This window comes from Lepus europaeus, chromosome 7 (assembly GCF_033115175.1).
Source record: "Lepus europaeus isolate LE1 chromosome 7, mLepTim1.pri, whole genome shotgun sequence".
Lineage (NCBI taxonomy): Eukaryota > Metazoa > Chordata > Mammalia > Lagomorpha > Leporidae > Lepus > Lepus europaeus.
This window is the reverse complement of record NC_084833.1, coordinates 63,973,339-64,099,797: the sequence shown is the minus strand read 5'-3', so window position 1 is coordinate 64,099,797 and position 126,459 is coordinate 63,973,339. Positions and strand designations below refer to the sequence as shown.

General features: G+C 45.3%; 1 protein-coding gene and 1 pseudogene across 5 annotated transcripts; both read right to left on the bottom strand.

The window, feature by feature from the left end:
- Positions 1-6,357: 6,357 nt before the first annotated feature.
- POLD3 (DNA polymerase delta 3, accessory subunit) lies at positions 6,358-70,156 on the bottom strand. 5 transcript variants are annotated; one of them, XM_062196708.1, is made up of 12 exons: positions 69,976-70,156; positions 68,665-68,720; positions 59,634-59,736; positions 43,338-43,377; positions 40,890-41,022; positions 33,167-33,449; positions 31,182-31,254; positions 24,591-24,756; positions 20,428-20,561; positions 14,394-14,506; positions 13,221-13,299; positions 6,358-8,299 (listed from the first exon to the last, which is right to left on the bottom strand). In XM_062196708.1, exons 1-12 carry the CDS (start codon positions 70,033-70,035, stop codon positions 8,097-8,099), a joined length of 1,443 nt encoding a protein of 480 aa, XP_062052692.1. In that variant the 5' UTR covers positions 70,036-70,156; the 3' UTR covers positions 6,358-8,096. The 5 variants fall into 5 exon arrangements, with proteins under 5 accessions (XP_062052692.1, XP_062052696.1, XP_062052693.1 ...); XM_062196709.1 differs by having other exon boundaries at positions 6,359-8,299; positions 33,167-33,431; positions 69,976-70,155; XM_062196710.1 differs by having other exon boundaries at positions 6,359-8,299; positions 20,428-20,534; positions 69,976-70,154.
- Positions 46,842-46,962, bottom strand: LOC133764968 (small nucleolar RNA SNORA2/SNORA34 family; annotated as a pseudogene).
- Positions 70,157-126,459: the final 56,303 nt, after the last annotated feature.

Genomic DNA, 126,459 nt, shown 5'->3' with positions numbered 1-126,459 from the left:
CTTTGCTTTTCAAATAAATAAATAAATGGGATGGATAACAATAGGACAGCATCCTGCCTCTCAAATCTCAGCTCTCTCACATACTAGCTGGGTACCTTCCCTGCCACTGAATCCCTCATTCATGAAAATGGGCCAATACCCATTTTGATACAATGGCGTAAAGTATATGGAAGTCCCTGGCATAGAACAGGTGTACGATAAATATGACTTGGAATGAATTTAGTTGACCAGTCTGGGACTAAGGTCATTTTGGTCCAGAGAATTCCAGGGTGATGCAGTCAGTTCCAGGTCGAAGTCAGAGTGTGTGTATGTGCGTCAGAGAATGGCCTGCATGAATCCTTAGTGGAACCGTGGAACCAATCCCATCTCCATGGTTTAACTAGGACCATGGCTCAGGCAAGAGCCAGAGGATTTCCAAGCATGAGATGACCCTGCAAAAGGCTAATCATCCCACACTGAAGTCACTCCCAAGTTTCTCCTGTCCTGACCTTCCAAGGGGATCCAAGGAGTCATCTGCCTGAAATGGAACAAAATCCCACTTCGAATTATTTTTCTCTATTTGCCCTATCTCAAGAAGCAGGTGCAATTTGGCTCTGACACTCCGTGTATACCAGCAATTCTCTCCTCAGGCTACAAAGCCTGCTTTTTCTAATGTATAAATCTGATGTGCTAAAATTTGCCAATGGCTTCTAGGATCTTGCCCCTGCCTATTTACTCACTCAGCCTTGTAATCCAAGCCACCATTCTGCCTCTCCCTAAGCCACTCATCGCTTCCAACACGTTAAGCTTTCTCTGGAAAGCTCTTCTCATTTCCCTGTCTGGCAAACTCCTTTTCTTGTGCAGACCTCCATTTAGTCACTGCTTCCTCTGTGAATCTTGGGTCCTAGGTAACCTCTCTGTGGGTCCACACTTCCCTGGGGGCACTTACCTGCTTTTCTCAGAAGGGGGGTAAAAGGTAGAGCTACAGGCCTCCAGTCAGAAAGCCTGGATTCAAATGTTGGCCCTCCCTCCAGGCCAGCTAGACACCAACTGGAGGAGGAAAAGCCTGAGTCTCCAGCCTGAAGGACAGTCCACGGGTGTCATTTTCCACACATGGAGAGAGAAAGGGAATCAGAGCCACACATGTCCTGAGCCACCAGCAAGATGATTCCTATCTGAGACTGACAATTTTAAAAGATGTAATTCATGGTGTTCCTTTAGTCCCATCCATGCAAAGGTGCTAATCACAACATTCAGTTGTTCTAGTTAACTTTGCATCATACATCTATCATTTAAAATAAATATGTGTGGAGGCCAGCGTTGTGGCACAGCAGGTTAAGCCATGTCTTGCAACAATAGCGTTCCACATCAGAGTGCTGGTTATGGTCCCAGCTGCTCGGCTTCCGATCCAGCTCCTCGCTAATGTGCCTAGGAGGGCAGTAGGCTATAGCCCAAGTACCTGGGCCCCTGCCACCCATTTGGGAGACCAGGTTAGAGTTTCTTAGTTCTTGCCTCAGTCTATTATGGGGGGGGGAGGTGAACCAATAGATGAAAGATTTCTTTTTTTCCTCTGTTTCTCCCTATCGCCCTTCCTTTCAAATAAATAAATCTTTTTTAAAAAAATAAACATGTGTGACCTTTCCACCTATTAGATGAATCATTTAAACTCTCCAAGTCTTCCTGTCTTCATTTGTAAATAAAGTGATGTGAGGATCAGAGAAAATATATTTTAAAATCTGCACAACTTTTGGCCCAGGGTAAACACTATTATGTTTATAAATATCATATTATTGCTATTACAGCACATTTAATTATTTCTCTACATCTTTCTCCCCACCACTGGATAGTAAATTTCTCAAGGCCAAGAAATTAATCTTTCACGAATCAGTGTTGGGCACCTAAGAAAGCTTTAATAAAAGCCTGTGAAATGTACAAACATGCACAGCTCTACCTTCCCAATACTGTCAGCCCAGGAAGACAGAGAACTTGCTATGCATTTTCTCTTAAATCCTCCACAGAAGCCACCATGCTTACTGGGTGAATCATTCTTCCTAGGGACTGCTCCATTGTGCAGAAGTCACAGGATGCAGTGTCTGAAGACCTGGCTACTAAACTGTGTTCACTCCCTTACTCTGAGATGGTGGCCTCAAGAGCTAAACTCCCTGGGCTTATTTTCTGCAGAATGTGGGAGAAATCGATCTTGAAGGTTATTGGCAGGATGAAATAAGATTAAGTAAAACCTTCTATAAGTAAATACAGAATACAACTAAGAGGGACCCTGGAAACATTCATGGAACCCTTTGTGGTTGGCAGGAAAATGGCTCTTTTTGTACACTCCACTCTTCCCCAACATTATGCTATGTTTCTGGATCTACCCACACACACATACACACACTCCTTAGGAGCTCAGAGGAAATATCCCAGGAAAATAAGCTGTGGATACTAAAAATGGAGAACACAGCCCAGTTACAATTACTGGGCAACAGTTCCCTGGGCCACTTTTCTACCTGTGAACATGCAGTATGGCTTAAATAGGGCAAAAAATGCCACATCTCCTCTTGATTTTCTTACAACAGTTAAGTCACAGGCAAGACCAACAATTGGACAAGCTTTTTCAAGGGAAACATGTTCCTGACAAACTGAAACCAATTAAATGGATTGCTTAGGGAACTAGGCTCTATTTAGATGAGTTTCCCGGTGATCTAAAATTAATCAAAGGGCTTTATTTTATTCTAGCTTCTCTTTAAATTCTTCTTAACATTTATGAGTCTACTTATCTGACTTCATAATTTAGTCAGCATGGTATACTGGACATAATTGAATCTCTGTTTATAGATTCAGCACAACTTGGCAGAGATCCCGTAAAGCGGACTGGAGCATCAGATGAGTGCTTGACTTACGTAAACGTTAGAACAGTCTTTGAATCTAATAGCGTGGGATCTGAACAACAAGTTGTACTTTCACTCATAAAAATTAGCATCAATCATCACTAGACAGTATGGAAGTATGGACTAATAGCCATAGCAGCACTGCAGGCTATGGGGCCAAGTGGTCAAGATTTACATCCTAGCCCTTCCACTTGCTAACCTTGTGACCCTGCTGACTAACCTAACCTGTCTGCTCAAGAACTTATTTCACAGGGTTGCTGTCAGGGTTAAATGAGTTAATATAGCCAATGTGTTTGGAGGAGTGACTGGCACATGGTAGGTGCTCAAAGATGTGAGTTATGGAGTGGGCATGTGGCACGGTGGTTAAGTCACTGTTCAGGACACCTGCATCCCATGTCAAAGTGCCTACTTGGTTTCCTGGCTTCTCTACTTTTTATCCAGCTTCCTGCTATTTGTGCATGCTAGAAAGGCAATAGAGGATGGCTCAGGTACTTGGGTCCCTGCCACACATGGGAGACCCACATCGAATCCCAAGCTCCTGGCTTCAACCTAGCCCAGCTCTAGCTATTGGAGGTACTTGGTGAGGGAACCAGTGCATGCAAAATCTGTTCCAAATAAAATGAAAATCACATTATTTTTTTCAAAACTGTGTTATTCAGCTTTGTGTTAGTTAACTGCCTATGTATGCCCTCCTTAAAGCCTTAGAACCACCCTTTAATGCAGGTGGTAACTGAATTTGAATGTTGTCTCCATCACAGCACCCTGCTTCCCCAGTATGCCAAAATGGTGTACAAAATCAAGTTGAACTTGTACTGATACAGGATGTATTCTATAAACTGCCTTTTGAAATAAGCTCTAGCAGCTGTTTGCTTTCCTGTCAATATTCTCATTCTTAAGGTAGACCAGAAATAACTCTGATAAAGATTCACTTAATCATGGTTACTTCTACCCTGAATGCATGACTGACGAGTGAGACAGCTAAAGAAACCCTTCTGAAGTGGGCAACCTTCCTTGGCCTGCTTCTTGTCTTAAATGTTTTGCAGAGAACTCTAAAACTGGGCCTGTTACAATCACGCACCCCGTTTCTGAGTTACTAAGTCCCCTGTCTACTACGCATCTAAGCACTCTCTCAACTGCTGTGTGCCATTTAGTGCATGTCCCATCCCTCCAAAACGGCCACTTCTGGGCTCCTGCAATGCCCACAGTATACTGTCCAGGACCAAATGTAGCTGGCACTCAGTAACTGCTTGATGCTTTGGATGTGAATGATCCAAAGCAGACATGAAACAAAGTGGCTTTTCTATTCTTCAAGAGCCGTCCAAGACAAGACAGGCCCTATGGAAGGGGAGCTTTGGGAAAGCAAGCCGAGGAGACCAGAAGAAAGGACAGACAGACTAGCTAGAGGGAACTCTGGGTATTAAAAAATGTGGAGAGAGCCAAGCTGAAGTCTCAAGAAACAAGGAGTCTGGCAAAAGCAGACGAGGAAATAAAGGTTGAGGGGCAGGGAAAGGCGGCCAATATTTAGGGTTTGAAATGGTAGGGGATTGCTAGAGTTAAGGTGGGTTCAGATCCAATGGAAAAGTATTGGATCAGAAAGGAGCCTTACCAAGTTTCTCTGGCTAAGGCGCCTGGGTGGCAATCTGTGGGTGGCCCACACTTAGGAACATAAAAAAACTGGATACAGATACAAGCGGAGAGAAGTGTCATGTGGCAGGCAGGGAGTGGCAAGAGTCAATCCTGAATGCAGTCATTTGGGTACAATGTGCCCTTCAGAGAGGGCATGGTGACAGCATGGGCCAGTTTACAGAGCCACCAGGGCAACTGCTCAGAAAGCAACACTGCCTTCTCACAGCCCCAGAGAGCTTCATGGTGGTAAAAGCTGCATTACAGCATTCTGAGATCCCGGAACCAATGAAAGAAGACGAGTTTACCAAAACGAGTCTTGACACAGAGTACGTTTCTGGCAAACACGTTATTAGGCACTCATTCTACTCATGTCCTGGAGAAACTATTTAGTTTCCTTATATGGCCCTTCTCTTCAGCTCTCCCCTGTATAATAACTAATGTCTTCTTAAAGAAACAAAGATAGAAAAGGAATAGAACTGCTCCACTCACCCCCGCGTTCCCTCAATTTTTTTTTTCAGGGAGCTGAGTGGAGGCTCCCATCACTGAGAGGGTCAGGGATCTACTAGCTTTTAAAAATCACTTTTGAAAAACGGATTCTGCTAAATAAATCCATGTTGATAGGGGCAGAGAAGAGAAAGAGCAAATGAACTCTGCTGACTGCCAGCATTAAACAGTTACAACTAAGATACAATATGCACACATGGGTACAAGTACTATTGTGGCACACAAAATCAAAATCAATGCCAGCTGTCATGCTTAACAGAGAATCAACTTCTAACATTACTCTTAATATTCTCCAGTTGGTCCCCATTATCTGCAGCTAAAACCCAAACTCCTTAGCAAGATCATAGCTTTATTTCTCAATACATTTTCCTCCCTAGTCTCAGCCCAACTCCTCCCTACCCGCACCCCCCAAAGCCACGCTTCTCTGCCTGGAAATCCTTTCCATTCTGCTTTGCCTGGTGAAACCCTAGTCATTCAAACAACTGCTTGCTTTCCCCTCCTCCAGGAGACGGCCTCAACACCCACCCTCCTACAGACTCTTGGGAGGACCTTGTGCTGTCACCACACCCCTACCTGACGGTGTCACTTTACTGGCTGGTCTATTCCACTAGATCCTGAGGACAAGTGCTGCCTTCCTCAGTTTCCATGATATATATCCTCCAGTGCCCAGGTCAAAGACCTGACACACGAACATAAAAAGATGAATGTTTTACTGAACAATGAATACAGCCTTCTATAAATCTCATTTTCTTTTCACAGGAAAATATCCACTCTGCTTCAAATCTTTTAAGAAGTAGGAGACGATGTCCCTGCCACTACGGACAGTTACTCCACATGACTTCAGACTTGATACCCATGGAAATTCATTTTACTCCTCTTTGATAAAGAACCTGTGAGTCAGAAATTTGCCCAAGCCCAGGCTAGCAAGTGATGAAGCCAAACTAACATGATGTGCAAGCTCAGGATGAAATTTTCTTCTAAATGAGCTAAAAAATGAAGTTGGCTGAAACTAAGATTTCCCACAGGGCTGAAAAAATGATGAAGGCAGCAAATAACTTGTCCATCTCAGACTATGGGTATGCAGTGTTAACAGAAACTGAAAACCAGCCTTGTCCCCGCTCACAGTTTATACGATTGTACACACCGCTGCCATGCTGTCAGGTAACAGATTCACTAGACATCCAGCTGAAGCCCTGTTTTAAAACAACTTCTCAAATTTACTTAACATGGGAGAATATGGCATAAAAAGAAAGAAGGCCACGATTCCATACTTAGTAAGCTTTACAGACAGCTGAGCGTCTAGGCAGCACACTGGGCAGAGATCAGAGATTTTGCATTATCCCTTGAAATATGGAACTCCAACCAGCACCAGATTTTTCCAATTCAAATTCAGTTTTATTAGAGATCCCAGCACAATAATTAGAAAAAGAGAGAGACTAGGTTGTTGCTTTTTCTTTAATTTTCCATTCCTATTTTGAAAAGTGACTAGAGGCAATGACAAAAATAACCATTTAAAAGGGATTCCTTTCCAGAAGTTTTTTTTTTTTTTTTTTTTTTTTTTGTCAAGCTTTAAGTCCAGGCTTTCCATCCTTGTCTCCATCCCTTTTCATTTAAAAAAGAAAGCATCTTGGAACATGTCAACCTTTACTCGGCTTACTATATAAAAAGCGTCTGCCTTCGCAAGTCCTGGACATGACGCCAGGACTCATCTCCCCAGCCTCTGGTCTTAATCAAGTCCACGCTTGATTGCTAAAGAAGTCCGCGTTAATCCCAAGGTCAGTCGCAACGCTAACCTTAAGCAGCGCACAGCAGACTGCGTCACTTACGACACACACCAGACCGGGGTGGGGGTGGGGGCAGATCAGACATCGCTGTCTGCTACGGGTGAGTCACACGGGCCGTCGAGCCTGTGCTCCTTCCCCAGAGCTCCCTGTGCAAGACCACCACCACTCCGGCTCAATGCACGCAGCTCACCTCCAAGCCTGCCACAGTGGAAAGCTCTTGTAAGTTACTGATAGGTGGCTTTCCACAAAAACAGCCGAAAATGTTTTGTTTCCTGTTTAGACCCTGTCACAACTCAGTATCTCCCTCCATCTTCTCTTGGGGAGCTGGAACTTGCAAGCAAATGGGGTAGATGAAAATACAAAGGGGCAACACTTCTGTTTAAACATGCACCTTATCTTCCCTACTAACTTCCTGGGAAGCTGCTGTCTCTGTAAATTCCACTTCCTGGAGAGAGAGAAATGTCTCAGCCACTATGCGCTCTATGTAGGAAGGGTTTCTCTGCACTCTCAACGAATGGTCTCACTCTTGGTACCGAGAGGGGGGGATGGGGAGCAACAAGCCACACAGCGCAGGGTAAAGCACAGCCTGGGTCAGCAATGTGACAGCTCCCCTAGACCTTCACTTCTGTGGAGCTGAATACATCAATAAATTGCCATTTCTGTTCTGCTTAAGGCTTCTCCCTAACACTAACTGTGGGCGAAGGTAGAACACGAGCCACTTGCCGGGGTGTAGTCAGGTGTCCGTGTGCTGTACGATGGAGGAAGAGGACTATGAGGATATTTTCTGTCAGTCTTTAGTCCAAGAACGAAAAGATTAACAGCTTCATGGGGACGGGGGCAGAAGTGCAGTAGCGGGGAGAGGAGGATGGGGAAATGGTAGACACATCTGGTAGAACTGAGGAGTAAAAAACACCCACACAAGTTCACAGAACACAAAGGAACAAGCAGGAATACGTTCTGAGCCGCGAGCAGGTCCAGCACACAGGATGAGTAGGACAGCGACCTGGTCACTGCGTGGCCTCAGTGGTGGTGCTGAAACCTGCTCCAACTCAGCTTTGAAATGAGTTCTTCTTCTGGCAGGTCAACATTGTGCTCATGGCATTGAAGGTAACAGCTTTTTAAATCTTTTGCTTCCTGCTTCTAGGTGATTTCTTTTTGGTTAAAAACCAGAAGTAGTATAAACCTCACAGGATGAAGCTCAGTCTTGATTCAGGTGAGGTGAGGAGTTGGCTGCACTTACACAGTAAGCGAGAGAGCTGGTTCTTCCTGGCCTTCCCTTGACCACTCCGAGTCTGTGGCCTCCCAGAAATGCAGGTTATTTCCTCTGGAAGAAGCCAGTGATGGACACTTGTCTGTTGGCTTTGCCCAGAGCAGCAGTCCCTTTCTTGGGGCCCTTTCGTTCCTCTTTGGGTTCTTTTTTCACAGTCATGGCAGGGGGCCTGTGTACAGAGGCTGTCTTCATCGTAAGCTCCTCTTCACTATCTGTGCAGGATTCACTCTCGTAGACTTTTTCAGTCACTGGCAGAATGAGGAAAACAATGGGACATGTGTGGGTTGAGTCATTCACTCTATCAAGAGAAGGCAGTATCTTGCTCACTCCAATCACTGTACAAGACAGGTATGCCACTGAACTCACACATCCTCCACGTCAGGCTCAGAATTAACATTCAACCTTCCTCCTCCACTGGTATTAAAGGTATGTCCCACACCTTTAAATGAGCCTTATTATTTAATAGCCCAAATTCTTTATTTGGGTCCTGGTGTATAAGCTAACTTCCTGAGCTCTAGAAATGAACTGTCATCTCAACACCCACTTACGACTCCATACTCCAACTGTCTTCTTGAGTCTCATGTCCCTGACCCACAGTGCCTGTCTATTTCCACTGCTGGCTTTCCTGGTCTTAAATCTCTGGTCTACTCACCGGCCCTCTTCTGTCTAGCCAGGCTCACCACCCTAGGCCCTTCTGGCTAGCTCAATCCTGATGTCACCCATGCTGAACACACTAATAACAGAAAATCAGAGATTAATCAACTGCTGAGTTCTGAATGAGTGCTAATTAGTCTGAGGTTTAGTAGTAGTCAACATCAAGAAGGTAAATGCCCCAAATTCTGTAAGATGACACACTTGATAATATAAAGGAAGACAAGGATAAAATGAGAACTGTTATCAGTTCTCTTACTCCCTTACCACCCAAAGGCAGAATTTGCCTTGTTCCCTGCCATTAAAATCCCCCAAACACTTCCCCAGGGACACTTGGAAAAGGACTACACCAATGAGAAAGCCCCAAAGGGCACAGGCAGAGAGTGACTTCCCACACATCACAGAACTGATGCGAGTCTTCTAATACACGGCAGTACATACACCAACCACAACACAAAGTACGAGGCCATCTTCCTGTGAGAGCTGCAGCAGCTGATATGTATAAGCAACACACTAAATTCTCTCTCAGCCTTTCTGGCTGCAGCAAGTGATGGAGAAATAATGAAGGAAAACACCTTTGCTTAGGTGAAGGAAGTAACCTAATAGGCATAATGAATGCTCAGATCAGTAGAGTGGAAGGTATTTTTTTCTTACCAAAGAACACTATTCTTTCTTCCTCTGTTACAATGAAGATAACAGCACCTCACAGGATATGCAGATGCACCTAGCAGTCTTTGGCAAGTGATTTTCTTTTTCTTTTTTTTTTTTTTTTAATTAATTTATTTTTTTTGACAGGCAGAGTAGACACTAGAGGGAGACAGAGAGAAAGGTCTTCCTTTTTGCCGTTAGTTCACCCTCCAATGGCCACCGCGGTAGTGCGCTGCGGCCGGCGCACCGCGCTGTTCCGATGGCAGGAGCCAGGTGCTTCTCCTGGTCTCCCATGGGGTGCAGGGCCCAAGCATCTGGGCCATCCTCCACTGCACTCCCTGGCCACAGCAGAGAGCTGGCCTGGAAGAGGGGCAACCGGGACAGGATCGGCGCCCCAACCGGGACTAGAACCCAGTGTGCCGGCGCCGCAAGGCGGAAGATTAGCCTACTGAGCCACGGCGCCGGCCGGCAAGTGATTTTCAATGTTGATTTACCTTAATTTCCCCTCACAATAGACCATGGTGGGGAGTGCAGGGAGTCACCACTGGAACATCTAATTTCATTAGGGCTGCATAAGAAACAATCCCTTCCCCAACAGTTCCTAGAATTTGTTTTTACTTTTTAGAGCCTAGAATTCATTTTAATGTCACTTAGTGGACAAAAACTACCCATAAGCTTTCAATAAATATTAAATGTTGTAGAAGAATTCCACAGACCTGAAGCGTTAGTCTTCTGTGAGCTTATTAGAAATGCAGAATCTTGGGGCATAGTGGTGAAGTCACTGCCTATGGCACCAGTATATCACATATGGGTGCCTGTTCTAGTCCTGGCTGCCCCACTTCTGATCCAGCACCCTGCTAATGTGCCTGAGAAAGCAGCAGGATGTGGCCCAAGTCTCTGGGCCCCTGCACCCACATGGGAGACCTGGAGGAAACTCCTGGCTCCTGCTACGGATTGACCTAACTCCAGCAGTTGCAGCCATTCAGGGAGTGAACCAGTGGGTGGAAGATCTGCCTCTTCCTCTCTCTGTGCCTCTGCCTTTCAAATAAATAAATCTTAATAATTTAAAATCTTAATAATAATAAAAAGTAGAATCTCAGGTCTAACTGGCCTACTGAACCAGAACTTTTTTCCTTTTTTTTTAAAAAAAGATTTGATTTATTGATTTGAGAGGCAGAGTTATAGACATAGAGAGGGAGAGACAGAGAGAAAGGTCTTCCATCCGCTGGTTCACTCCTTGAATGGCTGCAATGGCCAGAATTGGGCCGATCTGAAGCCAGGAGCAGGAGTTTCTTCTTCTGGGTCTCCTATGTGGGTGCAGGGGCCCAGGCATTTGGGCCATCTTCCACTGCTTTCCCAGGCCATAAGCAGAGAACTAGATTGGAAGTGGAACAGCTGGGACATGAACTGGCATCGTATGGGATGCTGGTGCCATGGGTAGAGGCTTAGCCTACCACGCCACAGCACCAGCCTCTAGAATTTCAATTTTAGAAAAATTTTCAAGTAATACGCATGGTCAGCAAAGTTTGGGAAACACTGTCCTAAGACACTTAGGGAATTTCCATGACATAACTCTTAGTTCAGCAATTATGATATCATCACAGGCATATTCCAAAGCACCGTGTAGCTGGACTAATGGCCCAAAATTATGAGCTGTTATTTATTCAATACCTTAAATTAAGAAAGCCTGAAGAGTCTGCTGTAGATATACATCACTAGTTGGTGATGTAAAACTACTTCTTTGTAAGCTATAATCTGTATTCAAATGACAGTATGTCTATAATATTATACTTCAACATCAATTAACTCATTATTTTATTACTTATCAATGAAACAACTAGCTGTCTTATTGCCAATTTTGTGCAATACATTGCTTGGGAGGAGTAAAAACCAGTCGAGACAGCACCAACAAATTTTCTTAAGCGATGTATTCTGTACACGTTAAGAGCTAAAAGGAGCATTCCAATATTCAAAGCTGTAGCTACTTCAAGCTATAGGATAAAGATTTCAACTTAAAAATGCAGAATCTTTACTTTAACTGAACAACATGCCACCTTTCTGGCTTTCATTTAAAAAAGCCTGAAACTGTTTTGCTCTTACACCCCAAACTTATCTCAGGGGCACAACTCCCTAGTTCCTGCGGCAAACTCAGAGGAATGGAAAGACCAGCGTTTTGAATCCACAGAACAAATCTGATCCAGCACAGGACAGGGCAAGTCACTGTGCTGGCACATTGGGAACTGTGTGAGCAGAGAGGAAAGCAGAACTCCTTTGTTGGTAACCAGAGCCAAGATTCATTAGGTTGAGCTTGGACCAAAAAACCTTAAAAAAAAAAAGTGCTATGTGAGCACAGTTTTCATTGTTGCATCCAAGGTTCCAATAGTCCCGTCTGGAGACAGGAGTGCAAAAAAGTCCCCATCCCACACCTGGCCAAAACTTAAGTACCATGTTTTGAACAAAGCAATAAGTAATTAGTAACAAATCCCCAATGAACCCTCTCAAACATATATCTGACTTTAGCAGGGTAGGGAAGGTAGGGGAGGAGGAAGAGGAAAAAACTGACCACTTTTTTGTCCTCAAATTCAAAAGAAAAATAAATAAATTCAACAGTAAATACATATGTTACCATCAGTGGCCAAACCAAGAGGCTTGAAAATGAACTATTAGGAGATGGAAAACAAAACAAAGCAAAAATCAAAGTTCAAAACTCACAGGCTCACAAGAAATTTGGCACTGACAGGCAGCATTTCCACATGTGAGGGACTTCATTCCCCAGTTACATGCTACAGTGAAAATGGCAGAGGCCCTTTCAGAGGAGTGGAGAGTAAGGGAAATGGACACAAAACCCACAGAATGTTTCTGCAAGTTTTCACCAGCACATTGCCTAGCAAAAGCTGATTTTTCACAGCCAACATTTCTAGCTAGAAATTGGAACTGGAAAGGTAAAATCAAGAAAGGGGGGCAGGGATCTCCTCTAGCAGATCCAAGATATGGCAGGTGCCACCAGCAAGAAGAAACAAAGATTATGAGCTACTCCACTAGTAAGAGATTTGAGAGCCTAAGCCCACAACTCTTTCCAAACACAAAAAATACAGTACTGGCATCTGAGCATTCTATCAAGCCTCAAGAGCTAAATTCTAAGAGCCCCACTGAAGTCTGGTTTGATTGTGGCAAGGGTAGAACCAAAACGTGGCTGAGGAATTAGCCAATGTCAAGGCCTCAAAGCCTGAATTCTAACTGCCCTCTTGGCCTTCATTATGAGCACATGCTTTTACCTAACTTGGCTTATAAATAGGAAACCTAAAGGAAGCAGTCTGGGTGAGTCATCTCCCTCTGGATTAAAAATGGGACCAAATACTCAAATACTAAACACTCCAGATACTCTCTTCAGAGTCTAATCATCAGAAGGGCTTCTTTCCACTGTTTACATTGATACAATTCATCTAATCAAAGAAATGTTTCTCAGCATCTGTGATAACAGCATCCTATGTTCGCACTGTGGTTTCCACATTCAAGGTGTTTTCACAACTATGACCTCACCTGAGTCTTCATAAGCCCACATTTAGGCAAAGGGGAAATTTCACCTCTGCTCCATAGATAACAAACTGCACCAGAGACACATGACTTCTGGCCAAGATTTTAGTGGTTATTTTTATAGTGTTATGGCCCAAACAAGAACCCAGGTGTCCTGATTTTATTGCAGCCCTCCCAACACTCAGTACTCCAAGCAAGGCCCACAGACAAGCAGCATCAGCACCATGTAGGTGATTCATATGCACATTCAAGTCTGAGAGCTACTGCTCCATAAGGGATTATGATGGCTCCCTATGGTAACAACTCTCTGGAGTCAGGGCCAAAAATTCATCTTACCCATGCAGCCTTCCACATCCAAAAAGGTTTTAGATTTCAATACACGCTTTCGTTTTCTTCTGTTTTCTCCAGTTGAGCTCTAGAAGAAGATCAGAGAATACAATGTTAACCACTAAAGCTGCAGAGAAAATGACAAAAGATATTTAGTCTGCAAGAATCATCTCCTACTATTCTGATAAAAAAGTTCAAGAGGAAGCTTATGCATTGCTTTCAGGGGACAAACCCTGCCACACAGACAAGTTATGCTCACTGCACGTACAGGCTGGCTGGTTCATGGTCTATGAGAAGGTAAGTGGCATGCTGAGGGAAGAACAGTGTTTATTCAGTCAACAATCACCTGTTGGAAGGTGCAAGCAGCGTGGTTAAAAAGATAAGCAATGCACTGTGGTAAGGGCTTTCAAGGAGAACTCAGGCAGATATTATGAGAGCATCTCTGAACCAGATTAGGGACTTCTTGCTGCAGACACCTGTTATGTCAACAATGATATTTACTCATCTACTCTAGTCTCAAACAGTAACTAACACCGATTTCCTTTCATCTCATTTTCTCTGGCTAATGAGGAAATGAGTGCAAGATTAAAAAATGACAGGCTTAACATAATGAACTAAGGAAAACTCACAGCGACCGACCAGCACACATACACACACAGAGCCTTGTAAGCATCCATGCTCTCAACTCTGCACTGACAGAGCAGACAAGACGCAGCCGAAGGTCATTTAAAATAATACTCTGCTTGTGTTTCCCCATGTGGCCAGCTTCTGTCACCCAGTGCTTTACCAGAAAGCCTTCTGAAGCGCCACAAATGTGCATGGCTTGATTATTCCCCTCTATTTTCACATTTTGCTATGATGCAAGCAGGACTTCTTTTTGCACAATTCCAACAGGAACCATGTAGCACAAAAGCCCTGAAATCAAAGCTCACAAAAGCAAAACAGAACAGCTGCGGGATCCACCTCTGCAAAGCTTCCTGAGACTACGCCCTAGGACAAAAATCTCCATTTAGGTGAGAAGGAGGGGAGTAGCCATTCTGTACAGTCTGCAGGAGAGCAGAATGAGACAAGAGCCATCTACTGGCATTTGTGCAGTATACAGCGAGTGAACTTAGCGCAGCTGAGTGCAGCACTAGGGTGATAAAGGACATGTGGAAGTGCAGTGTCCTGGGACTGTTTTACCTTGATGGGAGGAAGCTCGGGGTCAGTCTTCGGCACTGACTCAGGAGGTGGAGACACAGGCGGAGGTGGGGACAGTGACTCAGCTTCATAAGCCCCAGGAGAGTCTGGGCAGACTGAAATAATGAGACAAGCTTAGATAAGAGAACTACAGGAACGAACTGGTACAAAGCCCTCTCTACTGGCATCTCCAGATTTCCATGTCCAGTATACAGCAATTGGCAAGCAGTAATGCTTGCCAACCAAGGCTTTACAGTTATATAGTTATTTTTAAGATGCACATTTTATTAAGCTTAATCAAATAAAATCAGAGAATCAAGAATTACTAAAGCTGGAAGTACCTGAGAGATCATCTCAGCTAAACATTTTACAGCTAAGGGCATGCAGCTGGTTTATAAATGTCCAGTGATCATGTACTACGTGTCACGTATTTCACATTATCCTCACCACAGCCCCAAGAAGCAGATATTATACACACTTACAGCGAGTAAATAGAGGCTCAGAGAGGTTCCTTAACTTGACGAGACAGGTTTTAAACCCATGTCAGCCAGCCTAATCCAACTGTCCCTTGCTGCCTTGCTATTCACGGACCAGGTATTTTCTTTCAAAATCTAGGATGTGGAGTTAATCTTCAGACTACAGCATATGCCCCCTGCCAGAGATGCTGAGACTGTGATCTGACTACTCATAATAACCTGAGATGCTTGTTCCACTAAACATTTCTGGGTGATGGTGAGAGCATAAACTTTGAGGCAGTAGGGGAAGCATCTTCGAAATTATCACAATTACAGCTCTAATAATTACATTCTGCTTTAAATTTTGTATGGCACTATTTCTAGTGATGCAACTGCTCCCTGATGAGGCTTGTGCTGCTACACTGAGATTGACAGAAGGAACTCAGATTGCTGTGGAAGTGGCACCACCTGAGACAACAGTGCTACCAGAGACATCCCATCGGTCCTCAACAGCCCCAGAGCAGCAGTCTTGAGTAGGCCCAGGAGAGGGGACATAAAAATACCCTCAGCTGACCTATTGCTTAATCACCACAAAGAAATTGCTGGTTGAGGGACTGGGTGACTGCCTAGCCTCACCTGCTCCCCAAACCTCCTGGCTATATTCAAATTCTTAGCACAAGTCTTGGATCTGAAATTCTCCCAACTGATTAGGTCAGTGTTAAAAGTTATGACAGTGGAGGGTTCAAGGCCAAATGACCCAAAGAGGTGAAGCAGAACAAAAGCCAGAACAAAACAATAAATTATACACTTCAAGAATGAAATGGGCCCCAAGACTTTATAAGCTCTGGGAAACAAGAGACAGAAACATAAAAAGGAAAGTGGTCCAGCTATTAACCCAGCTCTGGGAGGCTAACATGATGAGAGCTAAAGACAAAGTCTCTGTAACTCTGCCTTTCGAATAAATAAATAAATATTTTTTAAAAATGAAAGAACACAGTAACTTAGAGACTGTATAAAGAGTTAAGTTACAACTCCACTGGCTGGGAGGAAAGAAGACATTTAAGAATAAAATGGCAGGGGCCGGCGCTGTGGCACAGTGGGTTAAAGCCCCAGCCTACAGTGCTGGGATCCCATATGGGCACCAGTTCGAACCCTGTTTGCTCCTCTTCTGATCTCACTCTCTGCTATGGCCTGGGATAGCAGTTGAAGGTGGCCCAACTCCTTGGGCCTCTGCACCCACGTGGGGACCTGCAAGAAGCTCCTAGCTCCTGACTTCAGATCAGCTCAGCTCTGGCCATGTGGTCATTTGGGGAGTGAACCAGCAGAATGGAAGACCTCTCTCTATCTCTTTCTCTGCCTCTGCTTCTCTCTGTAACTCTTTCAAATAAATAATTTTTTTTTTTAAAAAAAGAATAAAATGGCAGAAAGGTTTACATTTAGTCAGATGTCAAAAATTATCTTTCAGAGGGAAGAACCCCAAGAGCCTCTACTCTGTATCATCCATTCTTACAGGATGTGCACCTCTCTCACATTTCTTCACACTCCTTCCAAACTAAATAACTTCACTCAATCTAATCACCTCGGGTATTACTTTTGTGGAGTACAGATTAGAACTACAGAGAATATTTCAGAAGTACATAATGAGTGCTCCACCAACCACACTAATTCCTTGACTTACAGCTGACTTCTGCACTAATACTAGGACATCTAGTTTTACCTTTTATTGTTATTATTATTATTACTATTATTATTATTATATTATAAAGTCAGAATTGAGAAAGAGAAGGAGAGAGAGAGAGAAACTTCCACCCACTGGTTCACTCCCAAATGGCTATAATAGCCAAGGCTGGGCCAGGATGAAGCCAAGAACCAGGAGTTTCTTCCAGGTCTCCCACATGGGTACAGAGGCCCAAGCACTTGGACCATCCTCCACTGTCTTCCCAGATGCATTAGCAGGGAGCTGGATCGCAAGTGGAGCAGCCAGGACACAAACCAGTACCCATATGGGGTGCCAGCATTGCAGACAGCAGCTTAACCTACTACACCACAGCACTGGCCTCTAGTTTTACCTTTTTAAATTACATTGGCTGATGGCTTCAGACTTTTCCAGAATCTTTCCCAAGTCCTTGTCCTGACTGGAAATAGGGAAGCCTGTTCTAATTAGCATATATTCCTAAATTTATTTCCTAATTATTTTCCCATGCATCTGCATGGAATTGTCTATATTTCCTCCATTCCTAGAAATGCTCCCTGATGGCTTATTTCATTGACACCTTTGAGATTCTTCCTTTCAGTAGCCTTGGTCAAAGCATTTTGATAAATGACATGGAATGAAAATATAGCAACCACCACTCTGGAATGCTTATAATGTCCTACCCCAACACATTCCAAATAGCTATTAAAAGCCACACCTCAAAGGGCACTATACCCCTCACAGTATATCAGAGACTGCAATCCTTAACAAGTAAGCACAAATAGTAGGACTAAATCCAGAGACTCAAAGATGGTATTTCTATCACACAGAGCTTCAACTTCTAGGTGTGTTTCTTAGGATTGTTTATTTCTTTTGTACTACTGTCATCTACATATATAATCTCTTTTCACTCATTTGTTAACCTAATATTCTTTTGGAGGAGTCTCTGTTAGCACTTTCAGTTCTTTCTGTTGATTTTTTTTTTTTTTTTTTAATCTGAAAGTCAGAGTCAGAGAGATAGGGAAAGTGAGAAAAAGAGATCCTCTTTCTGCTGGTTCATTCCCCAGTGGCCACACGGCCAGGGCTGACCAGGCCAAAGCTAGGAACTTCTTCCGAGTCTCCCCCTTGGGTAGTAGGGGCCCAAGCACTCAGCCATCCAGCAGGGAGCTAGACAAAAAGTGGAGCAGCCAGGACAGACACCTATATGGGACGGCGGCGTTCTAGGCAGCAGCTTTATTCGCTACACCACAACACCAATCCCACTACTTCCAGTTTTTCTTGCAGTTTCTGTTAAGAGTAAAGTCTTACTTAGTTTTCTTCTTTCAGCATGGCAGGTTCCTTTTTTTCATTCATTGCATTAAAAAAAAAAAAAAAAGATGGGAGATCCAGATGAAGTTCCTGGCTCTTGGCTTCAGCCTGGCCTAGCCTGTTGTGGCTATTTGGGGAGTGAACCAGTGGATGGAAGACCTCTCTGTCTGTAACTATGCCTCTCAAGTAAATAAATAAATCTTTTTTTTAAAAAAAAATCAAGAGCAACAAAAAAGATTTATTTATTTGAAAGGCAGAGTGATAAAGAGAGGGAGAGATCTTTCATGGGCTAGTTTATTCCCCAAATATCCACAAGCCAAGGCAGCAGCAGGCCAAAGCCCAGAGCTAAGAACACCATCCAGGCCTTCCACATGGCTAGCAGGGCCTCAAGTCCTTGAGAGAGCACCTGCTGCCTCCCAGGCACATTGGCAGGAAGCTGGATTGGATTGGAAGTGGATATAGGATTTGAAATGCGTGCCCTGATAGTGGATGTGGGCCTCCCAAGCAACAGCTTAATCCACTGCACTACAATATCTGCTGTCTTTTTTTTTTTTTTTTTTTTAATGCAACATACAAGGGTAATTCAAAAGGCTTGTTAAAAATTGAATTAAAAGATAAGCTTATTTTGGTGCCAAACTTTCTGAAATCCATACATAGCTTTTTCATGATATGCATTTTTCCATAAACTTTTTGAAGACCCCTCACGTATATAGATTTCAAATTTTTTGGCACCAAAATAAACTTTGAATTCCATTTTCCAGAAATTTTGTGAAGTATGCTCACACAAACTTTATTTAACAAAAGTAACAGGTAAAGTCAAACAGGCATTTACATTAAGAGAAAAACTAATAAAGAAATTTTATCTTAAATATAGTAACCTACTTGCAGCTCCATTTAACTGAGCTCTATTGCTATGAAGAAATAGCTAATGGACAGGTATGGACGAATGATTTGTACACTTTTCAAATATTCTCTGAATCCTACCTTATATATTATATATGAATATATATTATATAACTTATTTAAATATTAAATTTGAAAAGATCTAGTTTGAAATCCCATAAATATTTCATTTTTGTTGATCTTTCAGAAGAAGTCATCTAAAGAATGTGTGGTTCTGATTATCACATAATGAGCCCAGCCTAGACTCTGCTGGAGGACACTGTCTCTGCTCCTCTTCAGACACCAGATGGGTTTTTGGTACTTGTTTGGAAAGATCTCTGAGTAACACGATAGGCTGATGCTCATAGTGTTCCTCAAAGTATTTGTCCAAGTAGCAGACCGACCTGCACGTGGGCCATCCTGCCAGACACAGCAGAGTGGAACCACCAGAATGTGAAAAGCAGGCCGGCGCCGCGGCTCAGTAGGCTAATCCTCCGCCTTGCGGTGCCGGCACACCGGGTTCTAGTCCCGGTCGGGGCACCGGATTCTGTCCCGGTTGCCCCTCTTCCAGGCCAGCTCTCTGCTGTGGCCAGGGAGTGCAGTGGAGGATGGCCCAAGTGCTTGGGCCCTGCACCCCATGGGAGACCAGGAGAAGCACCTGGCTCCTGCCATCGGATCAGCGCAGTGCACCGGCCACAGCGCGCTACCGCGGCGGCCATTGGAGGGTGAACCAACGGCAAAAGGAAGACCTTTCTCTCTGTCTCTCTCTCACTGTCCACTCTGCCTGTCAAAAAAAAAAAAAAAAAAAAAAAAGAATGTGAAAAGCAGATGTAGCTTGTCCCACATCTGTATCCGGCCAAGGTAAGGACTTGACTAAGACCCCATTATTCTTTATCCTCTTTGAGATTTACTTTATATTTCCCTATGATCCTTCCATGTGTTGCTGAATTCCTCTGGACTAGATTTCCACCTACAACCTAAACTGTTTTATACTCATTAGGCCAATTTATGCAGAACCGATAACAGCAGCTCAAGCTTTTCACCACAGGTTCTCAAAGCAGACTTTCCAGTGTAATCACCCAGCTTATCAATCCAGCCCAGGCATCTTTCTCATTAGCTACTTTCTCGTTCCATGTGCTTTCCTTCACATGATTTGGGAAGCTATCTTGGCTATTAAGAATACTTAATATTCTTTTAAAAAGCATGCTAATTTTCTTGGTGAGACTCTTGCCCTTATTTAATTTGCTTATTTTCCATTTCCCAGAGACTACAACTGGAAGGTTCCAGAGCATCATTCCCTTTCAACGACCGTTTTTCAACAAAATGTTCGTTTTATTTGTATGATCACCACCACCACCACCACCACCACCACCACCTTTGATGCCTAGAATGTCACAATTGTTAAAAAAAAGTTACAAAAAAGTATCCAAAGGAATATCCCTTTCAAAAAAAGAAAATGTTTCAGATATCATATGTAATAATAATCTTTATCTTCTTTCCCTATGTGTCCATTGTTTTGGCAAATTACCAGATCATGGTTCTGGTCAAAAAGCTAAAATAGACTTCAAACAGAAACAGGTGCAATGTGTCTCAGTGCTAGAATTCCTCCTCTCATTGTAACTCAGATTAATTTTTTTAGCTTCTTGTACATCATAGTAAGAAATGATCCTTGTGGCTAAAATCTAATAGCAATACCCACCTTCATCCTCACTGCTATCAGAGTCAGGAAGTTTGATTCTTCTCCTCTTTTTCTTCATGTTTTCAGTTTCCTTTGTCTCATCATCAGATAAATCTACTCGCTTCCCCCTGTTGCCATTCAGGAATAAATTAAGCCTGTTACACAGAACAAAAATGGAAGCAGTGCTCATATAGCTCTAGTTTCATAACTCACAGTCTTAATTCCACAGGGTAGAAAAGAACAAAGTAGACCAGTAAGAATTTGTTTTAAGAACACTCTGCTAACCGATCACAAGAAGGTCACTTCATAGGGTGGCCAGAGTAAAATATTCTTCCAGTTCTCTATTGACCACAGGAAGTTATAATCAAGTTATTAAGAATCTTTCCTAATTCCTTTTTATTTCCCCAATTGGCCCTTCAATCATTTAACAAACATTAAGACAACTATTATCTACCTATAAGGCTATTAAGAGATGCAAAGATCAAGCAGGAAATACTGTTCTCATGAAGCTCTGGAAAACATCATTAGCTATAATACAATGTGATAAATTTTACTGGACAAGCGAGGTGTTTTGGGACATGATTCTTCTTAGGAACTTTAAAAAGTCAGGTAGAATAGAAGTTCACCAGGTAGAAAGGGGAAACAAATACTTTATTTTTTAAAATTTTTGTTTATCTGAAAAGCAGAGATCCTTTCTGCTGGTTCACCCTCAAACATCTGCAATGGTCAGAACTGGGACAGGAGACGGGAACTCAAACCAAGTCTCTCGTGACAGTGGCAGGGACCCAAACACTTGAACCATCAACCTTCGATCTATCTTAGCAGCAAGCTGGAGTCAGGAGCTTGAACAGGGTATCAAATACAAATTCTCCAATATAGGATGAGGCACCTCAACTTGCATCTCAACCACTAGGCTAAATGCTCACTCCAGGAGACAAATATTTGAAAGAGAAAACACAATAAAAGCAATGGCATAAAAATAAGACTTCAAGGTGATTATAATAAAAGGCCCAGACATCACTGTGACAATATTTACTTCCTCTGGATGAATACTCCACCATACAAGTCATTCAATCAACAAATAATTTATCAATGGCCTACTGTATGTCAGAAACACAAATACATACAAGACATAGTCTTTGTCTATCAAATAACCATGTCTTATCTAAAGTTTAGCATCAACTTTTCTTTCTACCTAGAACTAAAAAACAAAAAATTAAATGCAAAGTAAATAAAAGGAAATAATGAAGAGCAGAGATCAATGAAACAGAAAATAGAGAAGCTTAACAAAGCCAAAAGTTGTTACTTTTTGGGCAAAGTCTAATAAAATAAGGCTCTTACATAACCCATTTTAAAAAAGGAAAACACTAACAATTGAGAATGAAATAATGAAAGAATCTGTAGTGATTCTGTTTATAATATATATTAAATTTGAAAAACATTTAGTTTGAAATTCCCATAAATTCTAGATTCTTTAGATACTCAAATAAAGCTATTTTATGAACTTTATGTCAATAAACTAAATAACTGTGAGAAATAGACAAATTTCTTTAAAAATACAACTAAGTAAAAATCGATCCAAGAAGAACTAGAAAATTTGAATCAAATTTACAATAAAAATATCTTTCTAAATAAAAAGATATCCAGACTCAGATTTTTCTTTTTTATTATGAGATTTATTTATTTATTGAAAGAGTTACATAGAGTGAGAAGAAGAGGCAGAGAGAAAGAGAGAGGTCTTCTATCTGATGGTTCACTCCCCAGATGGCCGCAATGGCCAGAGCTGCATGGATCTGAAGCCAGGAGCCAGGAGCTTCTTCCGGATCTCCCATACAGGTGCAGGGGCCCAAGGACCTGGGCCATCTTCTACTGCTTTCCCAGGCCATAGCAGAGAGCTGGATTGGAAATGGAGCAGCTGGGACTCGAACTGGTGTCCATATGGGATGCTGGCACTGCAGGTGGTGGCTTTATCCGCTACACCATAGTGCTGGCTCCTTGTCTTGTTTTTTTAAAGAAATATATTGGGCCAGTGTTGTAGCATGCTGGGTAAAGCCACCACCTGTGATACAGATGTCCCAAATGGGCATCGGTTCAGGGTCCAGCTGATCCATTTCTTATCCAGCTTCCTGCTGATGTGCGTATGAAAGCAGCGAAAGATGGCCTACATCCTTGGGCCCCTGAATACAGGAGAGACCTGGAAGAAGCTCCAGGCTACGGCCTAGACCCAGCTACTGGGGCCATTTTGGGAATGAACCAGCAGGTGGAAGATTTCTCTCTGTTTCTTCCTCTGTGTTTCTGACTTTAAAATAAATACATAAATCTTTTAAAAAATGGTAATATATCTAACACAAACTCCTTAAGAAAACAAAAGCTTCCTCCCAATTAATCTTTCTACAATTTTGATAATAAAACTTATCAAAAATAACTGACCGGGGGCCGGCGCCATGGCTCACTTGGTTAATCCTCCGCCTGCGGCGCCAGCATCCCATATGGGCACCGGGTTCTAGTCCCGGTTGCTCCTCTTCCAGTCCAGCTCTTTGTTACTATAGTCTGGGAAGCCAGTGGAGGATGGCCCAAGGGAGGAAGCACTTGGCTCCTGGCTTCGGATCAGCACAGTGCCGGCCGTAGCAGCCATTTGGGGGGGTGAACCAACGGAAGAAGGACCTTTCTCTCTGTCTCTCACTGTCTAACTTTATCTGTCAAATAAATTTTAAAAAATTTAAAAAAAGAAATAACTGACCTTTATAACTATATAGCCTTTATAACTACATAGGCAAAAATCTTTAATGTAACACCAACAAGTCTACTCCAGCAACAAAAGAATAATCATGACCAAGTGGTGTTCATCCCCAAAAAGAGAAGTGAATTTAACATTTTTAAATAAATCAATGTAATTCACTACATTAACAAAATCATCTGATCATCTCACTAAATGCAGAAAATGCATCTTTCAAAATTTAGCACATGGGCATCTGGTACAGCAGTTGACACCAGTATCCCATGTCAGAGTCCCAGGGTTTGCATACTAGTTCTGCTTCCAATTCAGCTTCCTGTTAATCTTTACTCTGGGAGGTAGTAGGTGATGGCTCAAGTGCTTGAGTTTTTACCACACACATAGGAGACCCGGATTGAGTTCCAGGCTCCTGGCTTTGGCCTGGCCCAACCCTGGCTGTTGTGGACATTTGAAGAGTGAATGAGCTCTCTCTCTACTTTTCAATAAAGTAAATACATTTAAAACTTAACAACAACAACAACAACAAAAAGTAACATCCATTCATGATAAACCTCTCAGCAAACTTAAAATAAAAAGAACTTTCTCAGTATAGGTAAGGGCATCTACAACAATTGTACACTTAACACCATACTTAGTAGTGAACTACTGAATGCATTCTTGGCAATAACCATGAACAGTGTGTGTTACACTCATGTTTAGGTACACTTTAATCCACCTATATCATGTGTCCCTAGGAGTTGAGGCTCACTGGACAGAGCTTTAGCCATAAAATGCCACTATTTTGTTGATGTTTTCTACTAGAGTAGCTCCAACCCTGCCATGAAAGTCAAGTCTTTCTGGGCCTATCAGTGCTGACAGTGTTCTTTAGAATTTCTTTCAACAAACTAATTTCTACCAACTATGAGGTAGTGTCTCAAATTCCTGGATCCATTTTTAACAGCTTGTGTGCGTTTTATTTTCTTTTCTAATTACATTTTACCACTTGAAAAATAAACTCATTGATATAAAAAGAAAACAAAGAACTTTTTCTCTTAAATTTGACTGGAAACAGTAACCCTTCACTTAGCAATTTGAAGTGAAAAACAGACATACAATTAGAAATACTTATGCTATGTTCACAAATTTAAAATGAAGGGAGAAAAGACAAACCAATTTATTTCAAAGGGGTCCAATAAAGAAAGAGAGAAATAAAGAGAAGAAAAAGAAAGAAAATAGAAAAGACGAAAAAAACTTTGGGCCCTGAATCACCCAAGCCGCCTGACTGCACCTTCTTGCTCCACTAGATACTCTGCGGAGCTTCACTCTGCATTTTGGTTGTACAGCTGAATTCCTAAAGTATGAAGTAGGATTTAGTACTCAGCTGAAAACTGCCTGCTGTCAATCTGCCCGAACAGACCTTCTCACCCCCATTAGGGACTCTCTTTCCCCATAACCAACAAAATTTCCCTACCTTTTTTTCTCTTTCTGCTGCATCTTAACAAGCTCTGCTTTTCTGCTGGGTTTCTTCAGGCCTGCAGGAGCTGCCAGCTTCGGTTCAGTGACAGACACTGGAGGTTGCTCCACTATTTTTTCTTCTTTCACTGCTTGTTCTGAATCCAAATTGACTTTAAGTTTATCTACAAATAAAGAATAGCAGAAGATATATAACCCCAGCATGCAATATTAATCCATCATTTTCATGACAGCCTACTAAGTGCCAGGTAATATATTAACAGCAGGGGCTAAAAGGATAAAAAAACAGCAGCTGTCCTGAGGGAGCTCTAGGTCTATTCAGAAAACGCTTTTCCTTTTCATTGACTACACTAGCTATAACTGTTTTTATCTTGCTTCCCACTAATCTCTCATTATGACAGCCCCTAGGCCAAATGATAGTAAAAGCTAAGCTTAGAAAGAATAAATATAGGTTTATGAGGTATCGTCTCTCTCACTTTTCAGATGAGGAAAATTAAGAGTCAGAAGGATTATAAAATGTTTCCCCTAAGCACACAACTCACAAGTGGTGATAACAGAACGTGCAGGCACGACCTTTCTACCAGAGTCTACCTTTTCCAGTTTGGATACTCTTATTCTCACTCCTACCTTAATGACAAAATTGGAAGACTATTCTTCACTCTGGGCAAGTTATTTTATATGAGTCAGTCTTATCTGTAATCACTGGGATAATATTTGTATCATTGTAAGGATTAAGAGATCAGTGTGTGAGATTCAGTGACTTACCCAAGGTAACACATAGAAAAGCAAAGGGCCAGGATTTGAACCTAAGTCAGTTTAACACTTCAAAGTCCATCTTTACCCCTTTTCCTACATGCTAGTCAAAAAACACAAAAACCATTGTGCAGTGCAGAGGACCAGGAAATGCAAATGGGCCTAGCCATCTGAGACTATAGAAGCATATAATTTGGGGGCTGGCGCTGTGGCGCAGTGGGTTAATCTTCCGCCTGCAGCGCCGGCATTCCATATGGGTGCTGGTTCTAGTCCCAGCTGCTCCACTTCCAATCCAGCTCTCTGTTATGGCCTGGGAAAGCAGTAGAAGATGACCCAAGTCCTTGGGGCCCTGCACCTGCGTAGGAGACCCGGAAGAAGCTCCTGGCTCCTGGCTTCAGATCAGCACAGCTCTGGCCATTGCGGCCAATTGGGGAGTGAACCATCAGATGGAAAACCTCTCTCAGCCTCTCCTTCTCTCTCTGTGTAACTCTGACTCTCAAATAAATAAATAAATCTTTAAAAAAAAAAAAAAGAGGCATATAATTTAGCCTTCACACTGTACTCAGCAGTAATTTTTTTACAAGCAAAGCCACAAAACACTATTAGCTGTAAGCAGTAGGAAGCTCCTTAATAAGCAGCTTTGGTTATGTGTTGTATAGCAGCTTAAATCATCTAAGTATAGATAAAAACTGATAATCTTGGCTGATACATACAGTTTGATATAATAATAAATATGTGTATGAGTTGAAAATGTAGATGATGGACCAAAGTGTAAAATGCAAACTACTTATACTTGGGTTTTTGTTTTTTAAGACTTAAATGGGTAATCTGGGCCTGCACTGCGGCGTAGTGGGTTAAGCTGCGGCCTGCAGTGCCAGCATCCTATATGAGCACCAGTTCAAGTATCAGCTGCTTCTCTTCCAATCCAGCTCCCTGCTAATGCGCCTGGGAATGCAACAGAAGATGGCCCAAGTGTTTGGACCCCTGCACCCATGTGGGAGACACAGAAGAAGCTCCTGGCTTCAGTCTAGCCCAGCCCTGGCTGTTGTGGCCATATGGGGAGTGAATCCCAAGATAGAAGATCTCTCCCTGTCTCTCCTTCTATCTGTAACTCTGCCTTTCAAATAAATAAAATAAATCTTAAAAAAAAAAAAAATGGGTATTCTGGATGGTGGAATTCACCAGCCCAGTGGTGGTATACTCTCGTGCATTTCCAATACTGTCGGTTCGTAAGTATCAATGCTTCTCAAATATTTTCACCAAAATATCTATCCCAAAGAGTACAAGAGTAAGCATGCATCTCTGGGGGGGGTAGGGGTTAACAGCCAGTCCTAATAAACAGTCTTCTGAATATATGTGTTTTTACAACATATCCAAATTTTACATTTTATAAGTTATACTGTTTTACTACCATTTGTTTTAAAATTATATTATTATAAGGAAAAATCTCCAAATATTTCTGATCTCGTGCCAAGGAAAGAGAGACAATTGCACTGAGTCTACTGATTTTAGAAAAATGATCTGGGATAAAGTACCACTGAGCAAACATTAGATTTAGCACCCAGAATTTCTTCTCTTTTGTCCTGGTGGAACAGTACTTTCGGAACTCCAACTTACATCTACATGCGGCTACAACTAGCCAGTTTGTAAAGAGCAGTTCAATGCAAGATTTCTGGGCAATTGCTAAAGAAAATTTAATGACATTCTTCTTTTTTAATTTTATTTATTTATTTGAGAGAAAGAGTTACAGATAGAAAAAGGGAGAGACAGAGAAAAGTCTTCTATCCACTAGTTCACTTCCCAAATGGCCACAATGGCTGGAGCTGCGCTGAACTGACGCCAGGAGCTTCTTTCGGGACTCCCACATGGGTGCAGGGTTCAAGCAGAGAGCTGGATTGGAAGAGGAGCAACCAGAACATGCAGGGGCACCACTATGGAACGCCAGCACCACAGGCAGAGGCTTAGCCTACTATGCCATAGCACTGCCCCCCCCCCCTTTTTTCTTTTAGATTTTATTTATTTATTTGAGAGGCAGAGTTACAGACAGAAAGAGAGAGATCTTCCACCCACTGATTCACTCCCCAAATGGCCTCAACAGCTGGAGGTAGGCCAATCCAAAGCCAGGAGCCAGGGCCTTCCTCTGGGTCTCCCACCTGGGCACAGGGGCCCAAGCAGTTGGGCCATCTTCCAGGCCATAAGCAGAGAGCTGGATCAAAAGAGAAGTAGCTGGGACACGGACTGGCTGCCCATATGGGATGCCGGTGCAGCAGACAGACGCTTAGCCTACTGTGCCACAGCACAGCCTGACATTTTCTTGTTACCTAAATGATGAAGGCACTTACATCATCTAATTATAAGTGTTTCCTTTTCATAGTCAGTAGGAGAAATGATAAACATCTGAGGTGATATTTACACTGATCACCCTGATTTGGTCATTATACACTGTATACATGTATTGTCACTGTGCCTCATAAATATTACAATGACTGTGTCAATTATAAATAAAATTTTTTAAAAATATGAAATCTTTCCCATAGAAAGATTAACTGATGACTTTTAATTCTGTCACCAATGCTAATTTTTACTACATATGATGCGTTAAGTCTTTAAATTGATAACAATTTTACATACCATAAATCCACACTTTCAAAGGTGTACAATTCAGTGGATTTTAGTTCTGCAAACATCATTACCCCAAAAAGAAACCCCATACCCATTAGCACTGACCCCTCGACCCCAACTCAGTCTTTGACAACCACTAATCCACTTTTTTTTTTTTTTTAAAAGATTTCATTTGTTTATTTGAGAGGTAGAGTTACAGACAGGGAGAGACAGAGAGAAAGGTCTTCCTTCCGTTGGTTCACTCCCCAAATGGCCGCTACGGCTGGCGCTGCGCCGATCCGAAGCCAGGAGCCAGATGCTTCCTCCCGGTCTCCCATTGCGGGTGCAGAGGCCCAAGCACTTGGGCCATCCTCCACTGCCTTCTGGGGCCACAGCAGAGAGCTGGACTGGAAGAGGAGCAACCTGGACTAGAACCCAGTGCCCGTATGGGATGCCGACGCCACAGGCAGAGGATTAACCAAGTGAGCCATAGTGCCAGCCTCCTTTTACTTCATGTCTCAGGTTCACCCATGCATCACATGTATCTGTATTTCATTCCTTTTCATGGCTGAATAATATTCCACTGTCTAGATATACCAGTTTATTTACCTCCTTCATCAAATGGACCTTTGAGTTGGTTCCACATTTTGGACCTTATGGAAAATGCTGCTATGAGCGTTTGTGTACAAATTTTTGTGTGCAGTTTTTTAAACCACCCATCACACGATTTTCCATTCCTTTAGACCAAAGTATGAAGACTCATTTCTCCACATCTTTGCTAACACCTGTTATTGATCAGCATTCTTAGATGGTTCAAACCCTCCAAACCAGCTCTCCAACTCTCAGGCTTAATCATTATTACAATTTATTGTCATGTCTCAAAAAATTCAAAATTTTATACTGAACATTCAGCCTTGAGAAAACACCTGTTAAATAAGTCAACTTTGTGATTCTTTTTATTAGGTGACTATCTATTTTTTATTTTATCCAAGTTTCCCTCCTCCCATTTCATGCTATCATAACACCCTGTTGCCCTCTGCTGAGCAATTACAGTCAATAACTATTTCATTTTTTCCACATTTAGTTGCTTCTCTCTCTTAGCAGAACATAAGGGCTATAAGGAAGGGATCTTGATTGTCTTTTTCTCCATTGTATCACCAGTAACATAAGTAACAAACATATAGTAGCTGCTCAACTAGTATTTGCTAAATAAATAAGTGTATACTTCTGTACATTCTGATTTTGTGCTATAATTAGCAAGATGTTCACATATTTTAATATATTTAAAAATAATTTATCTACAGTTTCCAACAACTTATTATATATAAAAAACTAGAAGACAGAAGTTCAAAGTTCCTAACAGAAAGAAATGAGGTTTAAAGAGATGAAACTGATAAATTATTCTGATTTGACCACACTGTATTAAACGGCACCCTATAAATATTTACAATGATGTCAATTTAAGGAATAATAATTTTATGGGGCTAGTGCTGTGGCGTAGCCGGTAAAGCTGCTGCCTGCAGTGCAGGCATCCCATATGGCTGTTGTTTCAAGTCCTGGCTGCACCACTTCCGATCTAGCTTTCTGCTATGGCTTGGGAAAGCAGAAGAAGATGGCCCAAGTCCTTGGGCCCCTGCACCCAGGTGGGAGACCTGGAAGAAGCTTCTGGCTCCAGGCTTCAGATCGGTGTAGCTCTGGCCATTGTGGCCACCTGGGGAATGAATCAGTGGATGGAAGACCTCTCTCTCTCTGCCTCTGCCTCTCTGTAACTCTACCTTCAAATAAATAAATGAATCCTTAAAAAAAAAAAAAAAGGAACAATAATTCTAAAAATGCACTGGTTTTTAAGCTGACAAAGACATTTAAGAAGAAAAGAGGGGTCAGCGCTGCGGCTCAATAGGCTAATCCTCCGCCTTGCGGCGCCAGCACACCAGGTTCTAGTCCCGGTTGCCCCTCTTCCAGGCCAGCTCTCTGCTGTGGCCCGGGAGTGCAGTGGAGGATGGCCCAAGTGCTTGGGCCCTGCACCCGCATGGGAGACCAGGAGAAGCACCTGGCTCCTGGCTTTGATCAGTGCAGTGCGCCAGCCGCAGTGGCCATTGGAGGGTAAACTAATGGTAAAGGAAGACCTTTCTTTCTGTCTCTCTCTCGCTGTCCACTCTGCCTGTCAAAAAAAGAAAAGAAGAAGAAAAGAAACAAACGTGTGGGCCTCAACAAACTGCCAAGAAGTTAGAATCTGATCATGTCCAGGGTCCCGCTACCAGCCATGCTGGCCACTGACACCAGCATGGCTGTGCGTTCAGAAAGCAGGAACTCCCTGAGTTCCTGTGATTGCATCGTCTGCAGTACCTCAGTTCTGCTTCCCAATAGTCTGAAAGTACCACGTTTTCCATTTTTAAAATACAAAAAAGACCATTTTTGCAAGTAAAAAACTATCACCTTCATTTCTTCCCTGTCTACCTAATTAACCATCATGGAAAAGCAGAGTTCTCAGTAATTCTGCTTGCATAGGTATATAAACAAATTGCTTCCTTGCAGAATCTTTGTCAAACTGATGCTCCAAAGAAGTGTAGCCTAACTATCCTGAGGCTTCTGTATTCTCCCTGGTGTCCTGCCACACATACCTAGTGGAGGTGTACTTGACATGAAAGTATGAAAATATGTGACTGTGCTTTCTTTCCACTGAAAAGCATTCTTATTAAAAAAGTTATTAAATAAGTGAGATTTTTGCTTTCTCAAAAATAGATACTTTAAGATGGCTATTACTACTGGGGCTCTTCTAATTCACACTAAGGTTTAATTCAAAAGGGAAAATATTTGCTGCCCATTGGAAGATAAGGGTGCTAAAGGTCACAACAGGCAAACTGACTCTGGCATCTGTGGTCTCAACCTCAACACTACACTGCTTAATCAGCCAGTATCCCATTCATTTTCCCACCCATTTTCAAGAGCACTATGAAGTAAATATGTCCCTCTCTCTTCAAGGAAGGAGATAAAAGTAGGAAAAGCAAACCACCTCCAAGAGATTTCAACTGAGCCCAGTTCACCTATAAAGTCCACTGTTTCAGCTGAGTTACTTTCATCAATATATTGCTCAGGACACTGTAAATGTATGTTAGAACGCAGGAATACTTTATGGTGGTCTCCCAGATGGGCAAAAACTAGACAAGGTAGCTTTTACCTCAGTTTCGTTAGTGCATTCACATTCATTTATTAGCCAAAGGAAAATCAAGCTTACTCATTGCAGCTTTTCCAAAAAAGTTGCTCATCACGTTCCCTTTCCCGGATGCCTTGGTGCCTGCCGAGGATGCCTAAAAGCATAGAAAAGCAAACACACATGACGTTTCCCTAGCATTTAGCTGGCTTTTGAAGGAGCAGTCTCGAACCATCTCCTCAACAGCACAGCACACTGTGTGCTATACAGTCTGCATAGAACCATGTATGACTGTGTAGGAATTAGGAAGGATAAATCTAGAACAGCCCACACCAGACAGTATCAGGTGTTAATCTCCAACACTTAGTTTCTCATAGTGCTTATTAAATTACTAACCACGGATATGGCTAAACTTACTTTGAGTACTTTAAAACTATTTAGTATGACAGAATTAAAACAGGTCAGATGGAGTATGGTAGAAGTAGGGGGAAGAAATCTCAACATAAAACATCTTTAATCATTAAGAGACGGATCTGGACCATGGTTCTACCACATACCAGCAAAATGACCTACAGGCACATGTTTTTTTTAACAAGTCTAGCCTTCAGTTTTATCACATACAGAATGGAAATGGTAGTATGTCCCTCATGTAACTGACAAGAGGAGTTAAACAAAGATCAAACTATTGGCACACAGTACAAATTCAAAGAGTGTGTTTCACTCTATCTCTCTTCTACTTTCCCAGAACAAAAGCCTGAAGATGACCAAAAAAAAAAAAAAAAAAAAATCACAATGAATGATGGCAACAGTAATGACAATAATTACATTTTTCTTGAATCTTTTAAGTCAATGCTCTTTAGTCCAGATGACTGAACAATAAAAAACTAAGGGAACTCAACTGAAGAAATAGATCAAGAAAAATGTATAGAGGGGCCGGTGCTGTGGCCCAGCAGGTTAATGCCCTGGCCTGTAGTGCCAACATCCCATATGGGTGCTGGTTCAAGACCCGAATGCCCCACTTCTGATCCAGCTCTCTGCTATGACCTAGGAAAGCAGTAGAAGATGGCCCAAGTCCTTGGGCCCCTGCACCTGCGTGGGAGACCTGGTAGAAGCTCCTGGCTCCTGGCCGGCGCCGTGGCTCAACAGGCTAATCCTCCGCCTTGCGGTGCCGGCACACCAGGTTCTAGTCCCGGTGGGGGCACCAGATTCTGTCCCGGTTGCCCCTCTTCCAGGCCAGCCCTCTGCTGTGGCCCAGGAGTGCAGTGGAGGATGGCCCAAGTGCTTGGGCCCTGCACCCCATGGGAGACCAGGATAAGCACCTGGCTCCTGCCTTCGGATCAGCGTGGTGCGCCGGCCGCAGCGTGCCAGCCATGGGCCATTGGAGGGTGAACCAACGGCAAAAAGGAAGACCTTTCTGTCTCTCTCTCTCTCTCTCACTGTCCACTCTGCCTGTCAAAAAAAAAAAAAAAAAAAAAGAAAAAAGAAAAAGAAGCTCCTGGCTCCTGGCTTCAGATTGGCGAAGTTCCAGCCGTTGCGGCCATCTGGGGAGTAAACCAGCAGATGGAAGACCTCTCTCTGTCTCTACCTCTCTGTCTCTACCTCTCTCTCTCTCTCTCTCTCTCTGCCTCTCCTCTTTCTGTAACTCTGATTTTCAAATTAATAAATAAATCTTAAAAAAAAAAAAAGAAAATGTATAGAACAAGAATGTTAAATACAAGGCAAGCATATACGGAGATATTTCTAGAGTGACTGCTAACATGCAATTCCTTAAGCTTTGCAATTTTCAACATTTTTTCACATGCATTATCTATCTCAACTGGTTCTCTCAACAATCCTGTTGATGTTTTCAGGCCAGTCAATACCATTTGACAGTAGAATACAAGCCTTGATAAGAAATATTAGCCAAAGTAAAAAACTGCTTTAGATGAGAATATAGAGATTAAAAGGTTCAAACTACAGTAGAAAAATCAGAAACTTACGTAATCAAACTACTATCACTGGAATTATTAGTACTTTTTCAGATTCCCATTCTAAGCTATAATAAAGGCATATCTTCAAAGAGGACTTACATTTGTTACGTCTTTAGCCTCTGTTTTTGTTTCTTTGTTGGCATCTTGGGTTTTAGTAGCAGCCTTAGCAGCAAACATTCCCATAATTCCTTTTGGCTGCTGGGAAACCTGCTTGGAGGCAGGTGGGCCATGACCATTGGTAGTAGGCTCATTATTCACTTGTGTCTCACTTGGTACTTGAAGATTTGACTGCTCAAACTTTTTGGAAGATGAGGATTCTGCAGGAGCTCTAGGAACAGCAGCTGCACACTGTATAGCACTAAACCTGAGGACACAAATGTTACTTTAAATTAATGTTAGTATCAAACCTATCTCTATACTCTTTCCAGAGTTATTTATTTATTTATTTATTTGAAAGGTAGAGAGACAAAGATCTCCAATTGCTGATTCACCCTCAAATGCCCTTAACCCAATCTGGATCTCCCACATGGGTGGCAGGGAATTAAGTACCTGTCATCACCTGCTGGCTCTCAGGGTGCTCATTAGCAAGAAACTGGAATTGGACTGGAACCAGGACTCAAACTCAGTCATTCCACCATATGTGAGTCCTAGGTGGCATCTCAACCACTGTGCTAATTGCTCTGGTCCCTTATTTTCAAACTTTTCCTTCTTTGTAACCCAGAAACTATAAAACTTGGGAATTTTAGAACTAGGATGTTTAGAACTTGTTTGGTATAAAACTCTCATTGATGGGGCTGGCTTTGTGGCACAGTAGGTGAGGCAGTAGCCTAAGATACCTGTGTCCCATATAGGCACCAGTTCATTCCCAGCTCCTCCATTTCCAATCCAGCTTCCTGGATTGGCCTGGAAAGAGCAGCAGAAGATGGCTCAAGTGTTTGGGCCCCTACCACTCATGTGGGAGACCCAGATGTGGCTTCTGGTTTCAGCCTGGCTCAGCCCTGGCTGTTGCAGCCACTTGGGGAGTGAACCAGTGGATGGAAGATCTCTGCTTCTGTTTCTCCCTCTCTCTCTCTAACTCTCTCAAATAAATACATAAATCTTAAAAAAAAAAGAAAAGAAAAAAAATGAAAAAAACTCATTGAAATAAAGAAACCTTCATTTAGATAAGAGAAATGAGTGACTTGTCCTAGGGTTATACATCTAGTTAATGATAGAGCTAGGATTGGAATCAGGTATCTTCTACCACACCATATTGAATATTCCTAATTCTTTGAAAAAAAATCCTAATTCAAAAGAGTAAGAATTCACAAAATAATAATAAAATATTTAGCAATTTTACTATCCTTGGGAAACCATATGGTTATCCCTTAATCTGAAGGTCTTCCTCTTACATAGCTGGCTATGCAATGAATATGGACTGAATTAAATCCAAGAGCTTTAATTATTATTATTTTTTTTGACAGGCAGAGTGGATAGTGAGAGAGAGAGAGAGACAGAGAGAAAGGTCTTCCTTTTTGCCGTTGGTTCACCCTCCAATGGCCGCTGCGGCCAGCGCATCGTGCTGATCCGAAGCCAGGAGCCAGGTACTTCTCCTGGTCTCCCATGCGGGTGCAGGGCCCAAGCACTTGGGCCATCCTCCACTGCCTTCCCGGGCCATAGCAGAGAGCTGGCCTGGAAGAGGGGCAACCGGGATAGAATCCAGCGCCCCAACCGGGACTAGAATCCGGCGTGCCGGCGCCACAAGGCGGAGGATTAGCCTATTAAGCCACGGCGCCGGCCAAGAGCTTTAATTATTAACAAGTTTACTGGCAGCTCTCCTGGCCTGAGAAGGTCTGATTTAAAAGATGGAAGAAGGGGCCGGTGCTGTGGAATAGCAGGTAAAGCTGCAGCCTACAGTCCCAAATCCCATGTGGGTGTTGGTTCAAGTTTTGGCTGCTCCACTTCTGATCCAGCTCTCTGCTATGGCCTGAGAAAGCAATGGAAGATGGCTCAAGTCCTGGGGCCTATGCACCCACGTGGGAGACCTGGAAGAAGCTCCTGGCTCCGAATTGACGCAGCTCCAGCTGTTGTGGCCAACTGGGGAGTGAACCAGCAGACGGAAGACCTCTCTCTGTGTCTGCCTCTGCCTCTCTGTAACTCTGCCTTTCAAATAAATAAATAGATCTTTAAAAAAAAATGGAAGAAGCTGAGAACAGAGCGACTGGCTCCTATAACCTATAGTCCTTCCCAATCATTTGTTACTAATTTCTAATAATCCTAACAAATAGTACCAGACAAGCATGTCCAAAGCCAAGTGAAGAAATCTGGTGGAATAGTTTGTATGGTATATTAAAGGGAACAGTCACCTTTTCTAATGATTCATCTCATCATTAGAGACGTGCCTGTTTCACACAAACCCACATTGTAATGTTCTACAATGTGGCAGGATAACTGATTAAGCCTTCTCAAAGGGTTACACTGGGGTAGCCAATTATCCCAGTGATTAAGATGCTCGTGCCCCACATTGGATAATTTGGGTCCTATACTTGGCTCCCAAATCTAGCCTCCCACCAATGCAGATCCTGGGAGGCAATGGTGATGATGCAAGTGGCTGGGTTCCTGGCACTCATGTGGAAGACCTGAGTTGAGTTCATGGTTCCCATGAACTGGCCTGGCCCAGCCCAGTCCTGGCCATTGTGATCATTTGGTGAGTACAACAAAGAGTGGATGGAGTTCTGTATCTCTCAAATCAATTTTAAAAAGTTTTTAAGGGTTATACTTAAGCAAAATCCTAGCAAATAAAGGCATTTTATTTTCCATGTCTTTTATTCACTGAGGGTAGGGAAGAGCTCCTTGCAGGTTTTAGTTGTCGCTTTTATTTCAGGCACTCAGCACATGACCTGGCACATAGCAAGTGTTAGGAAAGACATAACCATTTAAGTGGGGTTAGCACTGTGGCATAGCGGGTAAAGCTGCTGTCTGCTGTGCAGGCATCCCATATGGGCGCCGGTTCGAGTCCTGGCTGTTCCTCTTCTAATCCGGCTCTCTACTATGGCCTGGGAAAGCAGTAGAAGATGGCCCAAGTCCTTGGGCCCCTGCACCCATGTGGGAGACCCAGAAGAAGCTCCTGGCTCCTGGCTTTGGACTGGCTCAGCTCTGGCCGTTGCAGCCAACTAGGGAGTGAACCAGCAGATGGAAGACCCCGCTCTCTCTCTCTCTCCTCTCTCTGTGTAACTCTTTCAAATAAATAAATAAATAAATCTTTAAAAAAAAAAAAGAATGACTATTTAAGTGACTGAATGTGAGGCTTCTGGTTTGTCTTCTTTAATATATCAGAAAATATGCAGTAACATCAATTATCTTAGACATCAACAAGGTACAACTTTGACAACATTGACTGATGGAATAACTGGCCTAAGAAAACAACTGGACACAATATAATTTCATTTCATGTCAAGAATAACTTTAGACTGAACAGTCCCAAAGCTAGCATCTACAGCTCCAGAAACCTTCCACTGATTTATTACAGTCCGCATCAGCAAACCCTATATAACACACATCTCCTGTGCCTCAGAATTGGGAACAGATGGAAATCATTTACTTTCACCCACCATTCTTCCTCTCTGGCCTTGTAGTGCTTCCAGGTACAAGGAAAAGGGCAATGTTTTATTTCACTGTCAACATCTAAAGTTGGCCCTGAGACAACTCTTTCTCCATTTGGTTCGCATTCCACACCTTAGGGTCAGGACCAGGAACTGGCAATGAGGAAGCGATCAAGTGAGGCTGGGAGTATGTCTGAAGAGAAGAATCTCTGCTCAATCCTAAAATTTCAACTTTCTTCCTGTCACAGCACTTCTTAAAACACACAAAATCATGAGTCAGTTCTCAGTTGGCCAGTAATTCTTAGGACCAAACACAAACTTCTTTATTGAAGATAAATTCTTCACATTTCTACTGAGGACACTAAGTTTTTAGGTAAAGTTTCATGGAAGTGCTTCCTATTATCACAATTCTACTTGCCATGTTTACTTTAATGGGCCCTGTGGAAATTTCATTTTGAGCTTTTGAGTCACTTTTATTCCTGTTTGCTTACTTGATAGATACAACAGAAAAATTGATTTTTAGAGCCTTACATGCCATGACTAGGTTTAAACACAGATTATTTCAAAATCCTAAAATAGATTTTATATAAACTTACCAACATTTCAACATTCTCTTGAAATGTTTCCCAAAAAGACACTGGATTTGTACATTATTTCATTGTGGTTATATATTTTAAAAATATTTATGCCTATTAAACTCAAAGTTTTGAGCTAAAGGAAAGGAACTAATATCTATCAGTTCATTCAACAGTTATATGCAATTATATATGCCAATTATTTCTCACATGCCAGGCACCATCTTGATTATACAGTTAATAAAACAGACATGATCCTTATTCTGGAACTTCTGTCTGGCAATTCATAGATCTTTTTTTAAAGACTTATTTATTTACAAGAGTTACAGAGAAAAAGGGGGGGGGGAGAGAGAGACAGACAGACAGACAGACAGATCTTCTACTTCCTGGTTCACTCCCCAGATGGCTATAACAGCCAGGGTTGGGCCAGGATGAAGCCAAGATCTTCTTGTGGGTACAGTACTTGGGCCATCTTCTACTGCTTTTCCTAGGCCATTAGCAGGGAGCTGGATCGGAAGCAGAGTAGCCAGGATTCGAACTGGCACCCATATGGGATGCCGGCATCACAGGCAGCCACTTTACCTGCTATGCCACAATGCCAGCCTCAATTCTGCATCTATTTCACTTTAAGAACCCATCTCAATCAGTTACCCCATCTTCCCCAATATTTTCAACCTTCTCTTCTCCACACCTTTTTCCTAACAACGTAAGTTCATATCATCCTCAACTTTAAAACTGTAAATATCCTTCTTCAGTGTCAGTTCCTCCTTAGCTACTGCCCTCTGTTCCCCTCCATTTCATAGTCAAGTTTCTTGAAAAGAGTTGCATGTATTAGCTGTCTCACTTCCTCATTTGCCCATTGACTCAGCTGGACAGAACCTGGTCACTCCACTGAATATGCTCTTACCACAACCAGCACTAAATCAATGGGCACTTTTCAGTTCTTACTTGGCTTTTCAGCAGCATTTCACATTGTAGACCAATCCCTCCCTCCTGAAACTCTTCCCTTGTGTGCTGGGCCCCATACACTTTTGTGATTTTTTTTTTTTTGTCTTTGGCAGCTCTTTCCTGGTCCCCTCTTTTTCTGTGCATCCCTTTCAAAATAGCTATCATGGGGCAAGCATTTTGGCACAACAGGTTAAACCCCTGCTTCGGATACCTACATCTCTTATTGGGGTGCCTGGTTTGAGTTCCAGCTATTCCACTTCCATTCCATCTTGCTCTTAATGTACCTGAGAAGCAGCAGATGATGCCTTAAATATTTGGGTACTTGCCACCTACATGAGAGATCTGGAGGGAGTTCTAGGTTCCTGGCTTAAGCCTGGCACAGCCTTGGCTATTGCAAACATTTGGGAAGTAAACAAGCAGATGAAGATCTCTCTTGTTCTGTCTCTCTACCTCTGTCTCTGTCCCACTGCCTTCCTTCCAAATAAATATTTTTTTGAAAAAGCTATCATTAAATAGTGCTTACTACATGTCAACCACTGCAATAAAAGCTTTAAAATATATATGAAATTAGTACTCTTGTTAACTCCATCTTACTGATAAGGAAAATAAAACACAGAGAGGTTAAATCATTAGTCCAAGGTCACACATTAGTAACTGACCTGGCATTCTATATTCTGTGTAAGTTTTATCTATTGCGATGATCCAGTTACTAAACCTATTTTCTCTGATTTCAAAATCTATCTTTAGGGGCTGGTGCTGTGGCGCAGTGGGTTAACACCCTGGCCTGAAGCACCGGCATCCCATATGGGCGCTGGTTCGAGACCTGGCTGCTCCACCTCCCATCCAGCTCTCTGCTATGGCCTGGGAAAGCAGTAGAAGATGGCCCAAGTCCCTGGACCCCTGCACCCACGTGGGAGACCCGGAAGAAGCTCCTGGCTTCGGATTGGCTAAAAATTAACATGTCCAAAACCCAATTCATCATTTTTCCCTCTTCTTAGAGCTTGCTTCTCCTTTTACATTCCCTTAGTGCCCAGTTACTCAAGCAGATGTTGAATATCATCCCTAACACCATGAACAGCTATCTCACACCCACAGCTTGCCCTTGATAATTATGACTCTAATCTTCATATCTCTCCATTTCCACCACTACTTTACCACAGCTGTCCCCCCATCATGGATCATGGCAACATTTCTCTTCTTTGATCGCCTTGCCTCCATATTGCCTTTTGACCTACCTGTAACACTGCAGCCAGAGTGATCTTTCTAAAATGCAGTTCTTTTTTTTTTTTTTTTTTAAAGATTTATTTATTTACTTAGGAGATAGAGGTCTTCCATCTGCTGGTTTACTCCCCAAATGGCCACAACAGACACACCTGGGCCATCCAAAGCCAGGAGCTTCTTCCAGGTCTCCCACGCAAGTACAAGAGCCCAGCACTTGGACCATCTTCTACTGCTTTCCCAGGCCATAAACAGGGAGCTGGATTGGAAATGGAGCAGCTGGGACTCCAACTGGCGTCCATATGGGACGCCAGTGCCACAGGTGGATGCTTAACCTACTACACCACAGTGCAGGCCCCTGAAATGTAATTTTGATCATTTTACTCCATCTGTTTAAAAATCTTCAGTGGCTCCCCTGTACTCTCAGAATGAAACTCCTTATCCCAGGAGTCAAAGCATAATGGCACATTTTCAGTCTTCTATCTCATTTTCTCCCTCTAAGTTCCAGCCACAGAAACTATCATGGTTGCATATAAGAATCATGCTTTCTCTGTTCTTACTCTTCCATTTCTCCTCTGCCTAGCCTTCAACCCTCAACTTTGATGTTATAACCTTCAAAAAGACTTCTCTGTCTTGCCATTCATTCCACCCACCCAAAAGCAGATACAAGTGTTTCCCTCCCTGATTTCCTGTTGCTCCTACTACAGCACAACCACACTGTGTTAACTGCCTGTTTCCCATCAGATCATCAGTTCCATGAGTAGGTACTGGGTGATAGTCATCCTATAATGTGTGGCACATCACAGGTATACTAATCAGATATTTGCTGAATCAATTCCAATGATTTGGCTTAGTACCTGTCAAAGTAGCAGGTGCTCACAATGTATGTTTGAAGAACTAATTTAAGCCTTCAATACAACCCCACAAAGTAGGCATTATTTACATCCAATTTAAAGATGAAATAAGAGCTCAAAGAACTTATGTAACTTGCACAAAGCCAATGGGCTATTAAATCAGCAGAGTACTACTCAAGTCTATAACCATCAACTTCCAAAATGCACATGCATCACCTCTCTGTGCTGTGAAAGATACAAAAGATTTAGAGGACCTGATTCTGGCTATGGAAGCTCAAGAAGTTGTTGGTTAGAAGGAAGAGAGATACCAAATTAGGCATAGTTTTTTGAAGGACATTTGAACCTGTTCTTGAAAGGTAGGTAGGATTTAGACAAGCAGAGACTGGGGTAAAGGAGTACCAAGGGGGCACAACAAACAGTTTTGACAGGAGAAATAGATTTATGGGGAGTCCATTGGAGTTTTCAATGTGGGTTGTGGCTGCTATTTTTCATCTTATGATGTGCTAATAAAACCAAGCATGTGTCTTACTGCAAGATAAATGGGGTTTTACTAGACTTGGCAATCACTCTGAAGAGGCAGCCACTGTGTAAACATCTTACAAAATCAATTCCTAAAGAAGCCCACAAGGAACATTAAGGAGCTTACTTGCTGCAGTTCTGCAAGTTGCTTTTAAGGATGTCATAGTCAGTATTGAACAGAGGCCCACTGTCCTTTAGCATGGCTTTCTGGATGCTGTACACATGGATGCTGGCAGTCACAGCTAGCTTGGACTTCACTGCTACAAGTCAACAGGAAAAGCAGTCTGTTAATACACAAAGTTCATCGCATGTGGGGACTTTAACAAGAAACCCATCTGCATTAAACCATCTGCCATCTGTAGTGGTTCAAAGACTCTAGAAGGCCAAATAGCCACATATACAGTGTCACATCAATCCTTCTGTCTGCAGTGGGGACATTATGACAACGTAGGTGGCAGTGAGTCATTTCTAAGTACAGCAACTGTGAGGATATCACTCATGCAGTAGACACTCAGCAAATATTAATTAATGACCAATGGTGACTACAATGTTCTTTTTTTATGGTCAGTGAAGAACCTCACATTCTAGCATATAATTAAAAAGGAATAAGTAATCTCTACTTGAGAAGGCTCACTTACATATTTCAATTTTAGTTTAGAGAAAGCAACTACATAAAAATACTACTAACTAGATAAATCTGCAGAAAAAAAAGAAAATCACAAAAACAAGTTGTAAGTTCCACAAAGGAAAGGACTGTGCCTACCTTTCCACATGCTCCGGTGTCTACACAGAGCAAGGCGCAGAGTAGATAACCACACAAATCTGAAGAATAATGAGATCTGACTCTATCTGCCACAGGGGACACCACCACCACCACCACCCTAAATACTCCAAAGACAACTTGTGAGAAAATACCCCCCTCTTCTGGCAGGAGTCTACAAAGTACAATAATGAAATTTTGTCTTGAAACTTAAGTTCAGGATCATGAAGATCTGTTATTAAATTCTTTTGAATTGGGTTTTAAACAATAAAAGAGTAGTACCAACAGCCTTAAAACAGCTGGACAAATTTAATGTAGAAGTTATTTGGGGCCGGTGCCGCGGCTCACTAGGCTAATCCTCCGCCTGTGGCGCTGGCACACCGGGTTCTAGTCCCGGTCGGGGCGCCGGTTCGGTCCCGGTTGCTCCTCTTCCAGGCCAGCTCTCTGCTGTGGCCAGGGAGTGCAGTGGAGGATGGCCCAAGTCCTTGGGCCCTGCACCCACATGGGAGACCAGGAGAAGCACCTGGCTCCTGCCTTTGGATCAGCACAGTGCACCAGCCGCAGCGGCCATTAGGGGATGAACCAACAGAAAAAGGAAGACCTTCCTCTCTCTCTCTCTCTCTCTCTCTCTCTCTCTCTCACTGTCCACTCTGTCAAAAGAAAAAAAAAAAAAAAAGAAGTTATTTGGGGGCAGCATCATGGCACAGCAGATTACACTACTACCTGTGATGACAGCATCCCATGAGAGCTGGTTTTAGTCCTGGCTGCTCCAGTTCCAATCCAGCTCCCTGCTAATATGCCTGGGAAAGCAGAAAAAGATGGCCCAAGCAATTGGGGCCCTGCCTGCCACCCACGTGGGAGACCTAGATGGAGTCCCTGGCTCTTGGCTTCAGTCTGGCCCAGCCCCCACCTTTGTGGACATCTGGGGAGTAAACCAGCTGATGGAAGATATCTGTCTATCCCTTATTCTCCGTAACTGTGGCTTTAAAATAAATAAATTTTTTAAAAGTTATTTAATTTTGGAGTCTTTCTCACTTCTAAAAAAGTGTTCTTTTATTTTCTTCCTTAAAAAAAAAAAAAAAAAACCCTGTATGGAACACAATGCAGTATTTAAAGTATTTTTATCAATGAGGTGTCCTATACAGTACTGATCATAGTTTTTCTGTATGTTTGTCACAAGTTTTGAAATCCTGTGATAAGGCCGGTGCCGTGGCTCATTAGGCTAATCCTCCGCCTTGCGGCGCCGGCACACCGGGTTCTAGTCCCGGTTGGGGCGACGGATTCTATCCCGGTTGCCCCTCTTCCAGGCCAGCTCTCTGCTGTGGCCAGGGAGTGCAGTGGAGGATGGCCCAAGTCCTTGGGCCCTGCACCCCATGGGAGACCAGGAGGGGCGCCTGGCTCCTGCCATCGGATCGGCACGGTGCGCCGCTCGCAGCGCGCCAGCCGCGGCGGCCATTGGAGGATGAACCAACGGCAAGGGAAGACCTTTCTCTCTGTCTCTCTCTCACTGTCCACTCTGCCTGTCAAATAAATAAATAAATAAATAAATAAAAAGAAATCCTGTGATAAAAGTGCTTGATACAGCTATCAACATTAAGAACAGGAAGTTAGGCAGATGTGGTATTATGTTTTAAAACATGTTTCAGAAACTATTCATAAAAGGAACAGAGCTCTTTTATTAAGTAGCTATACACACACACACACACACACATATATAAAAATAAAAGCATGCAGCTGTTAGGTAAAGATTTTTTTTTTTATTATACTTACACTGACGCCATAAGAAAAAACCTGCCAAATCATAAATATATTTACCTTCTAATTTGTCTTCTCTCACTACTGCAACCTTGTGGCACTGTAAGAAAATAACATTTCATTAGCATTCAAAGTTGTAGAATTCCGGGTTTTGTGCTTCAACGCGAAATTAAGAAAACACCAAGGTACCCCTTAAAATGTTACAATTTAATAAAGTCAGAATCTTTAAATTTGCTTACTTTAAAACTACTACAATAAGATAAAGGAAAGTGAAAGAGTGAAAAAGAAAAAATACAGCATCTCAAATCAGTGAGGAACAAGACTTTCAAGTAAAGGAATTGATGAGAACTACTGTATAATCACATGTAACCAAAAAAAATTGGACCTGGTAGTACAAAATAAGTTCTGAATGGATCAGAGATTTAAATAAAAGGTAAAAACATACATGCATTAGAAAAAAACATAAGTGAATTTTTCTGTAGCTTATCTTAACCTAAGAATGAGGGATCATTTCTTAGGTATAACTGAAAAGCCAGAAGTAATTGAAACAATATTGGATGACAAAAAAACAAAACAAACTTCAAGCAAAACATAAAGGACAAAGTGTTTCATGTGTTCTTTGTTCTTCCTGTCCTTTTTCTGCCCTCTTATGGATTGAGATTTTTATTAATACATTTTTCATCTGTATTGGCTTATCAGTTATGTTTTTAAAATTTTAGCGTTTGCTTTCTGAGGTGCACAAAAGCCCACCGTTTTAATCCCTAAGTGTTTCGTGTCTGATGGATTTTTGTACAAATCTTTGTTCTAAAATAAGAGCTATCTTTAAAATTGTACCTCCTGTCCTGTTAATAAGAGCACAACCTTTCTTCTTTATCTCTCTGGTTCTTTATTCTGCATTATTTTTGTTAAACATGCAATATATGTCAGTTTTTTGAAATCTGAAAGCATAAATAAGCAAAGGAAGATGAACAGGACAAAGATAAAGAAAGGACAAAAGGACAGAAAAGTAAGTTTGTGTTTTCATTTTGGTGTATATGTCCTCTTCCAACTGTATAATATGCACATGTATTTTTGCCAAAATAAGGTCAAATAATCTTAATAGATTTATTGGGAGGTATAACTTTTAAAAGATTTATTTTGAAAGTCACAGGTGGAGAGAGGGAAACACACACACACACACACAGATCTTCCACCTCAAATGGCCACAATGACCAAGCTGAGCCAGGCCAAAGCCAGGAGCCAGGAGCTTCATCCAGGTCTTCCAGATGGGTACAGGGGCACAAGCACTAGGGCCATCTTCCACTGCTTTCCCAGGCACATTAGCACTCAGGACTGCAGCACATATGGGATGCTGGCATGGCAGGCGGTAGCTTTACCCGCTACACCACAGCACCAGACCTGACACATTTTAATTGTTAAAAATATTTCTTTTTACCTGTTTTAAGTGAAAAGAAACAGGGGAGAGAGAGAGAGAGAGAGACATACAGAGGCAGAGATATTCCATCCACTGGCCCACTACCCAAATGCCCTCAACAACCAGAGCTAGGTCAGGTCAAAGCCAGGAGCTCGGCACTCAATCTGGGTCTTACATGGATGGCTGAGACCCAACCACTTGAGCCATAACCTGCTGCCTCCCAGGGTGCACATCAGCCAGAAGCTGGAATCATAAGCAGAGCCAGGACTCAAAACGAAGCACTCAGACAAGGGATGCAGATGTCCCAAGCTGCACCCTATCCGCTGCACCAAACACCCACCCCAGACACATTTGTTAAGTGTACAATTTAGCGTTTTGACATGTGTATACACTTGTGAAACCATCACCCCACTTAAGACAGTGAACATGTCTATTGCCCCAAAAATAATGGGGTTGCAACTGCAAGTTTCAGGCTCTGCCTGCCTGCCCATGGCTGTCCCATCTTCAGTGAACTACAGATGCGCCTTCTGGAACTATAGTTTCAATTTTCTAGAATTTTATATAAATGATAACATACATTACATACTCTTATTTTAATCTGGCTTTCACTCTGAATAACTGAGCAACAAATATGTTGTAGTATGTTCAACAGTTTCTTCCTTTTCATTGCTGAATAGAGTTCCACTGGATGGATAAACCACACTGTGATTATCCTCTCACTTATTAAAGCTATTTGGTTTGTTTCCGATTACAGGTTAATCTTCTGTGGACATTTGTGTACAAGTATCTTTTATTATTTTTTAAATAACTTTTTTAAAAATTTATTTGACAGGCCGGCGCCACGGCTCACTAGGCTAATCCTCCGCCTTGTGGCGCCAGCACACCGGGTTCTAGTCCCGGTCGGGGCGCCGGATTCTGTCCCAGTTGCCCCTCTTCCAGGCCAGCTCTCTGCTGTGGCCAGGGAGTGCAGTGGAGGATGGCCCAAGTGCTTGGGCCCTGCACCCCATGGGAGACCAGGATAAAGCACCTGGCTCCTGCCATCGGATCAGCGTGGTGCGCCGGCCGCAGCGCGCTACCGCGGCGGCCATTGGAGGGTGACCCAACGGCAAAGGAAGACCTTTCTCTCTGTCTTTCTCTCTCACTGTCCACTCTGCCTGTCCAAAAAAAAAAAAAAAAAAAAAATTTATTTGACAGGTAGAGTAATAGACAGTGAGAGAGAGAGAGAGACAGAGAGAAAGGTCTTCCTTCCTTTGGTTCACTCCCCAAATGGCCACTACGGCCGGCGCTGTGCTGATCCGAAGCCAGGAGCCAGGTGCTTCTTCCTGGTCTCCCACATTGGTGCAGGGCCCAAGCACTTGGGCCATCCTCCACTGCCTTCCCGGGCCATAGCAGAGAGCTGGCCTGGAAGAGGGGCAACCGGGATAGAATCCGGTGCCCGACAGGGACTAGAACCCAGTGTGCCAGCACCGCAAGGCGCAGGATTAGCCTGTTAAGCCATGGCGCCGGCCATATATATTTCCTTTTTTTAAAAAATTTTTTCAACCACTGTTTCTAATTTGAATGAAGTTTAAAATGCGTAAGAGTCCTGATCATACAAAACTACAATACTAGAAGTTCACATTGCAATATCACCGTTTTGTTTTGGGTGGAAAACCCACCACATTTTTTGTTAATAATAATTTTACAGCATTATAATCTGATGAACAAGTCAAATCAAGAATCCAGAGATAAATACAAATCTTTAAGAATCCCAGTACAGGCCGGCGCCATGGCTCAACAGGCTAATCCTCCACCTAGTGGCGCCAGCACACCAGGTTCTAGTCCCGGTCGGGGCGCCGGATTCTGTCCCGGTTGCCCCTCTTCCAGGCCAGCTCTCTGCTGTGGCCAGGGAGTGCAGTGGAGGATGGCCCAAGTCCTTGGGCCCTGCACCTGCATGGGAGACCAAGATAAGTACCTGGCTCCTGCCTTTGGATCAGTGCAGTGTGCCGGCCGCAGCGGCCATTGGTGGGTGAACCAACGGCAAAGGAAGACCTTTCTCTCTGTCTCTCTCTCTCTCACTATCCACTCTGCCTGTCCAAAAAAAAAAAAAAAAGAATTCCAGTACAAAGACTAAAAAATAAATATTAGCCCATATCTACCACCAACAACTGTGGTGTTTCTTCCCAATGAATTGACCATTACACTTCAGAAGTTCTGAAATGGTCAACAGACCATAGAAAGACATTTCTTTAGGCTCCTGCTTGAAACCAACAGCTTCAGCAACCTGGCCAATAAATTTATATTTCCTAATAACTAATGATGTTGAATATCTTTTCAAGTGCTTATTGGCCAGTATATATTCTTTCCACCCCAAAATTTTTAAAGTTTGAATTCTTTGTGATTTTCTAAAGTTTGGAGAGTTCTTACAATATTCTGAATACAAGTCCTTTATGAGATATGTGATTTGCAAACATTTTCTCCAAGTCTATGGCTTGTCTTTTCATTCTTTTTTTTTGACAGGCAGAGTGGACAGTGAGAGAGAGACAGAGAGAAAGGTCTTCCTTGGCCGTTGGTTCACCCTCCAATGGCCGCCGCGGTAGCGCGCTGCGGCCGGCGCACCGCGCTGATCCGATGGCAGGAGCCAGGTTCTTATCCTGGTCTCCCATGGGGTGAAGGGCCCAAGCACTTGGGCCATCCTCCACTGCACTCCCTGGCCACAGCAGAGAGCTGGCCTGGAAGAGGGGCAACCGGGACAGGATCGGTGCCCCAACCGGGACTAGAACCCGGTGTGCCGGCGCCGCAAGGCGGAGGATTAGCCTAGTGAGCCGCGGCGCCAGCCTGTCTTTTCATTCTTAACACTGTCTTTTGTAGAGAAGACATTTTTCATTCTAAGATCAATAGATTAATTTTAAAAATTCTGTTATCACATCACATTCAAGAAATATTTGCCCACCCTAAGGTCATAACGGTTTTCTCCTAGAAACGACAGAGTTTCCTCAGAAACCTGAATATAACCCTACCACACAACCCAGCCATCCCACTCCTTGGAATTTACCCAAAGGAAATTAAATTGGCAAACAAAAAAGCTGTCTGCACCTTAATGTTTACTGCAGCTCATTCACAATAGCTAAGACCTGGAATCAACCTAAATGCCCATCAACAGTAGACTGGACAAAAATTATAGGACATGTACTCTATAGAACACTACACAGCAGTAAAAAACAATGAAATCCAGTCATTTACAACAAAATGGAGGAATCTGGAAAACATCATGCTGAATGAAATAAGCCAGTCCCAAAGGGACAAATATCATATGTTCTGCCTGATTGGTGACAACTGAGCACGAAAAAGGAAACCTGTTGAAGTGAAATGGACACTATGAGAAACGGTGACTTAATCAGCCCTTGTCCTGACTGTTGATGAACAACTTACTACTTTATCCCTTTTAGTATTTTGTTCTGTTCTACTTAATACTATTGGTTGAACTCTGTAATTAACACACAATTATTCTTAGGTGTTTAAATTTAACTGAAAAGTGATCTCTGTTAAATATAAGAGTGGGAATAAGAGAGGGAGGAGATGTACAATTTGGGACACGCTCAAGCTGACTTGCCCCAAATGGTAGAGTTAGAAAAGTGCCAGGGGATTCCAATTCAATCCCATCAAGGTGGCATGTACCAATGCCATCTCACTAACCCAAGTGATCAATTTCAGTTCACAATTGACCATAATGATAGGTCTAAGAGTCAAAGGGATCACATAAACAAGAGTAGTGTCTGCTAATACTAACTGATAGAATTTATTAAAAAGGGAAAGAACGATCCAACATGGTAAGTGGGATACACAGCAGACTCATAGAATGGCAGATGTCCTCTGGCCTCAGAATCAACCCTTAAGGCATTCAGATCTGGCTGAAGAAGCCATGAGAGTATTTTAGGCATGGAAAGCCAAGACACCTTTCTCTGAAGGGAGGAGAAAACTTCCACTTTGACTATGACCTTGTCTAAAAAAGATCGGAGTCGGCGAACTCAAAATGCTTCCATAGCCTTGGCAACTCATGACAAGGGCCTAGGGTGATTACTGACGCCATAAATAAGAGTGTCAATTTGTTAAGTCAACAACAGGAGTCACTGTGCACTTATTCCTCATGTAGGATCTCTGTCCTTAATGTCTTATACAATGTGAATTAATGCTATAACTAGTACTGAAACAGTATTTTACATTTTGTGTTTCTGTGTGGGTGCAAACTGTTGAAATCTTTACTTAATATATACTAAACTAATCTTCTGTATATAAAGAGAATTGAAAATGAATCTTGATGTGAATGGAATGGGAGAGGGAGCAGGAGATGGGAGGGTTGCGGGTGGGAGAGAAGTTATGGGGGGGGGGAAGCCACTGTAATCCATAAGCTTTGGAAATTTATATTTGGAAATTTATATTTGTTAAATAAAAGTTAAAAAAAAATGACAGTTTAAAATTGTACCTTTGGGTCTATGGTACACTTTGAATTATGGCGCAAGGTGTTTCACTGCCCCTCCCACTTCCATGGCCTCCTTCTCTTGATCCTCCTCCTCCTTTTTGTCAGTGGATACTCAGTTGTTCTAATGTCACTATTGAAAATACTCTCCTTTCGCTATGTTCCATCTTTGTCAAAAATCAATCATCCACTTTTGTATGAGTCTCTTACGGGAACTTCTATTCTGTTATATTGATCTATTTATCAATCTTTCCACCAAGATCACACTGTCTTTATAATATATTTTAAAAACAGGCAGTGTTCTTTTTCAGAGTGATTTTGGCTATTCAGGCTCTTTGCATGTCCATATAAACTTCATAATCAGGTTGTCCACTTCTATTTTAAAAGTGATTTGGGTTACTTTGAATCTTTAAATGAATCTGAGGGGAACTGACTCCTTAATGTTGAGTCTTCTGACTCATGAACAAGTTATTTCTATGAATCTATTTAAGAATGTTTTAATTTCTCTCAAAAGTTTAGTATACATATATTTCATAATTTTTATCAAGCTTACTTCCCCCCGCCCCTCCCACCCAGGCAGAGTGGACAGTAAGAGAGAGAGACAGAGAGAAAGGGCTTCCTTTGCCGTTGGTTCACCCTCCAATGGTCGCCGCGGCCGGCGCACCGCGCTGATCTGAAGCCAGGAGCCAGGTGCTTCTTTTGCTCTCCCATGTGGGTGCAGGGCCCAGGCACTTTGGCCATCCTCCACTGCACTCCTGGGCCACAGCAGAGAGCTGGCCTGGAAGAGGGGCAACCAGGACAGAATCTGGCACTCCGACTGGGACTAGAACCCAGTGTGCTGGCGCTGCAGGCGAAGGATTAGCCTAGTGAGCCGCAGCACAGGCCTATCAAGCTTACCTTTAGCATATTATAAATCATGTACTTAAAATTCTTCAATTTCCATTTGTTCTTGCTGGTATATTGAGGCACTGGTTTCTATAGATTGATCGTAATCCTGAAAACCATGTTAAACTCACTTATTAGATACAGTAGCTTTCTTAGATTTAATTGTAGTCCACAAAAAAAATAATGTCTGCAGACAAAGTCAACTTTCATACCATCTTTCTGAAAGCTTTTCAAAAAGTTTTTATTTATTTATTAGAGAGAAAAGCAGAGAGCTAGAGTGAGAGCAAAACAGAAAGGAGAAAAAGATACCCAATCTTCTGATTTCCTCCCCAAATACCTGTAATGACCCTGGGCTGAAGCTGGAAGCCAGGAACTCAGTCTAGGTCTGCCACATGGTTTTCAGAATCTCAATTATCTGAGCCATCACTGCTGCCTCCCAGGGCCTGCATTAGCAGTAAGCTGGAGTCAGGAGCAGAACTGAGAATAAAACCCAGGTGCTCAATTTAGGAGCCAGGCATCTCAACCCTAGGCCAAATGCCTGCCCCTAGTACTCTCTCTCTAACTTGGATGACTTTTATTTATTTTTCTTGCCTTATTGCATTGGCTAGAATGTCCAGTGCACTACAGATATAAGTACTGAAGATGGAGGTCTGTCTCATTCCTGATGTTAGGAGGAAAGCACCTGGTCTTAATTGTTATGTGTAATGTTAGTGGTAGGTATCAGGTTGAGGAACTTGTCTATTATTTCTAGTTTGCTGAGTATTATTCTCAAGAACAGATATTACATTGTATCCAATGCTTTGTATTGTTGAAATGATACAGTTTTTCTTTCTATAATTTGCTAATATCATTAATTATACCGGTTGTTCTCATGACTGGGTTATATTATCAATTTATATATTGAACTATTTTTTATTGCTAAAATTTTTAAAAGATTTATCTATTTGAAAGTCAGTCAGTGTTACAGAGAGAAAAGGAGAGGCAGAGAGAGAGGTCTTCCATCCACTGGTTCACTCCCCCAATTGGCCGCAATGGCCGGAGCTGTGCCAATCCGAAGCCAGAAGCCAGGAATTTCTTCTGGGTCTCCCACATGGGTGCAGGGGCCCAAGCACTTTGGCCATCTTCTATTGCTTTCCCAGGCCTAGCTGAGAGCTGGATCAGAAGTGGAGTAGCCGGGACTCAAACCAATGCCCATATGGGATGTCAGCACTGCAGTTTACAATTTTCATATCTATGTTCATGGGGGACACTTATCTGCAGTGTTTTTATAATGTTTTTGATTTTGGCACCAGAGTAACACTGGTCTCACAGGACGTATTTGAAAATATTTTCAATTATCTGGAAGTTTGTAAAATTGATATTATTTTTTTCCTTAAATATTTGGTAGATTCACTAGTAAGCTATCTGGGCTTGGTGTTTGATGGAATATTTTTCACCTAATTAAATATTTTTAATAGAGTTACTCAAGTTATATATTTATTAAGTAAAATTTGGGCCAACGCCGCAGCTCACTAGGCTAATCCTCCACCTGCGGCGCCAGCACACCGGGTTCTAGTCCCAGTCGGAGCGCCGGATTCTGTCCCGGTTGCCCCTTTTCCAGTCCAGCTCTCTGCTGTGGCCCAGGAGTGCAGTGGAGGATGGCCCAAGTTCCTGGGCCCTGCACCTGCAAGGGAGACCAGGGTAAGCACCTGTCTCCTGGCTTTGGATCAGCGCAGTGCGCCAGCCGCAGCGCGCCAACTGCAGCAGCCATTGGAGGGTGAACCAATGGTAAAGGAAGACCTTTCTCTCTGTCTCTCTCACTGTCCACTCTGCCTGTCAAAAAAAATTTTTTTTAATTAATTAAAAAAAAAAAAGTAAAATTTGGATGCTTGTGTCCTACAAGGATTTTGTCTGTTTCTTCCATGTTAATTTATTGGCATGAAGTTGTTCACAATATTTTTATCCTTATGATCCTTTTAATATATGTGTAATAAATTCAGATATTGGCAATTTATTTCTTTACTCCTTTTTTCTTGATTAATCTGGCTAGAGGTTATCCATTTTATTGATCTTTTCAAAAAACCACTTTTAGATTTCATTGTTTTCCATTCACCTCCCCCCGTTCTGATCTTTGTTGTTATTCTTACAAATGTGCTCTTCTTTTTATAGCTTAAGCTAGAAGTTGAAGTCATTGATTCAAAACCTTTTTCTTTTCTATATTAGGTTTTTATTTCTGCAAATTCCCCTAAGTACTGCTTCCTGCTGTACTCCAGATTCTGCTATGTTGTGTTTTCATTTTTCTTCATCCCAAAAGATTTTACATTTTTGATTGCTTCTTTGACTCATAGATTATTTAGAAGTATGTTATTAATTTCAAATACTTGGAGACTTTCCAGAAACATTTTCGTTATTTGACTTCTAATTTAGTTCCACTCTGGTAAAAGAAAAAATCCTGTCTCGTATTCCTTTCAATTTATTTAGATTCATGTGGCACATGGAATAAAGCCACCACCTGCAATGCCAGCATCCCATTCTGGTGCCAGTTAAGTCCTGGCTGCCCCACTACCAGTCCAGATCCCTGCTAATGCACCTGGGAAAAGCGGCAGAAGATGGCACAAGTGCTTGGGCCCTGGCGATCTACATAGGAGACCTAGATAAAGCTCCTGGCTTTGGCCTGGCTCAGCCCTGGCATTGTGGCCACTTGGAGAATTAACCAGCAAATGGAAAACCTCTTTAATTCTTTCAAATAAAATAAATCAATCTAAAACAAACAAACAAAAAAGACCACTTTACCTAAGGAAACTTTAAGAAAGAGGGGCAATACAAATAAGCATTTGCTTACATTAAAAATATAAACAACAGGGGGCTGGCTCTGTGACATAGCGGGTAAAGCCGCTGCCTGCAATGCCGGCATGCCATATGGGCGCCGGTTCGAGACCCAGATGCTCCACTGTATGATTTATGATCCAGCTCTGCTATGGCCTGGGAAAGCAGTAGAAGATGGTCCAAGTGCTTGGGTCCCTGCACCCATGTGGGAGACCCAGAAGAAATTCCTGGCTCCTGGCTTCCGATCGGCACAGCCCCGGCCATTGCGGCCAACTGGGGAGTGAACCAGCAGATGGAAGATCTCTCTCTCTCTCTCTCTCTGCCTCTCCTTCTCTCTGTGTAACTCTGACTTTCAAATAAATAAAATAAACCTTTTAAAAAAAACTTCATATTTGACTAAAGTAAATACATACTTATGTTAACATTGGGTAGGAACAACAAAGTTCACGAAATAAAACAGCAATATAGAAGTCAAGTTTTTCAAAAAGCGAAATCACAAATCTGAACTGGGAATACTATGTTTTTTCTTAAAATGGGCATTTCTATATGTCATGTTCTGAAAAACTGCACACTAAAAATTACAAAGCTTGTGAGAATGAGCATTAGGAACTACTCACTCTTTTTTAGTAACAGGTCTAAAAACAGTAATTTGTACCCCAGGAGAAGTTTAGTATAGAAGGTAGCTAAATGCTGCCTTGGGGAGTTATGGAAAATGTACAAACACAACGACTGGAAATACCACCTTGCAGGTGTTAGAATAATATGAATCAGAATGGGGCTCTGATTCAGTGGGCTCCCGGGAAAGTGGACACAAGAGTAAGACTGCATCTAGAAACCCCAAGGCTGTTGGGTCAGCCCTGAGCTTTTTAGCAGTTAAGGGGAAAATATGGCTGGTCAAAGTTCTTCATTAAAAAAAAAAGCCAGCAGAGGGCCAGCGCTGTGGCATAGCTGGTAAAGCCACCACCTGCAGAGCTGGCATCCCATATGGTTGCTGGTTCAAGTCCTGGCTGCTCCACTTCCAATCCAGCTCCCTGCTATGGCCTGGGAAAGCAGTAGAAGATGGCCCAAGTCTTTGGGCCCCTGCACCCACGTGGGAGACTTGGAAGAAGCTCCTGGCTCCAGATCAGCCCAGCTCCGACTGCTAAGGCCAACTGGGGAGTGAACCAGCAGATGGAAGACCTTTTTCTGCCTCTCCTTCTCTCTGTGTAACTCTGACTTTCAAATAAATAAATAAATCTTTAAAAAAAAAAGCCAGCCAGCCAAAAAAAAAAAAAAAAAGTAATCATTTTGAAGCCTCTGGTAAATTAATGATTGATTATAAAACCAGTATCAGTAACATCTTCAGATAGAAAGCTAATGGGGAACTGATAAAAGATGGGTCAGGTCGAGAATCACACAAACATTACCTTGAAATTTTCAAATAATTCTCTGGAATAAACTCCATGATGAGATTAGAAAGAGGCTTTGTACTTTCTGGGTACTGTTAAACACTTTTTATAATGAACACGGTAATTGGAAAAATAAAAATTTATATTTAAAAAAATCCATACGAAGCCTTTAACACCTTCTTCCCAGAAACACATTTTTAAGAAAAAACTAGAAGAATCAAAAGAACAAAACTTGCTACTATGTTTAAAATTTTACTTTGCACAGAGCAGGCATTTAATCTTGTAGTTAAAGTGCTGGTTAAAACACCCATGTCCCACATCAGCGTATGTGGGTTTAACAACTGGCTCCAGCTGCTGACTCCAGCTTCCTACCAATGCAGATCCTGGCAGGCATCGGCGACGGCTCAAGTAAATGGGTTCCTGTCACCAACAAAGGGGATATGGATTGTGTTCCTGGCTCCCAACGTTGGCTCTGGCTCAGCTCTGATATTGTAGGCACCTGGAGAGTGAGCCAGCAGATGGCAGCTCGTCCTCTCTGTTTCTATCTTTCAAATGGATAAATACAAATTTAAAACACAAGCAAAATAATTCATCTTTCTGTAGGAGTACCTCATTAAGGAAAAAAACATAGGTAAGCATCCATACTTGGCCAGGGCTCCAGAGCTTCCCATGTGAGGCTGTTAGCAGGGCAAGTCTAGGGCTCCAAAATCCTCACACCCATTTCAGCTACAGCAACCCCACTCTGGACATATTTCATATATTAGAATTATGATTGGGGGGCTGGTGCTGTGACGTAGCGGGTAAAGCCGCTGCCTGTAGTACCGACATCCTATATGCACGTCAGTTCATGTCCCGGCTGCTCCTCTTCCTTTTTTTTTTTTATTTTTTTTATTTTTGACAGGCAGAGTGGACAGTGAGAGAGAGACAGAGAGAAAGGTCTTCCTTGGCCGTTGGTTCACCCTCCAATGGCCGCCGCGGTAGGCGCGCTGCGGCCGGCGCACCGCGCTGATCCGATGGCAGGAGCCAGGTGCTTTTCCTGGTCTCCCATGGGGTGAAGGGCCCAAGCACTTGGGCCATCCTCCACTGCACTCCCTGGCCACAGCAGAGAGCTGGCCTGGAAGAGGGGCAACCGGGACAGGATCGGTGCCCCGACCGGGACTAGAACCTGGTGTGCCGGCGCCGCAAGGCAGAGGATTAGCCTAGTGAGCCGCGGCGCCGGCCCCGGCTGCTCCTCTTCCGATCCAGCTCTCCACTGTGCCTGGGAAAGCAGTAGAAGATGGCCCAAGTCCTTGGGCCCCTGCACCCACATGGGAGACCCAGAAGAAGCTCCTGGCTTCAGACTGGTGCAGCTCCAACCAACCATTGCAACCAATTGAGGAATGAACCAGCAGATGGAAGACTCCCCCACCGCGCCTCTCTTCTCTCTGTATAACTCTGACTTTCAACAAAATAAATAAATCTTTAAAAAAATAATTACGGGCCGGCGCCGTGGCTCAATAGGCTAATCCTCTGCTTGCAGCGCCAGCACACCGGGTTCTAGTCCTGGTCCGGGCGCTGGATTCTGTCTCAGTTGCCCCTCTTCCAGGCCAGCTCTCTGCTGTGGCCCAGGAGTGCAGTGGAGGATGGCCCAAGTGCTTGGGCCCTGCACCTGCATGGGAGACCAGGAGAAGCACCTGGCTCCTGCCTTCAGATCAGTGTAGTGCACCGGCCGTGGCTCCCATTGGTGGGTGAACCAATGGCAAAAGGAAGGCCTTTCTCTCTGTCTCTCTCTCTCACTGTCTACTCTGCCTGTCAAAATAATAATAATAATAATAATAATTACGATTATGGATTTTTTGCAATAGTATTCTTCTAGTTAAAAAGAGATGGGCAAATGTAAACAGACTCCTAAAATCAGAAATAAAGGCTCTGTAAGAAAGCCACAGCATAGAAGTTAACTGATTACAGGTTACATGTCATTTTGAAAAATGGTCTGAGAACAAGGAGTCTGAATGCATTTTCAGGTTTCACCCAAGGATGCCCTAAACCATGAAGACCATCCAAGGATCCTAAGAGCCCCTGCCATAATATGTTAGAGTCAAAAAAATCTATATTATCTTTTTAAAAAGGGATTTATTTCTTTGAAAGTCAGAGTGACACAGAGACAGAGTTATCTTCTATCCTCTGGTTCAGTCCCAAATGCCTACAACATCCAGGACAGGGCCAGGCTGAAGTCAAGAAGTAGGAACTCCATCCTAGACTCCCATGTGAATGACGGGGCTCTAATATTTGGGCCATCATCCACTGCTATCGGAGTGCTGGTTTGAATCCTAGCTACTCTGCTTCCAATCCAGCTCCTTGCTAATGTGCCTGGGAAGCAGCAGATGATGGCTTAAGTGCTTGAGTCCCTGCCGCCATGTCAGAGACCCAAAAGGAGTTCTAGACCTTGGCTTCAGTCTGGCCAAGCTCCTGTTGGTGCAGCTATTTAAGGAGTGAACCAACAGATACTAGATCTCTCTCGCGGGGAATGAACCAACAGATATATCTCTTTCTGTCACTCTGCCTTTCAAATAAACCTAAAAAATAATAATGAATCTAAAAGAAAAAAAAATAATTACTATCACTGGGCAGGTGTTGGCCTAGCAGTAAAGTCACTGGTTAGGACACCTGGCCAGAACAGAGTGCATGGGTTCATTCCCTAGTTCTAGCCCCTAATTCCAGCTTCTTGCTATATGGACCCTAGGAGGCAGACGTGATGGTTCAATTAGTTGGGTTCCTGTCACTCATGTTAAGAGACCTGAAATGAGTTCCCAGTTGCAGAATCCTGGTCATTGTGGACATGCTAGGTGTGAACCAGTGGATGGGAGCTGTCTCCCATCTCTTAAAATAAATAAATAAATAAAATTTGCCATCATCTAGTAAAGACAAAGCTGCAGGAACAAGAAAAGGAAACCGCAGAATAAAAAGAACCTCCAAGAAAATTCACAGTAAAAGGTTAGCAGAGGCTTATGCAGATCTCAACAAGCTCCTTGAAAAGTTCAAAAACATGGACCCCAATACCAAAAGGTATTCCTTATAGAGAGGAATGTTCAGGGTACATTATCTACTTACAAGCAAATCTTTGATGAAAAAATAAACAAATCAAGCAAACCACCATGGACACATTTGTGAAATGAGTGACACCCCCCCAAAAGGAAAGGCCCCAGGCAGGTCCATCTGAAAGCATCGGGAAGGCACTGTTTTCCTAGGAGATGACAGATCCATGCGTGTTTTTTTCTCTGAAGACTTTCCAGTGGGACAAGATGTGCAGGTGGAAGAGACGTAATATGGATGGTCCTGACCTTGTGTAGGCATGGGCTAATATGTATGTTTGTCTAAATTTTTAACAAAAAAGTTAGAAAAGAATATTAAGAAAATATTTTTATGTAGCTGTATGATGCGCTTTAAGCTAAGTGTTATTACCAGTCAAAAAGCTTAAAAATTTAAAAGCTTATAAAGTAAAAAGGTTACGGGCTGGCACTGTGGCATAGTGGGTAAAGCTGCTGCCTGCAGTGCTGGAATCCCATATGGGTGCCGGTTCGAGTCCCGGCTGCTCCACTTCCAATCCAGCTCTCCGCTATAGCCTGGGAAAGCAGTGGAAGATGGCCCAAGTCCTTGGGCCCCTGCACCTGCGTGGGAGACCCGGAGGAAGCTCCTGGCTCCTGGCTTTGGATTGGCTCAGCTCTGGCCATTGCGGTCAATTGGGGAGTGAACCAATGGATAGAAGACCTCTTTCCCTCTCTCTCTCTCTCTCTCTGCTTCTCTCTCTGTGTAACTCTGACTTAAAAAAAAAAAAAAAAAGTAAAAAGGTTACAGTAAGTTAAGGCTAATTACTGAAATAAAATATGCTTTCATAAATGCAGTGTTATTTGAGGATACAAGGTTGATAAAGCCTACAGCAGTGACAGCAATGTCGTCATTTTTTACACTCACTCACCACTCACTGACTCACCCATTGCAACATCCACTCCTGCCAGCTCCTTTCATAGTAAGTGTCCTCTAAAAGTAAATCATTTTTAAACCCTTTCATACTGTATTTTGACTGCACCCTTTCTGTGTTTAGATACATAAGTAGTTACCACTGTATCATAACTGTCTGCAGTATTCAGCACAGTAACATGTTATACAGGTTTGTGGCCTAGGAGCAGCAGACTCCTTCCTGGGCATGTAGCAGGCCATGCTATTCAGGTCTGTGTAAGTACACTCTGTGACGTCTGCACAATGACAAAAATACCTAACACATTTCTCAGAACATATCTCAGTGTTAACCAATGTATGATTGTATCTTATCCTCTGGGTTACCAAATAGCTTGTCAACAAGGAAAAGAATATTCTGGCTAGCAAATGTTCGGATCTGATCCCACTGGCAGTTTTGTTTCTCCTTGTAAACTACTAGACATTCCAGTTTTAAATTCCACATGTTTGGGACTCTATTGCTAAAAAAACAAATCCAGTGAGTACTTTAGCAAATAAGGTTTTTTTTTTTTTTTTTTGAGAAAAAAAAAAGGAAGCAGAAAATTTAAATTAGTGGCTATCTGAAGAGAGGTCCTGATCCTTGAGCCAAGTCCAATGGGACTGGTGGTGGCAGAAGCAAAAGATAGGAGGCTTGAGGAAATGAAAACACAGGAAGTATGCCTTCCTCCAGGAAAGAAACCAGAAGGGGAATTTTTAAAGAACAAAATATCTCAGCAGAGAGCTTCTGGTGCCCACCAAAGAATGAAAGTAACAGAATGATTCCTGGGCCCAAGAGGATGTGGAAGCTAAGAGAAAGTCAGCAGGCCCAAGACAGCTTTGTAATTGGGATGGTGAAAATGTAGCAGTGACCTGTGCTGATGGATGATTAGATACTAGAGAGGACTATAAAAAAGATAATGCAGAATGAAGTTATTCCTAGCTCAGGTCTCTGCATTCACTCAGCTCCCTGTCAATACCTACTATCTCTCAGCCACTTAAGACACAGCTTACCAAAATTAATTTTTTTTTAAAAAATGTCGTTTCTGACACCTGGGTTTGTGGCTTGAAATTTGAATAGACAACTATTATTGTTCCAAATATATCTTCAAGCGGAAGAAAAAGCTATAAGGAATAATAGAAGCATGACCTCACGTCTTGTTACTTAGAAAACTGTGTAATGACGACACACTTTCTACATCACAGCCAAGATACTATTACTTAGACTTTTCAATCGCTTTTTGGCCTTTTGGCTAAGATCAAGTGTAGACTTCTAAGAGTCTGAGTCAGTCTAACAATGGAAAATAATCATCTCCTTCAAGCAGCTTTTAAAAACAGCTGTGTCATGAATCTTGTTTTTTTCTCCCCTTGTGTTAAGTTATAAACACTGTTCTTTGCTCAGACACATAGACGCTCACTCTAAGATTCTGAGAACTTACAGAATGTCCATTCTGTATGAGACTGCCGGATACCAAGTAGGTGACGTGCAGCTGAGCTCCTGAATTTTCCTTTCGCTTCCTTTCAACATAATCATACAGCATCCTGTTCCAAAGAAAAGAAGGTACATGCAAGTCATTAACATGAGTTTTTATCTCATCAACTCTTAACTCATACCTTGAAACTTAGATCTATGAAATTGATACTCCACCAAATTTCTAAACAATTTACTGCCCAGTCTATGGACAGTTTAGAAAGGTACGGACATCAGATAGAAAATGGAGATTTCAATTCCCATCTATACTGAGCTGGTGGTGACCCAGTAAGGAGAGAAAATAAATTTAATAATAGACCAAAAGGGAATGAATCTGTATTAAAACAATGGCAATGAAGGGCTCTTCAAAAAGTTCATGGAAAAATGGAATTAAAAGGTAAGTTTATTGGGGCAGTACTGTGGTGTAGAAGGCTAAGCCTTCGCCTGTGGTACCAGCAGCCCATATGGGCACTGGTTCAAGTCCTGGCTGCTCACGTACTTGGGCCCCTGAACCCATGTGGGAGACCCAGAGGAATTTCCTGGCTTCAGCCCGGCCCAACCCCAGCCACTACGGCCATTTGGGGCGTAACCCAGCAGATGCAAGAATGATATTCTCTCTCTCTTTCTCTCTCTCTCTTCTATCTCAAATAAATAAATAAATCTTCTAAAAAAAGTAAGTTTATTTTGGTGCAAAAAAGCCTTGAAATCCGTGCATTTTTTCATAATATGCATTCTCCAAGAACTTTTTGAAGACCTCCTCATACAATGGACACAAAACTCAATCAAGAATAAAGTTACTATGTGTTATCTTATGTATGTTAGCTGATTTTTCCAAGCTTCCCAATATCCTGAGGTATAAAACAGGGCTGTATAAGATTAGTGATTCTCTTAACCTGAGATTCCCAAGGTTCTCTACAATCCTCAAATCCCAAAGTATCAGCAAACATATGTGTGCTTCTTTCAGAGGGGCTGATTCAGGGTTTTCAACAGTTTCTAAGAGTTCATTATTCCAAAACATCAAGAACTACTCTGTACATAATGACAAATGCCCAACTCTGAAATTCCAATTTTATGTTTACTTAGATCCAACAGTGTTTTGGAACTGTGGAATGTTAGCTGCTTACTCTCACTGCCCAGTATTCAGACTACGCATTAACCTGAGAGGCCAAGCACTAAATACAGGAACAATGTGGCTTCTAATAAAATCTCTAAATTCATGCTTAGCCCTATGATCCAGCAAATATCAGAAGTTGGCTCCCCTCAGTCATTTACAGTTCAACTATTAAAAAAAAAAAAAAAAAGATACCAAGAAACATTTCCTGAGCCTCTAAAAGATGTCAGATTCCAGCCAAAGACAGCTAGAAATGCCAAAATCCCAAGAGAAACTCAATCTATACGACTGATTGCTTTCTTGAAGTGAACCCTCCTAGCTTCCATGAACCCCACCAACAGTCTCCACTCCAATGCTATGCTCAGACTTCTCTGCTTCCTTCCTCTTTAACTGCTGGTGCTGTCTTTAGCTATCTTTTCACTCCATGAATAACAGGGACCCACCACCTTGGTTTGCTTGGGTCAGTGGGGCTTCCTGGAACATCAGACATGGTTAGTCTCCCTACCATTTCTTCACCTTGGTCTATTTCATTCATCCCCATGGTCTCCTCTATCCCTGACAACACCATCATCTGCTCAAATTACTTAAGCCAGAAATCTGGGAGTCATTATTCTTCACTCCTCCCTATGCGGGGAGTTGCCAAGTCTCATCAGCTCTCCCTCCCAAGTAATTCTTGATTCCATGCCCTTCAAATCTCTTGACTGGACCATTTCAATTCCAAATGTCAATTCCCCTTCTTCCTCCCACTTTTCATTGTGCATGATGTTGCCAGAATGAAGTTTTAAAAATACAAATCAAGTCACTCAGTCAATAAAAATTCTGGGTGGCTACTTTATGTTCAATGCCATGGGGATACAGCAGTGAACAAAGCAAAGTTCCTACCCTTTCAGAGATTACATTCTGGAAGACAGAGATTAAAAAAAACAAATAAGTAAGTGTACTTGCACAATCTGGGTTGGTGGTAAGTCTATGAAAAAAATTAAAGCAAACAGAGTACACAATAAGAAGTTTTGCAATTTACATAAAGTGACTAGGGAAGATTTCAAGAGCAGAGTCCTATAGGAAGTAAGAAGGCCACCAATTGGTTCTTTGGGGAGGGAAATATTCCAGAGAAAGCAGCAAACACAGAAGTTCTGAGGCAAGACTGTTAGCAAGGTCCTGGGAACAGAAAGGAAATCAGTGCTGAAGCAAAGCAGAGAGGGAACCAGACCCAGAGGGCTCTGTGGCCACTGTAGGAAGCCATGAGAATTTTTAGAGAAGTAACATGACGTCATCTTTAAGAGGGATCCTTGACTGCTGTGTGCACACATTGACCATGGAAGGGCAAGAGAAAGCAAGGAGAAGACCAAGCTCAACATGATGGGGGCTCAATCAGGGCAGCAGCAATGGAGATAGTGGATCAATTCTGGGTATATCTTAAAGGGAAAAGCATGATTTGCCAATGGACTGATTGTGAAGTGTGAGAGACCGAGGAGGCAAGGATGACTAAACTATGCAATTCAAGGAAGCAGCATTCACAGAGACAGGGGACAGCAGAAGCTGGTGGTGCAGGTAGAAATCAGGAGATAGTTTTTGGCATGTGTTAAATTTGAGATAATTAGCGTTGAAAAGTGGCTGGCTCAATAATACTGATCTGCAAAATTTCAGTGGCTCCCCGCCCGGAAGGATCCACTTCAAATTCCCAACAATGGCAGTAAGACCCTTCTTATCCTGCACCCTGTATGTCTCACATTCCCTGACTCCCCTATGTTAAGCATTCTGCAGTACCCCTGGCTCATTTGTCTGTGTCCCTCCTTCTGCCTGCAATGCTCTTCTCAGGCCTCATCCACCTAATTCCTCATGAAAACAGAAGCTCTATCATCATCTCCTATGTGACGCCTTCCCTCACCCCCACTGCAAGCAAGGTTCTCGACCTTCCAAGCTCTAACAGAACTTACCCCAACCTCATTACTGCAGCACTTAAAATTATTTACTTAGTTTTCTTATGTAGCATCCCCACTAGACTATAAGAATAAAAACATGCCCTATTCAGCATTTTTGTTGATTTCTCCACCTTGCCTCTATAGTGTTTCCTTCTACTGCATCAATTATGTTAGAAAGACAAATAAGGTAACAGACTCAGGAACACGCTGGTGTGTTTATACTAGTTAGGACCATACTGGGAGGAGACATGATAGGCAGGTACCACACCAAAGACACTCTCAAGTTAACTGTCCAAATGTACCGCCTTTATCCCAAACTCAGACCTTTGCCTATATCACCACAGTGATTGTTTCCCATGCCTTTGTTGCAAATAAATCCCTTGTTCTTCTCTTTATTAACAAGATCAAAGTAAACTTTAAAAAATAATTTCTGAGTACTTTTTGAAGCTCTTAGATGCACTTTTCTAATTTAATCAAGTCAAGCATTTTACCGGTGATATGGAATTTCTTAAATAACAATATATATATGATTTTTAAAGGTACACTTCCGGCCAGCGCCGCGGCTCACTAGACTAATCCTCCGCCTGTAGCGCCAGCACACCGGGTTCTAGTCCCAGTTGGGGTGCTGGATTCTGCCCCAGTTGCTCCTCTTCCAGTCCAGCTTTCTGCTGTGGCCCGGGAAGGCAGTGGAGGATAGCCCAAGTCCTTGGGCCCTGCACCCACATGGGAAACCAGGAGGAAGCACCTGGCTCCTGGCTTCGGATCAGTGCAGCACTGGCCGTGGCAGGCATTGGGGGGTGAACCAAGGGAAGGAAGACCTTTCTCTCTGTCTCTCTCTCTCTCACTAACTCTGCCTTTCAAAAAAAAAAAAAAAAAAAAAGATACACTTCCTACATGATTAGAGGTTCTCACTTTATTAATTTACCTTGCAAATTCCACACACAATTCTTTCCAGGACAAGTACTGTACATAGCCATACAGCCTTCCCTAGCCTAATTCTTTCACAACTTTTTTTTTTTTTTTAAAGACTTATTTATTTATTTGAAAGTCAGAGTTACACACAGAGAGAAGGAGAAGCAGAGAGAGAGAGGGAGGTCTTCCATCTGCTGGTTCATTCCCCAGTTGGCCAAAACGGCTAGAGCTGTGCCAATCCAAAGCAAGGAGCCAGGAGCTTCCTCCAGGCCTCCCATGTGGTTGCAGGGGCCCAATGACTTGGGCCATTTTCCACTGCTTTCCCAAGCCACAGCAGAGAGCTGGATTGGAAGAGGAGCAGCCAGGACTTGAACCAGCGCCCATATGGGATGCCACTGCAGGTGGCAGTTTCACCTGCTATGCCACAATGCCGGCCCCCACAGCATTTTTACAATGTGAAATTATTTTGTTCAAATCAATGAGGGTTGAGACTCTAACTATCAAGTTTACCATTTTATGAGTCTAAAGTAATGCTAAAAACATAAAAGAACTGGGGGGAATAGAAAGTCCTAGCCAATGGCCAGCATCAGCTGCCAGATGTGTACAAAAAAATGCACTCAGATGACTGGGTTCCAGTCATTGAGACTTCCCAGAGGAAATACCTATAAGTTATTCCCTCTGTTCCCTGTCCAAATTCCAGACCATTAAGAATCCATGAGAATAAAATGGTTGTTTCCAGCCACTATTTACACATTTCAATGTTCATTTAAAAATTAGTTTGAGGGAGCCAGCGCTGTGGCGCAGGGGGTTAACACCTCGGCATCCCATATGGGCGCCGCTTGGAGAACCGGCTGCTCTACTTCCAATTCAGCTCTCTGCTATGGCCTGGGAAAGCAGTAGAAGATGGCCCAAGTCCTTGGGCCCCTGTACCCACGTGGGAAACCCAGAAGAAGCTCCTGGCTCCTGGCTTCGGATCGGCACAGCTCCGGCAGTTGCGGCCATCTGGGGAGTGAACCAGCAGATGGAAGACCTCTCTCTCTCTTTTTCTCTTTCTCTGTCTCTCCCTCTCTCTCTGTGTAACTCTGACTTTCAAATAAATAAATAAATCTAAATAAAAAAATTAGTTTGAGGCTTACTTCTTTGCTGAGATGCTCATCTGGCCTGCCAGGTGTATTCTCTTCATTAAACTTTGCCAGCATGCATATTGTTACTCTCACTTCTGAACTCCTTTTCTTGTCCAAAGACAAGGACCTCTGACCCTGCTGTTGCTGGTGACATATTTTTGGCAGAGCTAGCCAGGAGAAGACAAGAGCCACAAATACAAGCCACCCAGCTCCAGATGATCAAGAGTCAGGAGTCCCAACCTATCCTGCTGGACCATGTGACCAGCCCGCTGGATCACACAGGACAGTCTTTTTCCAGGCCACCTCCAAACACCACAGGACAGCAGCAAGAGAAGAAAACCAACACCAGTAATACCAGTTCTACGCCACCCATACACTAGCCCAAAGAACCTACAGAAGACAGACCTTCACCTGCTCCACCCACATGAGATCATGGGTTACTTTTTTTAAAGAGGGAAACGTTAGGTAGGAAGGTAGACATTAGCCTATGTATTGTGAGAGGGGCTGAAAAACAAAAATGGGAATTCTGTGCTGTGGAATGAGAAACAGTAGGAGCAGGCCTTGGAAGCAGACCAGCATTTGGACATCAAGTTTTGCCCAAGGGGCTGGTGTTATGGCATGGTGGGTAATGCTGTTGCCTGCAACACCAGCATCCCATATGGGCTCCTGTTCGAGTCCTGGATGCTCCACTTCTGATCCAGTTCCCCACAAATGGATTTGGAAAAAGCAGCAGAAGATGGCCCAAGTATTTGTGCCCCACCAACCATGTGGGAGACTCAGATGAAGCTCCAGGCTCCTGGCTTTGGCATGGCCCAGCACTGGCTGTTGTGGTCATCTGCGGAGTGAACCAGAGGATGGAAGATGTGTATGTGTGTGTATGTGTGTGTGTATCTAGTTATTTCAAAATAATTAAAACTTAAAAAAAAAAGTCTTGCCTAAGTCAATAACCTTGCTAGGTGGGTCCCAGCCCTTCCCAGGCAGCGGGGAGGGGAGGAAGCTTCGGGGAATCTTCTGCACCCAGCACCAGGGGGACTATTAAGACAAAGAACGTTTTGCTGGTTAAACTCTTGAGAGGAATTTCCCAAATTCTAAGCTGAGAAAGCCCTATATCCAGCAATACCCCAGAAGAGGAAGTAGGGAGGAGAAACGGTGGGCCCATATCTATAAAAACTCCAGTCTGAATGCAAGCTGGGCTCTCAGTTCTTTGCTGAGATGCCCACCTGGCCTGTCAGCTGTATTCTCCTCATTAAACTTTGCTAGTATGCTTCCTGCTACAAAAAAAAAAATAAGCAACAAAATAAAAATTAGCTTGATAACTGGGAGGGTGATTGACAGTAGTTAAGATGTAGCCTGAGGAACTGGTGCTGTGGCACCGTTGGTTAAGCTGCCACCTGCAATGCCAGCATCCCAGATCAGCACCAGTTAGTGTCCTGGCTGCTCCATTTCTGATCCAGCTCTCTGATAATAGCCTGGGAAGGCAGCAGATGATGGTCTAAGTGCTTGGGCCCTGTACCCACATGGGAGACATGAATAAAGCTCTTAGTTTTGGCCTGGCCCAGCCCTGGCTGTTGCGGTCATTTGGGGAGTGAATCAGCAGATGGAAGATCTCTCTCTGTCTCTCACCTTCTTTCTGTAACTCTGCCTTTCAAATAAATAAAAAATAAATAAATCTTTAAAAAAACCAATTGTGGTAATGACTGCACAACTCTAAGTTTTCAATATCATTGAACAGTATACTTCAAATGGGTAAATTGTACAGTATATGAATTATGTCTTAATAAATCTATTTTAAAAAAAAAGAATCACAGCCGGCGCCATGGCTCAGTAGGCTAATCCTCCACCTTGTGGCGCCGGCACACCGGGTTCTAGTCCCGGTCGGGGTGCCGGATTCTGTCCCGGTTGCCCCTCTTCCAGGCCAGCTCTCTGCTGTGGCCAGGGAGTGCAGTGGAGGATGGCCCAGGTTCTTGGGCCCTGCACCTGCATGGGAGACCAGGAGAAGCACCTGGCTTCTGCCATCGGAACAGCGCGGTGGGCCGGCCACAGCGCGCCTACCGCGGCGGCCATTGGAGGGTGAACCAATGGCAAAGGAAGACCTTTCTCTCTGTCTCCCTCTACTGTCCACTCTGCCTGTCAAAAATTAAAAAAAAAAAAAAAAAAGGAAGACCTTTCTCTCTGTCTCTCTCTCACTGTCCACTCTGCCTGCCAAAAAAAAAAAAAAAAAAGAATCACGAAAGAAATTAACAGTAGGGGGCTAGTATTGTGGCAAAGCAGAGAAAAGCACTGTCTTCGACATTGGTATCCTATATGGGTGCCAGTTTGTACCCCAGCTGCTGCTCCACTTCTGATCCAGCTCCCAGCTAATGGCCTGGGAAAAGCAGCGGAAGATGGTCCAGGTGTTTGGGCCCCTGCCACCCACGTGGGAGACCTGATAAAGCTCCTAGTTCCTGGCTTCAGCCTTGTCCAGTGCTGGCTATTGCAGCCATCTGGGGAATGAACCAGCAGATGGAAGAGCACTTTGTCTCGCCCTCTCTCTCTGCAACTCTGACTTTCAAAATAAATAGTAAGTCTAAATTAACTGTATTATGATAAAAAACAGGGAAGGGTGAGGATACCTGGAATAGAGAATTGGGGAAGGCTTGTTGTAACATGGAATTAGAGTTTGAAACTTGAAGGGTGAAAAAAGCTAAGAAAAGCAATCTAGGCAGAGAGAAAGGTACAAGTTCTTGTGGTGAGAATGACTTCACATATCTGAAGAAAAGCAAAGCAAATATGGCTACAGTATCACAACTGAGATAGAGAGTGGTATAGGTAAAGTTGGGTACACAGGTAGGAATTAGTGTGCTAATGCTATAAAAATTACAAGTAATTGGGGTACCTCCACTAAAATTGCATACATCTTTATTTCATTTTCAGAGAATCCAGTCATTATTCATCCTTAAACCCCAACAGGTTAACAGTTGCTTCAGCTTTTATTTAAACACCCATAATGGTAACAAACAATAACTCTCATAGGTATCCATTGACAAAGTTAACTGAAGCTCTTGGGTTTGGGCCAGAACTAGTCTTATGCAATTTTAGTCAAAATCAATCCAAATCCATCCCTATATAAGAGTTGCTGGGTTTTGAAAGCTTTAACATCACACCCCAAATTAGACTCCTAGATGTGCTTAACCCAATAAAACCAAATCAACCCATTCTAGAAGTCAGGGATTTTAGGTTTCTATGACTCCAGAAGAAACTTCAGACCAGCCTTAGGAATAAAACAAACAAAATGAGAATTTAACCCAATATATGTATCCTCAGCCAGTTCACTAATTCCTCCCCTGGGTCACAGACATCATCCACAGCCTGGAAGTTAATTCAAAAGCTCACCTTTCTTTTGGGCTCGGGTTAGATGCCAAGTTTAGGCAAGGAAAGGTGACACCACGGCACTAAATTGAAGAAGGGCAAGGCCATGCACCATCCTAAACACTCCCTTTCCAGTTTCACTTAAATCGCTCACCCTGTCACACAGCTTGTGTCGAACACCTGTTGACCTCATTATGAAGTACTCCAGTAACATCTGGAGATGGGTCTAAGGCCCACATGTGAGAATGTGGTGAAGATGTAAGATAACAGACATATAAATTTTAGATGCAAAAATAACTAATTCATTTAAGAAATCTGAAATAACAAACATGTTCACAACAGGCCAAGGATGCAAATAAATCCAGTAAATTGATTACCACACCTTTGTTATTAAGTCTACCAGTCTCCTAAAAGAGACAAAAATATGAGGTAGTAAAATAAGTGTTCTTTCCCATTTACTCAGGAAAAAAAGAAAATTAGTTCTATCCTAGGAGCTATCTAAAGAGTTAAAAACAAAGCAAAACAAGAAACAAAACAAAACCCTCCTCTATGTGATTAAAATTGGTAGTAAATTGGACTTACTGTTTGGCCTGGTTAACATGAACCCCTAGTGTATAGCTCAGCCATTTGTACGTCACCTGCAAGAAGAAGCAATTTTGAAGAATGTTTTATGAAATGCACCCAGAGCCTAGATCAGTAATCTTGAGTGCGATTGTGCCTTATCAATTGCAATCAATACCACCACAGTTTTGTCAAGAACTACCTGGGCTGGCAGAATAGATATCTACTTTACAAACACTAAAAAAAGTTTGTTTTTCCCCACAGAGTGCTTCATACAAAGACAGTCCGAATACACGTAAAGAAAGAGCTCTCCTTTTCCTCTCGCTCGTTTCACTTAGGCCTTTCTTTAGATTCTGCCTTTGTGGGGGAACCGCCGGCCTAAACTACCTGAAAACTCACCTAGGAGCTAAATGACTTCCCAAGCATATGACGCAGAAATCGCTCAGGAAAGCTGCAGCCACAGGGACGAGCACGAGGGGCACAGGCGGTGCAGGGGTCGGGATGAAGACCGCAGCGGGTCAGATGGGAACCACTGACACCAAGCGTGCAGCCCTCCTCCACCCCGTCCGCCTGTCACTCTCTCGCTAAAGCTCGCTACAGGCCGAGCTGCCGATAATCAGAAGACCTGGGCAGGTCAGGCACAGGCCGGGGCGAGCTCGAAGGACTCGTGGAAGAGCCAGGCCCAGGTTCGAAGACGGCGCCGCCCTCTCTAAGAGCGACCAAACTCGTTCTTTGGCCCCTGGGTTCCCCGGAGGAATACGACTCCCAGCCCGGGGCGGGGGTGGGCAGGGCCGAGGCAAAGATGACGGGCAACAACAGCGCGTAGCCACGGTGCCCCGGCACCCAGCGGGCGCTCACTACCACGCCTCGCAAGGCGCACTCGCCTCCCTCGCCTCCGATCGGGACACCAACCCCGCCAGGCAGGTCACGCCCCCGTCAATACTCCAATTTCCAGGAAGAGGAAACCCGAGGTCAGACCGTCCCTCCACCCGGCTGAGGCACACTTTCCTCAGAGGCAAACCTGCGGCTTGAAACGCCACCCGCCTGGTCAAGCCGGCGTAGGAACGTCTTAGACCCTCAACCCCCGCGGCCTCTCCCCGGGGCAGCCCCCAACACGCCCACCCGAGGAACACCCGCTACCGCGCGCGCCATCAGCCCTCCCCGGCGAGTCCTCGCTCGCCCCGGGAGCACGCGGTGACGGGGACCTGTCTCCCCTCTCGGCCAGTTCCCCACGAGCCCACCAGCTATGAGCGTCCAGCCCCCCCACCCCCCGCCCTGGCTTGGCCCAGGACCCCAGTCGCACGCCTGCTCCCCCAGGCCCTCGCTCCTCACAATCTTGTTCTGGTCCGTGACGAACTCGTCTATATTTTCCAGATACAGCTGGTCCGCCATGGTGCCACAGCAATGGGCCCCGCGGGCTCGGGGTACCCCCTTCTCAGTCACAGCGGTAGCTCCCGCCGGCGGGAAACGTCCTTACTCCCTCCCAGGTCCCGGGTCGTTTCCCACGGCAACCGAAGCGACGCGCTACGGCGGCCGCCCAGGGGTCAAACTAGTCACGGAGACGGCGCAGGGTGAAGTGGGTGGAGCCAGTAGGAGCCGCGGTCGGGGCGGGTTTGTGTGCGGTGTATGTGGAGAGGAGGGGTCGGATTTCACCCCGCCGCTGAGTGACCGCACAAAATGCGTCACCTGTAGGAGCCACAGCCTTTTCATCTGTAAATTGATCAAAGAATCCTTGCCTCGCGATACTTTTATTCAGTAAATATTGGGAACCTATTCAGGCAGGCCACAGTTTTGGACGATAAAGATAAAAATTGGGCTGGACCAGCTGGAATACAATACTTGCCTGTTATAATGCAGAGTTAAAGAATTAGAAGTTCGGCCGGCGCCGCGGCTCAGTAGGCTAATCCTCCGCCTTGCGGCGCCGGCACACCGGGTTCTAGTCCCGGTCGGGGCACCGATCCTGTCCCGGTTGCCCCTCTTCCAGGCCAGCTCTCTGCTGTGGCCAGGGAGTGCAGTGGAGGATGGCCCAAGTCCTTGGGTCCTGCACCCCATGGGAGACCAGGATAAGTACCTGGCTCCTGCCATCGGATCGGCACGGTGCGCCGGCCGCACCGCGCCTACCGCGGCGGCCATTGGAGGGTGAACCAACGGCAAAAGGAAGACCTTTCTCTCTGTCTCTCTCTCTCACTGTCCACTCTGCCTGTCAAAAAAAAAAAAAAAAAAAAAAAAAAAAAAAAGAATTAGAAGTTCTTCCAAGCGGGTAAGGGAGGCGGGGCCGGGAAGAGAAAGCTCCAGATAGCGGGAATGTGGGGGAGCAGGGGCCAGGGAGAGAGGAGACCTTGACGGGGCCACAGCACTCCATGCCTTAGGAGGTGTGTGTAGGATGGCATGAACGTCCTTCTCAGTTAAAGCGGACAAGGAGAAGGACAAGGTTGGGGAATTGCGTGAGAATTTCTCATAGTATCACCAAAAATTTAGGATAAGCCAAGGTCCTCAGCAGAGTGGATAAGCAGTCAAGCTCTAGAGGACTCCAGATTTGAATCTGGATTTCTTTTTAAATTTTTAGTTTTTATTTGAAAGGCAGAGTCGGGGGCGGGGGGTTGGGGGGGGTTTTCCATCCACTGGTTCACCCCCAAGTGGTTGCAACGGGCTGGGCGAGGCCAAAGCCAGAAGCTAGGAGGCAGAAACTTCTTCCAGGTCCCTCACGTGGGTCACTTCACTTGGGCCATCTTCATCATCTTCCGCCGCTGTACCCGGGCACCTTAGCAGGGAGATGGATCCATAGTGGAGCAGTCAGGACTTGAACCATGCCCATGTGGGATTCCGGCACTGCAAGCGGCAGCTTTACTGACTATGCCACAGCCCTGGCCCCTTGAGTCTGATTTTTTATGTACTGAGTTTTATAAGTTGTTTAACCACTCAGAGCCTGGTTCCTTATCTGTAAGATGGCAAAAGCCTACCAAGGGCCAGGAACGGTTCGGGGTAGTGAGGGTACAGCGGCAGTCATTAAGACATGGAGGCCGTTCTCATTACATTACATCACACTCACCTCGAGATATTTAAGTCCCAGTCTCTCATGGTCTCCCAGCTGCCTTCCCTTAGCTTAAAGTTTCCTTGCCCAGCTTTCATGATTGCAAATCAACCTCTTACAAAATTAACTCACTAGGGGCCAGTTTTGTGGCACAGCAGGTTAAGTCACTGCTTGCAATGCCAGCATCCCTTATGAGTCCCAGCTGCTCCACTTCTGATCCAGCTCCCTGATAATGCACCTGGGAAAGCAGCAGAAGGTGGCTCTAGTGCTTGGGCCCCTGCCACGCATGTAAGAGACCTGGATTGAGTTCTTGGTTCTTGGCTTCAGCCTGGCCATTGCAGTCATTTGGGGAGTATCTCTCTCCATGACTCTGCCTTTGGGATAAATAATAAATATTTTAAAATAAAATTATTCACTAAATTGTTGGAGTGGTGTAACTAGACCTACAGGATCCCTGAACATAAGAATCATGAGGTCATTTATCTCCCCTGTAGGCAATTTCTTGATGTTTGGTCTCATCTGGAACCCCAGGCCCTGAGAAAGAAGTAGGTAGCTACCACCTGACTGATCGGAGTCCACTCTGCTACCACCAAAATTCCCAAAAGAATACGGTATCACCAACCAATCAGGAGGGCCACAAGTGCTACAGACCAAGCAGTGATCTGCACATGAACATGAGACATGAACATGCATGTCTCAACTCCTCTTCAGTCTATAACAACCTTTACCCCAAACCCTCAGGGGGCTTAGGAATTAAGCCATAGCTTCCTGGCTCTTTATTCTATGGTTTGCAATAAATACCTACTCACTTCCACAAGTGAGTGAGCGACTTGTGGTGTGTTGTGCAAGTGGGCCTAGGTTTCAGGATTCTATAGCAATTCCTCCAAGCGGTTTTAGAATGTTCCATAACAGCAGTGCTGGCTTAAAATAGGGTAGTAGGAAATAAGAGAAATTTAGTGGCCTGAGTTTTCTTTTAGGATTGGCAAAACCTACTGGTTAATTAGATGATTAAAAAAGACAGGAATCAAGAAAAACACCTATATTTGGAACCTAAATCTTTAGAAAATGGCAGTGTGGCCGGCGCCGTGGCTTAACAGGCTAATCCTCCGCCTAGCGGCGCCGGTACACCAGGTTCTAGTCCCAGTCGGGGCACCGGATTCTGCTCCGGTTGCCCCTCTTCCAGGCCAGCTCTCTGCTATGGCCCAGGAGTGTAGTGGAGAATGGCCCAAGTGCTTGGGCCCTGCACCCCAAGGGAGACCAGGAGAAGCACCTGGCTCCTGCCATCGGATCAGCGCGGTGCACTGGCCACAGCGTGTCAGCCGCGGTGGCCATTGGAGGGTGAACCAACGGCAAAAGGAAGACCTGTCTCTCTCTCACTGTCCACTCTGCCTGTCAAAAAAAAAAAAAAAAAAAAAAGAAAAGAAAATGGCAATGGCAATGATGCCTTAACTGAGATGTGAAAGACTGGGAGGAAGAGCAGATAAGAAAATCAGATCATTCCATTTGGCCAGATTTAAGAATAATAGACACAAACCCTCACGTTGTGCTTTCACAAAATAAAGTCAGTAATAATTGGCTAGTACATTATTCCACAGCAGGCACACTGTACAAGGTGTTTAAGGCTGAGACTTCAGTTGGTCCTCATGGCAACCCTGCAAACAGATCGTGTCATTTATATTTTGTAGACTCGATTGCTGAGGCTCAGAGAGAAGTGGACCTCCCAGGGCCCCAGGATTATTCAGGGGTTGTGCTGGAATCTGAACTCAGGTCTCTTGTCATTGCTCCTGTGGAGTAGGAAGTAAGTCAAGGGAGTTGGCCAGAGAAGAGTCCTGACACTACCCCCATGCCAAAAGGAGGAGAAGATAATCCTGGACAGAGTGTTCTCCCAACACAGTCCTGGATGTGCCCGTAGCAAGGGTAGTGGTTAAGACTGTTATGCCCGTATCCTGCCACATCAGAGTGCCTGAGTTTGATCTATGGCTCCAGCTCCTGACCCTGGGAGGCAGTGGTGGTGGTTCGAGTGATTGGGTTCCTGGCTTCTGACTTCAGCCCCAGCCCTGCCCGTGGTGGGCATTTGAGACAGCAGGTGGAGCTCATTCTCCCTCTCTCTCTCTCCCTCTCCCTCTTGCTAATAAATAAAAATTAAAAGGAAAAAAAATTGCAAGACTTAGACACTAGATTCGTGGTTACCCTTGGAAAAGTAGAAACTAGACAAGAGGATGAAGAGGCTGCTGAGATGAAAATTCGGCTCTGGCTCTTGATCTGGTGCCAGTCTCGGGGGTTTGTTGAGTTTGTGGAAATGAGTAAGTGGGACACTTCCGATATGCGTAGTTTCCTGGATGCATATTTACGTTAATCAAAAGTTTAAGGAAATTGGTTATTTAGAGAACCTTCACTACTATTCCAAGCCTTTTCAACCCCAGAAAACACAAACTAGGACAGGTATTGGAAAGAATGGGTTTAATCTTAACCCTGAACAACAACAGAAAGGAAGTTCTGGGAAGGAGAGATAATGGACAAAAATGAACCACAGGCAAAACAGCAATGGGATGATCAAGTGACCAGGGGCCTGTGCTGTGGTGGAGTGGGTAGACCCGCTGCCTGCAGTGCCAGCATCCCATGTGAGCACTAGGTCCAAGTCCTGGCAGCTGCACTTCCAATCCAGCTCTCTGCTGTGGCCTGGGAAAGCAATAGAAGATGGTCAGGTCCTTGGGCCCCTGCACCCGTGTGGGAGACCTGGAAGAAGCTCCTGGCTCCTGGCTTTGGATCGGCACAGCTCTGGCCGTTGCAGCCATCTGGGGAGTGAACCAACAGGTGCAAGACCTCTCTCTCTCTCTGCCTTTCCTTCTCTCTCTCTGCCTCTTATTTTCTCTGTGTGTAACTCTTTCAAATAAATAAATAAACCTTCAAAAAAAGAAAAAAATTAGTGACCAAAGGCATTTCTAGGCTGGATTAAAATAATGGGACTGGAGAGGAGCTTTCACAGCTATGCACGGGATGGGTAGGCTGGGGTTAGATGTGCACATTAAGGCCCCAGGAGCTCCAGGGAAGGGATAGCTCTTCTGTTTCTGTGTCTGAGGTGTATCCAGTGTGCACATTCCTATGCTCAGGGGAGAGTAGCTGAAGAGCAAGCACATAGGCTTTGGAAACACAGCTTTTGTTTTAAACACAAGCAAGCAAACAAAATCCTAGGGTTGCCTCCCGCATTACCACTTCCTAGCTGTGTGGCCTTGGGCAAAATCATGTAATTTCTCAATTTCACCATTTTAAAAGTAGGCGTATAGATAAGTGTTTAACAACCAACTTGCCAAATAAATAAAACTCCAGATTTGTAGTGGCTGCCAACGTCTGGGGTAGCCCTGCTCCACACAGCAGATATCAAAGCCAGCTACTGACATCACCAGAGGCAGAGTTAGGGAGAAGGGCACAATTTCACACCATTTTTTTCTACCATGCAAATACTGCAAAGGATTGGGCATCGATGGTAGTAAAATACTTAGGAAGTGATAAGATTTGAATATTATCTTCATTTTTAATATGTTTGATTATAAATGTAATTTAACCTTTTAAAAAAGATTTATTTATTTATTCAAAAGGCACATAGGGAGGCAGAGGCAGAGACAAAGAAAGGTCTTCCAACCACTGGTTCACTCCCCAAAGGGCTGCATCAGCCAGGGTTGGGCCAGGCCGAAACCAGGAGCCAGAAGTTTCATCCAGGTCTCCCATGTGGGTGGCAGGGTCCCAAACACTTAGGCTATCTTCTACTGCTTTCCCAGGCACATTAGCAGGGAGCTAGATGGGAAGTGGGAGCAGCCAGGACTCGAACTGGCGTCCATATGGGATGCTGGCAGTGGTTTAACCTACTGTGCCACAGCAGCAGCACCAATAATTTAACTTTTAATAATGGGTCTGACTTTAGTACCTACTGACTTCCAAACTTTCTCAAAATAAAATATTTGGTTCTCATAAGCAAGCACAAGCAAGCTCTAGCACACCACTGTAAATGACATATCTGCCTCCCATGATTGAGAGGGGGGTGGAAGTAACACGTTCTACGCCTGGCAGATAGCAAAGTGCTCCAGAAATGGTAACTATTGTATAACAAACACTCATATACCACCATCTGTAGGCCAGGCTCTCTTCCAAGTGCTTTACAAACATTTGCCCATCCAATCTCCATAACAAGCCTTGGAATTAAGGCGTGTTATTATCCCCTTTTTGAAGGTAAGTAAAATTGGGCACAGAGAGGTTAAATCACTTGCCCAAGGTCACAATGTAACACTGCCAGGATAATAACCCAGACAGTCATGCTGCAGCATCCATAGTCTTAAATACTATGTTTTGCCAGCTCATTGTTGAGACAGTTTACAACTGCAAGTGGCCAAGCTCAAGGACAGGGAATGCTAACAGATTGTAGTGCACAACTTTGGAATTCCCTGTATATGTCAGTCAAGTGAACACTGCTTTCAGTAGAAGCCAAGCAACAAATGGGATATGTTGGCTATCTACATGACACGGAAACATCGAGTCTAGGCAAACAGAAATTAATCTTGTTGGTTTTCAGGTAAGGTATTGGAAGTTTGGGCAGGTGGTTGGACTTTTGATTAGATTTGGGAGAAAACCACAGCTAGCAAATGCCAGTAAAAAGTTTGCAACTGTGTGCAGGAGATAAGTGTTTTATCTAGATAATGCCTAAATGCTCAGTTTTGTGGTCAAAAGTAACCAGAAAAGAATATCTCTTAGTACTTTCACTCTTTTAGATCACAGGTGAGGATTTTAGTCCATGTATGTTGTTTCAATAATAACTACTATAGTTTATTTAGTACCTACCATGTAGTGGGTACCTTTTCAGAGTGACTTATGTAATCCTCAAACAATCCCATTAGATTTTAAACCTTTCATTTAAAAGGGGGCCAAATTTGAAACCATTTTTAAAAAATTTATTTATTTATTTGAGAGGCAAAGTTACAGAGAGACAAGGAGAGACAGAGAAAGAGGTCTTCCATCCACTGGTTCATTCCCCAAGTGGACAAAATGGCCGGGGATAGGCCAGGCCAAAGCCAGGAGCCAGGAGCCAGGAACCAGGAGCTTCCTCCTGCTCTCTCATATGAGTGCAGGGGTCCAAGGACTTGGGCCATCCTCTGCTGTTTTCCCAGGTGCATTAGCAGGAAACTGGATCAGAAGTGGAGCAGCCGGGACTCAAACCAGCACCCTTACAGGATACCAGTGCTGCAGGCTATGGCTTAACCTGCTTCACCCTCTGCGCCACAGCACCAGCCCTGAAATCGGTGTTATGTTATTACTGGGAAGAGCAAATAAGAAACAATTCCATGTAGGTTCTAAGACAAAGTTTCTTAACCAAGTAACTAAGTAGGACTTCAGAACTAGCCTCACCAACACCACCACTAGCATCTAATGGGTCCACAATAAATGGATACTGACTTAAGTTCAATTACAACTAAAGGCAGCAAGATTTAAGAGGAGAAACACTGGATCAAGAAACCAGGGTCCCTGAGATAGCATTCATTACTACTTATTATTCATTGAGTGTGCAGGTACCATGCTAGGCCTTTTGAGTGAATATTCTCATTTAATCTTCAAAGCAATCTATAAAGTAAGTAAATATTATTGCTTATTTTCAGTTTCCCCTATTTTATACAAGTCATATACCTTAAATTAGCAATATTTATGATATAGATGAAGAAATGGAACTCAGAGATGTAATTTGTCCCAGACTATATAGGTAGGAAGTGGTGGAGATGTGTTTGCAGCCCAGGTGTGCCAAAAACCCACACTCTCAATACCAGTTGTCTTTAGGTGTTAGCATCTGGCTAATTTTTATTCTCTCTCTTACATTATTTTTTCCTAATACATATTTGAATTTTTACAAGAGTCTGTACCATTTCTATAACCATTTTTAAAGATTTATTTATTTATTTTAAAGTCAGAGTTACACAGAGAAGGAGAGGCAGAGAGAGAGAGAGAGAGAGAGAGGTCTTCCATCCGCTGATTCACTCCCCATTTGGCCACAACTGCCAGAGCTGTGCCGATCTGATGGCAGGAGCCAGGAGCTTCCTCCAGGTCTTCCCACACGGGTGCAGGGGCCCAAGGACTTGGGCCATCTTCCACTGTTTTCCCAGGCCATAGTAGAGAGCTGGATTGGAAGTGGAGCAGCCAGCACTTGAACCAATGACCATATGGGATGCCGGCACTACAGGCTGTGGCTACACCACAGCACCACCGGCCCCCTATAATCATTTTTTAAAACCACAGTTTCATTTTGAAAAGAAAAAAAAATCTGACATTTAGCAACGTAAAGTTATTCGACATCTTAGTTCGGGCATCTGTAACATTTTCCCTATTTGAAATGTAAAAGGCGAATCTCCAGGAAGGAACAGAACCACCATTCCTACCTATACTTCAAGTGCCACTTCCTGCTAAATAAAGAGAAGCCCCACTCCCTATTCCTTAAGGATGAGGCTTAACCTAGGTACTTCATGATGAGGAAAAGAATAGTTCTCCAGACACCAGAACCATCAGTGAAGCAAAGCATCTACTCACCACTGGAGGTCGGACACAACACTGGGGATGTTGGTATCAAGTGGCACCAGCAGTTGCTGCCCCAGGATCAAGACTCCCAGGTCTCGGTGTCTCACAAATTCAAGGCTAACTGTCCTCTTCTTCCTCTTCATCCCCAAAATGACTGGCACTAGAGAGTCTACTGATTCTGACAGAGCATGGGGTGGGAAATACAGATCAGGCTTAATATTGGGGAGGGAGGAGGACAGGTAAGGCGAGATCAACCTATATACAGGTAGGATTCCTGGAGGAAGAGTAGGGGAAGCAAGCCAGGACTCGGGCCTGAAAACCAAACCTGTAGGAGCAACTCAAAGACTCCACAAGGTAGCTGGGCTTCAAGGCTGCCGCAGGTCTTAGGCAGACAGCAAAGCAGGCAGCGAAATTGGTCAGAACCAAGAAAGATGAGATTAAGGATTACAAGGACCCTGCTGAGTGTTTGGGGCAGTGGTTAAGACACCATTTAGAACACCCACGTTCCATATCAGTGTGCCTGGATTCGAGTTCTGGCTCCACTTCCAATTCTGGATTCCTACTAATGTGCACCCTGGGTGGCAGCAGGTGATGGCTCAGGTATTTGGGCTTCTGCCATACACATAGGAGACCCGGACCAAGACTGAGTTCTGGGCTTCTGACTTTGGCCTGACCCAGCCCAGGTTGTTGTGGGAGTGAACCAGTAGCTGAAAGATCTTTTTCTCTTTTGTTCTCTGTCCCTTTGCCTTTCAAATAAAAAAAAATTAAGATTTATTTATTTGTTTAAAAGGCAGAGTTACAAGAGAGACACACAGAGAGAAAGGTCTTTTAAAAAAAGATTTATTTATTTATTGGAAAGGCAGAGTTACTGTGGGGAAATTAGTTACATGATGGTGCCCAAAGGAAGTAAGGTGGGCGGAATCCAAAGTTGTTTACCACTAAAACTGATTGGCTGTGCAACATCAGGGGAGGTAACAAAACTAGTAACAAGTGTATAGACATATGGCTAATCCTATAGAAATCCCCCCATAAAATGACCATTTAAGTGATTGGTTGGTCCTTAGCCCTGCCCCAAAGACTCTGCAGTTTTGTGCTATAAAAGGTTCTGTTTCTCAGGAAGTAAATGAGTCCTTGCTAGACTTGGCTCCCCGCTGCGACTGATTGTCTCCGGGATCAGGAGGCTGGGGAACGGGCGAGCGGCGCACTTACCTTTCCTCAGACCCAGTCCATCCTTGTACGGGTGGACTAAGACCCAGCAAGTTACAAAGAGGCAGAGGCAGAAAAAGAGAGAGAGGTCTTCCATCCACTCCCAAACACTTAGGCTGTCTTCTACTGCTTTCCCAAGCACATTAGCAGGGAGGTGAATTGGAAGCAGAGCAGCTGGGACACTAACCAGAGCTCATATGAAATGTTGACATCATATATGACAGCTTTACGTGCTGTGCCACAATGCTGGCCCCTCAAATCAAATTTTTTATAAATTAACAAATAAACAATTATCATCCAGAGCTATGTACCTGTCCAACGGTCTTAATCCCAGAGTCTGAGAGGCCCGGGACTTACTGACACCACTGCAGTTAGCAATTAGATCATTCATTCAACAAACATCAAAAAAGGCCTCCTGTCTGTCTGCCTTGGGAGCTTACAGTTTGTGAACAGTAGAGAGCAGCACAGAGAGAGGGAGTCACAGGAAGCCACTGGAACTCAGGGGAGGCAACCAACCCAGCCTGAAGACCAGAGACAACAGACAGGAAACTCTGGACTTGAGGATCCAGGACTAGGTGATCTGTAATTCCTCCTCTCCAGCCAAAACGTAAGGAATTGAAATCAAGAGTGGTGTCTTTGTCATAGCTTTCAACAACATTCAGCAAGCTTGTTTCCCGTAAGTTGCTGCATGAGAACATGCTCATCTTGTATCAAGTATCTATAGCTGCAAAGCCAGCACACACCAACCTCCTGACAGCTGCCGAGGCAGGAGCCCCAGGGGCGGGGAGAGAAGCCTCTAGGTGCTTACTCTAAAACACCTCACCAGACCTGTAACCATCCATGGAAATTCCCTCAGTTACCAAACTGAGGTGGGTGAGCCCACGCGACATTCCCATGCTGGTTCTCCTGTTTCACGGAGCCCTGCATCACCCTGCCCAAAGCCTGTTTATTCCCCAGGTCACCCATCAAAGGTTCCCATGTTAACCTTTGCTTCCCAAGTGTTCAGATCCCCTGCCCCTATCTTGCAAACGCTTTGCATATATTTTTTTCTCTTTCTCTTTTCCCTTGGGGGCTGGAAGGGTCATTTGGAGCAGTGATAGTAAAAATGAAGATTGCAAGTGAGTTAAAAGTTTTGTCTTATTTATTTATTTATTTATTTATTTTGACAGGCAGAGTGGACAGTGAGAGAGAGTGACAGAGAGAAAGGTCTTCCATTTTACCATTGGTTCACCCTCCAATGGCCGCTATGGCCAGCGCGCTGCAGCCGGCGCACCGCACTGATCCGAAGCCAGAAGCCAGGTGCTTCTCCTGGTCTCCCATGGGGTGCAGGGCCCAAGCACTTGGGCCATCCTCCACTGCACTCCTGGCCCACAGCAGAGAGCTGGCCTGGAAGAGGGCAACCGGGACAGAATCCGGTGCCCCGACTGGGACTAGAACCCGGTGTGCCGGCGCCACAGCCAGAGGATTAGCCTATTGAGCCGCGGCACCGGCCAAAAGTTTTGTCTTAAACCACAACGTTTCTCAGTTCTTAATCTGTGCAGGGCTGGCATTCAGGGCTAGGAGGGAGCATAAGATCCTCCTCTGAAGGATCATAGCCCTGTGGCCTCCAAGCCCTGCTGATCAGAAGCCTTCCTGAGGGCAGGCCACGTGGAATCAGCTTCAGTATCCAGTGAAGAAGGGCAAAGGCCATTGCAGACACAGCCTTGGTAGAGGGGACCACTCTCTTTGAGTCCTTGTCTTTCCTGGCTTCATTCCTTCTATATGACCATTATATGGCCTATTTCCTTCTATATGACCATTCTTGACTATTCTGATTTGCTTTTATTTTTTAAGACTTATTTATTTATTTGAAAGGCGAAGTAACAGAGAGGTAGAGAGAGAGAGAGAGAGAGAGAGAGAGGTTTCCTGCTTACTCCCTAAGTGCCCACAGCATCCAGGGCTGGTCCAGGTCAAAGCCAGGAGCCTAGAACTCCACCTGGTTCTCCCAGTGAGTGAGCCATCTTCCACTGCCTTCCCAGATGCATTAGCAAGGAGTTGGATCGAAAGTGGAGCAACAGGGACTTGAACCGGTGCTCTGATGAGGGCTGCTGGCGTAGTAACTGGTAGCTTAACCTACTGCGCTGCAGCGCTGGCCACTTCCTGTACAGCCATTCTGTTTTCTTCTTTGGCTTCACCACAGCCCCTACTTCCTCATAATTTTAGTGTAAACACAGTTGTAAGCTGCTATGGCTCATCTGTACCACTGCCTCCGTAAGCTTTTGGCCCTTCATTAACAACAGATTTTCTCACCAATTCCCTATTCTACTATTCTTATGTGGCTGAATCTCATTTGCTCAGTTTACCTTGATTTTTTTTTTAAATCTCATTACCAGCATCTTTTTCAGGAAACTGAGCAGCTAGAGGACAAGTTGCTCTTGGACATTCATTCATTCATTCATTCTTCAACTGTTCACTGAATTCTATGAGCTCACTCTATATGAGATACAAGAAAACTCAAGGGACATGTAGGCTTGGTTGGAGTCCGATAAGTTAGTGGATGGTTAAAAGATCATGTTGTAAGAGAGAGAATGAGCAGAGTGCACCCAACTGGAGACGCCCAACAGGATGTGGGATATGTCTGTGCTTAGACTGGGAGTCCCCAACTTGCAGATGTAACTAATGCTACAGCGAGGGCGGGGGATCACATCACCCGGGCACTGTTGCTGAAGACAGAGCCCCAGGGTGCACCAGCAGTAAAGAGACAGGCAAAGGAGCAAAGGTCTAAGAAAAGGAAGTGAGAAGAAGAAGAAGGAGCCCTGGGAGGGGGCGGTGTGGAAACAAGAGAACCGAATTAGAAGAAGGAGGCATCAGCAGTGTCAGATGCTTCCCCACACGGCACTGGGTAGGGAGTAGAGGAATGCATTGGATTTGGCAACTCGAGGCCTCTGGTGACACCAGCCAGAGGACTGACAGCCACCAAAGCAAGAGCTCAGTGAGTTAGCAGTGAGGAAGAGCAAGAAGAACTGAAGCTAGAGGGCGGAGACAACCCTGGCCAGTTAGCAACATGGGAGTGGGGGTGGGGAGAGTCATGAGGTTCATATCACGGCTGTCTAAGCAACAGAGAGAGGCGATGGTGGTGGGCGTCCATCTGAGGAAAAGGCATGGCAGCTTCTGGGGGCTCCTCCGTCTTCAGTGTCTCCAGTCAGGGGTGTGTGGCAGCAGGAGCTGAAGACCTGACCCCGCAGGCAGAGGGAAGTGGGCAATCCCCAGTTCCTACAGACTGGGATCCTTCAAAGGTCTTTTCATGCCTGGATTCCCAGCACCCAGCTTGGCCAAAGCTGGCAAGGGTTGGCCCTCAGCAAATATTTGCTGCCTGAGAACCCAATGGTGGAATGAATAGATGGATGAAGGGATGAAAGTGAATGAAACATTGTTCTACACTCAGGTCCCTTTGCGGAGCTCCAGAATACTGTTTGTGGAAGGTGTCTCCTCTTCCTTCCACCTCTGAAGCTGTTGGAGCTGTTATCAAGGTGATAAGCGATGGGGAAATCTTCAAAGGCCTGGTGAACAGAAATGGGGGCAGGGGAGTGACCTTCTATGTATGAACAGAGAGCTGCAAGGGTGCAGCTACTGGAGACGTCAGAAAGAGACTTTATCGCTTCCTACATGATCAACCTCTATGCACGCACTTCAGTAAGCACCCCGGATATCTGGATTGATGAATTAAAGTATTCAATATTTCTTCTTACAAGACTCTGGAATACAAGATGAAACCAAACAGCAGATTTCCCCTAAACACACTGTTCTCATCACATCTCTGAGCTCCCTGGCCTGCCCTTGTTTGCACAGCTGGTTCTGCTTCTGCAGGGAACTGATGCTTTGCCTCCTCTCCATTCCAACCTGTCCTCCCCCGGACTGGCTCTCCTTTAGAACACAGATCTGATTGTATTACTCCTGCTTGAAATTCTTCAGGGGTTCCTTGTGGGTTTTAAGATAAAGTCCCAATTTTTTAGCAGAAGACAGGTGTGTTGGAGACCCTTATGGGCTGTGGTCTTTTTTCGCCTCTAACACAAAACCGCAGCAGCGCCAGCATCATCCAACGGCTCACGCACTCACGGCCACACGCCTTTGTTCGCTGCTTTCCCTGCAGCCAGAAACACCGCTCGCCGTGCTGCTGCACTCCTTAATATCGGAACGCTCCCATGCCACCTTCATGGTGTCTCTCACAGTCTCCTGCTGATTGTGCACCAGCCCGGATGGTGCTGCAGCTGCCCATCCAGCTTGGCCTCCTTCTGTTTCAGCTTCCAGTTTTCACAAGCCATCCCATCCCATCAGGCATCTGGGATTTGGGTAGTGAGGCTGTGAGGTGTGTGTGCGGCGGGGGGTGGGGGAGTGGGCAGAGTGTGGGAAGGCGCACTGCACAGTCTACCATAGTTTGTGCTGAAAATTTGTCTCCAAAATTCCCTGCCTTTACCCGGTATCCCAGGCTACTTTTGCCTCTCCTCCCCAACCCCTGCCCCTGATCCCATGCTATGAGTGTGTGTGTGTGTGTGTGTAAAGGCACATAAACTTCCTTTGTCTCACACAAACCCATTCCACCCTCTCTCTGTTGTACCCAAGTACCAGATAACCACAGGTTTTGGTTATTTACCCACTTGGTAGTTTATTATAGACTATTCTACTCTCTTCTTGGGATATTTGTGCACCTGTTGCTAAAAAAAAAAAAAAATCCACACCTTGTACATCTCTCTCCTGGAGGCCAGGCTTAGGTCTCACTCATCTCCAGTCCCTTTTCCAGCTTATACAGAAAGGAGCACACTGAGCAGTGCTGTCCATGGCTGGGCCACACAGGAGCCACGGGAGCATGCTGTGGCCAGAGGCGGTTGGCAGGTGTGATCAGTGAGAAATGCCTTCGTCTTCCATCCTGGAGGGTTGGGTCTCTGATTACCTGGCCACACCCATTGTTGTCAGGAATTCATACCCAGAAATACGGCCATGGCCTTTGTCAACAGCTTCTACCTCCCCGAGCCCCATTAAGCCAGGTGAAGGGACCATCCGTCCACTGGGCACGTTCACAATGCATTTCCTCCTCCCAGCTGCTGGCCTCCCTCGGTGGCAGGTCCCAGCAGCCACACTTCGCACAGGCCACCTCTGTGGTGAGCAGGTGCCAGGCCTGCCACCTCCCAAAGCACAGTCCTGGTCATCTTGTGGTGTCCCCACTGACCACCACACTCATCACCAGAAAGATGGTCCAAAATGCCAACCGGATCTTGATTCCCCCAAGGGAAGATCCTTCCAGGGTTCTGATGGCTTTATTTTACTAACTTTATTGAGGAATAATTTACAAAGCATAGAATTCCCCACTTTGAGTTGTGCAGTTGGATACGCTCAGTAAATTTATGCTGTTGTGCAGCCTTCACCAAAATGCAACTTTAGAACATTCCCATCATTCCCAAAGGGGCCCTCGTGTCTCATTTCCTACCTAAAGAGTCAACTCCCATTCCCACCCCCAGCTCCAGGCAAGCAATACTCTGCATTCTGCTATATAATTCTATTTTTCACAAAAGATTTATTTTATTTATTTGAAAGGAAGGGTTACAGAGAGAGAAGAGAGAAAGAGCGAGAGAGACAGCGAGAGAGATCTTCCATCCACTGGTTTACTCCCCAAATGCTCATAATCGCCAGGGGTTGGCTAGGCAGAAACCAGGAGTCATGAACTCCATTTGGGTTCTTCATATGGGTGGCAGGGGCCCAAGCACTTGGGCCGTCATCTGCTGCCTTCCCTGGAGCTTGATCAGAAGCAGTGTAGCCAGGACTTGAACCAGCGTTCATATGGGATGCTGGCATTGCAGGCGGCAGCTTAACCCATTTTGCCACAGTGCTGGCCCCTATAATTATTTTTTAGAAATAAAAATGGAGTCATATAACATGTAGTTTTTTGTGCATGGCTTCTGTTATGGGGCGAATGATTTCCACCCTTGTCTGCTCATTGAAGTCTTAACCTCTAATACTTCAGAGTGTGACTGTATTCAGAAATAGATTTTAGGGGCCATTGCTGTGGCGCAGCGGGTTAAAACTGGCATCCTATATGGGTGCCGGTTGGAGTTCCAATTACTCCACTTCCAATCCAGCTCACTGGATCTCCGCTGGGTTCCTGCACCCACGTGGGAGACACAGAGGAAACTCCTGGCTCCTGGGTTTGGATTGGATCGGCTCAGCTCCAGCCATTGCAGCCATCTGGGAAGTGAATCAGTGGATGGAAGACTCTCTCTCTCTCTCTCTCTCTCTCTTCCTGTGTGTGTGTGTTCATGTGTTTACATCTCTCTGTAACTCTTTCAAACAAATACATCTTTAAAAAAAAAAAGAAATAGACTTTAAAGAAGTACTTAAGTTAAAATGAGGTCAATAGGTGGACCAGCATTGTAGCGCAGCAGGTTAAGCCGCTGCTTGTGATGCCGGTATTCCATATTGGAGGCAGGTTTGAGTCCTGGCTGCCCTGCTTCCAATCCAATTTCCTGCTCATGTACCTGGAAAGGCAGCAGAGGATGACACAAGTGTTTGTGTCTGTGCCACCCATGTGGGAGACAAGGATGAAATTCTTGGCTCCTGGGGCGGCGCTGTGGCATAGTGGGCTAAGCCTCTGCCTGCAGCACCGGCATCCCATATGGATGCCAGTTCTAGTCCCGGCTGCTCCTCTTCCAATCCAGCTCTCTGCTGTAGCCTGGGAAAGCAGTAAAAGATGGTCCAACTGCTTGGGCCCCTACACCCACGTCGGAGACCTGGAGGAAGCTCCTGGCTTTGGATCAGCTCAGCTCCAGCTGTTGTAGTCATTTGGGGAGTGAACCAGCAGATGGAAGACCTTTCTTTTAGTCTCTCCTTCTCTGTCTGTAAATCTACCTTTCAAAAAAGAAAGAAAGAAAAGAGCAGCTATAAACTAAAAATAAATAAATACATAAATAAAAAGAAATTCTTGGCTCCTGGCTTCAGCCTAGTCTCACCCTGGCTGAGCATTTGGGAAGTGAACCAGTAGATGGAAGATCTGTCTGTCACTCTACCTTTCATATAAAATGAAAATAACTTTTAAAAAGGAGACCAGGACATGTACAGCCATGCAGGGAGAAGGGGGTCAACTATAAGCTGAGAAGAGAGGGTTCAGAATAAACAAGTCTACTAACACCTTAATCTTGAACTTCCAGGCTCCATAACTGTAGGAAAATCAATTCTTCTTGTTTAAGTCACCTAGTCTGTGGTACTTTGCCAGGTTAGTGCAAACATCACTAGTTCATGGCTTTTCACTGTCATGGCGTCTGTATTCTATTGTATGCGTGTATCCTATTTTGTTTATTTATTTACCAAATGAGGAGCATTTGGATTGTTTCCAGTTCTGATACTAAAACTGCTGCTGAAAATTTGTGTGCAAGTCTCTGTGTGAACATGTTTGCTTTTCTCTTAGCTGGATCTCAGTGCCGTTAAGGTCAAGGTTAAGCTTTTACCTCCTCGCCCTCTTAGCCCTCACTTCTCCTATGTTCCAGCAGCACAGACGTGTCTGGTGTGAATTCTCACATGTGAGTCTTTGCACCTGCTACGCTCTCTCCAGAAGCACCCTCCCAGTGTCCCTTGTCTTTAAGAAGGCAGGGACCTTCTCCCAAGCTAGTTTAGGGCTCCTTTTCTTTGCCCCCATAACCCTTTGAGCTTCTCTGTATCATACTAGATGACAGTATTGATTTTACTGTTGCTCTTACTATGCGAGCTGCTTAAGGAAAAGGATGATGTGTTATTTATTCCCGCATTCCCAGTGTCTAGAACCTATGTAGCAATTGGGGCTCAGTACATGTTTGCTTAAAGAGAAGATAAGAGGTGGACATTCAGCATACCCATTAAGATCCCATTTAGGGTCGGTGAGCTTCAGTTTAATCCCTGGCTCCAGCTCCTGATTCCAGCTTCCTGCTGATGTGCCCTCTGACTCAATTAAGTGGGTTCCTGCCACCTACTTGGGAGACCTAGGTTAAGTTCACAGCTCCAGGCCTCAGCCCCTTGGTTACCCAAGGCATTCGGGGGATGAACCATTAAGTGGGAGTTCATATCTGTCTCTCTCTCTCTCTGCCTCTGAAATAAATTAAAAGAAAAGAAAAAATAAATGGATGAATGAGTGATTCAGTCATTTGGCTAGTACAATGCTAGCCACCCCAGGGGTCACAGATGAATTGAAAGATATATTCTGGCCGGCGCCGCGGTTCACTAGGTTAATCCTCCACCTGCGGTGCCAGCACCCCTGGTTCTAGTCCCAGTTGGGGCGTCGGATTCTGTCCCAGTTGCTCCTCTTCCAGTCCAGCTCTCTGCTGTGACCTGGGAAGGCAGTGGAGGATGGCCTAAGTCCTTGGGCCCTGCACCCGTGTGGGAGACCAGGAGGAAGTACCTGGCTCCTGGCTTCAGATCGGTGCAGCACGCTGGCCATAGCGGCCATTTAGGGGATGAACCAACAGAAGGAAGACCTTTCTCCTCTCTGTCTCTCTCTCACTGTCTAACTCTGCCTGTCCAAAAAAAAAAAAAAAGATATATTCTAGGTCTTCCAGGAATTTTAGTTAACTTGAGGGACCAAGACCACTTGGAAAAACCGACGAGAGAACACAGTAATAGAGTCAGCTTGCTTGGAGCATGACCTACACAGGACCTCTGTTCACACTCTGGCTGCATGGCTGACGGACAGAAAGCCACCCGACCAATCTATGTGACGGTTTCCTTTTCTGTAAAGCGGAGACAATAATCAGACATACTGACTTTGAGGGGCTAGTAGAATACAGTGTTAATTAGACCACACCCCTCAACTGAATGGTGTTTTGTAGTTTACAAAGCTCATTCATATTGTTTATCATTTGGTCAACTCTGTGAAATAGAGATTACAGCACAATAGCTATGAAAGATTGCAAAAATGGCCACAGGCTATCCCCTTCCCTCTACCTACACCTTTTCAAAAATTTTATTTTCATTTTAAAAGGCAGAAAGAGGAAAACAGAGAAAAAGAGAACTATTTGTCAGTTCACTCTCCAAATGCCTGCAACAGCTAGGACTGGGTCAGTCTGAAACCAGGACCCTAGAACTCCATCTAGGTCTCCCAATTGAGTGTCAGGGACTCAAGTACTGTAAGCCTCACCTGTGCCTCCCAGCGTGAGCGTGAGCAGGAAGCTGGAATCCAGAGTGGAGCCAGGCCTCTACTCTGTGTGGGGTGCATGCATCCTGGCGGCAGCTTAACCACTGCACCAGATGTCTGGTGCTACCTGTATCTTTTGAAAGTGCCCTTCCATGCTGACTTATGATTTGTGACAGGGGTCATGAACTGCTGTAAGTAGAAACATGCTTGAACTTGGAGGTTTGCCTTCTCGTAGCATCCTGAATGAGCATACACTAGCCTGTGGTGTAGGTGAGAGGCCACTGGGAGGCTAACCAAGGTGACCCATCACCAAGTGCCAATCACAGAAAATGAGTGAGGCCAAGCTGAATCGTCCCACCAGCACCTGGCCATGGGAATTCACCATAAATCAGCTGAGCCGGCCAAGGCCAGAATTACGAACCATATAAAATACTGTACTATGGAACAGTAAACAAAATAAAGTGATTGTTTGGCTACCGCGATCTGGGGTAAGTCGTTTTACAGCACAAACAAGATAGAGTTTCAGAGCAATCAAACTTTGGAGCCAAGCAGCCTGAGTCCGAGTTCCAGCCTTGCCTCCTTCAGAGCGTCAGAATGCTGAGGGTAGCGGCAGCGCCCATTTCCTGGGGTTGTGAGGGCTCAGTAAGACTCACAGCATAGCTCAGCGGAGCTATCTCCGAAAGGGAGTCATTGTTCTCAGTGCCCTGTTCACTAAAGATGGGAAAACCAGAGGTGAGAATGGGAATTTCCCAGGTATCTAGTGACGCTCCCCAAGGTCAGACAGACAATGGCTGACTGGACTTGGGACCACATTCGGCCTTCTCAACGGACTATCAGGGTGGCCAGCTGGGGGTGGGGAGGGGCACTCAGTGTCCACCTGGTGGAAAATTGCCTTTTGTCCTTATTTCAGTAAGATGCCAAAATAAACTAAAGTTAATGAATGATAGAGCTGGAGTTTTACAAGATCAGTTGGTAGCACAAAGTGCAACTCATTGGCAGTCACTGCCGTCCCACCTCTCCGTTCTCTGGATGGGACGTGTCTCCAAGTCCGACTTTCTGTCTGTGCTGTTGCTCAGATCCCTTCTCCTCTCTCTGTTTCACCACCGTAGCCTTTGTCCCCCCTCCTCCAGCATCTCCCAACGCAGTCCTTTCCCCTCCCTCATCCTTCGCCAGCTACGCGTGGGGTTCTGAGCCAGCACACACCTGAGTGCCGAGGACAGATTCTGTCCACGGGTTTTACCTAGCAGCTGGCGTTGGGATGTGAGACCTCCGTGTGCCTCAGATGCTACAATGGAGAAACAGGGTGTTGGAGTAGAGTTCCCACAGCAAGGCCTTGCAGGGGACCTTTACCGTGGATGGCCGCTGAACCCTAGCAAAAGCCTGGCAGGTATATACCATCAACGAGCAGCAGATGGCAGACTCACCTCTCCCGTCGACTCTCCGGAGGCACTATCCTTCCCCATTCCGAGAATTAAAACGAGCATAGGACAGCGATAACAACCAGGAAACGCTCTATGCATAGAAATTTTGTTGTTATTATTATCATTTTGATTATTTGAGAGGCAGAGAGAGATAGAGAAAAGCTCCTCCGCCCCGCATCTGCTGGTTCACTCTCCCCCCCTTACCCATAACAGCCAACGTTGTGCTGGGCAGAAGCTAGGAGCCAGGAACCCAATCCAGGTCTCCCATATGGACGCCAGGGTACCAGCCACTTGAGCCATCGCCACCTGCCTCCCAGGTTCTGCACCAGGAAGAAGTTAGAGTTATTCCAATACAGGATGTAGCTGGCTTAACCAGCATCTCAACTGCTACGCCAAATGCTCACCCCTATTTATGACCTTTTAGCTAACACATAAAAATTACGTATTTATGATGCACTATGTAATGTTCCAATACATGTATACATTCTGCAATGCTGAATCAAGGTAAACCCAACCGATTTCCTCAAACATTTAGCATTTCTTTGTGGCTTTTCTGAAATATATAGTACATTATTGCTATCTGTAGCCACCTCCTGCACAACAGAACATCTGAACTTCTTTCTCCTGTTGATCAAACCTGCCCCTCCCGCTACCCTCCTCAGCTTCTGCTAATCCTATTGTACTCGCAACTTGCATGAGATCAGCTTATGTGAGTTGCACGTATGAAACTCAAGTGAGATCATTTGATGTTTATCTTTCTGTGCCTGACTTATTTCACTTAACATAATGGTCTTTGGTTCCATCCATGTTGTAAGGGACAGGACATCCTTTATAATGGTTGAGTAGTGTTCTGTTATAAATACACATTTTTTTTTCCATCTACAGTGGATGGATACTTAGGTTGATTCCATTTCTCGGCTATTTTGAATATTGCTGTGGTGAACATGGACATGCAGATGTCTCTTCAGCTTAGTGATTTCAGATCCTTTGGAGATGCACACAATCGTGGGGTTGCTGGATCATAACATTACTTCCATTTTTCATCTTCTAAGGTCTCTCCGTATGGTTTTCTATAACAGCTGCACTAACTTGCCTTCCCTCCAGAAGTGTTTCCTTTTTAACCTGTGGCCTTGCCAGTACTGCTTGTCTTTTGTCTGTTTGGTAACACCCATTCTTACTGGAGATAAGTGATAATCTCACTATGGCTTGGGTTTGCAATTCCTTGATGACTTAGAGATGTTTTCATGTATCTGTTGGACATTTGTGTGTCTTCTTTTGGGACATGTCTGTTTGAGCCTATTGTCCATTTTTAAATCAGATTTTTTTTTTTTTTGCTATTGATTTGAGTTTTTTATATGTTCTGGATATTAACTCCTTATCAGATGCATGGTATCCAAAGATTTTTTCTCTCATTCTGTAGATGGTCTCTTCACACAGTTGATTGTTTGCTTTGCAGAAGATTTTTAGTTTGATTTAATCCCATTTGCTTATTTTTGCTTTTGCCTTGTATACTTTGTATACAAACACAAAATCTGTGGGGGCCAGCACTGTGACATAGCAGGTAAAGCTGCTGCCTGCAGTGCCCAAATGGGATGCCAGCACTGCAGGTGACGGCTTTATCTGCTATGCCACAGGGCCACCCGGAACCTTAAGCACTGCCCAAATCTTAACCCTTTTCTCCCCGACACTTAGACCAAGTTCTTTTGCTACTGCCCGGGTGCTTGCACTATTATTTCTCCTAAATACTTCTCTTATTAGTGAAATATTTCTTGACCATATCTTCAACTAAAGAAAGAAAAAAACACTTAGATTGAGAGGACCACAAGTTTCCAAAAAAAAAATAATAATAATAATAATCTTGGAGAATGAAGCATTTCCATCATGTCCGTGTTGCAAGGACACAATGTAAGATGCCACCATGAAAACAAAGCACAAGATCTATGAGATGAGAAAAACATGGAAAAGATGTGAGATGAAAAAGCAACAACTTGGATAAAAAAGACCAGAATTTCAACAGAATTTCTCCTTTGAAATAACAAATGAATGTTTCTCCTATAAATTGTAATGAAGGGGGAAATGAATCCTAAGTGAATACAATGTAATTGCTAGAGTGAAACAATAGCACCACCAAAGACTGCATTTGCCATGGCTCCTCTAACCCAGCCCCTCTGCTCACAGCCTCTTCTTTAGAACGAGATGACTGAATCTCAGAGATGTGCAGTAAACCACCCAGGATCACAAAGCTAGAAAGTCACAAAGCCCGGAGCAGAAATCACAGTCTTGGCTCTGTATCTTCTGCTTCTTCAGTGGAGCTTATGCTCCACAGTGCTTAACAAATATGTGTTGAGGACCCAGCAATGTGGCTCAGAGGGCTAATCCACCACTCAGGAGGCCTGCATTTCATATCAGAGTGGCTGTACAAGTCCCGACTGCCCTGCTGTTGATCCAGCTCCCTGATAATGCACCTGAGAAAGCAGCAGAAGATGGCCCTGCCACTCTCTTGGGAGACCAGGATGGAATTACTGACTCCTGACTTTGCCCTGGCATAGACCCGGCTCTTGCAGTCATTTGGGGAGTGGACCAGCAGATGAAAGAGATTCTCTTTCTCTCCCTCTCCATCTCTCTCTCTCCCTCCCTCTCTGTTGTTCTGCCTTTCAAAAAATAATTTTTTAAAAAACTTTTTAAATTGGTAACAGAAGACATACTGTAGGGCAAAGAGCATTAAGTTGGCCTGAGGAATCCTAGATTCTAGTTCTAGCGATACCATCTGCTGGTTGTGTAACCTTCAACAAGTCACTGACCTTGCCTGAAACTCATTCTTCATGATAAAGTATGAGGAAGGCTAAGTTCAACACTGGAGATGAATCAGGAAATGTATCACATTAGCCAGTGGCTATGAACTTGGCCCCAAGGCAAAGGAGTAAAACTTCATGGTTATAAAGAACAGAAAGCAACTGTCTGATTTCAATAAGAAATAAATTGGTTAAGATGATTTTTCTGTAGCTCATGGAGTTATCAGGAAGCCTGGAGAATTAGGCTCTAAAAATGGGAAGAAATGAAAATGGATGTCTACACAGAAACTTGTACATGAATTTTACAGCAGTATTATTCATGGTAGCCAGAATACGGAAAGAATCCAAACATCCATCATTCAGTAAATGAATAAACTAAATACGGCACACAGTGGCTTACTATTCAGCACTGACACATGCTACAGCTTTGACCGTGAATACACGCTTAATGAAACAAGCCAGTTACAAGTGATCACATAATATACGATTCCATTTATATGAAAATCCAGAGTAGAAAGGTTTTTAAAAAATATTTATTTATTTGAAAGGCAGAGTTACAGAGAGGCAGAGCAAGAGCAAGAGAGCGAAAGAGCGAGAGCGAGAGAGAGAGAGAGAGAGAGAGAGGTCTTCCATCCGCTGGTTCACTTCCCAAATGGCCGGCCCCAAAAATGTTTTTAACAAAGAGGGCCATCATCAGATGCCAGCCCCTTGATCTTCCACTTCCCAATCTCCAGAACCCTGAGCCAGTAAACATTTGTCTATTATAAACCACCCAGTCTTGGGTATTCTGTTAGAGCAGCACAAAATGGACTAACACAGGAGTTGACTTGAACCATGAGTCTGCCGTGCAAATCTGACAGCAAGGGAAGGGAGGTGGAGGGGAAATGTCCCCAGACCGCCATGTGGTCTAAGCTAAGTTGGTTGTCATGAAGATAAGGAAGTTGGCTGTGAGAGGAGGCTCGGGTCTCTTGAGAATGCACCTACTTCTGTATTTCTGTTGCATTCAGCCTTGGCTGGGAGCTGCCCATGTGAGATGTAGTCTCAGCGCCAACTGAGTGACGGACTTCACAGAGCAGCATCTGTGGACCCAGACCCGCTGCAGTCTTCCCATGGAAGGTCTACAAGGCAGGCTCTCCGCCCGCAGTGCCTGCCTTCCCAGAGTATTCATCTGGCCAGCGCCTCTTTTTTTCTTTTAAGATTTATTTATTTATTTGAAAGTTAGAGTTGCAGAGAGAGAGAGGGAGAGACAGAGAGAGAAAGATTTCTCACCTGCTGGTTCACTCCCCAGATGGCCCCAAAGGGCCAGGGCTGGGCCAGGTTGAAGCCAGGAGCCAGGAGCTTCATTAGGGTCTCCCAGAGGCACAAACACTTGGGCCATCTTCCGCTGCTTTTCTCAGACCAATGACAGGGAGCTGAATCAGAAGTGGAGCAGCCGGGGTGTGTACTGGCACCACCTACTCCACAACGCTGGCCCCTGGCCAATGCCTCTTAATCTAAGGTTTCAAATTGCATTTCTGTGAAGTGTTTCCTTGAACTCTCCAATTCCAATTCTCCCCAGCATCTGGCCTCCAGCAGTCTCCCCGCGAATGTCACACTCTATATAACTGTTCAGAAGCCTGCCTCCTCCTTTAGGCAGAGCCCTTCGCAAGTGGGAACCACTGCTGTATCCCTGGCCCTCATCACTTCAGTAAATGGTGAGGCATAAGTGAGTAAGTGGGCAGATGGGTGGGTGAGTTGACACAATGTCGCCAGGCTCCTGCTGTCACTTAGGCAAGTCTGGGTAGCGAGGCCCACAGATATTCCTTACCCTCCATGGTGTCTCACTCTGTACCTGTCCCTCTCCATCGCCATGGCCAGTGCCCTCATCAAGCCGCCTCTGCCATCTACAGTCTTGCCTATGGCAGCAGCCCACTCATTGACCTCTGTGCCCAGTCCCTCCTCCAGTCATCCTCTACCCAGCATCAAAACATCAAAACGAGACAGCCCTCCAACAGCTCTCCACCGGAAAGCGGGCAGTCCTAACTCTCTGCTGTGAGTTCTCAGGCCCTTCGTGATCTGCCCCCTCCAGCCTCTCTCTTGCTGTGCTCTGTTTCACACCTCAAGCTTCCCTGATAGAGTGTCACCCATAGCTGTCCCAATACACTTGGCTGCTCCATGCCCTTAATTCCTCCCATCTGCTTAGCGAGGCACCAATCACCTTTGAAGATGCTCCTCAAAGTCATCTCCTCTGTAAAGGCTTCCTAACCTATATCCCGAGGGGAATTCATCAGTCCATCTTTTCTTGTTTGTCTTTTTTTTTTTTTAAAAAGGTTTTATTTATTTTTGTTTGAGAGCTACAGACAGAGAGAGGGAGAGACAGAAAGGTCTTCCTTCTGCTGGTTCACTCCCGAAATGGCTGCAATGACCAGAGCTGGGTCAGTCTGAAGCCAGGAGCTTCTTCCAGGTCTTCCACGTGGGTGCAGCGGCCCAAGCACTTGAGCCTTCCTCTGCTGCTTTCCCAGGTCATAGCAGAGAGCTGGATCAGAAGAGGGGCAGCCAGAACATGAACCTGCACCCATATGGGATGCCAGTGCTGCAGGTGGAGGCTTAGCCCACTATGCACGGCTCCAGCCCCCATCAATGCATTTTTTCAATGACCATTGTACTCTTTCAGTGAGTACTTTTCATGCTTTATTTGTTTCTGATTCCATGGGGCCTACTAGAGGGCCTGGTAAAGAGCTTTTGGGTACTTACTAATGCTGATGGCAATTGCAGGCCTATGTGAATGGATGAGTGAGAAGCAGGCTAATCTGAAAGGGTGGCATTTGAACTAGGGTTAAAGCCCTGGCCTGAAGTGCTGGCATCCTATATGGCTGCCAGTTCTAGTCCTGGCTGCTCCTCTTCCGATCCAGCTCTCTGCTATGGCCCGGGGAAGCAGTAGAAGATGGCCCAAGTCCTTGGGCCCCTGCACCCACGTGGGAGACCTGGAAGAAGCTCCTGGCTCCTGGCTTCGGATCAGTGCAGCTCCAGCTGTTGCAGCCATCTGGGGAGTGAACCAGCATATGTAAGACCTGTATCTCTGTCTCTACGTCTCTCTGTGACTCTGTCTTTCAAATAAATAAAATAAATCTTAAAAAAATAGTTTTTTTGATGAACAACAATCATACATGTTTGTGAAGTACATTGTGACTTTTTTTTTTTTTTTTGACAGGCAGAGTTAGACAGTGAAAGAGAGACAGACAGAGAGAAAGGTCTTTCTTTATCCATTGGTTCACCCCTTAAGTGGACACTATGGCCGGTGTGCTGCACTGATCCGAAGCCAGGAGCCAGGTGCTTCCTCCTGATCTCCCATGCGGGTACAGGGCCCAAGGACTTGGGCCATCCTCCACTGCACTCCCGGGCCACAGCAGAGAGCTGGACTGGAAGAGGGGCAACCGGGACAGAATCTGGCTCCCCAACCAGGACTAGAACCTGGGGTGCCGGCGCCACGGGTGGAGGATTAGCCTGTTGAGCCGCGGCGCCGGCCCATTGTGACATTTCAATACACGTAGGTATACAATGTATACTGATCGGATGAGGGTACTCAACCTCTCCCTCTCTTTGGCACTTCTTTGTGAATGGAGCCTTGGAGAGTAGAAGGGATGGAACAGCAAATGGTTGTGGTTGTTTGAGTTGATGAGCTTTAGGACTTCTTTTTCTTTCCTTCTTTCTTTTTTTGACAGGCAGAGTGGATAGTGAGAGAGAGAGACAGAGAGAAAGGTCTTCCTTTTTGCCGCTGGTTCACCCTCCAATGGCCGCTGCGGCCAGCGCATCTCGCTGATCCGAAGCCAGGAGCCAGGTTGCGGGTGCAGGGCCCAAGGACTTGGGCCATCCTCCACTGCCTTCCCGGGCCACAGCAGAGAGCTGGCCCGGAAGAGGGGCAACCGGAATAGAATCCGGCGCCCCAACCGGGACTAGAACCCCGTGTGCCGGCGCCTCAAGGCGGAGGATTAGCCTGTTAAGCCATGGCACCGGCCAGGACTTCTTTTTCACATCTAGGGAGGTCTCTATCTGATGAGAAAGGCAGAGCTGGTTGGTTTCCATGACAATTGAAAATGCCAGACTCCCTTTCCCAGTGTCCCCTGCATCTAAGGCATGGCACAGGAGCCAAGCTCTGCAAATCAAACACACTTGCCATAGGTAGCTTTTGAATTGGAAGTGAGTGAGGCAAAGAAGCAGGGCATGCGGGATCACTGGGAGTCAAGGCTAGCAGCAGAGGCAGCAGCTACAGTAGTGGAATCCAGGGTCTGGCACTGGTGATGTTGACAGTGCGTGCAGTGGGACCTTCTCCCCAGAGCCATGGTTGCCATATGTTCACTGGGCCAGCTCTGCATGGTGAATTTGGGAGTTGACATTGTGATGAAAGGTCCAAGTCTGGTTCTTGGGCTCTCCAGAAGCTCTGTGACTTAACTAATATCCCTTTAATAATTCTAGGGGCCAGCACTGTGGCATAGTGAGTGAAGCTGCCACCTTCAGTGCCAGCATCCCATATGAGTGCCGGTTCAAGTCCTGGCTGCTCCACTTCCAATCCAGCTCTCTGTTATGGCCTGGGAAAGCAGTATACGATGGCCCAAGACTTTGGGCTCCTACACCTGGCCCCTGACTTTGGATCAGCACAGCTCTGGCCATTGCGGCCAATTGGGGAGTGAACCAGCAGATGGAAGACCTTTCTCTCTCTGCCTCTCCTTCTCTTTCTGTGTAACTCTGACTTTCAAATAAATAAATATTTAAAAGAATTCTTTTGTCTGCTTAAATGACCTAGAATCTGCTTCTGGTGCTTGCTGGAAGAAATATTGTTTGATAAAGTTGAGAAGCATCATGAGCTACCATCAGCCTGGGTGGACTAAGATGGAGAAAGGTGATCAGAGAGAGGGTATGATATTATTTTGAGACAGGTTAGAAACAGGACACACAAAATAAGTCCCTCCCAATCTGATCATGTATCTATCTCCAACCACAGGCCCCTCCACCAGCTCTGTACCAACCAAGAGTGAGGACAGTCCAGACTCTACCCATAGAAGATCTCTCCTGCATTGTTGGGACTTCCCCAACCAATGCACACAGCCAGAATGGCCCAGTACACCCCATACTGACTTTCCTGGGGGGGCGGTAGTGAGCAACACTGCCATTTTGAGCTTGTGTACAAAAGAAGTAACCACACCTGTGCACAACACCTAGCCAGGTGCAAAATAAAGTGTCCTGTGCTGAGAGACAAGCCAGGGACCAAGAAGGCGTGGCTACATCTCCCCAATACAAAGCTCTGTTCAGTTCCTGATGGAGAGCCAGTTGGTAGAACCTCTCTCTGCCATGCAGTCTCCCTTGTGCTCAAGTGTCAGCCTTCTAACAAACCTCATCTGGCTTAAACCTTAACTGCTTGTCAATTTCTATTACAAGTGAGTCAAAAACTTTGGGTCAGTATCAATTTGAAAGTTCTTAAACTCTGAAACCAAGGCACTGAGTGTTTTTAGTCCTTCATCTATGTCTGAGCTTGATTGCTATAACAAAACACAGGCTCAGTGTCTTAAACAACAAATAGGTATTTCTCACAATTTCAGAGGCTGGTAGGTCCAAGATCAAGGTGCTAGCAGGTGCAGTGTCTGGTGATGGCCACTTTCTTACAGTATCCTCACATGGCAGAGAGAGCAAGCTCTGGTTTCTTCCCTTTTTTAACTATTTATCTGAAAGGCAGAGTGATAGAGAGGGAGAGGGAGAGAGAGAGAGTGGAGGGGGGGAGATAGAGCGAGAGACAGAGGAAGAGATTCTTCATCCATTGGCTCACTCTCCAAGTAACCATAGCAGCAGGAGCTGGTTCCAGCCAAAGCCAGGAACCTAGGGTGCAGGGGCCCAGACTTAGACATCCTCTGCTGCTTTCCCAGGCACATTAGCAAGGAGCTGGATCAGAAGCAGAGCACCTGGGACATGAATCATTTCTCCACTATGAGATGCTGCCGTCACAGGCAGTGGCTTAGTTCACTGTGCCACGATGCCAGCCCTTCTTACTTTTCTTTTTTTTAAGATTTTATTTATATTTATTATTTATTTATTTATTTATTTGAGAAGCAGAGACAGAGACAGAGAGACAGAGAGAGAGGTCTTACATCTGCTGGTTCACTCCCCAAATGGCTGCAATGGCTTGAACTGGGCTGATCCAGAGCCAGGAGCTTCTTCTGGGTCTCCTACATGGGTGCAGGGGCCCAAGGTCTTGGTCCATCTTCCACTACTTTTCCCAGGCCATAAGCAGAGAGCTGGATTGGAAGAGAAGCAGCCAAGACACAAACTCATGCCGATATGGGATGCCAGTGCTACAAGTGGAGGCTTAGCCTACTATGCCGCAGCATCGGCCCCTTCCTTATCTTAATGGGCACAAATACCTTTATGGGGGCTCCACTTCATGACATCATCTAAGCCTAATTACCTCCCTAAGCCCTCCAAATACCATCCCATTGGAGAGGAGGACCTTAGCATACACATGCTGGGAGCGACATAAACATTCAGCCCATAGCAAGCAATTTGCCAAGGGACTTTGAGAAAGTCATTCATCCTTATGAGCTCCAGTTACCTCATCTGTCAAATGGGAATATTAAGAGTTTCACCTCCTTCTTGGGTCTATTGTGAAAATCAAATGAGACTGTGGACATGAAAATGTTTTGTAAAGTATAACTGAGTTCTTCAAATGTAATTTATCTCAATAGTACCTAATATAAAGATGGCAGGTGGAAAGTACTCTTTAAACATTTGAGGTGGCCAGCGCCGCGGCTCAATAGGCAAATCCTCCGCCTTGCGGCGCCGGCACACCAGGTTCTAGTCCCGGTCGGGGCACCGGATTCTGTCCCGGTTGCCCCTCTTCCAGGCTAGCTCTCTGCTGTGGCCAGGGAGTGTAGTGGAGGATGGCCCAAGTGCTTGGGCCCTGCACCCCATGGGAGACCAGGAGAAGCACCTGGCTCCTGCCATCGGATCAGCGTGGTGCGCCAGCTGCAGCACACCAGCCGCGGCGGCCATTGGAGGGTGAACCAACGGCAAAAGAAGACCTTTCTGTCTCTCTCTCACTGTCTACTCTGCCTGTCAAAAAAAAAATTGAGGTAAAAAGAAAGGATAATTAACAATTCTTTTGTTTTGTTAAAGATTTATTTATGTATTTGAAAGGCAGAGTTGCAGAGAGAGAGAGAGTCAGAGACAGAGACAGAGAGATAGGGAGGGGGAGAGAGAGACAGATATCTTCCATCTGCTGGTTTACTCCCCAAATGGCCACAACAGCCAGGGCTGAACCAGGCTGAAATCAGCAACCTAGAACTCCATCTGGGTCTCCCACATGGGTGGAAGGGGCCCAAGTACTTGGGCTATTTCAGCTGCCTTCCAAGGCATATTGGTAGGGAGCTGGATTGGAAGTGGAGCAGCCAGGACTTGAACTGGCACTCACACGGGATGCCAGCAGCACAGGCAGCAGGTCAGCTCACTGTGCCACAATGCCAGCCCCAGTGATTCTTTCTGAAGCAGTGACTATGTGACAGGTACCATGACAGATGCTGGAACAATGTTATTCTCCTAATAGCCTACTATGACTGACCTTCCTGGCTTCCCTGAGACTCCCTTGGTTTTAGCATTGAAAGTCTCCCATCCTGGCAATCCCCTCAGAGACAGGCATAGGTTTGGGCATCACACCCATTTCACGAATGAGGAAACTGAGGCCTAGAGTGTATGCAACACACCCCAACTCACATTCAGTAAGTGACGGAGGCAAACTTTGAACCCAGATCAGCCAAGGAGGAATGGAGGATGGAGACGATGCAAACCCTGCTGTTTAGCCTTGTGATTCCAGCCCAGCCCCGTCTGGACACATGATAGCCCCAAACTGGAAACGACCCAAAGCTGTTATGGTACATCCAGTCACTGGAATATTATACAACAAGAATGTAACAACTAAGGAGGATCCCACAGATCCAAGGTGACTGAAAGAAGTCAGACACAAAAGAACACACACCTAGTGACATCATCTATAAAAAGTTTGAAACCAGGCAAGCTGCCTTCATGATACTGGAAGTCAGGATAGCGGTCGCTCTTGCAGGGAGAAGGGACTGGAACGAGACACAGCGTTCGGCTCCTTCCCGCAAAAGAAGTCAGGAGGAACATGCATCCCCTAAGAATCCACTGAGCTCTGCAGTCGTGGTTTGTGCACTTCTCTGTGAATGCTATACTTCAATGGAAAAGTTTAATTTTGAAAATGCATCCTTGCCTCTGTGAGGCATGGCGGGAACGATTCCTGGGACAGACAGCCCAGCGGGAAGGCTGCTGGGATAGCTGAGGCACCTCCTCGCATTTTCAATTTCCACGCAGCCATGCTGCATGAGTTTTGGTGACTTTCTTCCAAGCAGATCAGGATATCGTAGGGGAGGAGATAGCCCCAAATAGACCCAAGAAACAAAAACCAGGGCTGACCAATCTCTTCCATCCCCACCCTCTCTGAAGCCACTCTGGGCACGGGCGTGGGTAGATGAAGGTCAGAGCAGGTGAGTCACTTGCTTCCTTAACAGCTGAAAATATTTCCCCGCTCTGCGGATTCAGCCTTCCTCCCTCCCAGACACAGGAGCTTCGCTGAGGGTAAGGACCTCTTGCATCCTTTCCCAGGGAGTCTGCCTTCTTTTCTTCTACCTCTTTTACGTCACCTCAGCCCTTCTGACTCTCCAGGAAAGGGACTGAAGGCCTGGGCTTCAATGACAAGGAAGGAGCCGGGAGGGAGGTCACGGTCCGTGGCGCAGATGGGAGCCTTCGAACCAGATGGCGCGGCACACCGGGAGGCTGGGAAGTCAGCCAGCGCTTCGTCTTCTGTTTTTTCCTCCTGGGGCTTCCTGTCCCAGAGGTGGAGGGAGAGGGCTCAAGGGGACTTCCTGGCATCTACAAATAAACTTTTCCGTTGTCATTGGCCAGGCAGTGCTTCCAGGCCAGACACACCGGGTCGATGGACAGTCACAGACGCAGCTACACTGCTCTCAGAAGTCCACGCAGCAGGAGCCCTTGCACCGCTGACGTGGAGAAGTGGTCACATCAGCCGCCAACCTGGCTGCCTGCTGTAGGGGCAGCAAGCGGGGAACCCGGTAGGGCAGAAGCGTCAGAGAATGTGGGGGCGGGAAATGCCCTCAGAGGTCATCTGGCTTTGATCTCCGGGGCTTCCCGGTGCCCAGAAGTTCCTGGGACCGAGTAGGGGCCCAAGAGGCACTTGGGAGTGAATCTAGTCCAGCATCTCCATTGAGTTGAGCAAGGGGAGCAAGGCCCAGAATGGAACAGAAAGTTCCCCCAGGACACACACGGGGAGTCAGTGTCAGAACCTGAATCCCCAAACAGCATTCTTTCTGCTGGGCGACAGTCAGTGCGCAGAGGAGGCATTGTCCTGCCTGAGCCCAGGGGAAAGGGGACTGCAACCACTCAGAGCTTGACATCGAGCCATGAAGTCTGGGGATCACAAGATGGGGGGCGACGCTGTGGCTCAGCAGGTAAAGCCACTGCCTGCAGTGCCGGCAATCCACACGGGTGCCAGTTCGAGTCCCAGCTGCTCCACTTCCGATCCAGCTCTCTGCTATGGCCTGGGAAAGCAGCAGAAGATGGCCCAAGTCCTTCGGCCCCTGCACCTGTGTGGGAGATCGGGAAGAAGCTCTTGGCTCCTGGATTCAGATTGGAGCAGCTCCAGCCATTGCCAGATATTTATCATTTTATACTCTTTTTCTTAAGGAGTGTATTAGCTTTCTTTTTTTAAAAAAATGTATTTGAGGGGCTGGCGCTGTGGTGCAGTGGGTTAATGCCCTGGCCTGAAGCACAGGCATCGCACATGGGAGCCGGTTCAAGACCTGGCTGCTCCAGTTCCGATCTAGGTCTCTGCTATGGCCTTGGAAAGCAGTGGAGGATGGCCCAAGTTCTTGGGCCCCTGTACCCACTTGGGAAACCCAGAGGAGGCTCCTGGCTCCTGGCTCCTGATCAGCACAGCTCTGGCCATTGCTGCCAATTGGGGAGTGAACCAGCAGATGGAAGACCTCTCTCTCTCTCTGCGTCTCCTCTCTCTGTGTAACTCTGATTTAATAAATAAATCTTTTAATAAAATGTATTTGAGAGAGACAGAGACAGACACATACACACACACACACACACACAGAGAGAGAGAGAGAGAGAGAATACTCCTATCTTACAGTGCACTCTCCAAATCCCTACAATGACTGGGTCTGGGACAGAGCCAGCGAGAGTGAGGAACTCAATCCAGGTCTCCCACATTGGTGGCAGGAACTCAGTTGTGTTGGTGCATAGCTAGCTACCACTTAGTGTTTTAGTATCACTGTATTATCTCAGATTCTTTATACTGGAAGTCTAGGCAGGACATGGCTCAATTCTCTGCTCAGGGTCCAAGCAAGGCTAAATTCAAGGTGTTGGTGATGTCTTGGACTTGGGGCCCTCTTTCCAGCTCATGAGTTACTGGTAGAACCCAGTTCCTTGAGGCTGTAGAACTGGGGGCCCTGCCTCTCTGCTGGTTATCAGCTGAGGAGAACTCTCAGCCTACAGCCCACTCAGTTCTTTGCCACAGGGCCCCATAGTACAGACTGAAAGTTTGTGTTCCCCTAAAACTGACATGTTGAGGGCGTTTGAAGACAGAGGCTTTGGGAAGCAATGAAGGCTAAAGGTCATCAGTGTAGGTTCGCATCCAAAAGAATCAGTGTCTGCCTAAGAAAGAGCCTGCTCTTTCCTCTCTCTCCACATGCACATACCAGGGAAAGGCTATGTGAAGATAGTCAGAGGATGACCCTCTGCACCCAGAAAAGAGAGTCCTCACCAGACACTGACCATGCTGGCACCCTCATCTTGGACTTCCAGGCTCCAGATCTGTGAGAAAATAAATTTCTCTTGTTAAAGTCCCTCCATCTGTGGTATTTTGTTATGGCAGCCTATGTAGACTAAAACACCCCTTCCACAATTTACAGCATGAATGTTTTTGCTTTCATCCAGGCCAACCAGAGTGTGACTCTGACTTCTTCTGCAATGAGCTGGAGAGAACTCTACTTTGAACAGGGCTCACCTGATTAGGCCAGGCCCACCCCCAGAGAATCTCCCTTTTGGCAATGGTGAGGTCTTACCGTAACCACAGGTTCCACCTATGCTCAAAGGGGGAGGTTATATAAGAGCAAAGGTGATTGTGGGGTAATCTTACAATTCTGCCTACCATAAAGAGGGCTCTCCAAATCATATAAGCTTCAATCCCTGCAAAACCCTGGGTCCACCTGGCCTGTGAACCAGCTTCCATGCAGCAGGGGAGGTGAGGAAGAGTGGAAGAAGCCCTGTACATTGCCCTACCATTGCAGGCTTTCTGTGAGCTTGGAGGGGACAAATAAACAGTTATGAGCTTGGAGATTTGAGATCACACAGGACTAGAGTGGAGCTAGGTGATCACATGATTGCCTAGACTGAACTTTTTCAATAGGACTGTTTTTCTCAAGGGTGGAAATGGGGAGAGGAGGAAGAGGAGGAAAGAAGAAGAAACACCTAATCCTGTGGAACCTGCCCAAGATTCTGTCTAGTGGTAAGGAAAGAACTTATTTGGTAAATTGAATTTTAGAGACAAACTAATTACATTCACATTATAGCAGAAGAGGCACAAACACAATAAAGCAAACACAACACCCAACAACAAAACACACAGTAGTTCAAGAAGTAGGCAGAGTGGAGTAGTGCTTGCTCTGGGCTTCAGGAAACTGGGCTGTAGTCTTGATTAACTTAAGTTGTGGTGTGACATGTATACCAAACAACTCACTGAGAAAAATGGGCAAACTCTGTGATCAGGCAACTCTCAGGAGAGGAAATGAAAGTGGACAACTAACATTTGAAGAGCTGCTCCTCAGACTTACTAGCTGTCTGAGAAATGCAAATTTAACTTTCTTTTCTTTTTTTTTTTTTTTTTTTTTTTTTTTTTTTGACAGGCAGAGTGGACAGTGAGAGAGCGAGACAGAGAGAAAGGTCTTCCTTTTGCCGTTGGTTCACTCTCCAGTGGCCGCCGCGGTAGGCGCGCTGCGGCCGGCGCACCGCGCTGATCCGATGGCAGGAGCCAGGTGCTTCTCCTGGTCTCCCATGGGGTGCAGGGCCCAAGGACTTGGGCCATCCTCCACTGCACACCCTGGCCACAGCAGAGAGCTGGCCTGGAAGAGGGGCAACCGGGACAGGATCTGGCGCCCCGACCGGGACTAGAACCTGGTGTGCCGGCGCCGCAAGGCGGAGGATTAGCCTAGTGAGCCGCGGCGCCGGCTTGAGAAATGCAAATTTAAAAAGTAGAATGTGGCTTTTCTATCATAGGTCTGATAATATTAGAAGATTGAGAACATCTAGCCTTGTGACTGTAGGGGAAAAGAAATATCTTTCCTTCCCATCCTAACTTCACAGCTAAGGCCCCTAACACAAACGACAGATTGACGAGAGAAAAGCACAGAAAGTTACTTAACATAATTTTTCTGTGATACAGGAGCCTTCACAAGGAAATGAACCTGTGTATTTTTTATGCTAGGTTTGATGGAGAAGTGGATAGTCATGGAGAAGTAGGATTGGAATTAAAGGTATGGCCTAATGGTAGTAACGGAAACTCAGCAAAGACTGCATATTCTTCTCTGTGAGTCCATGAGTTCAGACAAATGTGCTTCAAGGAAAGGTGAGAAAACCCTTTGCAGGCTTTACAACCTGCTGCAGAGAGAAGGGTGGGGAAAAGGTGAGAGTGACTTTTCCTGCTTCTCCTGCTGTCTTAAATGCCAAAGCACCATATTTTGGGGTAGGATGTCCCAACCTCATCGTTACAAAGAAAGGAAATGGGAAGCATTACTCATTGCTGGTGAAGGTGTAACACTACACCATTATCTGTTTGAAAAGCATTCTAGAATATTCTATGAAAGTTGAAAATGTATATTCTGTTTGGCCCAGGCATCTGTCTTTTAAGATTATACTATTATAACAAAAGTACCTAAAATATGCATACAAAGATATTTATAAAAACATTGCTTATAGTAGTTAAAAAATGGAAATAACTCCATTACTCAACAGCACAGAAATGACTGATTATATTTTGCACATTCATATTATATTAAGGAATATGACCTAGCTAGTTAAAATTATGTAATGGAATACGACCTAACAATATATAAAAGCCAGGAGCAATGATTATGGTATGTTAAGTAAAACAGCAAGTTGCACAGTAATCAGTATTACATATCCATGTTTTTGTTATCAAAAGGAAAAAGAAACAGTTTTTGTGTCCAAATTTTTGTGTTGGTAAAAAGAAAACTGTGGCAGGTTACACAACACAGTGCTAATATTGACAAACTGGGGAATGGGATGGGAAATGAGTACAGAAGGAATTAGAAGGAGGAAGGGGAAATTATTAGCATGTTTTTATGCTAATTTTTCCATTACTAGTTGGATAACCATGAAAAACTCATTTAGACCTCTCTGAGGCACAGATGCTTGGCACAGCAATTAACTCACTGCTTGGGATGCCTGCATCCCATATGGAGCCCCTGGGTCTGAGTCCCTGCTCTGTTTCCCATCCAGCTTCCTGCTAATGTACACCCTAATGGCACCAGGTGATGCCTTAAGTACTCGGGCCCCTGCCACTCAAATCAAAACCATAATGAGGTGTCACCTCTACTTTCGATTCTCAGCTTCCTCTAGCATAAAATAACAACTTAAGGGGCCAGCACAATGGCGTAGCTGGTAAGGCCATCCATCACCTACAGCACCAGCATTCCAAATGGGCGCTGGTTGGAGACCCGCTTGTTCCACTTTCAATCCAGCTCCCTGCTGATGTGCCTGGAAAAGCAACAGAAGATGGCCCAGGTATGTGAGCCCCTGCACCTGCATGAGAGACCTGGAAAAAGCTCCTGGCTCCTGGCTTTGGACCAGTCTATCTCTGGCCATTACAACCATTTAGGGGAGTGAACCAGCAGATGGAGGATCTCTCTCTGTCTCTCCTTCTTGCTCTCTCTGTAGCTCTGCCTTTCAAATAAATGAATAAATCTCTTTTTTTGACAGGCAGAGTGGACAGTGAGAAAGATAGAGAAAGGTCTTCCTTTTTCCGTTGGTTCACTCCCCAATGGCCACTGTGGCTGGCGCGCTGCGGCCGTTTAAAAAATGAGAACTTTAGGCTAGATTATTCCTATATTTCCTCACAATTCCAGTATTCCATCATTTCACCTAAGTTATAAACAAAATGAATCATAAAATGAGTATTCTAACACAAAATTTGAACACTAAAAATGGGTATTCTGATGGCATCTTTCTAGTGATGGTGAGTCTTGTTATTATGACTACATTTACTACATTATTATACTTAACTAAAGAGTTGGCTACCTTGGCCCAAGCCAGGTATCAAATGTCAATGAACATTGATCAGTTGCACAGCCATGTTCTGTGCAGAGATGCAGAGGAACTATTAAGCACTGCCAAGCCTCAACTCTCAGATCCATAAGTCTAAGAATAATTAACAGGATATCAAAGAAAGTGATGGATACCTGTTAAATGCACGAGCTTGTTGTACTGAAATGAAATTGGCTGGTGGAGGGGCAGAAAGCTGGCTCCCTTCCTTTCCCATCATAAGGGTCATGGCTGACACTTCTATAGTAAAAGACAGGTTAATAAGAGGAAGGCATAACATTTAATTAATCAAAGTTTTACATGACATGAGAGACCTTGAAAATCAAGACTCTGGGGCACTCATTGTGGTACAGGGTGTAAGGCTGCCATTTAGGATGCCAACATCCCATGTTGGAGTGCTTGGTTCAAGTCCTGGCTGCTCTGCTTCCAATCTATCTTCCTGCAAATGTGCCTGGGAGGCAACACCTGATGAGCTGAGTAGTCGGGTCCCTGCCATCCACATGGAAGACCCAGATGGAGCTCCTGCGGTGCCAACATCCCTTATGAGTGCTGGTTCTTGTCCCAGCTGTTCCATTTCCAGCCCAGCTCCCTGCTAAGGCCAGCAAAAGCAACGATGATGGCTCAAGTGCTTGGGCCACTGCACCCACGTGGGCAACCTAGAAGAAGCTTCTGGCTTCGGATCAGCTCAGCTGCGGCATTGTGGCCATTTGGGGAGTGAACCAGCAGATGGAAGACCTCTGTCTCTCCCTCTCTCTGTCTGTAACTCTTCCTCTCAAACAAATAAATAAATCTTTAAAAAGAAAGAAAGCAATGTGGTTGGACACACAGGGTGTGAGCTACGGCAGTAGGCTGAGAGGAGAAACCCAAGGCCAGTCTGTCTGCATTCTTCATGGTCTTTCTGTGCGGGAGCCCTCCTCCTGGGCAGAGGGCAGGACACCTCTGGAATGAGGATGCTGTGGCCAACATCAAACAGGAAGGCCAGAGCATTTCTTTATGGCCGGCTCCTACACAGAAAGGCAGGGGAAAGTTAGAACAACATTTCTAGATTTTATGGGTGACTTAGAGTGCAAGAGGAATTCTAGTTTCTATGGCCTGTCTAGGAGAGAAAAGGGAGCAAGAGAAAGAGGCCTTGGAAGGTCAGAAAGAAGCTTTGCTTCAGAGGCCCTTCCAAAGTCCTCCAGTGCAAAGTACTTTTTGTGCCAAAGTGTCGTTTTCTGGACCCTAACTCGGAGTGCATTATCACCATGTTTGTTGGCACAGGGCTGAGGAGGCTTTTAGACAGAAATGAATGAGCTGAGTTCTCCAGAATTCTGGATATGCTGTGTTTGTTTAAAAAAAAAAAAAAAGCCTTGCTATTAATAGAGCAATGAAACTTAATAACTGGCCCTAAAAAATACTAAAAATGATTGAGGCAAATGAAGAAAAATAGGAAAACTTACACTTAGGGCTGAGCTAGCAAACTGAAATGTTGTATGGGGTTTTGTTGTTTGATTGTTTTAAGATTTATTTATTTGGGCCGGCACCGTGGCTCAACAGGCTAATCCTCCGCCTTGCGGCGCCGGCACACCAGGTTCTAGTCCCGGTCGTGGCACCGATCCTGTCCCGGTTGCCCCTCTTCCAGGCCAGCTCTCTGCTGTGGCCAGGGAGTGCAGTGGAGGATGGCCCAAGTGTTTGGGCTCCGCACCCCATGGGAGACCAGGATAAGCACCTGGCTCCTGCCATCGGATCAGCGCGGTGCGCTGGCCGCAGCGCGCTACCGCAGCGGCCATTGGAGGGTGAACCAACAGCAAAAGGAAGACCTTTCTCTCTGTCTCTCTCTCACTGTCCACTCTGCCTGTCAAATAAATAAATAAATAAATAAATAAAAAAGATTTATTTATTTGGGGGCCGCTGCTGTGGTGTATCAGGTGAAGCCGCCGCTTGCAGTGCTGGTATCCCGTATGGACACCAGTTCATGTCCTGGCTGCTCCACTTCCTATCCAGCTCTCTGCTATCGCCTGGGAAAGCAGTAGAAGATAGACCAAGTCCTTGGGCTCCTGCACCCGCGTGGGAGACCTGGAAGAAGCTCCTGACTCTCGGCTTTGAATCGGTGCAGCTCTGGCCATTGCAGCCATCTGGGGTGTGAAACAGTGGGTGGAAGACCTCTCTCTCTCTCTCTCTCTCCCCCATCTCTCCCATCCCTGTCACTCTGCCTTTCAGAAAAAAATATTTTTTAAAAAGGATTTATTATTTATTTGAAAGTCAGAGTTACACAGAGAGAGAAGGAGAGAGAGAGAGAGAGATTCAAATGGTCACAACAGCTGGGAGGGTATTGGCCAAATTGGAAGCCAGAAGCCAGGATTCCACCCAGCTTTCCCACATGGGTGCCACTTGGGCCTTCTTCTGCTGCTTTTCCAGGCATATTAGCAAGGAGCTGGATAGGAAGTGGAGCAGCCAGGACACGAACCAGTGCCCATATGGGATGCTGGTGTCACAAGCAGCAACGTAACCTGCTATACCACAATGCTGTCCCTGCATGGGTTTTTACTATCTACTTCTGTAACAACATGTTCAAGAGTGCTTGGAGCTGGGTTATCCCCACTATAACTACTAGGCAGACATTTGGCCTAGTGGTTAACACACGGGTTGGGATGCCCACATTCCACATCAGAGATTCTGGGTTCTTAGCCCTGGCTCCTGATTCCAACTTCCTGCGAGTGCAGACTGAGAGACAGCAATAGTGGCTCAAGTGGTTGGTTTCCTGCCGTTCACACGGGAGATCTAATTCACAGCTCGCAGCCTCCACCTGGCCCAGTCCCAGCAGTTATGGGGCTTTTGGGGGAGTGAATCAGTAGATGGGAGCTCTGTCTGCCTCTTAAATAATTTCGAATGACTCTGATTTCCTTTCCTTGTGCCTCGGGCCCTACCTGGACACTCTTCTCAAGCCTTGCAGTCTTCTCAGCCTAGGAAGCCTACCAAGCCTCAGCTCCTCCCACCTCTCCAGCGTCTGAGAGTGATGGATCCTCTCTACTGGACAGAGTGAATCTCATAAGATCTGACTCTCTGTACCCTGCTTCCTCTAGTCACCTAAAGGAGCAAATCACCATCACCCAGAAAAGTAAGCATAATGTCTCCAGCATTCAGAGTGTGTGTGAATACAGGTCAGTACCACCTGGCATTCTCCTGCCCCTGCCCCCAGTGTCTCTGGTCTCCCTCCCTCTGTCCCCTGACCATATTCGTGGTCTCTTCAACCTCCCGCAGCTTTGCAGGGTGCCCTCATCAGGACAGAGGGAACATCAGATCCTTGTACCACTGGGAACATCTCCTGTCCCTCCGCGCCTACAGAATGGAATGTCACTAGACAAACAGAACCTTTTTAAATATTAACTGCCACTCACAACATAGCTGCATTGTGTTGCCATGCAAACAAATCTGTCTGCTTCCTCCTTTTCAAAATGCCGCTCTTCTCTGTTGGAATGAGAGAAAAGGAAAGCCCAGATTTGCCCCTATAGGAGACTGAATAATAGCCCCCAAACATATCAGGTCCTAATTGTTGAAACCTGTGAACATCATCTTACCTGGAAATAAGGTCTATGCGAGTGTAATAAAGAATCTTTTTTTTTTTTTTGACAGGCAGAGTGGACAGTGAGAGAGAGAGACAGAAAGGTCTTCCTTTGCTGTTGGTTCACCCTCCAATGGCCGCTGCGGCCAGCGCACTGCAGCCGGCACACCGCGCTGATCCGAAGCCAGGAGCCAGGTGCTTCTCCTGGTCTCCCATGCGGGTGCAGGGCCCAAGCATTTGGGCCATCCTCCACTGCACACCCTGGCCACAGCAGAGAGCTGGCCTGGAAGAGGGGCAACCGGGACAGAATCCGGCACCCCGACCGGGACTAGAACCCGGTGTGCTGGCGGAGGATTAGCCTATTGAGCCGTGGCGCCGGCCTGTAATGAAGAATCTTAAGATGCGGAGATTATCCTGGATTATCAGGCTAGGCCTCAATGCAATCACAGGGATCCTTATAAGGAGACAGGGAGATTTGATGGGACAGAGAGTAGGAGTTGGCAATGTGATCACATAACCATGCTGATGTAGGCAGGCAGATAGGATAAAATTGATTAGATTTGTGAGCTGGAGAGCACGCCCCTGTGTGATCTCACCTGAATGCCCACCTGCCCATCAGACTATGCAACCACTCCCCTTTGGAAAGCGTATAAAAGGCGAGGAGAGCCCCCAAATCGCTCTCTCTGCCTTCACTTCGCTACTCGTGCTGATATCAGAATGTGGGGTTCCAAATATATCACCGTGTGCTTATTAATCAATTCCCAATATTAATAAGCCTGTGTGGGTTCTTGCCTAATGTTCAGAGAATTCTGAATACCAGCATAAATGAATGAGGCAGCATAAATTTTAAGCTTTTTATTCAGTGAGAGAAATGCATAGGAGAGTGAGGGTCCTATCTAAGAGAGAGAGGGAAATCTGGGTTCATACCAAGTACCAGGAGCCAGTCATGTGGAAGAGATGAAGGCCAGGAAGCATGGGGTGGGTGGCCCAAAGGTCAAGCTCCCTGGAGGCGCAGGGGCAACAAATACCCACAATGGCGAAAGGCAAAAAAAGAGAAAGGCTGGGCCCCCCATGTCCCCGGCCTTTAATCCACTTCCAGAGGGGAGTGGTTAATACCATGATTGGCCAGTGGGTGCACAGGTGTGGCCAGGTAGGGGCATGAGGTCATACCGGGGTGTGGTGAAGGCATGGGCTTCCAGCTCACAAACCTGATCAATTTTATCCTGTATGCCTGCCTACATCAGTGCTGAGCTACCTGTGGATGCTCATAACCAAACATTTGCTGCAAGTGGCTCATGGCCTGCTCTCTGCTTGGTATGGAGCCCAACTTAGCCTCTAGACTTTTCTTTCTCCCTTAGATAAAACCCTAGCTCTCCTACGCATTTCTCTCACTGAATAAAATCCTTAAAACTTAGCACATTGTCTGGTCTATTTGTTGCAGTATTCAGAATTCTTTTCTGAACACGTGGCAAGAACCCACAAGGCTTATTAGTCTTGAAAAATATTAATAAGCAAAACGGTATCAATCCTGGGTAAATCTTCCTTTCCTTTTCACATTCTGATTAACAAAAGCTAGCTAACCCCAGTCAGCATAACCAGAGGACTGGATTTACCACAGCAGGCTGAGAGTGACCCATGTGACTCCAACCAGGCCCTTACGGCCTGGCCAGAGACCAACACCCAGAGGGCCCTAGCCTTTGTTCCCCTTGTTCCCATATATCTTTTTTTTTGGACAGGCAGAGTGGACAGTAGAGGGAGATAGAGAGAAAGGTCTTCCTTTTTGCCGTTGGTTCACCCTCCAATGGCCGCCACGGTAGGCGCGCTGCGGCCAGCGCACTGCGCTGTTCCGATGGCAGGAGCCAGGTGCTTCTCCTGGTCTCCCATGGGGTGCAGGGCCCAAGGACTTGGGCCATCCTCCACTGCACACCCTGGCCACAGCAGAGAGCTGGCCTGGAAGAGGGGCAACCGGGACAGGATAGGTGCCCTGACCGGGACTAGAACCCCATGTGCTGGCGCCGCAAGGCGGAGGATTAGCCTACTGAGCCACGGCGCCAGCCTTGTTCCCATATATCTTAAGATTCAGTTCAGGGGCCAGCTCTGTGATGTGGTGGGTTAACGCCCTGGCCTGAAGCGCCAGCATCCCATATGAGCACCGGTTCGAGTCCCGGCTGCTCCAATTCCGATACAGCTCTCTGCTATGCACCCATGTGGGAGACCCGGAAGAAGCTCCTGGCCCCTGGCTTTGGATCAGCATAGCTCCAGTCATTGCAGCCAACTGGGGAGTGAACCAGTGGATGGAAGACCTTTCTCTCTCTCTCTCTCTCTTCTCTCCATGTAACTCTGACTTTCAAATAAATAAATAAATCTTAAAAAAAAAAAAAGAAGATTTAATTCAGACGATAGTGTTTAGCACAGGGGGTAAGATGTGCACCTGCAGCCCCTGCCAGAGTGACTGTGGTGGCCTTGCGTTCACTGCCCCAGCTGGATTTGGTGCCGCCCCTTCCAGTCCCACAACTGCCACTCTCCCTCTTATCACTGCACTTACCCACCTGCACTGTTTCTTTGTCTCCCTCTCCTGGCTCTCCCTCCAGGCCCACCAAGCAATCCCACAGTGAGCTTCCCATTACCATGGAGCTTGCCCTGAGTCCAACAGACAGGTGTGCAACTCCTGTCAGATGAGTTTGAATCCTGCCACTGGACTGCTTGAACCAGAGCTGCATAATGAAGCCATGAGGTTTCAAATGCAGATTTAACCACTCACTGATGATCTTTCTCAACCTCGGTTTTCCCTGTAAAGTGGAAATAATATTTGCTGAATAGAATGTGAGAATGAAATGAACTGCACGTGTAGAGCATTGAGCAAAATGCCTGGCTGCAAGAAATGCTTGAGAGGTGTTGCGGAGGCTGGTATTGTGGTGTAGTGGGTTAAGCCACTGCCTACAACTCTGGCATCCTATACGGGTGCTGGTTCAAGTCCTGGCTGCTCTACTTCCAATTCCACTTCCTGCTAATGTGCCTGGGAAAGCAGCGGAAGATGGCCCAGGTGCATGGGACCCTGCCACCCAGGTGGGAGACACGAATGAAGCTCCTGGCTCCTGGCTTTGGCATGGCCCAGCCCTAGCTGTTGTGACCATTCAGGGAGTGAACCAGTGCATGGGAGATCTCTTTCTATCACTCCCCCTCTCTGCCTTTCAAATAAATATTTTTTTTAAAAAAGGGGAGATGTTGCAATATGCAATACTTAACATAATTAAGTGACTCACGACTTCATGCTCTCTTATTCTTTGTGCTCAGTTTTTTAAATTTTAAATTTTTTTCTATTCTAGTCTGCCACTGATTATAAGCCAAACCATAGATTTAACAGCAGTTTATCATAAAGAAAAGGGAATAATGTCACGTTGAACATACAGTATGGCAGGGCAACTGAATGGTTAAAAATGTGGGTGCTAGAGACAGACCTCATCTTTTTTTTTTTTTTTTTTTTTGACAGGCAGAGTTAGACAGAGAGAGAGAGAGACAGAGAGAAAGGTCTTCCTTTTTCCGTTGGTTCACCCCCCAAGTGGCCACTACAGCTGGTGCGTTGTGGCCGACACTCTGCGCTGATCCGAAGCCAAGAGCCAGGTGCTTCCTCCTGGTCTCCCATGCAGGTGCAAGGCCCAAGGACCTGGGCCATCCTCCACTGCCCTCCCGGGCCACAGCAGAGAGCTGCACTGGAAGAGGAGCAACCAGGACAGAATCCAGCGCCCCAACTGGGACTAGAACCCGGGGTGCCAGCACCGCAGGCGGAGGATTAGCCTAGTGAGCTGCGGCGCCAGCCCCAGACCTCATCTTTTTAAAGGCCTTTGATAATTAACTTGTCTTAATAGAGTTTCCTCATCCAGAAATTGTAACTGCCCGATAAATGTTTTATGAATATATCTATCAATTGTAATGTGCAGCAATTTTCAGTAGGGCAGACTGACTAGAGTTCAAAGGTGCTCCCAGCAAGGAGAGAACTGTGTGCAGACAGAGCTCCAGAGCTGTGTGGAAGGGCTTCCCGGAGAGTTTTGGCTGAGTAGTGAGCAGTGTGCGTGTGGGAGGAGACTACCAACGCTGGGGAAAGAACCACCCCAGCAGGTCAGAGGTGATGGCACTCACCGTCCAGGAATACTGTTGCTTCCCATCAGCCAGCCTGGAAAAACTTACACTTCAGGGCACTGGATGGACTAATCGGGAAATAATTAGCCCTGGAATGAACACTACCAAAAACATAAAGGTAAGACCCAAGAGAATCCAACAGCTTCCAACTAACTTAAATATATCCCAGACCAAAGCTAAGGAGTGTTTATGGGAATACAAAACTGTCCAGCACTTGACAAGGTAGAAATCATAATGTATTATGACATTTAATCAAATATTAGGAGACAAAGAGGCAGCAAAACATGACTCATGGTGAGGAGGAAATCCAGATCAGCGGAGATTCACACAGATGTTAGAGTTCACGCAGAAGGACATTTACACAGTTATTAGAACTGCAATTATATTTCATAGATTCAAAAATTAAATAGAAACACAGAAAATGTAAAAGAGGCACAAATCAAACTTTCCAAGACAAAAACTTCAATGTCTATGATGACAAATGCACTGGATGGGACTAAGAGTAGGGTGGGCATAGCAGAGGCAAAGATCAAACAGAGCTGAAGAAAAGATTAAGGAATTTGAAATCATGACTATATAAACCATACAAGAGGAAACGTAGAGACAAAGGAATTGACCATTATTTCTGCAAAGGGCTAGTGAGAGAGCATGAGTGAGCTGAGGAATAACTCAGGGCACCTTGAAAGGTGAAGATGTATGATGTGAGCCCTAAACAATGACCAAAATAACAAAACAGAGTCATAACTAGTAAGCTAACAACAGAGATAAAATAGAACCACAAAAATAATTCTATCAGGAGGAGGGTAAAGAAGAAAGGCTCACCTTTCACATCTAAAAAGACAAACCAAGCCTTGTCTCTGTGATGAACATGACAGTTCCTGGAAGCCAAGGGTGAGGATGGTGAATTGTGTTTTATGAATTGCAGCAGTTCATGAACGCATGTTATCATAAATGCAACCTCAGATAGGAGCCTGCTCCACGTCTCATGTTGTCACCCTGGCATAGAATCTTTTTTTTTTTTTTTAGATTTATCTTATTTATTTGAAAGACAGAGTTACAGAGAGAGGTAGAGACAGAGACAGAGGTCTTCCATCTGCTGGTTCACTCCCCAGATGGCTGCAATGGCCGGAATTGTGCTGCTCCAAAGCCAGGAGCCAGGAGCGTCTTCTGGACTTGGGCCATCTTCTACTGCTTTCCCAGGCCATTGCAGAGAACTGGATTGGTAGAGGAGTAGCCAGGACTAGAACTGGCACCCATATGGGATGCCAGTGCTTCAGGCCAGGGCTTTAACCTGCTGCGCTGGTCCCATGAATCTTAAAGATTTCTAGGGCTCTTCACCAAGCACCCATCACACACACACACACACACACACAGTGTAAGCCCAGAGAACTAAAATGACTTTTCCACATCAGGCACTGGAGTTACAGGACAGGGGCTGGAGCCCAAGTCCCCTGGCTTCATTCAGTTTCATTCACTATGACAGCTAAATGAGCCCCTGGGACCTGGCCAAGGAAAGCGGGTGACGGGAATGTTCTAGGAGGGGGCTCTGGGTATGGATGACATCACTGGTAGGGGCACAGGGCCAGGGAACATTTGATTGTTCCTAGACACTCGATAATCTGTCCCCATGCACATGCCCCCAGCGGGTGTGTCCTGGGTAAACTGACGCTGTATGATTAAAAACATGGATAAAATTCCTGCAACCCACGAGACCACGCAGAAGGTGTGAGTGGAACACACAGAACAGAGCTTCCTTCTGAGGAGGGTCTTAAAAGGCAAACAGGAGTCCACAGATGGGGGCGGCAGGGCGTGAGCCATGCTGCACAATAGTCACAGCAAAGGTGATTTTCATGTTCGAAGGTTCGGTTCGAATCCCCTTCACCTCTCTCAGCCTGAGATAAACATCGCCAGCACAGACTTGTTGGGAGGATGAAATGAGCTCAAGACAGACATATGTCTAGTGTTAACGGAGGCTAACCGAATCATTGTCATTGTGGCCCATGCACTTGCCCAGCTGATCCTTGCAACGTATTTGCACCTGGGAGGTAAAACATTAGTGTAACTGTGTTTTACAGATGAGGGGGTTGGAGTTTGGGAAGATAAAGGGCTTTGCCGAGTTGCTCAGTGAACACTGCTAGGATGTCTACCCCACAGCTGTAGCAAGGGCTGCACACTGGGCGCGCTAGACAGCGGTAAAACACGGGTCAGCCATGCCCACCCCGGAGGGTGACTTCCTTCTTCCAGTGCACTGTGTTTTTTTCTAACTTTATGATGGTGGATTAGGGCTCATCTTTTTAGAGGTTATTTTGACCTAAGATGGCAGCCGGAAAGACTTGCATTCAATTCAAGGAAAAAATTCCAAACGATGAAGCTTGTTCACCAAGCAGCTAGCAGAACCTCCAACTCAAGTCATGGATGGACCTCTGTTAAAATCCTTATAGGTGCACCCCAAGGTTGACTTAAATTATTTTTATCTTTGTTACTGACGTACATATAGACAGAAACTTCAATATAAGTTCGTGTGCCTCTAGCTCTTCTCCAACTCTAAACCAAGGCAAATAGGACATAAAACTATGAACCCTTTAGAATGCAAAGCAGCATTGCATTTTCATGGGCTGCAAGATGTCATCTTATTGAAAACAGATGGCTCTTTGCAAGCTGAGTATGGCACAGACTGGCCTGGCACGAGTTCTTTAGAGCCCAGCATACCCCATAGCTCTGGGTCCTATAGGCAACTCCCACTATGACACCGTGGCCAAACCCCTGGAAAATTTTCATATTGACAACACTCTGGAACCCCAGTTGTATTAGAACGTTTTGTGTTACCGTGAGGAAATCTCTGAGCCTTGGTAACTTGATGAAGATAGGAAGTTTATTTTGGCTCCTAGTTCTGGGCCAACGTCAAGGGCGGCACCTGGTGAGCCTTGTCATTGGCAGAGGCTCAAGGCAGCACAAGGCATCATCACTTGGCAGAGACAAGGAGCAAACATGTACCTGTGTCTCCTCTGCTCTCCCTCTATCCTCATAAAGCCACCAGGATTCAGTCATGGGGGTGCCCCCTAATGTCCTTACCTAATCCTCATCCCTCTCCAAAAACCCTCCCCTCCAAACCCCCACCCCCACCCAAGTGCCAGAGTCAGATGAACATCCCACCTCCTTAATGCATCACAATGGGGAGATTCAATAGCAACACGAAAGAAACCCTGGGGGACACACTCAGTATGCAAACCATGGTGTCCTTGACTTTCAGCTGGCACGGAAGCATTCTATGCATGAAGCCCCCTTCCCTCCTTGCCTGGGGGCAGCTGTGACACTCAGCGTAGCAATATAAAAGGGCTACAGCAAGGAGGAGCCTTCACACACTCAGAGGCACCAGGATGAAACAGCATTTAACAGTCATCGTTGACAAGCTTCAGATTCCTAGAAATACATCTACTAACCCCAGGGGTCTACAGGCTCAGGGTTGAGAAATTCTGCTCCAATCCCTTCAAAACCCTGACATGTCTTTCTTCGAGGAGCAATGAGGAAGGATGTTGTCGCCCCGGACTGGTGCCTGGGCGTGTGCTGTTCTGTAGTCTCCTCCTTTATCAGCATGGTGAACTTCTACTTATTATTATTATAATAATTATGATTATTATTTAAACTTGAGCGAGACAGACAGAGAAAGTATCCATTCCCTGGTTCACTCCCCAGATGCTTGCAGTGACTGAGGCTGAGCCAAGCTACAGCCAGGAGCCTGGACCTCAGTTCAGATCTCCCACCTGGGTGGCAAGAGCTTAACTACTTAAGCCCTCACCACTGCACCCTAGGGTCTGCATTGGCAGGAAACTGTAGTCACAGCCAGAGCGAGAAATGAAGACCACGTACTCCGATGCAAGATGAGGGTGTCTTAACCTCTAGGCTAAATAGCTAGACATTCCTCCTCGTCCATACAGAAGATTCTTTGTCTTAATGCATTTTCTGGTTTTTTTGTTTTTGTTTTTTGTTTTTTTGACAGGCGGAGTGGACAGTGAGAGAGAGAGACAGAGAGAAAGGTCTTCCTTTGCCGTTGGTTCACCCTCCAGTGGCCGCTGCGGCCGGTGCATCTCGCTGATCCGAAGCCAGGAGCCAGGTGCTTCTCCTGGTCTCCCATGGGGTGCAGGGCCCAAGAACTTGGGCCATCCTCCACTGCACTCCCGGGCCATAGCAGAGAGCTGGCCTGAAAGAGGGGCAACTGGGAAAGAATCTGGCGCCCTGACTGGGACTAGAACCCGGGGTGCTGGCACCGTAGGCGGAGGATTAGCCTATTGAGCCACAGCGCCGGCCTTAATGCATTTTCTGTCCTCTTCAGGCTGAGCAAGTCTTACCCACTCTGCACTCCTACCATATCCTACACACACAGTTCCCGGTTCATAGTTCTTGATAACATAATCATTCATTCATCTTTCTGCCACACTCAAATCATCCCCTCCACCCCTTTTCTGTAAGCTCCATGAAAGTACAGATTGAATCTGATCCACTTCTGGTTCTTCCCCACACAGGGCTAGGCTTGGGTAGAAATACTGGATGAGTGGATGGATGGGTGGGTGGGTAGGTGGATTAATGGAAGGAAGGGGGGAAGGAAGGAAGGATGGATGGGTGGATGGGTGAGTGGATGCATGGATGCATGAGTGGGTGGGTGGATGAGTGGGTGGGTGGATGAGCTACATGACCTCTCGGTATCTTCCAGCTCCGGATATTGAGTTCAGCCCCTAGCTCAGCATTTTCCTTCCCCTCTTCTACTCTCATTGTTGCTCTCTGTGAGGACTTGAAACAAGATATCCTAGACTCATGAAACACTGGGGTTGTAGCACCTCAGAGGTCACTGGGTGCCTCCTCTCATTCTACAAAGAAACAGCTAAACTGTGGAGACAGAAAGTGACTTACCAGAGTCCAGCTCCAGCAGGTCCAGGGGTTCCCGAAGGTGTGGGAGACGTCGGCGCAGGGAGGAATGAGAGACACGCTCACAGCAAGGCTGTTGGCATAGCTCTGATGAGAGAGCGCCAGACTTTATTTTTATACCCTAAGTTACATCCACTGTTCATTTTACACATTCTTTACTGTTCTCATAAGTTTTGTAAATGTCCACTCATAAATGATCCTTACAGAGTCAATGATTCTTCCTAACCATAACAACGTCTGTTTCCCAACCACTTCAAACCATTGATCTCCTATTACGTGTAACCCCCTCCCTAATCCTGATTTCCATAGCCATGTAACAATTTCTTTGATTTTAAAGATTTACTTGATATTTGAGATACAATAGAACAGAAACTCAAGGTAACGTTAAATTATATAATAATCAGTTACAAAAAACAGTGGTTATTTTGCAAAGAATCAGAACACCTAGTTCTGGTTTTATAACAATTGATTACGAAGATTGGAACATCTACCTTTTAGTTTTTTGTTTTTTTTTTTAAGATTTATTTTTATTTACTTGAAAGAAAGAGTCACAGAGAGAGATGGAGACAGAGAGAGGTCTTCCATCTGTTGGTTCACTCCCCAGATGACCGCAACAGCCAGAGCTGCGCTGATCCAAAGTCAGGAGCCAGGTGCCTCTTCCAGGTCTCCCATGCGGGGGCACAGGCCCAGGGACTTGGGCCACCTTCGATTGCCATCCCAGGTCATAGCAGAGAGCTAGGTCGGAAGTGGAGCAGCCGGGACTAGAACCGGCGCCCATATGGGATGCCAGAGCTTCAGGCCAGGGCATTAACCTGCTGCACCATGGCGCTAGCCCCATCTACCTTTTAGTTTAACTCTACTAGTAACCATTAACACCCTGCTCAAACAAACCCATTCATTACACATGTCCTTTCCATAACCCTTCCCTGTTATTTAGTTTTAGTAACTCAGTTAAGACTCGCTCACTGATTTTGGTAATTACTTTGTGTTCTTTGTACCGGGCCACACAAACTAAGGTAAGAATTTACCACTGTTTGTTTGTATTTCTCTCAGCCACTCAAATTATTAACACTCATTTACAAGTCATTAGTCTATAATAAGACATACTCTCTTGTGGATTATAGCAGGAGACTGAAGTCCTTCCCCAAGGACCTTCTTATCCCTAAATCAGGTCTTTTTTTTTTTTTTTTTTCCTAAGTCAGGTCTAACTGCATACTACATACCGGACAGTTTGGGTTCCCTCTAGGTTTTTATTGCAAATAACTGAAGCATCAGAAGGGGTTGAATTATTCTAGGAGGATCGAGTCCATCAAACAGCTCAGTAAGGTCATTTGGAGTAGAGGTCATTTCTCACAGATTTCCAAGTGTATAGCCATCATGAGTGAGATCCCCAGGAAACTCTGGCTTTTTTGTATCAATAAACCTAAAACCACCAAGAGGACCTCAGCTTGTCTTCTCACCCCCTGTGGAGACAGAGCTCCTGCTGTGACCTTGTGACAGAAGTTGCCTTGGCCTCCTCAGCGACTCGCCCCCAGGGCACCCAGAGAGGCACTGAATGTGCCAGCCAGGAGCCACTTCAGGATTTCTCCCAGGACTTTGTCCAGTTATCATCTATTTACTTTGATCAGGGATGCCTTGGGGGAAAGCAGTGCTCCCAATGACCTCACCTCCATACGGCAGTGTTTTGGAAACAAATTGGGTTCTCACGGCTCTCCCAATGGTGGCATGGTGCCCATGTCTGACGAGTATTTTTCATAATGAAAAAGAAACAAAGATAGCGTCAGCCCTCATTTGTAATTTCCCCATAGCAGCTGCAATCTAAAATCTCTTTGTTTTGCTTCTCAGCTTGTTGTCCAGCCTCTGTCCTTGGTAAAATGAAGCAAGAAGGTGGAGTCAGAGGAATAAAAAAAAAAGTCTGTACTTACTTGTTTACGTGTATATGTATTCCCAGATGCATTTATTTTGGCAACACAGGCCAATATGGACATCCTGCCATTCCCGCCCACCTTTCCTCCTTAACTTAGATAGCTCACATCTCTCCCATGGCCCGGCGCACCAGTGCCATCCCTGACCCCAGACATCCTTCTTCCTTCCAGGTGGGGGAGTGGGGGGCAGGCCTGGCCTCCCCAGAGGGCTGTCCCAGCTTTGACCCACAGCCACCAGATCCTCGTTCAACATTTAATCACTTCCGCTGCCGACACCCGGCCTGCTCTCCTTCACCCTGCCTGTCGGCCATGGCCCTGGAACGCAGCTGGAAAGGAATCCAGAGGCAGCAGGAAGGAAGCTCGGACCCAGGGCTCATCTGCTGTGTACGTGGGACCATGCTGAACCCCAACTTTCTCAGGGGGCATCTTTCAGCATACTTTTATATGTTTTTATTACAGTAAAATATATATAACGCAAAATGGAGCACTTTGGCCACTTAAAATGGACAATTCAGAGGCATTAAACATACTTACATGGTTGTAAAACTATCACCACTATTCACCTCCAGAACATTTTTGCCATTGGTGTGTTCCTTTTCCGCCGTGAGAGCACAAAACATGACATGGAGACCAGCATGGGGTCACGAGACAGGCGATCTGCCTTGGCTGGGGTGGGATTTGCCCTCACAGTGAAGGTGGCTGTGCCCCATATTGGAGTGTCCATGTCCCGTTCTTGCCTCCGGCTCCTGCTCCAGCTTTCCGCTAATGTGCACCCTGAGAGGCAAGCAGGTGATGGCTCAAGAAATTGGTTCTCTGGACCGGTGATGTGGCACAGCAAGTTAGGCTGCTGCTTGCAATGCCAGCATGGCACATCAGAGTGCTGGTTCAGGTCCCAGCTACTCCAGTTCTGATCCAGCTCCCTGCTAATGCACCTGCGAAGGCAGCAGAAGATGCCCCAAGTGCTTGGGCCCCTGCACCCATGTAGGAAACTAGGATGGAGTTCCTGGCTCCTGGCTTCAGCCCAGCCCTGGCTGTTGTGGCCATTTGGGGAGTGAACCAGCAGATGGAAGTTCTCGCCATCTCTGTCCCTGTTTTTCCATATCTGTCTCTCAAATAAATAAATAAATAAATGTAAAGAAAAAAAGAAATTGGGTCCCCGCCATCCACGTTGGCCACCTGCATTGAATTTCCAGCTCCCTGTTTGTGACTCTGGCCCTCTGCAGTCGCAGGCATTTGGGGCATGAACCAGTGGGTGGGACTTCTCTGTTTTTCATATAAATAAATTTGTAAAAAAAAAAAAAAATTTAAGATTTTATTTATTTATTTGACAGGTAGAGTTACAGATAGTGAGAAAGAGACAGAGAGAAAGGTTTTCCTTCCGTTGGTTCACCCCCCAAATGGCCACTATGGCTGGAGCAACACTGATCCGAAGCCAGGAGCCAGGTGCTTCCTCCTGGTCTCCCACGCGGGTGCAGGGCCCAAACACTTGGGCCATCCTCCACTGCACTCCCGGGCCACAGCAGAGAGCTGGACCGAAAGAGGAGCAACCAGGACTAGAACCGGCGCCCATATTGGATGTCGGTGCCGCAGGCAGAGAATTAACCAAGTGAGCCACAGCGCCGGCCCAAAAAAAAATTTTTTTTAAGAGATGCTTTAGTAGGGGCCAGTACTGTGGCTTAATGGGTAAAGCTGCCACTTGTAGTGCCAGTATCCCATGTGGGTGCCAGTTCGAGTCCCAACTGTTCCAATTCTGATCCAGCTCTCTGCTATGGCCTGGGAAAGTAGTAGAGGATGGCCCAAATGCATGGGCCCCTGCACTCATGTGAGAGACCCGGGAGAACTTCCTGAGTCCTGGCTCCTGGCTTTAGATTGGCTCAGCTCTGGCTGTTACAGCCATCTGGGGAATGAACCAGTGGATGGAAGACCCCACCACCACCACCTCGGCCTCTGCCTCTCTATAATTCTGCCTTTCAAATAAGTAAATAAATCTTGAAAAAAAAAAAATCGCTTCTCAGCCTTTTGGCTAAGATCAAGTGTGTGTGAAAAAAAAAAGAGAGAGAGAGAGAGATGCTTTAGCGTTAAATAATAGATCGAGAGAGAGAGGAGGGCCATTTCTATTATGCTGTCTACCTTGCTCTGATGGGTTACCACATCACTCCTTACATAATGCTTTCCTTTAAAATATGTATTTCTGGGCCAGCACTGTGGCTCAACAGGCTAATCCTTCGGCGCCGGCACACCAGGTTCTAGTCATAGTCAGGGCACCGGATTATGTCCTGGTTGCCCCTCTTCCAGGCCAGCTCTCTGCTATGCCCAGGGAGTGCAGTGGAGGATGGCCCAAGTGCTTGGGCCCTGCACCCCATGGGAGACCAGGAGAAGCACCTGGCTCCTGGCTTCGGATCAGCGTGGTGCGCCGGCCGCAGCAGCCACTGGGGGGTGAACCAACGGCAAAGGAAGACATTTCTCTCTGTCTTTCTCACTGTCCACTCTGCCTGTCAAAAAAAAAAAAAAAAAAAAGTATTTCTGATGCAGGTATTTGGCATAGAAATTAATACACCACTTGGGACCCTGTAACCCACATTAGAGTGCCTGGGTTCCAGTCCCAGCTCCGCTCCTGGTTCCAGCTTCCTGGTAATGTGCACCCTTGGAGACAGCAGGTGATGACTCAAGTAGTTGGGTCCCTGCCACCTACATGGAGACTTGGATTGGCTTTGAGGCTCCTCGTTTCAGCTTGGCCCAGCCACAGCTGTTGCAAGCATTTGGGGAGCAAACCAGCGGATAGGAGATCTCTCTGTCTCTCTGCCTTTCAAATGAATAAAAACCAAACATTTAAATATGCATTTCTTGACTGTGTCTCCTAATTCAAAAATGCTGACTTACAAATTCAACAATCCAGGAGCGTGCAAAGAAGATAGGAGGCCTCCTGCTCCTCCTCTCCATTCCCAGAGCCCAGAGGCTGCCACCAGCAGCAGTTCCAGAAAGCTGCTTCTCCCTGGCTTTGATCTCCTTATTCAAAAGCTCAAAACTCCGAGCAATGACTATGTCAGCCGAGAGACTGCCTAGGCTTCTGGATGAAGCCAGGTGTCTAACACAGAACAGGAGCTGTAAGAAGCAGTTCCAGGTGGACTTTCCAGGAAGGCTGCCTAAAATAGGTGACAAAATTAGTTTCCCCCTTTTGCCTTTCCTCCTTTTTCTGACCTTGAAATCACACAACCTGGAGCTCCTGCAGCCATCTTGGACCATTAGGTGGCAAGCTAGGTACAGAGTGGCAGAACAGGTGTGAGAGAAACCTGGTTTCTTGTTGACCGTGGAATTACCATTCTAACTTTGACTTCTTTTCCATGAAAGAAAACTAAATTGCCTTAATAAGCCATGATTATTCTGTGCTTTGGGGTATATGCAACCAAACCTAATTCAAATAATGATTTTACCATTCTATTTAAACATAAACGTATATATCATAAAGAGGACACATAAAAGAAGTGGTGTGGAAGGAGCAGTTTTTGCCTTTGAAGACTGTTCTTTTGAGAAGACAAGTCTAGCTTATCTGCATGTGTGGCTCCACACACGCAGAGGCTGTGGCCCGAGGCATACTTGCTGAAAACAGTCAGGACTCTGCCACCATGCACCCCTCCCATATGTGTTGGAAAACTGCCCCATGCCGCAGCCTCTGCTGGGTCCAAGGGGACGCCAGACCCTGCCCCTAGCCTGGAGGACAGGGCAGGGATCTCAGCAGGGGTGCTGTCCTCTGGGGAGGGGGGGCGGGGCTGCAGGCAGGATGCCCCCAGAGGCACCCAAGATAGCCCCCAAGCACAAGGAGGAGGGTGGCCAGTGGGGAAGATGTTGAAGGGCGGTCCAGGGAACAGCGTGTCCTGTAACAGAGTGGTTAGGGGTGAGGGCTCAGTGGAATGTGCACGATAAAGCCCACACGGCCAACCTAAGGGAGCTGCTCTTGGTTCTGCTGGGGGACAGGACGCCAGCGGGCTCCATGTGCAGCCCAGACCTTGTCTCTCAGCTGCTCTCCAGATGGACAAATCCTGTGTTCCACAGGAAGCCGGGAGTATGAACAGCGCTGGGATTTGGCTCTGGGCACTGCAATATGGGCCACAGCTGTTAAGCGGCTGTTTAGCTGCTGCACCTGCCCCACTCTCCCTTAGCAGGGCTCGAACCCGCTCCCCCTTGCCTTCCTGCAGCCTGCTCACATGCAGCGGCCAGCACTATCTGAAAACAGAAAGGCCATCTTGCCGCTACCTTGCTCAAGATCCACCTCCCTCTCTCCCTGCCTCTGTCTATCTATAACTCTGCCTTTAAAAAAAACAAAAACAAAAACAACAACAACAAAAAAACAACCAAAAAAATTCCATCGCATTCCCTTTCTTCTGAAGCCAATGACCAACGACCTTAACATGACCTTCAGGTCTCTGGGGCTGGCGTCGGTCGGCGCAGCTCTGCGAGCGCAGTCAGCAGCCACTCACCCAGCCGTGCTTTGCTCTTTGCTTTCTCTCTGGCTGCAATGCTCTTCTCCCAGGCGGCGCTGGCTTGTTTGCAGCCTCTTCTGAGAGGGCTCTGAGGATGCTGAGACCACCCTCCGCCTCCACACCTTTCCCTGATCTATCTGATCGCCAGCACGTTGGTTGGCTCCCCGTCACACTGACAGGCAGGGATTGTTGTGTCCCCTTCCGGTCCTGCCTCGCACAGTGAAAGCACCCGCTATTGAGAGACAAATGGGCAAGCTGGTGTTTTTAAAGAGGGGGCGGCACAGCCAGG

What these genes read in the sequence shown, in the direction of transcription:
- POLD3 (XM_062196708.1), bottom strand. Translation starts at nt 70,035, where the DNA reads ATGGCGGACCAGCTGTATCTGGAAAATATAGACGAGTTCGTCACGGAC. An exon ending in CATGTTAACCAGGCCAAACA is followed by an intron (nt 59,737 to 68,664) that starts GTAAGTCCAATT and finishes TCTTTGGAACAG; the next exon opens with GATGCTGTATGATTATGTTG. An exon ending in TTTTGGAAAAGCTGCAATGA is followed by an intron (nt 24,757 to 31,181) that starts GTAAGCTTGATT and finishes CTTTATTTGTAG; the next exon opens with ATAAACTTAAAGTCAATTTG.